Source organism: Athene cunicularia (assembly GCF_003259725.1).
Source record: "Athene cunicularia isolate RWA chromosome 2 unlocalized genomic scaffold, athCun1 chr2_part1, whole genome shotgun sequence".
In the NCBI taxonomy this organism is placed as follows: Eukaryota; Metazoa; Chordata; class Aves; order Strigiformes; family Strigidae; genus Athene; species Athene cunicularia.
In genome coordinates this window covers 16,371,969-16,482,187 of record NW_020799095.1, presented here as the reverse complement: position 1 = coordinate 16,482,187, position 110,219 = coordinate 16,371,969, and the positions used below count along the sequence as shown (strand labels likewise).

The window sequence follows — 110,219 nt, the reverse complement described above, 5'->3', positions numbered from 1 at the left end:
CCCCCCACACCCCCCCCTCCCCGAGTAGATCTCTGAGATTGCAAAGAGGTCTTCTTATTTGAACTTCCGAAGTATCTCTAAATCTGATCTGATGATTTCCTGGCCAGGCATATCTGGTTTTTTCCACTCCTTGGTACCCAAATATAACACAGCTAGTGAATTAATCAATGAATTTTCTTCCTCCATATCAGTACTGTATCCTACTGTCACATTTGCATTCTGCCTTACATATTTCCTTATAAATAAAACACTAAACCTGAGGAAGCTATGGTTGCTTTAGGGAGTCTCTGACACAATCCAAACATCTTCCTGGAAAAATATAAACTGTTCCTTTTCTAAATTTGTCCTATGGTTTGAAAAATATAATTCTTCTGAAGCTGTTAAATATGGTGCAATTATTAATAGACTGGTGTGCCTAACCAAGAGGCAATAGCATCTCTTCAAACAGGTAAACCATCCCTGTAAGCTGTTTTAGATATCCTTATTAATAACAGTAAATAATTACTAATTACTTCTATAACCAAAGTGATTTAGGCCCATGGGAATGCAGAGAGAGAGCCGACTTCTCAGTGAGAACTGCAGCCATTATTTTGGCAGCATTGAACCTAGATTTATGGTATTCCATTAAGAAGGAATGCATTAACTCTACAACTGTCACCACTGCATTGATGTCAAAGGAAGTGCTCTGCCTGGCTTTGCTGACTTGATTGATGGAAAATAGTATATCAGTCTGGTTGCTCTCTCTCTGATGAGAAAGGCAAGTATCCTGGATCCCTGAAGCTATAGCAAAGCTCCATTTTTTTTTTCCTACTCTTGGCTAATTCTCCTGCATTCTTTGGCCCTGGCCATGGAAAAGGAAAAATAAGATAGTTGACTTTTTTACATTGCCCAGAGAGGAAGCAACCCAACAGGCAGAGCAATGAAGTTGAACCCTTCTCGCCTTCCATTCTAGTTCAGTTTCAGGCTTGAACTTTGCACAGTTGCTATCACCACAGTGGGTGAAACTTAAACAGTGAATTCAAACAACTACACATTTGGAGATCACTGCAGATTGAAGCCCAATCAAAACCTTGATTGCAGGATAAAGATTTCTTAGCATGGAACCACTCTCCCAAGCAGATTGCAAAAATACTGGATTCATCTCTGGTGAATACTTAAAATAGCACCTATTCCTGTAGCACATTAAAAAGGCACTTATTTTTTTGCAAAGCGGGGAAGTGCTGCTGTTGCTCTTGAACAGACGTCGAATTGAGACACACAGGAAATGTCTAGTAAGTAAAATAACCAGGGACCACGCTCTGGCCCTGGGGCCAGGCAGCACAGCATGGCTCAGCTCTACATACCATAGTCTCTTCTTTCCCTTCCCCACCCCCTCAGACCCAGAATACTTGAGTCGAAATTGCCTGCTGGGAACCGTCCCTGGCACATGCTCTCCCCTGAAGCGTGTCTGTGTGTTGTCTGGAAGAACAGCAATCAGCACAGCCAGGACTGTGCCTGGGAGTGTGCTAGCAATTAAAGAGCATGGACAACTGCCGGCCTCTGCTGCCGCCCCGCTCTGTCTGTCAGGATAGGCACAGCAAAAGGAGCTGTGTGTCCTTTTACCGGCCCAAAAAGGACTTGGCAGAACATGAGCATTCAAGTCCTTAAATACGATCCTTAAAACTCTCCTCTAAACCTATTGGCATTTTAGTTTTTAACAGCAAGCTGAACCAGATGGGTAACATTCCGCATCTGTATATGTCCCCAACAGCTTCAGTTGTGGTGACCCTGAATATTTGCCTTTCTGCTCTGAAAGACTTTAACCAGATCAGGGAGGGCACTATTCTTGTCAGTCAAGTCAGGAATGTAAGGAAAAAATGAGATTTGTGATCAGCTTCATTAGATTTGCAAATGAGATCCCCAAGTGCATGCACATGGATGCACATGCACGCACACACACACACAGAGCTGTGAACATGCACACATATGGATGCACAGTCCAAGAGACAGTGTCTGGTAAAACCTCAGAGCCATCTAACATATATGCAGCAGACAGGTTCTGCAAAAAACAGTGCCTAAGTCTCTTCATGAACCAACTGGTGCCCCCACAGTCACGCTGAGGTCTTAATCCTCTCCATGTCTGACCATGCTCTTTTCTGTAGAAGGCACAGTGGTGGTGGTGCTGACCAAGGACTTGAAAAATCTGAATTCCTCAAAAACCTGAAGGGCAGGACCACAGCTAAATTCCATACCATACATAAGAGATGGAGAAATCAATAAAACATATTTTTCTGAGTTTTGTTTTCCCTTTGGGTCAAGAAGTAAATTCAGATTATACCATTTTATCAGCTTCTTGCTCATATGCATTGATGGTTTTGATTCTATGCCTTAAAAAAATAATTTAGGGTGTTTTCTCTTAGTTTTCTTCCTGTGTTATTATTAGAAATTGTCCCTGTAGACTTAAAACTAATGTTCTCTTTACAGAAATAATCTCTATTATTCATAATATTTTTGGCCTGAAATTAGTCCTTCCACGAAGCCTTCCCATCTCAGCTGGAAGATTAGTCTCTTTACTGTCTTGTTTCACTGCCCTCTTCTGTTACTCATCTGCTCATACTTCATCTCATACAAAGCTTTTGCAAAAGCAAGGGGCTTACAATGAACTCATTAATCAGAGTTTCTGGAGTTAAGATGTGGGGAAGTCTCACCCCTGCACATCCTCTCATCATTGCTGTGCTTATCATCATCTTAAATTGGTTTGTCAACCGGCCACTCACCTCAGTTGCTGTTTCTTGCGATGCCAGCATCACACTCCCTTAAAGAAATCATAAATTATGGCATGTAGAGAGGTTCATATACCATTGAGCCAAAATAATCACTCAGAATGTTGTTACTGACATTTCCCTCACAGTCTCTTGCACAAATGGGTGTTTCTAATTCAAGTTTTACATTTTCTTTCTGCCAGTTTTCAGTCATCTCATACTTTTATTAAATGTGAGCTATTGAACTCAGTTCACTGAGTTATTTCACAAATAATTAATACAGATTATTCCAGAAACCATCATCCCTTAATTCTTTACCTTGTAAAATGTGTTTACATATTAGGTTTCTCTAAATCGTGTAAGAATTCAGACAGGGAAATTCAGTGCAAGCCATACAGAAAAGATTCTAAGTATAGTTGTGTAGAGAGCAGTTAGAAAACTGGTCTTTTCCACAATGGGGAGCAGATTTTTCTCTGTATTTGCCTGAACATCATCTTGCCCTTTCTAATACACTTAGTCATCACTCTTGTAGAGTACCAGGCAATGTGATTCAGCAGTCTTCAGGCAAAACATAGCATAGATGTGTTTGGTCAGTCTGCTGGCTAATTGATAATACATCAGCTGACAGCCTGCAGGGAACCTGGCTGCAGATGTCTTGTGTTGAGAGCTGCGTAGCTGGGATGACCATTATGAGTGCATTAAGCTTCAAATTTTGTATTTTTGTAAAGAACTCTGATAAACTGATGGACATTTAAGTATTCTGAAATAAAAATGCAAAACATATTCCTGAGTATCAGACTTTCTTATCAAAATTTGCAGTTGCCAGGGACTTGTTTTTGATATATTCATAGAAGGTATAGATGGAGAGAAGCAGCATAAGCTTTATTTGATAATATATATTTTTAACTGTTTGCATAAACCCTGGTAGGAAAGAACTCTGTGCAGCAACCTAACACATACTCTCATCTTTCTGTTTGATTGCAGACTTCCAAATAACCATTGGCAGGACTAGCAGAACACAACAAGCATCTGTGTCTCTGCTTCAATTTCTATTGCCACGACAATTATCTGTATGAAATCAGTTTTTTACGATAATATGTGCTCTACCATAACAGACCCAGTCGGTTTGGTACAATGGCTCTTCAGAGGATTTAACTTTTTATTATAGATTCAAAAAGAAAGAAGCAATCTGACTGAATAGCTGACTCTTGAGCTAAAACATGTTTTATCCATTCATTTTTCAACAAGCTTTCAAGACTGTACTGCATAAAGTTTATTTTAGCTATCAAAAACCCCATCAAGATGTGTTACTCATTTTAAACAAATGTTCCTATTGTAGTGTCAGATTTACATGTTTTTCTGGCTCTAACTCAGATGGATTCTTCATGGGGATCAAAGTGATAAATTTCATTACATCAGAAAACTCACTTAGATCAACTTACAGTACTTCAATGAAAGCGAGTTTCCTTTGCTGGAACAACTTAAAGTACATGCATATATTTTGATGTTCCTGGTCCCAGTCTGGTGATGTTCTCAGCCCAGATACTCTCATTGACTCCAGAGACACAGAAAAGGTAATGCAAATATTCCAAGGTTACACCCATTACACACGGGACACAATGTTGAAAGTTGTAGCTTTACCAGAAATTGAAGTTATTTAACACTCTACTAAGAGCCTGATGCACTCAGAAAGATTTTTACTGTTTTCTGTGGGTTCATGATTGTGCCAGTGGGCAGACACAGATTTGTTGCATATTTAATAAGCTATATAATTTTTGGACTATTACTGCCAGCTTCTCCTACAGAATATTGTCCTACTGTCCAAACAGTCACATTGCTTTACACCTACTCACCTATTCATGAAAATGAAAGTAAGATCAGTAAAGAATGTTTTAAACCATTTTTTAAATGAAAAAATGCAGAACCATCCATCAAAACATTTTGTGAGAAGTCATTTACATAAATATTACAAAGGTTTGAGGCATCCAGAATGGAATGGCTGATCAGAAGAAACAGGGTAAACTGTGAACACACAGGGTCAAATGCCCAAACACCCACATTTCCCGGGTTTACCTCAGCTATTGAAATGCTGGATCTTCTGAGCTGGAACTTTTTTCTTTAAAATGGGTTGAGCTTGAGGCCTCGTTGCATTGCAAGACAAAAGCGAATGTCAGACGTAGGGATTTTTTTTCCAGAATTGAAATCCTGTTTTCCAGCCACTCCCACCTAAGTGAGTAAAACTGATGACCCCCTCATCTTTTATTTGCACAAGCTTTCTGATTTCATACCACATTATTTTGTTGGGCAGTATTTCCTCCTGAGCTGATCCCTGTACCTCACTATTAGTAGTCAACTGTGCTTTCAAATAGCTAAATATTTCTGCCAACAGTTACTTAGCACCAATGTAGTCTATGATGCAGCTGAGTTATCCCCAAACTAGCTTTTTCCACCCTATGGTCTTTAACCTCTGGAAGGAAATTTTCTTTGACATGCCCACCTGGACGGAGCCCCTTTTACAATTGCCGGTAAGTACTTCCATTCTGTCCAAAACTCCAATTCCTCAGCCACAGATCCTACAGTACATGGAGGAGATGAGGCAAAGACAGACTTGAAGCATGCAGACATTTTCATGCCATGATTACAGATAATGTCGATCTACTATGATATTGCCCACACAAGTACTGCCAGGCTGTGTGACAGAAATGTGCTGACCTGTGCAAAGATAAGTTAAGTACTCAGCAAAATGGATTATTGCAGAGTTAGGAAGTGATGGGTTGGAGGCATGTGTTTTGGTTGGTTCCCAAAGTGCTAACTGTGAATATTTGTAAATGATGCATGGATAGTTTAGATCTAAGCCTAAGTGCCGCCTAAGTACCTACACAGTTTTGCTTACCAAGTGGCTCTTATAAATGACCAGTGATCACTTGCAGAGTTATGCTAAATATGGAGCAGTAAAGCTACATGATATTCTATAGCACTTTCCTCTTTCTCTCCTTCCAAACCTATTTCTGTCTGGCATTAGAACCAAGCCCCAGTGACACTACCAGGCATGAACCCTTGCCATCCAGGTCTCAGCACTAAGTCATATTCAAAGCCTTAAATCCAGCCCCTCTGCTCCCTTAACAACTTGGGGACAAGGATCCTCTTTGAAGATGAGGGCAAATATGAGAATCTAAGAACAGGTGATTTAATGAAATTCTCACAATGTTGAGATGAAATCTTGCTGGAGACCCTTATGGGATTTCCCTGCCATTAAGCCAGAATCTGAAACCTAGCCAAGGTTCAGCCCTTAACTTGAAACCCAAATCTTGATTTAAAGCTAATCTTGACCCACATCTGGTCAACATCATCTGGGTTTACATACTAAAGAAACCTCAAGATGGTTTTGTTCTTTTGGAAGGTGATGTGGTCCTGTTTGAAAGGTGAAGAGAATGTTTTCATTTTATAGTAAATTATTTTTCATTATAGTAAATTATGTTTATATAGCATTTTTTTATCCCCAAAATGCTGAAGTGCTTTAGAAACAATACAAAAGGATCTCCTAATCCACTTCTGAAATACAACTCTTAATGCAATACCATATAGCAGCTTCACAGAGGATGTATGCCAGAAGTCTTTAATGACCACAGACAGGACCCTGGTTTTAAGTTTCACCCAAAACACAGTAGCTCCATCAGCACAGTCTCTTAAAGTCCAGACTGGGTTGGCAGTTCAATTATGACTCCAAAGAGAGACTGCCACCTACTAAATCACAGATGCCACTCACGGGAGCACCAACACATTCCTCAGAGCCCTTATGTTCAAGCCCTTGTCAGCCACAAATCCACTCCAACTTCTAAGATGCAATGTGCCTGTGCTGGGAAGTATAAGAAAGGGTGGTAAAGGGGAGAAGAATATCAGAGGAAAAAATACCTGCTACCCAATCTAAACTTCTTGCCAAAGTCCAATCTACCTGTCAGATTTACTTTCAATTATCATCCTGTTTATAAAAACCACATAAAAGAACTTGCTTAAAACATAATATCACTGAGGCATTGAAGTCAAGCTATTACATAAAGTTTAATCAATTAAATACATTAATTCATGTACTGATCATAGAATCTACTTTTAAAAAAAGCATAACAACTCCTCTGGTAATATAAAACATGAACAAAAGAGTATATATTTCAAATGGTACATGAATTATCCCTCTCCCCAGAAATCCTAGACTCATCCAATAACACTGTCAATTCACAGAGCCTCTTTTTCATAGAGTGCATCAGCAAAAATAAATTTCAGAATCAACCTGAATATTTTGATGACAAATTATCTAAAAAAGTCTTTTTGTATTGTGATGAAACTCAGACTTAGATCCTTATATTTTTAAATTAGCCACCTTTAAAAAATATGCAGAAATGAAAAACAATCCTTGCAATAGTTATGGTTTATATGTAAACAAATTGATTATGTAAGAGCAAAATGTGAAAAAAAGATTTGTTGTAAGGGCAGATGAGGAGACCAGTAAACAAGATCAAAATATGTTTCAAAGGACAAGGCTTGCAATTGCTAAAGCTGAAGACTAAGTTTTTCAAGACTGACTAGCAAGTTGGGAAGTCTCATTTTTTATGTGTCCAACTAGATACGCTTCTAATTTTCACTAGAGGTCTTGAATTTGGCACTCCGAATTGTGAATGCTATTTGAATACTTTATCTGGAAAGAGAAATTAAAGGAAAGAAATAATTATTTTTGTGGGTTTTATCTATGATGAGTGCAAGGAGCAGACAAAACTAAATGTTGAAAGTTTTGAACACAGCCATTTTAATTTTCTGAGTAAAAGGTTGTAAGAATAATACAGGAATTGGGTCCACTTGCATGAAACTGGAAAGCTACGACCACTGTATCAGGCTAAGGCAGCTGCAGAGGAAGAGTCCCAGGTGATAAGCAGGAGTAATGCTGGGATGCAAGAGCTAATGAATTTAGTCTTATTTAATTCCCTTCAGCTTGATCATTTACTTTACCTATAAAGTAATTCTTGAAGAGCCTATCACAGCCCAGAAAAACTAAGAATACTGCACTAAAATAGGAGAAACAATATCAAGTCAGCTTTTTCCTTAGTAAATGATGCAAAACCTTACTGTACCATTAAGGTACACAATTCAATTACTAATATATGTAAAATTGAAATAATAAACATGTAGTTTGATTAGATGAGGGTATAAAAGGTGTGGTAGTAAAGTCAACATTTGAATCAATCAAGTTTATGAAAATTAAACTAGCAGAGCATGCATATATTACTTAAGCATGCAAGCATCACTAAAGTATTCAACATTTACTAGGGAAAATAGTGCAAGTTTTGTTTTAATCTAAAATCATATCACATACAGGCATGATCTCTGTCACCTCTTCAGTGCTAAATAAGTGAGCTTAGCATGCTTAGCGGCAGATGACTTTTCAGTAATTTTCATTGTTTACTATTTGCCATTAAAGAAACTTTCAGGGTATCATTTTTTGTGCTGCAATGTATTAAAATAATAATAATTTTACCCATGCAAACAATGACCAGCATTTTTTTCACTCAGAAAGTGCAAAAGAAGGGCCACCATGCCAGACTGTCTAACTCGTGCTGAACACAGAAATGTTGTTTCTGAGCTATGAACGCCTGTTTCTACGACACAATGTTTCTAAGTGGAGCTATTCAAGTTTCTGCCCTGAAGCTTTTTCAGTTTCCAGACTTCAGCCTCTATTGGTTGCAACAGAAAAAGGAAACACGACATCAAAATTTCAGGTTAGGCTTTGTATTGCATTTGTAAAAATGCGTTCAGAAAAATACCTATTTCGAATCCGAATGCACCAAACCAGATGGAGTGTGGATAATTTTCCCCCGTGTGTTCACATTTCTATCACAAGATTGTTTCATATACACAAAAGCAAAGGGTCATATATTATGCAAATGGCAATAAGAAGAAATGCAGTATTGAGTCTGAGAACCCATCATGTGTAACAACACCTTGAGGGCCACTGTCAATTGCTAAAAGAAAGTAAGGTGGCTGCTGCCTAGGGATGCATATCTGCTCTATTTATGGCCCTTTTGCTTCCTTTATTATCCCAAATTGACACATTTTCCTTGATCTCTTTCTCTTGTTCCAGAGATCCATTCAAAGGTTATTTTACCAATGAGGAAGCAAGCCTTTAAGCAGATTTGTTATCCTGAGTTTAGCAACTGTAAGGCTAATTCATCCCCTTACTTGGAGGAGAGATATCTGCTTATCTGCCGACCACCCTAGTCTTTTTTTCAACCCTTCACAATGGCCTTTGGCAACAGATTTGTGTCTCCTGTCTTCATATCAGGCAAGTTAGGCTATCTCCTCTAAACCCTGACAGAGATGTCCAATTGCTGGAGGGTTTAAAACAGTTAAAAGGGATGTGGTTGGGTTGTTTTTGGTTTTTTCTTTTTCTTTCTTTCTTTTTAGTAGCTGCTATTAGCCTTACCCTCATGTTTCAGTGAGCTTTCTCCCAGCAGGGAAACTGCCTGCTGCAGGGTGCTTTGTTGCTTTCATAAATCTCTAATTAGGTCCCTATCTGATTTAACAAGAAGTCAATCCTGTCCCCAGTCATCTTGAAAGCTTTACAAATCTTTGCTTTTTGAAGATCCCAGTGAGAAAATAGCCTCTTACCTATCCCACAACTAATCTTTTATACTTGCTTTGAAGGTGTTTCCTAATACCTAACCTCCTCTCTAAATAAAATTGGAGCAATTAAATAGCAAAATATTGTAACATACATTTCCATGCTCAAAGGATGTCTATTGGAGGCTTAGGAATGGTTTCTGACTGAGGATAAGGCCCTTTACTGGTTTATTAAAGTAGGTATAACTCCACGATGCTTTGGCAATATCAAGATATTATTTGAATTTCAGAACCTTGAGGTTTTTGTTGGAATTTTTTGTTCGTTTGGGGTTTTTTTAAAGGGTTACTTCAATGTTATCCAGCAACCACAATTCCAGACTTGACAAAAGAGGGCCACCAGTGGAATTTGTTAACATTTTGTCCACTCAGATGTTGGTCACTCTTTGCTTAGCAGGTATAAGAGGAAAAATGGAAGAAGCAGCTGTTTAAAGGTTGGAAACACAGTCTGGAAATTGAGAGCAGTAGAATACAGGCATTGATTGTGTGCTTGAGTTCTCCCCCTGGGCTTTTAAAAGGAAATTTAACATTTCCAGAGTCTGAAGAAATTATTTCTGTACATGTAACCCAAGTTGGATTAAGAACAAGCAGTTTCCCTGATAGCAAAAATTGAAATAGTCATACTCATGTTACCCCCCTCCACAACTGACATGACCATGTCTTTCGTGGCTTTTGTCCTCAGGGGAAGCCCATCTTAACCCAGTGGTTGCCCATGAGGACCACCTTTCTCTGCAGCTTTCAGCTCAAATGCCAGAGACCTGGCAAGATTAATACATCTTTCATGAACTCATACAAAGCATGTTGTGATAGGTGCTGAGTGCCCTATACTCACTGGAGCAGGCCAGTAGAAAACTCGAGATAAAGTGTACAAAACAGCAAGGGAGCAGGAGAGCAGACTGGAGAAATTTCATGGTGTGCTTTCCTTGTCACACTCTTCTCTCCACATCCATCACTTATTGCTGTGTATGACAGGAGGCAGAACTATATGGTCAGACCTGACCCAGTGCTTTTCTATCCCTACACAAGACTACAGTTCAAAGAGAATGATTTCACAGGAATTGTTTTACTGCAATTATATGAGCAGGCATTCACACAGGAAATAAATCACAGCGTTTATTAACAGCCATATTTCCATGAGGCGCAAACTTTGAATTTTCAAAGGTTCCTTCTCCAAGCAGTTCTACAAGCACTGTTGCCTTTGAACAGGGAGGACAGAAGAACTGGAAACACAGCTGGGAACATAATTCATGTCAATAAGAATTTCAGTTCTTGACATCATTGAGAAGACAGATCCAGAAATAACTTCTATTGCTATGACATAGCAGTAAGTGCCAAAATCCATCAGGAATGCACCTGTATCTCACATTTAGCTATCAGTGGGCATTAGTACCACAAATCATTAGTACAGAAAGCTAAAAAACCCACCCCAAATCCTAAAGGACAAATGTATTGAACAGTAATTACTGCAACTTTACAAGGCCAGAGCCTGTGTTTAATATTGAATGCAAAGAAGTTGACAAAGATCCAAAGATGCTGTCACACAGCTTGTAGTGATCCTGACTGTGAAACCAAGTATCTGGGTGACTGTACTAGAATAAGCTTGTTAAAAGCATTCTCAAGGATGAATTTGTCACTTTTCCCTGTGAACTGTTTGATGATTAATTAGTGTTGCTGTCAGCAAACAGCACTTTTATTTCCCTCACTTGAATTTTCCAGGCTTCAGTGTCAAACGCTAGAAGGGAACTGAGGCTTGCATCTTTGTTGTGCTAAAGGGCTGGCCAGTCTTGGACACATTGTCCCATCATAAACAGGTCTGCTCTTCACCTCCTCTTTGGAAAGCCAGACGACTTGTGCTTCTTCAGCATTGCTCTTCAGGTACATTTTCCACTCACCAAACCCACATTTGTGCAGCAGGATGCCACCACCATGGTTAGGCCAGGCAGGGTTGGGGACAGAGGTGCCTTTGGACAGTGCAGCAGTACTGGCAGAAGCTCTAGAGTAGGTGATGTTCCAGCACTAAATTACGCTTCTGCTGGCGTAATCTGTCTTTAGCTGTCCAAAGCATGTACTTTGCCGGTGACAGTGCATGCATGTAATGAGTGCTTTCCAGGTTATAGTTTTTACTGGCATCATACTAACTAACTGTACTAACATACACCATGCAATTGGCCAAAATACTCCTGGAACTTTATCCAGGATTACATCCAGCTTTCTAATGTGCGCATATCTAAATTTCAAAGCTAACCACCTTATCTTAAAAGTAACACTAGGACAACACCAGTGCTAAGGAGGAGCATTAGGATATTGATGTGCAAATGAGCAGACTGGCTGAAATCTCAGGTTAACTCTAATTTAAAAGTTACTTGGTAGAGAAATTGTCAGACACAGCAGGTCACTTCTTTGGAGCTTGGCTTTGCATGTCAATACACAGCATGCTCCCTCTGTAAAGGTAGATAGATGGTAACAAAAGGTAGCCAGGGGCTCTTTTGAGGAGGGTCTTTATGAGAACAGAGATTTAATTTTGGGGGGGTTATAAGGTCCGTGGGTAGACTCTGGAAAATTCCTACATATTGAACATGCAGACTAACAGTGGAATGAAAATGAGATTTGTCACCTGGCACTGTTTTGGAAGAACATCAAGAGTATTGCAAGGGGTTCACCCATGTGCAAGTCATTCTTTTGATCTAAATCAGAAGAAACACAGTATAAAACCAGGTCATCAGCACACTAAAGGCTCAGAAATCCTGTGGAAAGAACTGTAGACACATTTGCACATTATAGCTATAATGATGTCATCTGTGGCAGTGATGAGCTATAAAGCAAGGGGTGTAGGGATACACCCATTTGTGATCTCACATACAAAAACTCTATGAATGAAAGAAAACAAGCAATCTATTAAAATATATTTGATCTGTTAAAACACTTGCATTCCACATTAAGATAGTAACAGAAGACAGTGACATTCCTGTTGCCGGGCTCTTACCTCTTGTTAGGTACATTGTATTATTTCCAAGCAGTGACAAACAAAATCGAACATTTCTCCAAAGGTCACATCTATCACAGGTTTTGTTTTCTCATTTGATTCAGTGTATTGGGGGTCTTGTTATTTATTCTATTTTACCTGTTTGGTGAAGTAAATCATTCCTCCTCTGGATAGAAACCAAACGTTATTTATAGAGTTGAGTTAACTTTTCACAGCAAATTGTCTATCCAGTCAATTCAGATTTTCCTTCTGTTCATTTGTTTATGATCAGCTTCCTATTTGTTATCTCAAAACAGGGATAGTAGTTCAGCCTAGATCAATGGAAGGTTTAGCTTGTCATGTGCAAAATCATCATACTTTATCAAGTTACAGCAAATGAAATCATTGCCATTTGAATTCTATTTTTCTGCCCATTAGTAGAAAAGCTTTCAAACAGGACATCTTACATTCAGGGTGGCCTGGCAAAGTTTGCCTTTCACCTTGATTAAGACTATCACAACTCACAGAGCCGCCCTACAAAGCGAAACAGATAGATGAATTTGTAGCACTTAGTACAGTATCAGACGTAAGCTCTTTCCTACAGTAAAAAGCATTAACTTAACAGCTAAAGCCACTGCATTCTAGGAAGAATTTCTGACTTAGACACCTAACTATTTTCTCTCTGGCTCATTTTACACAGCTGTTTTGGCCACCAGCACAGATCTTTCACCTAGAGCCTGGTTTTTGCTGGTTCTGGTTATTATAGCATGAACAGAACAATAAAGTTTTAGATCAGAAAGGATAGTTTACTCTTACACTAAGGACTTGGGGATCTCTACAGCTGTAAAGTGGTCCCTTTGCCGGCAGAACACTAAAGAGAAGCCACAGGTTTCTAACTTCACCACGGGGTACAGGAGCATAAAGCCATCTCATTGCAGACCAGCGTGCTTGGGTGTCTGTTGGAAACACCTTGGTAGAGAATGTGCAGAGAACCAGGGCTCAGTCTCTTTCCCTCCCCAGAAAAGCTCTGCCCCTGGGAATTATGCTAACATGTACTTTTGTACATGACAAAAACCATACTGGAAAGAGTCCAACAAAGAGTCATGAAGACGATGAAGGGACTGGAGCATCTCTCCTGTGAGGGAAGGCTGAGTGAATTGGGACTGTTCAGCCAGAGGCAATGGGCACAAACTGAACCACAGGAAGTTCTGTCTGAACACCAGGAAACTTTTTTATTGAGTATGGGTGCAGGTTGCCCAGGGAGTGGAGTCTCCATCCTTAGAGATATTCAAAAGCCATCTGGACATGGTCCTTGGCAACTGTCTCTAAGTGACTCTGACTGAGTAGGGGGGGTTGGACCAGATGACTTCCAGGGGTCCCTTCCAACCTCAATCATTCTGGGATTCTGTGATTCTTCCACACACCTCAGGCCACAAGGATGACAGACTGCTACTCAGCATAATGGTGACCGCAGATTTCAACGAGTTGTCCTTGTTTACCTCTTCATCTATGAAAATGTTAAATAGACCATGTTCCTAACTGTGACCCTGTAATGACTGACTCTAGCTATTTAATATTTGGCTACCTTTCATCAACAAATTTGTTGATCTTAACTCAACTTTCAAGTCCAGACAATTTTACCCTCTGTTCATTTTTAAGAGATCCTGTCATACAGTAATACAATTCAGAAGTCAGCTACACTCTTCATATTCACTCTCGCAAATTAATTTTTTTAATGATATGACCTGATTTTTATAAAACACTTGACACTTTTTGTAACTCAAAGAGCCACATTACAATTTGAATTGTGGCAAAAAAATAATATAGGAGAAAAAGTCCTGTTCTACTGAAATAAATGGTAAAATTTCCATTGACTCCAGAAGCACTCAGATTTTTTTACTTGCTTAATGTAGAATCATGTCCAAGTGGCACAACTCAAGTCAAAGATGGAACTAAAGATGTGTGAATTCATAAAAAATACCTGCTGCAGTTTTTCTCCTTCATATTCAGTAAAGTACAATACTGAGGTCTGCCATACAGCACAGTTGATGAACATGCCTAATGCTGTGCCAATTTTTCACATAGAGGTAAAGAACTCCATGTGAAACAGTTTCAATATCATATGCTTTTTTAGTAAATACTTCAGCAATATTCTTTCAGTACAATACAATTTGTTAGCATTTATGGCATGTAGTAAATTAATAAGACCTACACACTGATTTTTATTACTTTAGGCAGAAAGATCACAGCCTTCTCAATATAACTGAGCAACTGTAAATTACTGTTAACAACTACATGAGAGAGAAGGAAGTGGAAAAGTCACCTCCACACTGATGATTGTTTCCTATTCTTCCTTTGTGGGTTTTAGGAAGGGAAGCTTTCAAATAAAATAAATAAATAAAATAAAGGGGACACTAATGGGTTGGAAGCCTTGTATCTCTACCAGGGCTACTAAAGACTTTGTAGCTCACCATCAAAGGAATTCCTTACAACTAGCAGGATTGTCAGCCATTATGTTGTTAAAATACATTTTTCATGAATGCAAATGTATTTTGAAATCTTTTAAAATCCAGGGTCATAAAAACAAGCTCCCATAGAGAACAGTTTTTAAATCAAGTTAATATATCTTGTTTCCACAATAATGTGGTTAGCTCCATAAGAATACAAAGCTAACTGGGTGTTGCAACCAGCTCCTGTATTTTAGGCCACTATCAGTATGCTTCCCAGAGTGAATGTTGACAATATGCAGAATATGGTCATGGACATGACACTTCACCAGACAGAAGGTATATTTCAGTGTGGATCTCGCTTTGGATGACATAAAGGGTATCTCCACAGAAGTCCATGAAAGTGCTTGGATACAAAATCAATGTCTGTAAGAAGAGGATCAGCTCCGCACTGCTGGAGGGCTAAGGCTTGCAATCTCACATTGATCTTACATGGCACAGGTAGTTCTCAAATGTTAAAATAACAGACAGAGGTGAAAAATCAGCTCCTCTGAAAGGATGTACAGGGTCTATCTACACCAGCAGCACAGTAGGAAGAAGTCTGGAAAGCTACACAGTTAGGTTCGAGGAACCAGTGCCTGCACTCTGTGTTTTGTATCTGGAATTTTCTCCACATCAGCTGCAGTCTGGTCCTGTGCACAAAAGGCCCATGAGGAAGTCAGTGTCTGAGACAAACCCGGAGCACCATCCTGGTCCATTCCTTTATCTGAAACAAAATCCACCCTCATACTTTGGGATCGCTCTGCAATGTGAATACAAGTATGGTAAATGGGTACAGTCAGAAAATATCCAGTAAAGCAGGTTCCTGCTCTGGACTGGTTTAGCCACAGCCTTACAGACAGGTACTGATGCAGCTGTTTTTGAAGGAGAAGTAAGAGGACACTTGATGTTAACTTAGTCAAAAAGCCAATTCAAGGTAGCAGGAGCAAGGTACAAGATATGAAAACAAGAGTGAATGTGGTGACAGAAAATCCAACCTCCTTAAGGACTCAAAGAGTGATTTGAGAATCACTCTTCAAGCTCACTACAGCGTGTATAACATCTGTGTGAGTACTAGGGGTTGCAAAGGTACAAGAGAAAAAAAAGTGTGGTTCAAATGGAGCAGGAGGGCCAATGGAGACAAAACACATTAGTTAACAAGGAAATGGAAAGGAAAAGAAAAATGTAGCAGTGGGTGGAGTGGAATTAGATGCTGCCTTTAGGGATGAGAATGATATGTCTCTGGGATGGTGTTTCGGGACAGAGAAAGACACTCACATTCATGTGTGATGGAAGAAGTGAGAAGACCACATGACAGAGTGGCTATGGGAGAAGGTGAAAGACACGTTTTACAGACTGTAATCTGGAGGCAACAAGCAAAAGAGAACCATCAGAGAGGGAGATCTGAGAACCAGCAGCAAGAGAATCAACAGAAAGGGCAGGTTTATATAGACTAAACTGAAGACATTTCTTTGTCCACCTTGGAGGTGACACGAAGCAGTATGAGCAGATACAGGCACCTAAGAAGTGTTTGAAGACAGAAGAGGGTTCTAGAAAGCTCAGAAAGATGCAAGTACTGCTGGATGTGCAGGACAGTGGATGTGTGAAGCCATGTGGGTCCCTGAGCCCACTGCCGCCCCCAGTTGGACTCTGGTGGTTGATAGGAGTTGGGCTGGAACAGAATGAGGCAGCAGCTACAGACCTCAGAGGTCAGGCACAGAGCATGTCTGATGAACCACCAGGTTCTACTCTTTGCCCACAACCGTGCTCAGCACCCAGGGCATCAGAAAAGCAAGCCCTGCAGTGCTTTGCAATGCACATTAGAATAGTCATAGTCTAAAGAGTCTAGAGAGAAAATAATTTTCTGCCTGCTATTTATATCCTTAAGCATAAGATTTTATTATGGCTTGTTGGATAGCTACATATTTTACCAAGCCCTTTAAAATAATTCCAAGAATTTGACACACTGCTTTCCAAGAAGAGAGCAAAGAATTCCAAAAGGTGTTTTACATGCTGTGAAATTGCAGGTTCTTGCCTTTGTTCTAAATTTACTAGTAATTAATTTCCTCTAGCAATCCCATATTTAAATCTTGGCACTATAAAACTGAGGGGCTGAACACAAGCCTTCAAAGGTAAACGGCTGATGGGCTGATGCAGAGTGCCCTGTAATGTAGATTTTATTTTTTGAGGAAGTGTTTGGGTAATGTTCTTATCATAGCCTAAGTGAAAAACAGGCATTTGGCTGATGAAATAAATAAATGAAAACCAAACAGGGATTTACAGGGAAGAGTTTCTAACTATATTTATCCTGTCCATGAAAATGATATGCTATTTTCCTCAGCCCAGCCTTCCACCCTATGTTTTCAGGCACAAAGACACTAATCTAAGTTTACTTTCCAAGCAAAAGGGGACACAAAATGGAAATAGTGTAAGCAGTGAAAAAAAAAGATTCCTAACATTTTTCACTGTTATTAGGGTAAGGTAGAATTACATGATTAACTTTCCTGCGTCTAACACCAGTATTCTGTTTTAAAACACACATACCTACATTATACCCTTATTTGTATACCTGTCACCCCAAAGTTTGTGAGATCATGAATATAGAAAGAATCTAGTCTATCACTTTTAACACCTTTTCAGCTGCAGCAGGTTTGCACTGGAACTGCTCACACTGGTTACAGCAATACTTTGTGGGTTTTTTCCCCTTTTGATATTTTTGTCTCCTCATCAGAAAAAGTTGCAGTTTTGGTGCTTTCTTGATTCAGAAGAAAAGCAAACCATTGGCCAGGCTGAAATCAGTTGAGAAGTAATGCACTTTAAAATATAAAAGACACTGAAGTACTGTAGCTCTTCTATACTCTAGGGTGAATCTTACCATCTGCTGTGTTTGTGGCCGAGACTGACCACCCTTTGTATTAGACAAAAGTAATTGTGGGGATCAAAAGAAGTTTAAACAGGGGAAAAAGTAAGTGCCAAATTTGCAGGCTGCACACAAACCAGCAAGCATCCACAAGGCATTTATTTTTATTCAAAGGCGATGAGTATTTTACAGCCTAGCGAAATCCTCTTCAGTGCACACTTCAGCACTGGGATCCTTCTCCCGCAGACACAAGTGTCTGCTTCCCAGTCCTCCTCCATGTACGCTCTTTATCCAGCCAAGGATGGAAGCCACCAATGAGCAGAGAGAAGTCACTCCTCTCCAACTTTCCAGGTATGAGCCATTTTTCTAATTAACACACTCTGGCACTAAAGAGGCTCAGCAAACATCCCAGACTGCCAGTCACCAATTACTTATTAACATCTATATAGAGGAAAGGCACTATTTCCAAACCAGGATTCTGCCCCTTCTCACAAAGCAATTTTCTCCTGAGATTTCTAACTAAAAGGAACCCAGTAGCTTTCCTGCGAGTAAATAGCTCGTTAAGGCTTGGAAGTAGGGTTTGTGTGCAAAGACTGTCCTATGCAAATCAGAGCTGATGAGCACTTAACTAATCTGTTTACAGACCAGAGCTGCTGGACAGGCCTCAGCGATTTTCTATCAAAGCAAAGAACCATTCTTTATGGGCATCTGGTTGTCCCTGAATTGGTAGTTTAAGCATATACCCTTGCTTCAAAGAAAGATCAAAGGATTTATTACTTCTAAATGAGTGCATTATTTCCACTTACTACTTTCTTGCTTGCAATGTGTTATTAACAGCATCATGGCAGGGTTACCTTAAGACTTGAGTTTCTCATAGATTCCTGAAAGTGATTTTAGATGTTAGACGTAGCCTCTAATATGCAGGCTGTTATACAGATGAAGAAGGAAGTAAAATACTAGCAAACAGACATCCATTTGTGGAAAACGGATTAAAAAACAAAACAACAATGGAGACCAGCTATATTTTAATACAACAAAATAGCTATTTTCCTTTTTTACTGTAAATGTAAACAATGAATCTGTTTCAAAGCGACAGCCACAGGTCAGTGGACAGAGCCAGTTTTGGCTCCTCTTCATATAAAAGAAACATACATTGCTCCTGCTCTCAGAAAAAGCTGAGATACCGCAGTCATGAAGTAGCACAACGACTAGTTCAATGAACAAATTCCTACTACCCCATAAATGCCTGCCATCCCCATCGTTTTGGCTTACTGTTTATAGCTCCGTTTACTTATTAAGTCTGGAAGAAACAAGGGAGACACATTCATTATGTGCTTTCTGGCACTATTGGGAGCACATGGAAAGCAAGTGAGACCTAACATCTTATTTGCAGGCACACTGAAAGCCTACAGTCAGCTCGGGCACAGCACTGGAAAAGGAATTTTCGGGAGGAAGTGCAGAAGTAGATTCCAGGCAGCCAGGGCCAAGGCAGACAAAGCTGCCAAAACTAGAGCCACAAGTGGCCCCAGGGAGAGTTTGGAGAGGCTGGTGTGATGTTTATTGCTCAGACAGCAGAGCTGGGTGGTGCGATGTGGGACAGGAACTGCATTCTGCTGGCTGTGACTTTAGTGGTGGTATCTAAAGATGTCTGCGGACTTGGTGTCTCTGTCTTTATCATGGTGCGGGAGGGAGCAGACTGCAGTTCCCTTATCTGTTTTACAAGCAACCAACTTCCCCTGATTGACCTAGTGGGTCACACAGCAAAGATGCTACCTACTTCTCCTCTTCTGTTAAACACAGACTCCGTTTGCACCCACATGAGCTAGCACAGTTATCTACCCAGGGACAAGCAGAGGAAAAAAGTCATAGCAATAGAAGGTGAGGACAGGATCCAATGGCTTTCCAGTGAGAGTAACATGTTGGCATCAGATCCTGTGATCTACCAACCTCCATTTGTTTAACAGTGTTTCTCTCCCCTTCTTCTGACAGGGATCAGAAATTGCCTATTTTTGAGCATGAACAGCAAATGTGGTTCTAACACAGTCAAATGTAGGAAAAAAAACCCAACTGAGATACCGCTGGCTCTTGGTGCCATGCAATATATAGGTTCAAATAAGGCAGAGCTTGTATGAAAACCTTGTATGTAGAAATGGAGAGGAATCCAAGCATATCTTAAGTCCATGTGCTTGAAGATCCAGCTTCAATCACCAGTGAGTGACTGAAGTTAGTCTTTTTTGTGAACTGCAGACTGATGGCTGCCTGACACAATTACACAATACTGAGGGGACTTGTTCTAGGCATTGTACAAACAGGCAAAAAAAAACAGGGCTCAGACTGCCAGGATGATGCTGTAAAACAAGTAACAGCTACAACATCCAATGCATTAGCCTACTAAATATTGGTCATTGAAAGCTTCCAGGTTCTGTAGCCATGGAATAACATGACTAGAAAGCAAAAATGGCCTGCTGTTGCTAGCTACAAACTAGCCAGGTTAGGTACTGGAAAGAGCCTGTTTACACAAGCACTGCTGCCCCTGCATTTACCTAGTTTCCTAGGAAAGCTGCTGGGACTAGAGAGCTGCAGATATGCAAACAAGCTAGTTTACAGCTGGCTCAGGTGTACCCAGTTAACACTGTTAAATCATTTGGAAGAAAGCAATCAGAACAAAGTAGACAACTCAGAGATTTTAAGAAGTATTCTTTAAGCTACTTCCCACATTTGTTTCCCTACAGCTCTTGGTGCTATAAGTTGTCTGCATAAATCCAAGCTATTTTGTCATGCGTCTCAAACCGGAAGACAGACAGCAGAAACACTTGATTCTGGCCAAATAAAGCTTATGTCTGACTACATTTGAAAGCTACTACTTTTGTTTTACTTGTCTGGTTCCTCCTTTGAACTTCAACATGACAAAGTACAATTAATTTATTTTCTAAAAATACTTTAAGGACTGAAGTGTATTGTTAACAGTATTTGCATTTCTTTCCAGGGTAGCTGCATTTCATGTACATGCAAACCTATCTTTTTATCAGGTGTATTTCAGATGGTTTTGTCCAGCGCTCCCAGTTTTTTTTAAATCAGTGAACTTCATAAAACATATGTTAGCACATTTATTATCTCTATATATAGCATTTACTTTAACAAACTGAACACTGTCATCACTAATGGAGGCTCAGTAAAACTAAATGAAGAAACAGACTGTGTTATCTCCGACCTCCAATGAAAATCTAGACCTCATCTCAGGGTCAAGGTCAAAAGGAAGAGTTGGGTGTAAATTCAGAGCAAGACAGACGGCTTTTAATTATACAGTAGTTATTATGAGGCATTTAGTCCTTTGAAAGGTTTATCCACCTGTTTAAATTTACCCCAAGTGCTCACAATCCATGATGAATGCCAAAACAACAACAAAAAAATCACTGCCATATGGATGCCTAGTTCCATGTCATACACCTATCAAAAACACCAACCATAAAAATATTCATTTTCTGTCCAAGAAAACTTTGTAATTGTTGCTATTAGTCTTATTGGAAAAAAATTAATGTGTAACTGTGCCATCATGCAAGATGGGTTGTGCCAAATCACATATAGAAAGCTACAAATTTTAAAAGTACCAGCAGCTTTTAAAGACCATACATCCATTACGCTGTTGCACAGAAGTCAAAGACATCCTTGCTATGGAAAGCTGGAGCTTTTCAAAATCACTGTTTATTCTAATTTGTAGATGTTGAACTAGACTTCTCCCACTACTGAAATACAATTTTTCAAATGTGCAAGGCTTGCAGTAAGAGTTCTAAGATCTTGATACTGAAGTTAATAAAAAGGCTTCCCCTCTGCAAGTCCCCTAAACTTTAAGAGAGTCTTAGAAGTCTAAGTCTGCAGAAAACTGTAGTTTCATGTTATGTTTGTGCACCAAGAAAACATGACATAGGTTTCTAAACTGCTTCAAAGTTTCCACAACTTATTAGCCAGCCTTGTAAGACAGACAATATTCTCAACTTTTCTTGAGAAAAGCTGAATTACATCTATTTTTATATGAAGGAGGAGAAGATGATGATGATGTAAAGACAAATTGAAAGCAACAGCTATCACAGGTAGACAGGTATCAAATTAGTATCCTCAGAGCTGTGTCTTGATAGATTTGGTCTTAGAAATCAAGGTGGTGGACTAAAACCATAGGAAGACATCTATTGCATAAATACATTAGCCCTTGTATGACAGTAGCCCTTCTCTGCTTGTTCCAGCGGTGGCCCCAGTCTTTCTGTTCCATAAACCATTTAATAAAATCTTCTTGTGGCAAAGATCCATGAGATTTAAAAGACAGGTAGCTCTGTTCCAGGCAGGCAGGGACAGCAGCTGTCCCCCTCAGCACCTCTCTCATCCACTGTGGGACAAGGCTGGGATGGAGACTGGCAATACCACCTTCAGCAGCTCGTGCTGGCTCCTTCCTCTCACAGCCACCACCCAACTTCTCATAATCCTGATGCCAGTAGTGTGGCACAATCCCTGCCAGAGGGATGTGCTTAAGCTCCTCCAGAGCTGCATCTTGGCCACCTCTGCACCGGAATCACGTGGGCATTCAACACACACTGTGAAGTCTTGGCAGTATTGTACTTATTGGCAAAATTCCCATTGATTAAAGCAGAGCCAGAATATCACGTATAATACTTTTACTTGGTCAGAATACCTCCTCTTCCTCCCGAGGCTTGTAAGAGCCATAAATAAAGTTAAAGCAATATAGTACTCAGCAGTTTTAATAGAAGGCCTCCTCTGTTAAACGACCACCAAAAATAGTTGCTTAAGACAGGTTATACTGAATCATAAATGAGAGAAGGCTGCTTAGGATTTTTTTTTTTTTTAAAACCATCACCACTTCTATTGGTTGTCAGTGTTTTCCTGTTAGTCAATAAATGCATTTGATATAGGTGAGTTTCCAAAGTAAGCATGATGGGAGGGCTAGTTTAACATTCAAACTAATTTAAAAAAGAAGTTACCTCAAGTTTCCCTTGGGACATTTACAAAATACGCAGTTAATTTGTTGCACCTAATTTGTGTGTATGTACTGGGAGGTAATTAGCATAGAAATTCAACCAATTTTACAATCTTTCTGTTCAACTCAACAAATTACAGTTTTCAACACCTGTTTCTGGCAGTGACAATAGTTTTAGTACTTACTTAATTTCCATCGACCAGGAGTATAACCCAAACTAAAGATACAGTATATATATATGCACATGTAGCATAGCCATAGCTAGCATGAATACCACCACCATTATATGTATCCAGTCACACAATATTCCCCTGCAAAATTAGGAAAAAACTCTGTATTCCAATATAAATTGTATTAGTGGCTTCAGGTATTGGACATCATTAAAGCTTTCAAGGCACTTTCCATAATAAGACTTATTTAAAAAGTTGTTTCGAACTTTGACAAACTAGCTGCTTGTTCTAAAACTTTACATGCTGGCTGTCTGCCCTGAAGCTGAGGTTTTTTGTATTGTTGGTTTTTTTTTTTGTTGTTTCGTTTATAATTTCAGCCAAAATCCTCCTCCAAGAAGGAGACCACAGAACAATTTGTTGGTTTGCCAAAATAGCATTCTGGCAGCCTTTCCTCAAACTTGAGCACCCTATGCTTTGGAGTAGGAATTTACAATTTGATCAGAGCTTGTGGGGAAGGAGAAATGAACCCCAGGAAGCCTAAGCCATAAGCTTTTGGGAGAAATATAAAAATAACAACCAAGTCTCCACATGCTTAACAGACTCTTTATGATTTCAGAAGCTAAAAGCTTCAAAGAATGTATCTCACTGAGCATATTCTCTTCCCTCATGGCTCCCAACATTTATGTGCGCACATAAAGTCTTCAGAAAATACAATTATGCCTCCTGCAAGCCCAGGGTTACAGGTAAATCCTGGGTAAACCCCAAGTTACCAGCAACCACATTCATACCAAATGCTGCTACTGGCTAAGGTGGACAGAAGGAAGCATCTCTCAGCAGTCCTGCTGATGACAGCCAGATTTCCAAGTCAAATATAGAGGAGAAAAATTTGACTATGACTTTCCTACAATTCCTTAACTCATCCATTATAGAACTTCCAAATGAACAAGGATTCTACTGGCAAAAACATTCTTCGGTACCTGATCCCAAACTCATTATAAGACTAGATCCATCCTTTGTATTATGTGAGGTAGGAGTCCCATAGGAAAAAATGTTACAAACTGTTATCCAAGGTTGAACCACGTATCTGCAACTATGGTTCCATGTTTCTGTGTTTTCCAGCATTTGAGTGGTTGACTTCACAACTTTAATAGTTTTTATTGAAGGTAGTTTTGTGTCTAATTTCTGAGCAAATGCAATCCTGTAGAAACAGTAGTTTTATCAAAAGAGATAAAAACAACTTTTTAAAAGTAAGATTGCTCCTGGTAGTTGTACATTAATATGTAACATTAATACGCCCCAAAGCCCTGAATAACCTAGAATGTCAAACAGTTTTCAAAGAAAACCGAAAGGAGAACAGATCAACCAATACTGTTTAGTGACTTTTGTATGATGTTACTAATGTGTTAAAATATAGTGTCCAAGTTCTCAGATTATTCAGACCTGAGCTAATTCAAGCATGCAATTTTGTTACTCAAATGTGCAAATATAAAAGGATCCATCATACAACCAAAATAGGAATGTAAATCCATTGTAAATTGACCATTAAGCCTAGAGCCTGCAAGTTAAGTCTCAATAGGAGTTCTAGTGAAATCAACATGAGTATTTACATTCATAAAGCCAAGTGTGTACCTGTACTTTTGCAAGACCAAAGAGATGGTGAATAGTTAAGGTAATACATGTGCAAATATATTACCATCTTGTTTTGCCAATTATTATGCCTAGCATAAAGATGAACCGATAACTAAATTGTATTTGATACAAAAGGGTCAGTACATGGGTGAGCACTGGGGGTACAAACAAGTCAGATTATACATAATCAACATCAATCCCACTGACCCCAACAATGACACCACACAACCAACAATGGGTGGAATAAATGGCGAAATGCAGTTTCCCATAGAAGGGATGGGAGACAGACAAGTTAAGCCAAATACATAAGACTAAGGAAGCCACACACTGAATCTCTACACAGCCCATGTTTAGAAAGGCCAGACCTGACTGGAGCCCAGTTCCAGGGAGGCAGGAGATCCTTCCCCAACAGGGAACTCCACACAGGGCATCTACCTCACAAACACTGCCCCTTCCTGCAAGGGGTCCCAGCTTTTATCCCTGAGTGGGACACCTGACCTTTGTTTACTTAATGTGGGACACCTGGGGCTCCTTTACCTGATGGCTCTCCCTGCCAGGCTGGCTGCACCCTGGAGGGAAGCCTAAAGGCAAATTCACTACCCCTTTGTGAAGGGCTGTGGGAATCACCCATATGTCAACCTTAATTTGGGGCTTGGGGTTGAAACCCCAGCATTTCACATCTGCATTCACAACAAAAGCTCTTGAAAAGATTGGTTTTGCAAGATAACCTGTAGAAAACCAAGCAAATTAAAAAATAAGACCACTTAGTACAAGTTTTTGGTTAATTGTGTGTGTACAAGAGTGCATAAAAAAGTGCAAATAATCATACAGCAGCTATTTACCAGTATAGATTTTTATTTCTTTTCAAAATAATGGCGTTTGTTTAGATTTAAAATACTTCAGTAATAGCCTAAAACAAATGTACACTTTGTTAGAACTTCTGGTAAGTGCTGTTCTTGAGTTCTGAAAATGTGTGACAGAATACAAGAAAATATAAAATTGGGTTAGTAAAATACAATAATGGAGCTTTACAAGAGGGACACACATTCTATGTTATTTTAACTAAGTCTATCAGGTAAACATGCTGTAACAGCTCTCCACTTAGAAATGAGTGCCTATAAACTTAATCTGCAGCCTGAATCCCAGGAAAAATTCACTACTGATCACCTCAAGGCTAGTAGGTTCAAGGAAAAAAAAAATCCATCTCAAGTTGTGTTTCTTCCTCGAACAAATCTTCCCTTTTTCCATAAAGTATTAATGTTTAATTTTAATAGATCACTATATATCATAAAATCACTATATAACATTCTCTTACTATTCAAGATTCATCTAAGTTTGTAGCCATAATGTAAGTTATTTTATACGCAAACCGTTAAGTGTTTCATAAAAAAAATATTTATTTATTGCATATAGTGAAAAAACCCCACTTTGATGGTTCTTAAAAAAAAAAAAAAGAAATCACTGTCTGGCTAATTGCCAAACAATCTCTTCCTCTGGCTTGATTTTCAGGAATTATGAAAAACCCTGGAGTTCGCTGTGATCTAGACAACCAAAGATGATTAGTCTGTATGGGATCAGGATGCACAGTATTTGATTAAACTGACATACTTCTCAAACGAGCTATAAGGGTAAAAAAATGTGGTTTGTTATTGCCTCCATTTCCAAAGGACAGCTCACAAGGTTTCCTCCTCACGTAAAAACTGGAACACAGCTGAGAAGTCTTTCAGGGCATAGCCTTTTGCACACATCATCCTGTAGATCTGATGTGCCTGGGATCCCAGAGGAACTGGTGTCTTAGTGTTGGTGGCAGAAATCTGGGCCAAGCCAAGATCCTGTGGGGAAGGAGAAGAGGGAGGAAGTGAGCAGAGAGGAAGAATGGAAGGAAAAAGTCAGGGGAGAAGTAACAAGGATATAAATAGCCATGCACATATTATAGGTTATTTGGCTTCCATTGTAAAGAGAACTTTACTGCCAACAAATACAATACTCCAGCCTTAAAATATCAGTCCTGGAAAAAGGGACTCTTGTTTAGTTTTTAGTTTTTAAAACAGTAACTCAATGTTATTCAAGAGAAAAATCCTACACTTTGCAAGGCAGGCAACCTCCTTCAGGACAGGAGGAATTTTAAGATTCTACATCACTATATAACCTGGCAGCAAGACTCAGACTCTTTTTCTCCACTTTGTTATGTCATCTCCACAAAAAATTTCCCTGGCTATTCATTTAAGCAATTCACATTGGTTCTAATGGCATCATTCACTTGTTCAGACAAGAAGACATCTTCCTAAAAACAGGTTAAAAATCAAGCAGGAGGGATTTGAATAACAACAAAATTGAAGCCATTTAGCGTATATACATTTACTGTAAAGTGACCAGTTAATAGCAAAATGAGAGCCATATGCCATTTTGTGAATATGGATGGTTTGCAGCCCAACTGGAAGGATGTATTCAAGAATTCTTCAGGGGACTGTCCTGAGTCTGTTACACCTCAAAGTCTTCTTTAATGACTGAAGATGAAGTAATTCTACTGCATTTTAAACACTAAATTTTGGGGGAAAAAAAAAGGAGGGGAGGTTGCAAAGAGGATGAATTTGAAATCTGTCCTCCAAGAGTCCTTGGTCAACTACAGCTATAATCTGAAATAAATGGGACAGAACTCAAAGGCAAGTACCAGGTACTATTGACTAACTATGGTTAGCTAGAAATAGTCAGCTGCATGCATGGTTGACAGAAATTACAAGATAGGCTGGAGGATGTCTTGAATTCTAAGCTGAATCAGACATGAAATCAACCAAAGAAGGGAAAGCTAACAAGGGTCCGGATATATAAACAGTATGAAAGTAATGCCTGCACTGAAGGTTGCCTTTATAAGGTCTTGCTAATGAAATCAATTTTGCAGTCCAAGTTTCAAGAAAGTAGCAAAAGAATCTCTCAAGTGTTACTAGGAAGTGCTTGGATTTTCTGTCCACCCAGGACTATAGTGGTTTATAGAATTTGCTGTGGTTTTATTTTTTAAAAAATAACAAATCTTTGATACAGAAGAACTGAGAGACTGTAGTACTGCTGAGAGCACCTTTGGCTTCTCAGGGATGACTTACAAGACAGGTCTTTACTTTCTGTGTGTCTGAATTTGAATTAGCACAAGAAAATTCAAGATCTTACTCTACTCTCTAAATGTCACTTCGATCTGTAAATCGGCTCTATAAAGGTCATTCTGATACAAATCAGAATTATAGTTACTCTTCCTATTACCCTTGAATGACTTCAAGATCTAGGAAAATGGGAAAAACATACATATCAGATGTCATAGGATCAAAAATATTCTTCATCTGCATCAGGGCAGATCATTCTTTCTTTTGTAGTAATTCTCTTGAAAGACTTATGACCTGACAAATCTAGGAACAGTTACTTTAACCTCACTTATAATAAGATATTCCATGACATATTCCTTAGCCTCTTCTAAACCCTCTTGGTGAAACCTGTTGCCATATTATCCATTTTATTCAACAAAGCTTAAATGATGTAATGAAGTAGTAGAATGGCAAAATCATCTAACTCCAAACTAGTGACGGTGCTCGGTTTTGGTAGTGGTAATTGTGATCTATTTCTCTCCGAGGGGGCATTCACAGAAGCAATCCCTGAAAATTCTGAATAGACTGCTAGCACAAATACAATTTCATAAAGCAGCTCTGTTCACTCTAATAATGAAACTCTGGCTTCAAGATGGTTGAAACACCAGACAACATTTGAATAATTAAATGGACAAGGACTCCTGTCTCCAAACTGCAGGAAGGTTGTTTTGGTTTTTTAAATTCCATTCTATAAATTAGAGCTCTGAAGGTGAAAAAATACAAAATATAAGTAAATCTTATCTTTAGCTTCAGGTTGTGAAGTATTTTGCACCTTTTCTCTTGAGGCTGGAGATTTCTCAAGTGAAATAATACAGAAGAGCTCTGAAAGAAATTTACCCTTCGATGACTTTTTTGGAAAAAATAAAAATCAGAGCATAGTTTATGGGTCCTCTCATACTCTTTGGAACTGACATGATCTTCCAGATGTCTCACTGTACTGACTATTCCAACCCGCTTTTCCCCATCTTGGAATAGTGAAACATTCTCTTTCAGAATCTGCTTCCAGTGCTCACTTTGGAAATACTTGGTTCCTTACATTTGTTTTGCAGTTGATGTAAATGAAACTGCCATTTGGAATAAAGCTCAGAAGCTGTCTTGATGTGAGTCAAGAACAGTATGACAGAAATCTAGCTCTTCTCAGGATTCAAAGAAGACATTCAATTAGCAACTTTGCTGTGAATGAAAGACAGAACTTCTGGCCTGCAATGCCTCAGACATAAAGATGGCAAGTAAACTAGATTTTTTAAATGCAAAATCTTTAGAGCAGGTTTCACATTAAGTTCATTCTATGTTTCAGTATCAAGATTTCAAGACTGAAAAGCTTTTCAGAAGTGTCTAACAAACTTTTCTGTCCTGAACACTTAAAATAAGGATCCTCTGGCTTGCTTTGAGAGATCAATTGCTGGCAAAATATTTTTAAAAAAGCCTTTGACTTCTAACATATCTGATATGTCAACAGTAAGTTGAAGTTTAGTAACTAAGCTTAGTGACCGTGTTACTGCATCACTCTCAGATATTTCCATTGTGGAGTACCTTCTTCTCAACCGCAGGGCTGTACCTATCTCTTTTTCCATTGAATACAGCTTTTGCTTTTTCTTAAGCGGCAAAAGTATTTCCCAGAAAAAAAGCACCTAACTCAAAAAATTCACGAACTGCATGATACGTCACATACTAGGATGAAATGGATAGTAGCAAAAGTTTCCACAACCTAAGGAGCAGTGTCTTAAAAGAGGTCACCACTGCACCAAATAATATCTTGAGAAAGATCAGCTGTCTTGGCTACTTACTCATTCAAGTAATCTTCCATCTATATAGAATAACATAGCATTGTTCAAGAGGCATGAGAGGAATTTAGTGTCTTCCCTTCTTACTGAGGATTCCAGTCTAGAGAAGGCACCTTTCAGGACTGGCAGGAAAGGCATAGTCAGAAGAGATGAACAGCAATTACAGACCTCTCTGAGGAACATTCCTCTTAGTTACCACTGATGCTTTATAACCAAAAGCTGGCAGTTTCAACAGGCCCAAGCCAGGATGCTATTCCTCCAATGAAAGGAAGATCTATTCAAGGCAGATTACAGAGGAGATGAAGATCCTTCTTATGCCAAAAGAAAAAAACTCTTTACAAAGAAATTTAAAAGGGAGGGAAGGAAAATATGTGTCTCCATCACATTTATAATATGAGGTTATTCTGGACAAGAGTAAGTGTTATTAATCATGAGAACAGAGACAGCAGGGTGAAACAGGGCGCAACATTCAGAACAGATTCTGAAAACAGCCCACAAGACGGAAACAAGAGTACTGAGGCAGGGCCAGGATCAGGTTGCTTATCTCTAATCAATAGCTCTGGCAAAATCCAAACAATAACCTAACACATTTCATAAATCAATAACTTAAATAAAACTTTATTGTCCTCTATGTTCAATGACGTGAATGTGACGTAAAAACTGCTGCTTTCCAATATTTTAACACATCCCTCAAAGAAGTGAAAGCTCCTGGTTGTCGGTCCATAAATATAAAATGTTGCAGGCCAACCATTAAGGGGTTTTGAGCCATGCCACATTAGCAAAATTTTTTGGTGCTACCACATGCAAAACACTCTGGACCCACTCTGGACAGAATTTGGCTAATGCCACTGAATGTGCAAATGTACCAATTGACATAAATCAACTGCAAAACAACAGAAACAGTATCAGTAAGCAGATATTACATACAGGAACTCCAGCACTGTGGAGATTTGCATGGCAATATCTGAATTTGATCACTGGCTCTGAGAATGTTGTTTTAGTTTTAAGTTCTTAACTTCCACTGTTGATGGAAAAGCTGAAAATGGCCAGAATGCCTAACCAGTTGGGAGCACTCATAAACTGGTATGCCTTAAAACCTGTCCTCTATGAACTCAAATGCCTCCCTCAGGACAGTATCCCCACTGAATTCAGTGTGAAATTATTTCCTGCACTTACATGCTTAGATGAGAGATCTCTTCCAGGGCTGGTTTTACCTTAGGCAATCATCGTGCTAAATGCAGAAGTAGTTCAAGAGTCAGAGTTCCTTCCTCCAACTGTGTGTCCTCATCAGTGGGATGCAGAGTCCTAATCTCCTTGCCTAGTTTCCTCTAGCCTCTAAGAGTTTTGCTTTCCTGAACGCAGAGTGACTCAGGGCAGTGCTTTTACTACAACAGCCATGAGCATGGCAGTAAGTGCACTCTCCCGGGATGGGATAACTGTAGGTTGCAACTTCCTCATGCTGCGAAGGACCTAAACCCCAGATCTCCCACTTCATGGATGAGTAATTTAAATTACTAGGTTATTACAAAAAGCACTATTTCTGCCACCAATAAAGACAATGCAGGAAAGCCCACAGCATGGTGCAGATACCTGCAGAAAATCAGTCTGCAGGGGTGTGGGTTGAAACTTGTCTGCTTTCTGCATTCCAAATGGCCTTAGGAAGAAAGACAAGCACATAAGCAGTTTTTTAGCAAGGAAGAAGATGCTAGAGGGCATGTCCAGTAGCACAGTTTAAGGTATCTGGAAGAGATTGGGCCCAAAATCTTAGATGCTTATGCCACTGATTTGCACCTAATTAGGTCACTTGGATTTCCCTGGATTGCTCTCTTGAGTTTAGGCTCCTAAATTCTACAGCAGTAGAGGCACCTAAATGGCTTGCTGAATGCTTGCTGTACACACAAGTCCTCCAGGACTCCTGGGTTAGGCAGAACTCAAAAAGACAGTGCATATAATCTCATTGAGTTGCTCAGCAGTAAGAGAGGCTAGAAAGAGGCTGGAGGCTAAGGAAAAGCCCCCTATACAACTCATTAATTCAGAGATACGGTAAGAGGTTGGATTCCCCCCTGTTCATGCACACTATTTCCCTGTAATCATAAATTTTCACTGAGAAGAACGTTTGCTAGAAGACGAGAGAGAAGCAACTGTACGTTTACACGCGAGTGTTATGTACCTTTGCCATGAGTGTTGTTCCAAAGCCACCTTGATAATTATTAGCAGATGGTACTCCTTCCATCACTCCAGGAACTGGGTTGTATGTGTCGCTTGACCAACAGCGACCTGAGCTCATATTTAGGATTTTGGCCAGCAGCTTTGGGTCAAGGCCTAATCTGTCAAAGGTCAAGGTAGAGAAGTGTTAATGTCAAAATGCACAAGACATGGGTGACTTGTTTTATATCTTAGGACCATACTGTCATTTCTCTCCCTTTATTGTAAGTCATGAAAAATGACAGAGTATTGATATTGGGGGTAGGGATGCTGTATCTTAAATTAAAGAGCATCAATCCACCATTTAAGCAGTAGGTTTTCAGAGCTATTTTCCTTTTGCACTAAGTGAATCCCCTTCACCTAGCAATTTTGGAAGTGCAAACAAAATAAAGGTCCTCTGAGAACAGTAGTTCCCTCGTATTTCAATTACTAAAAGGCATTCTGTGTTCTGCTACCTACTAGGTCACATACTGGTTCTTCTTATCAAAATTATATTTTCTAAAGCTGAACAAGGTAAAAAAATTCACAAGCAAGTATGGCAGCATGAAAGTACTTGTGTGATGTGTTTATACATGAGTGCTAGTGCATTTCTGATGTAAGCAGGATAATACAAATGATCTTGCTCTAACAATGTGAGCAAAAATGCTACACTTCTCAAAAAATATTACTATTGTATACATCTGTACATTCTTTCCTTTACTATTCTTAAATCTTCATTACATACTCCTGCTTATGAGGCAAGTGGGCCTCTCACTGTGACATATGTTATCTATTCGGAACAATATATTATAGTTCTGGGTCAACTGTTGATAAGGTTACTGATCCTGATAAAACAAAGCTTGTCCAAGTAGAAACATCATTTGTCCTATCACGGAGCTGATGGCATAAACTGCTGCTCAATGTAGACCCTGAAAGTTCTTCAATATTATAGGAAATTAACCCTCTTATGAATTAACATTTATGCTGATATTAAGTTGCAAGTGTAATTTTACACCAATTGCATTTAGACCAATGACAAGCAGCAGCAGTTTATCTGGCCCTGTACAAATGTTCAGTTAGGCTCATGACAAAAAAGAAAGCAAGGGAATTATCTCTAGTGACAACCCAAGATGAGAAAAGCAGATTTTAAAAGGGATATATCACAGCCTTCTATAAAGGTTTTATATAGAAATCAACACTCTAGCTCTTACACCACAGACTTTTTGCAGATCTGCATAGCCATGGTGATCCTAACACTGCTTCCAGGTGCTGTAGCACTCAAGGTTTTAATCTGTAGATGAGAAAAGCTCATTACCAATGGAATCGTTGCTAGAATTTATGTCTATTTATTCCAGTAGGCATTTTGGATTTGAAAAAACTACATTTAAGACTGTGGACCCTACAGCATGGGTTTTTTTTCCCTAATGGCATGTGTCTCCTGCAATCCTGCCCTCCTAATACAAAGCAAGATCACATTCTGTGCTGCAAAGGTAGCTTTTTAGCATTACTGCTGTGCACTCTTATTTACGAAATGCTGCAGCAGCCCCTGGAATTCAATAGCAAGTTCCCTGATATCCTGAATGGGACCAAGCTTTATTTTCCTCCCCATTTTTTTACAACCTTCTGACTCAACTGAATGCTTTCAATGGCCATTTATTTTTTTTTTTTAAATATTTTCCAGCACCAATATATTTTCACAGTATTTGAATTGCATCTTGCATAGGGTATCAACATCTTTATCAAGAGCCACTCTGAATAACTGCTTTAATAGTAGTCATCCAAAAAACCCACACTGGGAACAGACAATGCTTGAGCTTTCAAATACAGCAAGGTTGCTTTTTTGGCCAAAACAAATCTCTTGGTTTGTTTGTTTCCTTATAATTGTTACATCCAGATAGGTATTGTAGTGCCTGCTTGTGCCATATCTAGCTGCATGCAGAGTCCCATAATTACTGCTACGAGTATGACGCAAAATGCAGATAACCCTCCCAAAGAATGCTCTTCTTACAGTGTTCCAACTACTTCTCTGTGAAAGTGTACTTTAAAAGATATATGTGTATTATACAGATATATCTCAAATACTGTCTGCACTAGATCTGGCACACTTTTGCTATAAGAAATGAAAAAGGAAGATACTGTCAGTTTAAATCTCTGCTTCTTCAAAATTCATTGCTCTTAAACACCATGCAGATTCTCTTCGGGAGACCTGAACCTAATTTTATTTTTTTCTCCTTTGCAGCAAGTGTATCATTAATAAGAGCAAGTTAGAAGTGCTTTGCATTTCATCTTTCTGAGGATTCATCCACTGGTGCATATATAACTGACAGTTAAAATTAGACGTATATTAAAATCAGTTACTGAAGAAGTCCTCTGTCTTCCAGTGTGCCCAAAGCTTGTAATGGTCTGAAACCGGATAGAATATACAGTAATTGTCATTCAGTGAGAGTCTATCCTAGAAAGTCATGCTTCAGTGGAGAAGACTGAGTTTCCATTTGAAATCAACAAATTAATCCAAGACAGGTATCTGAAAGGGCAAGTTTAATAGGAAGCAGCTACTGGGCTCTCAACCATGATAAAATGTTATTGCTGTTTCCCTGTAAATTGGCTGGGAACATATGATACTCTCTGCATAAGAGCTCCATCGCTGTTCAAGAGATATACTGCTCAAGCTATCAAAATGATGACAGTCTGCCAGTCCCCATAACAACTTGCCATTGGATGTGGCAAGAGCTTGTGCATGTGCGTGTGAATTTACAATTACCAAAATGTTTTTCTCCCTTATAAGCAGAAAAGAAGCCCATGTATTAACTGTACTTATTATAAAGCAAAAACAATTGCTTCCCTCAAATCAATGCTTCTTCGATAACATTCCTAATGAACTGAACAGTAGAAACTCAGCAACAGACCAAAACAAATGGTTAAAGTAGGATCCCTGCTCAAAACTCAAGTTTTGCTGAGCTTTGACAAAACCACATACAGAAATTTTCATACACTCTTCTAAGATTTCAGTCTGGAAGACAGAAAAATTGAAATGGCATATCACAAAAAAGATACATCCTGATTTAATTTTAAGGTGTAACAACTGAAGTAGCTCAACTGTTAAGAGCTTCCCTTCTTGAGATGCTTCAGATAAATACCATATGAAGTTGCAAATATTCAAGCAGAAACTCAGGACCCTTCTATCACAGCTAAAAATGACTTTGCCACTGGAATTTTAAACAAGGTAAGTGCTTTCGAGTGTCATTACTAACCTTCACAAGACTTAGCTATAGCCCCATACCAAAGACAGCAGAGCCACAGTGCTCTTGGAGGAATTATTTTGCAAGGTACTCTTTCTAAAATTTGCAGTGGGAATGTGCCCAGGGCTAATCATCCCTCAGCCTGCATCATACGCTCCTCTCTACGCTGTTGACTCCCATTTCTGCTCATGTATTCCATCTACAGCTCAGGGGTGCCCACAGAAAACAGATCTAAAGACTGAAACCATGTTTAGACTCAGCATCAGAGGGCAAAGTACTTTTACCATCTTTTCACTTTATGTATCTAAAAAAGCAGGCACAAATCCATACACAGTAAAATTGCTTAGGGAAGAGCTGTATTTGCAGCTTTTGGCATAAATCTGCGTGACACTGCAGTCCCTCCTCATAGAGATGACTTTCTCTGCTGTTGGAAGTACAAAAGTGATTTTGCAGTGAGATTACTGCCATAGAGCCCTTATTGGTCTCCTGGTCCCTTATATCCAACCATACTGAGCAATCTTGCCCTGCCTTGTGTCACCACATAAGCCCTTCCCTGAGTCTGTGCAGGCAGTTCTGAAGGGACCGCAAACTTCCTGATAGGCAGTAACTTCCATCTGACCTAAACACAAACCAGGTATCAGCAATATTTCATTTCTGAGCTTTATTTTGCTATTATTAGATAGACATTGTTTCACTGGAACTCAGGGCTCAGTAAAAGAAAGTTACTGACACTGAGATGATCAGCAAAAAGAAAAAGAAAAATAGTCTTTGGCTGTGGACAGATCACTTAATGCATTATTTTTTATTTGTGAAGTTTACATTTACTCTGTGTGTTGGTTTGACACAGTAAGTCACTACAGTATTTTGCAATATGCACATTATCCATAAAACCATATAGCAAAATCTACTCAAGATTTTTCTACTTATAAGTTGCACTATCTTGCTAGAAAAAAAGAGAATATAAATAACAATGTGAACTCATTTCCAGAATGTCTGCCACACTTTCTTTTAGTAGCAACATTCATAAAGCATCAGGAAATTAATAGAAAAAATAAAACATAACAAAACAAGCATTTCAGTGGTCAGAACTCAGAATGGATTTTTTTTTTTTTAAATTAGTTTTGGAATCTAAACCAAATCACTTTCAATGAAAATGGACATCTTCGTTAGTAAATGAAGATGATTAGTAAATAAAGATGATGTTTGTGTAAAGCAGGAAAGAAGTGGAATATAAACGCAGAAATTACATAGCAATATTGCGTATTTTTCTGGGAGTTTATTGTGAAATTTCTGCTCATTAATGTCAGTTTTCCTTCCTTACCACATTCTGTTTGTTACTTACGTTGAAGTTTGGAAAAATTCTCTAATTTCAAATATAAAATAAACAAAACAATAGCAGATACAATTTAAAAATCTGAAATGAATTTAACAGTAACTCTCCTTCAGAAAATGAAAATTTAGGCTGCATTGTCTATGGAAACATTAGAGAAGATGTAGTTTATTAATAGAATTAATATCAATATTGTTTTGAAGACAAGCTCAGAGTATATATTGGTTTCTGTATGGTGCTGTAATATGACTTTCCTGTTACATCTGGTTCAGTCAGCAATATTTTGAATAATTAATTATCCAAAGTCCATAAAACTCAAGATTTAAATGATGTAGCAGATATAGGCAATGTATGACATGAAGATATTTTATGTTCTATCTAAAAGTTAAGAACATGTCTGAGCTCATATTATGAATTTTTTAGATTTCCAGTGTCCTTTACCATTATTAGGTCAGAGTCAGACTTTCTTCACCAGATATGCATCCATCTAATAAATCAAGTTCAACTTCCTACTCTCTCCAGTCTAAGCAGCCACACTATCCTTTGAGTTTTAGACTTGAAAAAAAGACATTTGTACACACCAAAAGTGTGAAGTTCTTATTCTAGTTATAAGCAGAAGTCATCTTCTCCAGGATTTAAATCGCAACACATTAAAATCAATACAAGGGTTCTAAATTACTTCATAAGGCTTTAAATTACTGCCTCTGTCTTAAATCTCATGCAGTTTCAGACTAAATGAGATTCAGGTCTTTGTATAATTCAGGTTACAATCAGCAGGATTCTTCTACAGTAAGTACAGTTCCTTCTTGATTATCATGATTGTAGGGTAGGAAGGTTTGTATATTGCCCCCTTCACAATGGATTTTTGCTTACAAATGCTGTATACAAATTCAGCCAAAATTTAAACTGGAAAAGGACAAAATGAAAATTCTAAACACCTTCAAGCTACAGTGACTGCAGACATCAACTCATTCTGCACAGGGCTTACATGCCCAGAATATCTGTCTTCCAAACGTCTTGATTTTATTCCATCTTCAATTTTAACTCTAATAATTCCTACAAATGTAGATAAAAATATAATGAAAAATCAGTTGCATATGCTTTATTAAGTGAACCATGACTTAAAACAGAACCTGATGAAAGCTTTACACTACACTGGATTACAATAGTTGTAAACAATGCTACTGTTTTTATTATGGCTTGATGCAGACATGCTTCAGTATCTTACAGGCTCTCAATTTTAAAATGTAAATGGTACAGGATATTGATAAACCAATTAGCACTGATGCAAAGCAAATTCCTCTTTTATCTCAATTACAACATGACAACTTAATAGGTCAAGATAGTCTAACATCTGAGACAAGGGCAATTCAATAAAACAACTGCATCTTGATATGGTAATTAAGAGGAAATGTGAATCCATTACATTGCCTTGTGTATGTGTGCATATGTAGGCATTCTTTTTTATTTATTTAAGCATTTGATGCCCTCTTGCTGTTTTTATAGTATATCAAATCCACATGAACACACGGTCTAAAGCTCACCTGATAAGTATCTACAATATCTGTAGTTTTAGCAGGCCAATTTTAAGGATGCTACTGTGCAGATAAATAATTCATGAAGAGCCCTTAAAAGATACACAATTGCAAGATAATCTCTTCAAACATAGGACTTCTCTGTCTATAAATTTGCAAATGATTTAGATGTGTCTAGAAGAATTTATTAAAGGTTCAAATACTGTGATACTGAACTGGTACTTTAATGCACTCTATTGGGAAAAAAAAACCCAAAATCTCAAAGACCACAGCAAAATAAATAGGTTACAACTGGAAAGGAAAAATAATTTTGTTTGAATATGTTGCCACGTAGAAGTCAGACATACCACCTGCTAGAAAAGAAATGGTACTCTTATAGCATTGATAAAAGTGTATTGGAGCATACTCCAGCTTTTTGACAAAGTAGTTTTGGCAATTAGGACAAACTGCAGTGGTAAAGTCAAACAGAAAGGTAGATTTTCTTTTTTATGCTTTGATCTTAATTTGATATATACACACTGTACTAGAAGCTTTACTTTACAATATATTTTGGAACAATTTAACAAAGTAAACAAAGCCAACGAGCCATATGGGAGTAAAATACTCTGAATACACTAGCTTAGAATACAAACAAAAAGATAACTCTCTATTACCTCTGCATGTTCATAATACATGACAAACATCACTGTACATTGCACTACAGCAGAATAAATGAACTCTTAACTTCAGATGCAGAATGTAACAACCTATACAGCAAATACAAGAGAATATTTCTGTTCTGAAGAGTCCTGCTTTAGTTAAATAATCCCTTTAGAATGTTAATGGCTTTATAAGAGAACTTCTGGCAAAAGTTTATCTATGCCATCTAATCATCATTGTCTCGGGGAAAGTCAGCCGTAAAACACAAAAACTGTTAACACAGAAAAAATTACTCAGTCCAATACAAAAATCAAACAAACCTGATTCCAAGATTCATAGCCTCAGCAGTTCCAATCATACTGATAGCCAAGAGCATGTTGTTGCAGATCTTTGCAGCCTGAAAATAAGTTAAACCATCAATTAGTTTCTGCATTTTCATAGACATAACATGTAGGAATCTTCTTTAACTAGGTCTGGGACAGTATGATCAAATACGTTCTGACAGCTCTCTTCTAAAGGAAGCACCAGTAAGAACAGATTTATGATAGTATAAAGTCAATGAAAGCTGCCCTATGGTTTCTTCAGAGATTGGGAAATAATTTTTCTTAGTACAGTAGCTCAGTTAGAATACATGGCATGTAGGGGCTCTTTGTTCTTCAGCACATTCAGAAAATCTAAATTGAGAAGAAACAAAATTAAAATCTATGTCCTCTAAGAAGTATCATCTCAACAATCCAGTGTGGAGAAGCACCCAGTCAGATGTCTTGGTACTAAGTTGTACAAAACGTTGGAGAAGAATGTCATGAGGTTATTTTATAAATACATAGTTGAAGACAAGTAAACAAGCAAACAAGTATGAAGATAGATTACCATGCATTTAGTTCTGGAATAAAAGAGTAGGTATCATTCAAGAAAAACAAAGCATCAAAAATAAAAGACTGAGGTAACTAGTAACACCTCAGGAAGCATTACCTGTCCGGTTCCAACCTCTCCACAGTAGACCACATTAGAACCCATGCATGTCAGCAACTCTTTGGCAGCATCAAATTCTTGTTCCACTCCACCAACCATGAAAGTAAGATTTCCAGCTCGAGCAGCTCCAACACCTGAATCAAGACAACATTGGAGTTAATATCACTATTAAAAAAAAGTGCAGTAGTTTATCTTACCAGTATGATAATGATGATGTAAAAATTATGTGCTTAATACTGCAGTAATGATGAATCTCTTGAAGTATATGTAAAAGTAAGCCTATAGTCCCAGTACTTACAGAATCAGAGACCTTAATTCTCAAACGTTTGATGAAGATAAAGCCACCTTATCTTTCAGGCATACTAGTGGATAAACAATTCACAAGACTTATAGAAAGCTGACAATGACACTATAGTTTCATACGAAGAAAGAATCAAACCTTTCTGCAACTTTGCACCCCACAAAATTCACTGAATCTGAATTACTAAATAAAACTTCTGTTTTGTCAAACTGCTCTTCACGTATGACTATTGACAAACTATTGCTCAAAATTAACTCTGCTTTTATCAGCTTTTCAAAACCTAAGCTAATGTTTATCAATGCTTCCTGATTCTCATGTAATTGAACATCTAAAAGACACAGGCATATAAAACCAAGACTTCTGAATCTCTGCAGTTTAGTATGTCTCTAATCTGAAGCAAAATTTTACTTAATTTTACAAACTTTGAGTTAGTTTCCTACAAAAAACCTAACACATATACAAGGATGTAAAGAATTATGTAAAAAAAAAAAAAAAAAAGATTCACACACACACACACTTCTCAGTTTTATTCCTATAAGGCTGTCTTGTCTTTATCACAGGTCAGTAAGCACACACCACAGTTCTTTGATGATACAGTTCCTAAGAACAAAACCAGCAATTTTTTTCATGTGATATTTATCATCTCCATGAAATATTCCTTAAAAGAAGCCTAATTCTAATATGAATTACTCATACATCCTTAATCTCCACATCCCCAACATTTAATGGGTAGAACTGCTAGAAAAATTTGGCCCAAACTGATGAACACATCAGCTTCCTCACTATTTTTCATTTCAGCAAGAAGCATAGCCACTATAAATTTTCTGGGCTATGCATCAAACTTCATCCTGTTAGGCTGTACAGCTGCAGAATAACGACCTACTTTCAAATTAAACATGCTCAACTAGGTACAGTGTTCTTACAATCAAAATGTCCAAGTGAAACAGTTTGTTCTTCCACCATGTGATGGACCATTTTGTTTCCATAGTAAGGCAGGCTGCTCTCCAGCTATGGTTCACTGTTCTTTGTCATCAACTAGCTACCATTAAACATAAATAAATATTTCTATTGAAATAGTTTCCGGAGAGCAACTGGAACTGCCTTCGCTGAGCTAGATGTTGTTCAGCAACAAATGAAAATGAGCTCTTAAAAAGCTTATCAGTTGAAGACAGAGCTTTTTTTTTTAAAAAAAACAAACAAACAAAAACAACTAAACAACAAACCAATCGAGCCTCAAATAACAAAAAAATCATTCTGTTAGAAATACATCCCACTTAAACAGGTCATTTCTGGTTTCCTTGTTCCCCATTAATAAATGAAATTATCCAATAAAACACAATAGAAAAAAAAAAAAAAAGCCCATAACTAAGCCACCATTACAACCAAATTTGTGCACAAAATTTCTGATAAAGTGGGAAACCATAGCAGGATAATCAGAGCTTCTCTCAACTTAAAGCCTTAAGCCCATGTAAGTGCTGTGCCACAGCTAAAGAATAAAGTGGTCAGTATTGGACTTGCTTTCCAACATCAAGGACAGTTACTCTGCAGCTTCTCACCCTGAAGAATTTTTGTTTGCTTTCCCATAAAAATTTCCATGGATACACTGTCTCCTTGCAACTGCTCTGTGTGACTATGTCTACAAATGCCCCTAACTGTATCTGTCAAGCATTTATTTCCCCCATACTGCCTTCCAACCTGCACCATCTTTTGAAGTCACTGAAGAATTTCAGACAAATTTGACAGACCAAGGTCTCAAAAATAGTAATGATCTACCAATTATGTGAAAATAGGCAACAGAGTAGAGGAAAGAGACTCCCCCTGATGAAGGAGCTGCTCAACATATAGTACAACCTAGAATCACAGAATCACAGGATTGCTGGGGCTGGAAGGGGCATCTCAAGATGTTCAACCCTCCTGCTCCAGCAGGGTCAGTTGGAGCAGGTTGCCCAGGACTGTGTCCAATCAGCTTTTGAATATGTCCAAGGATGGAGACTCCACAGCCTCTTTAGGTAACCTCTTCCACCATTTGACTACCTTCACAGTAAAAAAGTGTTTTCTTGTGTTTCAAATGGAGTTTCATGTGTTTTAATTTGTGCCCATTGCCTCTTGTCCTGTCACTAGACACTACTGTCTAGCTCCCTCTTCTTCATTCTCTCCATCCAGGTTTTTATACACATTGCTAAGATCCCCTCTGAGCCTTCTCTTCATGCTAGAGAGCCTCAGATCTCAGTCTCTATTCATATGATAGATGTTCCAGTCTCTTAATCATCTTCACTTCAGTAAACCTGTATCTTTCTTGTACTGGTGAATCCAGAACTGGAGCATCCAGAACTCAGTTAAATCCACAGTTCAAAAAAACCTTTAAAAAAATCAGTCGATATATACAACACTGTCAAGGTACTGAAATATCTACAATGGTGAAGATCTTTCTGCTCAGCTTGAGAGACACCCTATTTGCAGCCAACCCCTAATCTCACTTGAACAACTTCTCCCTGAGCAACTCACAGGAACTGCGCTAAGAGCAAAGCCCAGATTTAGAGCTAATGCAAACAGGTCATTGTCATTTTGTTGAGTACCAGCTTACTATGTACATGACCGCAAAGATTGCTACATTAATAAACACAATGCTTTTCATTCCATTCCTTTAGCTATTTTTATTCAAACCACATAATGGCCTTTACAGGCCTAATCCTGTGATCTGACCTGCAGCAAATTAAGTAGACAATTTAAGTCAAAGCTTACAAACAAAATCCAGTACTATCCATCATAGGTCAATAGCCTTGTATCTAGATTACAGACTGCTAAATAGCTTCAGAGAATCATTTATTAGAGCAAAATTAATGCTGACAATAGTTTTCAGCTGGTTAATCTTCTGACAGCTGCACTCTCTCACTTGTTCAAACACTTACATTTCAAGTAGAAAAAATAAATTAGTTAAGTAGAAAAAAAGAGCAATTTGTTGTATAATGCAGAAGGCTTGGAAAATTATCTTTTTAAAAACAAAAACCAGTTTACTTCATGGTAAATTCTATCATCTAGGGTCCTTGCCAACTATCAGCTATTTTATCAGAATTAAACAAGCAACATAGCAAATCTATAACACTGGCAGTTGAAAAAAAAAATTGGCAGGGCATCTAGGAGTACAAGAACTGTAACTTCAGCTAAAAATAGAAATAAAAAATCATTAGATAAGAATGCACAGCTTTATTTCACAAACACAGATTCCATACCAACAATACAAGCCAGTAAAAGAGAGCAATGGAGAAAGTGGAGCAGCTAATATAATTTTTAAAAGTTAATGATTATTTTTCACCTTTTGATTTTTTTTAAAGATCTCTTACCACCTGAGATAGTGCTTTATGTACCACTGCTGACTAGGGCCAAAAGTCCTTCAGAATCTAGTTGTTCTCTCTAAAATACAAAAAGCCTCTTCCCATCCTCAGGGAATGTTTTCTGAGAAACTGTATTTGTAATTAGCATGTGTAAGATTTCCTCCACTGCAAAGCAAGATTGCTGGAGGCCATGGCTGCAGTCCTGCACTGAGCTTCTCTAGGATGATCTCCCCAAACCTGTGTGCAGAATCCTTTAAGGAGGTCACACCAGCAGATCCCACAGAGTAGCTCAACTCCAAGTCAACAGGTCATAACACCATCAGAGTTTTTTCCAGACATATAAACTGACCAGAATAGGTTTGCAGATAAATGTGATAAGAGATCTAGCTAGTGGAGGGGCATGCAGAAAAATGAATCTGGGAAAAAGCATGGTGAGAAGTTATACAGTAGCACTGCAGTATGGCATACCCACTCGGGAGATGGGTTTCCCACTTGGGTACTAGAAGGTTTTGGATTAAGATCTGAAAAATTAATTTATTTTATCAGAAGATGTACATAAAGAACTGCTCTTCAAAGCATCCTGTCACATCTGGCTGAGCTCCTTGTGGGGCAAGGATTAGTTCAATCCACGTGCTTGTCACTTTGATCACCATAGATTGCTCAGTGAACCTGATGCAGAGTGGTTCTTGAGTTCAAAATTTTAGATGAAAAAGTGAATGGAGGCTTAGGAGCCCTCATATGACAACAGCAACTGGTTGCAGCTATCCTGGGACAGTTTGGAGATACCTCAAGTTTTAGCCTCCAGGCCAGACAGTCTAGTAGCTACCACACCCTTCCATATTCACTTTTCTGTGCTTATCACGAGTATTTAACATGTTTAACCAAACATCTCTTTAACCAAGTAATAAGTAATAGGACAAGAGGTAATGGCCTCAAATTGCACCTGGAAAGGTTTAGACTAGATATTAGAAAGCATTTCTTTACAGAACAGGTTGTTAGGTGTTGGAATGGGCTGCCCAGGGAGGTGGTGGAGTCCCCATCCCTGGAGGTGTTTAAGGGTAGAGTCGACATAGCGCTGAGGGATGTGGTGTAGTTGGGAACTGTCAGTGTTAGGTTAACGGTTGGACTGGATGATCTTCAAGGTCTTTTCCAACCTATACGATTCTGATTCTATGTTGGAAGAAGCCTTGTAATTGATGTTTCCAGTTCGGGAAAAAAAAAAAAAAAAAAAAGTCTTACCTTTGTAGCTACATCATTAAAGCAGCTTGGTTTCAGTTTGCTTGCTATTAAGAATACAATTTGCTAGAAAAAGATATGTGAATGTAAAGATGTTACATGAAAGTATCTGCTGTTGGTTCCAGTTTTATTACACTTCCATATAAAGAGTAGAGTGCAGATGAGTTAAAAAGAAGTGATATTATAAGGCTACACATTACAGCACTGTCACAGTGGTGATGCTGAAAGTTACACTGCTGACAGTTACGCTGCTGAAAACACTGGGCACCCAAGCATATACCTGTGCTAAAACATTTAAACCACTGTTGGTTGCACCTCCAGATAAAAAAAAAATCGTTGCCGATAAAGTTGAGAAGAAAAACTGAAATGATATGAATGTAGCTGCTTCAGAGACTCCACAGAATAAGCTGGAGATAATGGCTATAACATGGAGAAGCTTAGGCAAAAAAACATCCATTTTAAAATTTTTGTCTATTAAGCAATTTTAACAACTAATTTTGTGATCTAAACTGGATTTAAAAATAACAAGAAAAACAAGTGCTGGAGGTTTAATCCTCTCTCCTATTTTACAATGTTGCACTCTCAAGGCTAAGGGCCTGTTAGGCTTTGGGAAGTACAAGGGAACACTGGTCCTCTATTCAGATATTTTTGCAAAAAAATGTAGTTTAAGCAACCATAGTTGCCTCAGAAAAGCAGTTTCTTGTCATGTTTGCTGTCTCAGATATGTTGAAGTTGAGAGCCTGCATCTGTGTATCTTGTGTGTGGTTTTAAGCACTAAGCAGTTCTTTTTAAGTATCCGCCAGCTTTCATGAAATACTTTTGTCTTTTGAAACTCACAAAAAAGTTAAGCCAAGATACACAAGGATAGACTGAAAAGGTTACTATTGTTTTGCAACATATATAAGTGCAAAACCAATTAAAAGGCATGTATAAGCAAAATCAGCCACAAATCCCTACTGCAAATAAAAGCAGAATGTTTAAAATCAGACTATAAATTTAAAATAACCACAAGGAGACTAGTTATTTTATAAAATATAAATAGGGTATCAACTTTTCCTATTTGCTTCATAAGCAACGTCTGCCATTCTCAATCTATTTCCAGGAAACAAGTAAACAGAACAGTCTCAGAAAAAAACCTCACAAACACACCACCACTCAAAGGGCTTGTGTTTCTCCCTATTATAATAATCAGCTTCAAAGCTAGACCTATGAAGCTATTCTGCTGCTGTATAACTAAAACACAGTAAATCACTTAATTTGCTCAAAAGAACTTAAATGTTTTAACCAGTCTGCCATCAGCAGAGATAAAGAAGAGGGCCGATGGGACCGGGCTGCAATGTGAGCCGTCTTTAAAATGCAATTGTTCTAATCATTTTCTACAGATGCAGCCTCACATGGGGCTGCTGTCACAGGGACCATTTACGACTTGTTATGGTGTCTCTATTGTTTACCAGAGACATTCGCTAAAAAGGCGACAGCTGGGACAGAAAGCTGCTCCTCAACGAACAATATAATCCCGTGAAAGTAATCAACAAATTTAAGGGTGTTAATTAACTTTACACTTTATCATGTTCAATTAGTTGTCCTTTCTCGAAAAGATTGCCGTGCACAATCGGTTTAGAGCGTGCCATGTTTGATTTGTAAGTGATCACTGTTTCTGTTTCAAAGTCCATGTCAGATGTTCTCTTGGGTTTTGGTGACACAGATGAATGGCTCCGCACATGTTAGGGGGTGATCTGGTTTAACATAAACCAGCATAACATAACCCCTTGTTAACGTATCGCTGGCCTTTCCAGAGCAAGAACAGAAATGCCCGCGGATGCACACATACATGCACAAAACCTCTGCAGCAGCACCACAGACGACGAGCCAAAGTTTTGTTTTTGCTGAAACGCAATAAATGGGCAATTTTTCATCATTATATCTCAAAGCAAGACTTGTCTTTTAGGGGCACGCTTGGGATCATTTCTTCCCAGCAAGATCCCTAGTTCTGCCACATTATACACTATGCACAAGTGCCTTGGTACATTTTACATAACGCACACTGCCTTTTCTAACGGCAGCTGAGCAAATGCTGGGTAGATGCGCTAAGTTCTTGCATGCATCAAATTCTGGGGCGGCTTTTAAATGCCTGTACTGCATTTATAATGACGGGGATTCTAGAAGAAAGTTGAATTAATCTATAATGAAAATTTGCCATTTTCCCTTTAACACAACATTCCAGCTTGCTAATGGGACAAGGCAAAGCTCATGATGAAGCGACAATGTACTTGGAAGTGCACCTTAATGAAAGTCATTGCTGTTTCACTTTTCTGATAAATAGAGCTTTGCATCACCATACCTCATAAACTAGTGATGTTTGAACAAAAATGGAAATGGAGGTTCAGGTCAGTGCTTTGAAGATTTATACAATGAGCACTCCATATTACCCCAGACAAAAGCATGCTTAAGTAAGTAGAAGCATCTCTTTTACAGAATAATCCAATTAGACAATTTGTTAGATTACAACTGTACAAAGAAAAAAACCTAGTGGATTTTTATTCTGCAGCAACAGGCAAATTAAATACACATTATCATCATTATTTAAGCAGTTACATTGTACACAAAAACAAACTGCAAAAAAACTCACCCACAAAACAAAACAAAATAAAAATGCAAAGAAAGCCCAATGGAAAAGTTGTTAACTCTGAAAGCTAATAATGGACTAGGTTAAATATTTAAGAGGAAATTATAGACTATATCAGAAATAGCTGAAACCACAAAACAAAGCTGTACAAAACATTAGTTTTCTGCTAGGAACAAGATCTGCAGGGAGAAGGGAAGCGGTCGATAGATCCTTAAATTGGACGCAATAGCTGTTCTTCTATCCCAAGTTGGCAGCTGCTACATTTGCAGACCTGGTTCATTATTTACCCATAATGACCATCAAGCTCCAGTCAAAGTCAGATCACAACAACTGTCAGCAGCTCTTTTAATTAGCCTTGTTTGAATTCAGATAAATATCACAATGGCCCAGCTTCTGCTGAAAAAGCAACAGAAGACTGCAAGGAATAAGCTGCTCTGACTTCCTAACAGACAGTATTGTGAAGAAGTCCAGAGAACAAAAGTAGGTTTGGGATTTTTTCTTTTAAATTGAAGAAAGGATGGTGATGTGCACATTATTATTTTTCCCTCACGCAATATTCATATCATGACCTACAATTCTTGTTTATGGGTAAATTTGTGCATTTCAGATGCCAACTCAAAGTGTTACTCGACAATCTAAAAGGTAAACTTTAAGAGATGGTTTACAGGTACTAATTAAATCTCTAACCTCTGTGAAATAGTACGTTTTGAAAAACTGAATCAGAATTAAGGAATGCACATATTAACAGGATTATCCTCTCTCCTAATTTATCTCCTTCTGTTTGTTTATCCTCAGGGAACATAATCTTCTGTTGCATCAAGACACTCTCATTCTCTCTGTGTCAGCAGCAGAATAATAATTCCCTCCTCCTCCACCACCCCCACCACCCCCCCTCCCACAAGCACAGGCAAGAATGAAGAGGAGTGGATCAGACTGTGTGTATCAGCATTAATGCTCCATGCAGCTATTTTCCTAGCAGTAGCAGAGACTGAAAGAAAGATGCAAGAGAGGTACGCAATATGCTACCTGTTCTTGGCAGCCCAGCATGAGAGGGAGTAATTAAACAGATTTTGCCTCCTATAATAATATGAAGGTAGAAGATGCAGCCAGAGATTGCTTTAATATCCTTTCTTCAGTACTTCCCTGGCTGTCACAGTTGGGTCCCTATTTAGCTAGGTGCTGTCCAAAGACAAAAGACAGTACCAAACTCTCCAGTCCCATGTGCCAATCTGAGAAGTGTTGCTGTTGCAAGGATCCTTGGGGGCCTCAAGGAGAACATACTTAGGGATTTTAATGAATGACAAGGATACACATATAAAAACAATAGGTACATACAAGTGTTACAATAACAGAGAATATCACTTTTGGGCCCTGAAGGTAGAAAGTAGTGTAGAGGCAAGATAAAGAACTGATTAAACAAAATAGGCAAAATGGTAATGAGAAGCATTATGCTTTTAAAGGAAGCCTCGAGTGGAATTGTATAGGGATTAGTACTTGAACTTGGCCATGGATGTCAGAATAAAAATCTTCAATCTGATTTAGATGTATTATAGAAGGATGCCAAAACGCAGAAAAGAATATGCCTTCTCAATAAATCATGCAAAAACTAAGTAGAAGCTGTTGTTAAGGCAGTTTAATATGAGGGGAATGCACCAAGAAAATTTTACGAGATGGTATTAAGTAGCAACTGATGCCTCCAAAAGTATTAGCCAAAGAAAATAAGTTGCAAAAGGCAAATACACACAGGAGATACTTTAACTTTTTCAACAGAAGTTCAAGCTGAAAAGCCTGATGAGATCGTTTTGTCTGCAGCAGTTTTTTTAAAAGCATTACATTTATTTCTAGTCATTATAAAGCCAAGGAAAAATATCAAAGCACCTGAAAAGTTATCAAGTAAAAAGGATACAGCACTGCGAAACAAAAGGAAATAGAGTACAATTGATTATTTGCTTATTTTTAACACCAAAACATTGTATCAATTTTAAAACAGTAGTTCATGCCAGTCACCTTTCCTATTCTCTCCCTTTAATCCATACTCCACCATAAAAGCCTTAAACAACAGAAAAAGCCCTTAGGTGTTCTTGCTGGAGTACGAGATTTAGCTACTCCTTTACCCATCCCTAATATGTACATATATGTTCTAAATCTCATTTGAGGCTGCAGACCTATAGGGAAATATTAAAACTTTACGACAACAATTCCAAGTATCTACAGTTCTGGACAACAAAACTGACTGCACAGAGCTTAGCACAGTTCAGAACAAGTATCTCATTTTTAATCTGAACATTAGCAAGAAGGCTGGACAGCCAGTGAAGAACAGGAGCAGTATTTTCCACATATCCAAGATACCAAAGTTTCAAAGCAGACTTGAGGACAGTCCAAATGTAAAGCACATGGCACTAAGCTATCTGGTTAACCACTGCTAGGTTCTGAGTAAGCACAGCATCAAATATAAGAGAAATAACAAATACGAGAGAAACAAAGAAAATAACCCATTATCTTCTTGATAATTAGAACAGCACCACTGTTCTAATTTCTAGTCTTTTAGGGGAAGTCCAAAAATGAAACACAAACATTCACACAGCTTCCCAGCTACATGGGCCAGTGTTAACCCTCCACACAACTAAAATTCAGCAGATGGCTTCTAGCACAATTCCCATCTTGCCTGGATAAGGCTTCAAGTCCTAGAAATAAAACTTCATCTGAATCACATAGCACAAAACCAGAAATAGTTTTTGTCTGGCATTAGAAAGGTGACAGAGCTGCATATTTAACATCCACTGAGGTCATCACAAGCCCATCTTCTTCAGAAGCTTCCACTTTACGCAGGCCATCAACCAGAAAATAGTCTGTTGCGGGACCACAGGAGAAAAAGCTGAACATTTATAATGCCCCCTTAGAAAAAGAGAAGGTAAAATCCCAGAAGAACTATTCTATCTGCTCTAACTAGAATCCACAGACAATACCAAAATGAACAGCAACACTAAAACCCCAAAAGCTTGTGAGATAGCAATAGAAATCAGAAATAGAACCAACAGTCCACATTGGCATCACAGCTTTTCACATCATCTGTTTTGACCAAGCAACATACATGCAAATTCATGACCAACAAAACCAGATGTGTGGCCAACCTTGCTGAGCTCTGTAAATTACGAAAAGCAGTTAGCCATACGCCACCCTGTTTGCAGATTTTTTTAGTTGGACTTGAAATACCCACATAATCTACGTTAACTCCAAAGTGTGTTGAGACAAAGTGTGTTGTGGAATGGATATATAATAGATGCAATCCTTTTATTATAACAGAAAAACAAGGACTTTTGAAGGAAAAATAAACTAGGAATTTTGAGTATCATTGTTGCTCCAGTATTAGTACAATTGTAACTAGATATTAATTCCCTTTTACAAAAATAAAATACTTCAGTCCTTTAGGATTTTCTTTACCCTGTTACCCTCATACAGGCCCCCAAAAGTAACAAAACACTGCAGCACATTTTTTTCCCTGAATAATGAAGGCATTAAGCACATTGCTAAAAAAAAAAATAATCACACTGAAGTATGCATTTAAACTGCATTGCTCAACAGGTATGGGCTCAAATGTTCTTCTTAATAAAAGATTTGCTTCTTAGAAAGCCAGCTGCAGAAGCCTAAAGTCATGCAGGAAAATTTTTATTGATGCATACATTAGTCCTTTCCTGTTATATAAGAAAATAAAAACATTGTAAACACAGAAAAATAAAATAAAGGGCATTAAAATGGGGTGGAAGGGCATTTCTGGTTTACCTAAGCTGAAGATATAGCAATGCCATACACCAGTCCTAAGCAGTACGGGCATATTTACATTCACATTTAAAAAGTATCTAGTATTTAATTGCAGGAGTCTAACAAAATTTTTAAAATAGCAAAGTATAGCCAGAAAGAACTATCAGGCAGGTAATTTTAAAACAAATTAATCTTCAGTGTTTTGTGCTGGAGAATTGCCCAGCTGTGAGTTTAAATTTTATCTGTTTCAGGTACAGTCTATGTCAGGACAACTGATGCAGCTTTACCAACAGAAATCGGAGAGAAATGCCAAAAAAACAGGAAGAGCACTGAACATTTTGGAACAAACTTCTGAACCTTGTCCCTTTAAGTGTCATCAGTGGTATGAGATCAAGATTTTTTTTTTTATTATAGAAACCACCATCAGAGTGCATTGCTTCAGATATGTCTTGTCTTCTGCAAGCACTTTGGCGTTGAATCTTTCCTCCGGACACAGTAAACAGCCCACACATTCTGTCTTTCAGCTTCTCCTTCAAAATATATGCTTATTTCTAAGCATGCCTAACTCTCTATCCCTAAAGTAACCAACCATTTTCTGCTGCTCAATTTCAGCATCTTCACGGTTAATTCTTAAAGCTCTTATTTGGCACTGAAAAGGCAAAGCAGTATAACAATGCAAGATGACAACTGCTAGAAAAGCAGCCTAAATTGGAAAGATACAGAGCTTCCATTTAAGGAATCCTGTTGTTATAAGGCCTTTCCCAGTTCTATTTCCTGTTTAGGGATTCTCTGCACATAATTCTATTATTACTCCTCTGCAAAACAGATAGTACATCTCTTTCAGAGAACTAGATTTAGCATTGCCCTCCAGCCTAAAATGCAATGTACTTTTCAGTGTTCTCAAATGTACTTGATGCCACTTATCCAGAGTTCAAACTCTTGTAATGTAATTAAAAGTCATACTTTTTAATGTATGAACGAATCCTAATTTTAGCATGGAAATATTTTTAAAAAGAGATACTATTTTTATTATTACTTTTATTGTTTCAGGATGAGCAAATATGTAATTATATGGTTTAAATTTACAAATCTTTACATGCTTCATGTGCTGCACTTTCATGAAACAAAACACATTTTCACATTTAACAGGACTGAATGACAACTTCAGGAAACCCACTACAAAAGAATTCGTGTACCTTTCTTCCCCACTAATTGTAACTATTCCAACACTACAATTTAAGCAATTTTGCACAAAATCAAATTAACCTTTCTTCTTTAATATAAAGGTATCTAAGGTCAATACTTGCCCTGGTCTTCCATTTGAAAAAAAAAAAAAAAAGAAAAGAAAAAGAGTGCATTTTGCCTGTGAACAGAATCAAGAGGGTAACAAAGTTAATTATTTCTCATAATCAGTAATTATGATTAGATAAGAGAGTCTTTGGTAATGAACTGCTCTAATGATGGAGGACCTCCATCCTAAGAAATATAATAGTACATTAACATAACTGTGTATGCAAAGTACATAGAACCGCTGCCACAGTTAACTTGTCATTGAATGATTAAATAGGAATTCATAATTAGAAAAATCCACAGTGTAATTTATTGGCCTTCCTGACAGTTCTGGTTCATTAGAAGTTGATTACCAAACAGTGACCTCTAGTGGCCTACAGTTTTTTCATGTTATCTTGGCAGTTTTAGCGGCTATTTAACCTAAAAAAATGAAAAGGCAATTTGAGGAATTTAAAATGTTTCCCTTTATAATTCATTCTTTTTTACCCCTCTTAAAGTATATAGTGTGCAAATTGATTCAGAAAAAGGTTTATATTTCTGTAACCATTTATATAACAGTATAAAAATGTACATGTATGTGAAAAAACCCTCAACTTCTCAATTTTAAAGTTAATAGTGAGGTTAACATGGTTGTCACGCTAACTAATAGTCATGCAATGATTAAACATAATGTCTTCTAGAAAAATTATATAGTATATTTTTAAAAAATCACTTCTCCGATGTCAATTACAAAGACCTTGAGCTCACATACTTCAAGTAAGCCTTTGTACCTTGAAGCGAAGTGCCTTTAAGCTTTGCCTTTGAACAACAGTCAATTTTGCACTAAACCAAATTATACTGGCTCAGATGGAGGGGGCAGAGGACACGAGCAAAAAACCTCCCCAATTCTCTGCTCGCGGTAGAAGAAAAAAGCCCAACAATTCATATTAATTGCTAATCACATGCCTTGCAATACTCTTAATTGAAATTTCATTTTTAAAGAATGCAACTTAAATTTATTGAAATTTCATTTGTAAAGAATGCAACTTAAATTTAAGTAAGACTTGCATTTCTGCAAGACTGTAAAATCTTCTGAGCATTAAAGAATTTCCCCTCATTCAACATAATTATTCCACTGCTAGGCTATTTAGACAGTCATCTATTTTAAAACTTTCCATTATGATAGATATGTTTTCTCTTCCACTAGGACAGTGGCTAATTTTTTTTGAAGTATGAATGTTTTCAACAGGAAGTAGCACATCTGAAACTAATATAGAAGCCCCTAAAACACAGTATTAAATAAAAATCCATACTCTATGAATACAAGCAAATTAGATTTCAGTTGTTTTCCTTTTGCATCTTGTTCTTTTTCCAAAATTAACATTTAAAAAAAGATGCGCATGTATTTTTCTTTGCTTTTGTCTAACATGGAACTGGCTACAAAAACTATGCCCCTTTATCAGAAAGAAGCTAGAAAATAAACCGCATAGTCCTGTTTTACACAATAGCAGATGTTTCAGAGAGAACTATTCCAGTGTCCCAAAAGGGGAGAAGTCCATCATCCTTGTATGCTGGAAACAGCTTTAACAATTGCTAAAACTAGAGAAACGGGTAGTTACAGGATTGAGATCCCCACCCTGATTTTTGCGTGTGTGTGTGTGTGTGTGCGCGTGCAGATGTGTGCATGCACACACAGAGGATTCTAGCTGTTTGTGGCGATGATTTAATATAGTGACTGGATAATGAGCTGTGCTCCCCGCAGCAAGTGAATCACCATTTAATGCTATTATCAACAGTTCATGACCCACCGGCATGAAATGTCAGCCTGATTAATCTGAACACTACTGACCTCAGAGAGGAAAAGCTACCTTATTGTCAGAATTTAATATATAATAAAACCATACACAGAATATAAATACCTGATCAAGCAAAGCCATTAACAGAAAATCTACTTTATTTTGCTCTACTGTTTCTTTTAAACTTGCTAAGGCACATTTTTTTAAAAAAAATAAATACTTTTGTCTAGTCAAGCAGGAAGCAATCCATTAGGACCTATTATTTTGATGTACAGCGAAACATTTCAAAATGGCTGTCCAAATACAAACCCCAGGCTGATATAAATAAGAAAAAAAAAATTAGAATATGATACTGTAGGACTTGCTGCTGTCAATTCATATCAGGAAATAATCAGAAATTGTTCTTGCTTTTCTAAGGTCAGTGAGGCAATAAAAATACCAATCTGTAAACCAGAAACAGTTTGCAAGAGTGATGCTGCATAGCTCATAGAAGAAAGCTACCTTAGCTTAGTAAGACCAATACACTTAAAGAAGATTAGAAACTTATCCCAGTCATATTCGTGAATATAAAGGGGAAAACCCCCACATTTTATTACACTTACAGTGAAGACTTTTCCTTTTGTAACAGTATCATGATACAGCCCCACTCAACACAATTTTTATAAATGTATCTATTCTCTCGTGAGAATAAACCATGAAAACAAGAAAAACCCCACCTTTTACCAGTCACAAAGAGGTTAGTAGTATTTTGCTATATCTTCTCCACATCTCTTCTTAACTTAACCTGGCTAGGAATCTTATAAAAAAATGCAGAACTTTTAAGCCAGTTTTTCAGGATTCTGCATATCACAGTCTATAAATAACCCAGACTGAAACTGTAGGACTACATGGCATTTATCTGTCAAATTATATTAAAACTGACATAGGCATAGTAACCACTATGGTTTATTGTTAAAACACAGTACTGAAAAAAAGGTGAAAACTGCTGCAGTTACTTTTAAAATGAAAACCACAACAGTTTCACCCTTCACTTTTTATTGCTATCAGCTGATACTGAAAGGGTTAAGGGATTTTCAGGATAGGGGACTGGAAAAGGACTGAGTGAAATCCCCAAAACTCCCCACATATGAATGGAATGACCGTGGGTGAGATGAGAACGATCACTCCAAATATTGACTTATAACCACTGGCAGCCAAGGAAAGAAGAACATGTCAAACTGACTTGACTAAAACTTGGACAAAACACGAACCCTGATGTCTGAACTCCCAGCTCAGAGCTCTGCTGGAAATGTAAAGAAGGAATAAAGGAATTCTGGACACTTACGCAGGAAAGTAATTCATGCTGCCAGCACAGACATATGTTTAAGCTTTGCTTTTCCATTCAGAAACCAAACAGTTCTTGCATGCCAGTTAACTAATAAGTGCTGGCTTGTTCTGCAAAGGCTGTCCTACGTAGCTGCAAATACTGCTAGCTGCAGTGTACCCAAATGGGTAACAGTATCTGACAGCAGTTTAAAACCTCTTCTGCACTGCTCCTCTGAATTTACAGAGGGAAGAGGGATTTGCCATACAGTAGCACAGCCATGGTGTGCTCACTCTTGGAAACATCAGACCTAGTAACAAGAAGCGTTAACACAGAAAGGCTGTTTAGGTCTCTGCCAAGCACAAACAGTACACCTGTCTGCTAGGATGCCCCAAATCTTTTATCTTATCTGTAATTAATGACCACCTTCACGATCATGGTGCCCTCTTATTGCAGATAAGCTCACCTACAAGTCTTTGCAGTTAGATTGTACCTTTTGCTCTCACAAAGCTATGTAGCCCTCTTCTGCTACTGAAAGCTGCTTTGACTCCATGGTTCCTCACTGTCCACTTATTCTGCGAGCCCTTTTAGAGACTCTGTTTGCCATAGTCATTTTTGTTCTGTTTGAGTAAACCCCATTTTACCACTTTTGCCTCCTGGAGACAGGAGGAACAATGGAGTGGGGACTTGTTCTTCCCCTTTCCAAACAGCTTTGGAAACAGCTTGACACAAGAGAAGTCCAGCAATAGAGAAGTCCATTCAGACTTAGGTAACAATCCTCCACAGTCCTGACTGTGCTGGGTAGATGCTACAAGTGTCAGATTCTGCATACAAACTGCGTGTCAAAGATACAACATGTATTAAATAACAGCTTAACCAAAATTTCTATGTTGGAAAGACAGATTCCCAAACCATCTTAGAAATATCTTGAAGGTGGTGGTGGCTCACCACAACAGTGGCAACATGGAAGACAGCATCGATGAATTTAAGGGAAAAAAGGGACCTGTCATTCTTGCCTAGAGGCAGACAGACGATAACCAAATAAATCCAATTTTCCAAAGCTTGTGTAGTTCAGTCCACTTCATTTACCTGCTGTGTTATTTTGTTTGGCTTCTACTCTTCCTCATCATGTAAGAGGGCATATAAGAGAACAAACCAACTAAAATATGATAGAAAGATGTTATTTGCAACTTAAGCATTGTAAATTAATTCAGTAAAATTGCAGGTATCAACTCCTGAGTGGAGGCACATATAGTGATCAAGGAAAGATATAACTAGGGTTTGTAAGGTGGAGAGATAAGGATGGAGGACAGAACTGCGTGCTGTCTAGGAATACAGTTGAAAGGAAGGGCCCAAAACGAAGTAGAGAACCTTCATGATTCCTACACTGGAAGGAAAGAAGCAGCCATCCTTGAGGGTAAACAATTTTTCTCATCTTCAGCTACATTTACTTTCTATTTTCAAAATTTTTGATTTAGAAAAATCAGACTGCATTAGAAATGGACTGAATAATTTGTAACAAAGAGATGTAATCATTGTTAATACTGAAGAAAGAAATCAGAGAGTAGCCCAGAACGTCCCATTTTCAAGTATTCTCTAGAATATTTTGGCATGCATGTAATTGGTTCAATAGATTCAGACTGTTTTTTACTCCTCACTCCCCCAAAAATAATGAGAAAGCAAGAACCGGGAATAAACAATGTAATTTGGCATGTTTTCTACTTGGTTTATAGTTATCTATAAAATGCCCAAGATCATTCTGAAATGTTAGCAAAAGAGAAAGCAGTGGCTAGAATAATGTTTTAAAGTATGGTCTTAAAAGCTCTTAAATGAAAAGAAAAAAAACGCATTTGCCTTCATAGAGAGATAACATTACAGTTCCAAATTAACTTTTTTAGTACACAGGAATGTAGATGAAAAAGGAATAGCACTTGCTTGATATAAACACAGAAAATAAGGTTTTTAAGAGGTTATCTTTCAATCTTTCTGTGCTTATTCTGGCCTTATAATATGTAATTAGGAAGCATTCTTTTTTTGCCCCTAAATGTAGACCCATCGGAGGTTTGAGCTTTCATTCATGAAGAATGATAAGGAAACTGGGAAGGATTAGTAACCTACAGGCAATTTATTTCAGAATGCAGACTTGATTCTAATAAACACTCTCAAACAACAAAGTTTTCCTAATTTCTGTACTGTGTCTATTCTCTTAGATTAACAGGGAGGGGATCATGTACACAAACTGTATCTCTGGCTTTTGCTGTATCCCTTATTCATCAACATGCTACAGTTCAGTGGGGGCTTTAGTAAGGAAAATAAAGAAATATGATCAGTATTTGATATAAACTTTTTTGGCTACATATCCAGAGCCTCAGTGGGAAGTCAATCTGTGCTCTCTGTTCTGAAAAATCTCAAAAAAAAGGTTTTGATGACACCTGCATCTCCCTTTTCCTGGAGAGTGGGGGAAATAAGGAAGAGGGTTGTTTACTGAGAAACTTACAAAGCATATTTAACTCTATATAATTTTAAATAAATAACTGCTCCAAATAGGAATTAAATATTCAAAATGACATAAAAAAATAAATGCCTGAACCAGCTACTGAACAACTGGCATAAAAGTAAAGCATTGACACCAGAAATTACTAAAATTGGTACAGACTATACACAGACAGTAATCAGATCTGCTAAACACAGCCTAACATTACGCTCTTATCAGGGAAGTTAATCATACCTGCTACAACATCTGAAATACCAGCCCCATAATCACTTTTGGCTAAACATATAAAGTGCACTTTGTCATTTCAACAATTCATTTTGCTATGTACAGTTTTTGAGACTACATTCTTTGTCTCTGTGTAGCCTCTATATATTTATATCAAGTGCAACTCTTCACTTTCTTTGTGCAACATACACATACACAAAAAAGGAAAGGGATCAAAGTCACTGACAGGAAACAAAGATGCAGCATGCACTTCTAAAAAGGCTATTTTTCATCCTGTAGCAAGGGTTAGCTAGAAATCAACACAGGAGACAGTAAAATGATTATGTAAACATGTCCAAATGTTGCCAAGTCTCCCTTCTTGAGGTAGCTGTTCAATGTTTTGATTAGAGATTTGCACTACTGTGCCAGGAGAGACTGGTCAATCAATGGTATTTCTCAATAATATCACATTTAAATTAATGCGAAAAAATTTTAAATGACAGGTTAATGTCCTGAAAAGGACATTTCCAGAATCAAATAAAGGTGCACTCAAAAGGTTTCTGCTTATTTAGCATATGGATTTACAGGGTTTATATACACATCAGACTTAAAATATTTCTCCACCCCAAAACTGTGTATGCAACAAAAACTCAGGGTGGCAAGGGAAGACAGTTTTGTTGAGTATGCTTTCTATGTGCTTATTTTTTTAATCTGATGGACACAAATCAGTGATTTGCTTACTCATCATTGCTGTTTGAACAGAAATGCTTTGAGGTTCCCATTCTACAAGCCAAATCTTGTGAGTTTTATGTTGCAGCATCACAGGACTCAACAAAATTTATACTTTGTTATTTCAGTCATCTTTGATGAATAGATAAAAAATTATTTTAAAGCTTAATGGCATTATTCCACTTCTTTCAAAGTGTAACCTTTCATAAATTACTTATTGCATGCTAATCATTTATTACAGTGGTAAGAAAAATACAAGTAAAAATGTCTAAAGTCTATAAAACAATCAAAGTGGTCTTTATTTTGACAATTTCTCATATTCATACTCCATTCACAGGGAGTTGTTTTAAAAGAGAGAACCCTTTCTGGACAGTCTCTAAGGTGGTATCAAAATGCTCTTGATACCCCCCCCCTATCTCTTCTTGAGACAAAAGGGAACTAATACATCCTGCAAAACAGCAAGATGGATTAAACACTAAATTACAATAGGAGATTATACAGCTGATTACAGACAGTGCCAGAGGGGCACCAGCCTGTTAAATCCAGGGTGCAGTAGTTCAGGCAGGGAATTAGAGCCAGTTTATGAAGAAACGGAGTAGGGACCCAACATTAAATTAGTGTGCTAGAGCAGACTCAAAGACTGGATGAATGGGATGCTTCATGAGGCAGCTGCACACTGCTCTCACCAATACAGAGTCCTCTGTGTATAAGGAGGCCTTCGCTGCTATCAAGTATCCTGAACTCAGTTGGGTACAACATCCTCCTTCATCAAAAAAACGACTCCAGCCTGACTAAAGCCAGGGTGCAGAAGTCCAGGCAGGGAATCCCAGCCCACCTGCAGAGATATGAAGCACTAAATTAGAGAGGGAGTCTTATAGGAGTCCCCCTGCTACCTTCAAATTATGAAGTGGGTAGGGAAGAGCCTACATCCAGGTTGCCTTGACTTGAGAGTGGTAACAGAGCATGGCTACGGTAGAATTAGGCATGACTGTTAAAGGTACCTAAGCCTTCAGAAGTGCAAAGTAGGTACTAGATAAAGGTTGTGTAAAGTCATAATCATAAGTGACAGAACTAGTCAAGTGAGGAAGGCAGAAGACCTGGTGGCAGAATTGACTGGTCAGATTTGCAAAGGCTAAATGCTACTTGCCAGAAAGAAAGAGAACACCTTAAGAAGGAAGGGACTAATGTTCAACTTTGACATAGAATTTTACAGAAAAAAAGGTAAAAGTTAGGGGTACTGATTGACAGAAGTCTACAGAAGACTACCCCATAGGAACAATCCAGAACTGATGCTTGATGAACAGTAGAAAATAGGTCTCTCCTCTAGCCTTCCTGAAAGAAAGTAAATTAATAAACTCAGTGAAGCAAGAAGATCCTTAAGAAATTAGGATGGCTAGAAAACCACATGCAATAAAAATATATTCTTAGGTCCCTCAATTTGTGGGGGTTTGCCTACACCAAAAAAGGGACTGCCCAAATCAGTAGCCTACATGCTAGACTGCAGGCACCTAATTGTTTCGACTATGTCACCTTGTAAACAGGGAAAAGTAAGATCAATGAGGACAGAAATAGTAAGTGGATGAGAGTATATAACTCCTGTTAGTGGTTTTATTACTGTTTTGGGAGTGGAATGACCTGGATTCTAAACTACTGGTAAACAGGAACTTTCTCAAGTTTGGGAGGGGGGACAGAGTTTATATCCAACAGCTTAATGGTTAGTGTCTGGGGCTCAGGCATGTTAGGACTAAGCAACCTGGAACAAGAGAGGGATAGATCTAATTTTTTACATAACTTCTTGGAGGATGGCAGAGGAAGAGATTTCTAGCATTGTGCATATTCTTTTCCTACCTATACAGAATATTTGTGCACACTACCCAAGTAAAATAGCCGTTGCCTTGAATGTTACTAACACTTTCCTTTACAGTGTACGTCCATAAACTCTGTTTAACTGAACCTGCTAAATCTAGAATGCAGAAATACTAATACCCATGGAAGGGATACAGGGGAGAAAAGCTCTAGTATTGTCTTAGAAAAGTATTAAGTATATAAAAATGCATTTCTGGCACTGAGTGGGCATGCTTGGTTAGATGCAGAAATACTAGTATTGAAACTAAACATGTAGAAACTAACATCAAGTGATAGATTTACAAACAAAATGCTGGAGAACAGGTTAGTCCTGTCCTTGTTAAAGGATGGAAAAAGCTTTCAGAAGGTTCATGCTCAGCGGTAAAGCAGCAGCTATTTAACAGAAGCAGGTTTCTGAAGCATCTTAACAACTCTCACTGGTGACTTGTTACATCTTACCAGTGGTCCCTGCAGGTCCTGTACCCTGACAGGCAGAATGAAAAGATTCTCTAACGGGGCCACTGGCTGTCAGAAGCCACCAGCTGGCCTGCCAGGGCTTTGCAATTGCAGAGGCCAGCTGACAGTCTGGGTGTTGCTGACCATGCTGAGAAACGTGCCACCCAGCTGCTGTGTGGTCACGTCCATCTGGAGATCTCCAGCCAGACAAATCTCTGGGCCTGTCAGATCTCTTCAGCAAGCCTTGTTATGCAAATTCAATTACTCAAGTGTGCCCTATTACTGCTGGCTAACTGCTCCTAGAACCAATCTCACACTGACAGTCAGCTCACATTTTTACCCACCAAAAGTACCTCATTTATTCTTGCTCAACTATTCCCTTGTATCATTAAGGCAGAACAGACAGAGTCCATAGTACTGTAACCTCTCTGCAGTGGGTTACTATTCCTTGCAAACAGCTTAGAGAGAAATTAATTTAAAAACATACAGCATCTAATCAAACATGAGTTAAAGCCACAATATCTACATAATTTACCACTAGAAACAGGAATTATAAAACTTTGACAGAATTCTAGCTCATGTGATGAGTATTTTAAAAAGCAAACAAATAAACATGAAACAATATTCAGGAAAGCAGTGAATTGTGCTTGAGGTATTTGCTTTAACACAGGGGTACAGGTAATGAAAAGCAAGAGTTCTCATTTTATCTAGCACACTTGTTTAGATTTGTTCAACTAGCAGGACTGCTGCAGCAATAACCACCTACTTCTTTCACATATTTATTTTCTGAATCTAATTTAGATGTAGTCTGAGCTATTAGTGGTTTTCCCTGGTGCAGAGATATGAAAGATTTTACTTAAAGAATTCATTATGTAAATACAACAATATATAATAGAAAACTTTAGTGAAGATTTAGGAAGGAAGAGTTAAGCATTGTATTGTTGATTTGTCCAGTATATTATCTAAAAGTTTCTGCTCAAAACATAATTATGAAATTGCATGCCTTCATTTTGAAAAGTTATTAAAAAACTGACATAGGAATCGTTAGCAGATAAAACACTGTCAGCTAGAACAAACTAACATAAGTATCTATAGCATATAACCCAAATGTAAAATATTTGGGCAAGCAAAAAAAAACAACTTGTCCAAGCAAAAGAAATATTGTTAGTGAACAAGAATACTGGAGAAATTTCTCTAAAGCGAAGAATGCAATTATATTGAGTACAAGGCCATATACAGCGTGGTTACTTAGCTAGATCAATATGCAGCATGTTTTAAAACCATTTCAGGTCTCAGGGCAGATGACAACAAATCAAGCCAAATCTCTCTAACCTCGTTCTCTTTCGCTTCACAGGAATGAAGTTGCCTTTCTAAGTGTTGATTTATCTTTTCAACTCCTTTCAACAGTGAGTTTTGGTAAAGAGAAAAGGATCAGGGGGAGATTTACTTAAAAAACTCATCATTTACCGTCAAAAGTTTTGTCTTTAAGAATGACTGCTAAACAAATTTTTAAAAAATCAGTGTTGGAAGACTGTGAGGAAAAATATTAAGATGCAACTGTAAGACTATGAGTTGATGAATGCCTAGGAACCTGAGCTGTTGCGAAGGAAGACATGAGTCAAGCTTTGGGAGAAACTGGAAAAATGGCACAGCACACCGTGCTGGCAGAACACTTGGCATGAGCGAGGGAGATGGGAAGAAAGATATATTTGAGAGAGAGGCATTGCTATGTTGAAAGGGGAAGATATGCAATGCAGACATAGATCAGAAACCAGGAAAAGGATTCCAGGAACACATTTCCAGCAGACTGAAAGAAATTAAGATTTTAGATGAAAGATAATAGCAGGGAGACAAAGGATCATGAGAGGCCAAGGAGAAGTTCAAATATGCAATTTGCTAAGGCCTGAGATAACTGGGGCATGGACCATGGTCGTACCAGTAGTATGGGAAGTTTCTCAAACAAATCTAAGTGAAACACCTGCAATATTTAAACCACACCCAGCTTCTTGAAAAATTAAAACAAAAGCCAAATACGATAGTGGGACTGGAGTGTGAAAGAGAATAGTACCAGTGATGGGGAGGGACACAGCTGACTAAAACTGTACAGCAAAACCTTTCTAAGATTGTAAAAGGTGGGAAGGAGATGGAAAGATGTTTTTGTAAAACAGAACACATGATAAAGAAAGACACATCTGCAAGTACACCAGAAAATGGATGTTTGAATCCAAACCAAAATTGTTACAGACAGAAAAGAGTGATTTTGAAAGAGCCTCATGTTTATTTTTCAAGTTTTATAAAGGTACCCAAATTCAGTTAAGCAAGGTAACTTAAGCAAAAACTTAGCCTTACTGAAGGATCCTAACAAATGGTGTAAACCACACCAAAGAAGTCAGAAAGATTACCCTTTCCAAATAAAATTATTTTTTTGAATTGGTCAAGGATAAATGGGAAAAAGAGCAAAAGAAAAGTATAATAGAAATGCACACTATTGGCACATCTGGTTTTGATTTAGGAGTCCTGGTTTTGAAGGAGCTTTAAGAGCCTCATTCCTAATGGAGCCAAAGGTATCCTTGTGAAAATCAACTGAGGGATGTGCATGAAACTCACATTCTTCTCCCTATCTTCTCCTTCTTAAGGAGGTGGCATGCAAAAGCATTTTCTAAAAAAAAAAAAAAAAGGAGGCTAGGAAAGTCTGAGAGATGCCAAATCTAAAATGAGTTTCATTTTACCTTCTATCCACAAAAACCACAGTATCACTATTCAGGGATAAATTAGCACTCTGGGAAAGTTCTGTTTCATTGAAGTAATCCTGAATGACAGTTTCCAGACAAAACAATATGGACAGCTCTGATGACACCACCCTCACACTGTTGGTGTCCGACAAAACAAAGTCAAATTTGTTATAAAATTTCTGTAACAATAATGCAAATATTGTTGTCAGATTCAGGCTATTCTTCTCTATTTATATGACATTAATGTTTATTTATTACAAACCAAGATGCAACTATATAAATGGAAGTTAAAGAAGCAATAATGACCCATGTTCCATTGGCAAAAAAGACACGGACAGATAATCCAAAACAAGGTATTTAAATAAAATGGAGAAAATCTAATGTCAGCTAACTTGATCACCTGAGAAATACACTCAAGATGTGCCCAGCTGGCAACTAAGCACCACGCAGCTGCTTGCTCACTCCTTCCCCCCAGTGGGATGAAGAGGAGAATTGGAAAAAAAAAGTAAAACTCATGGGTTGAGATAAGAACAGTTTAATAACTAAAATAAAATAATAATAATACAATATAACAATAATAATAATAATAATAGTAGTAGTAGTAATGAAAAGGGATTTAATGAGAAGAGAGGGAAATGAAACTGAAGGAAAAAACCCCAAAACCCCACAAGTGATGCACAACGCTGATCGATACTCACACAGTCCCTGAGCAGTGATCTACCCTTCTGGCTAACTGCCCCCAGTTTATACACTGAGCATGACATTCTATGGTATGGAATATCCCTTTGGCTAGATCAGGATAGCTGTCCTGGCCATGCTCCCTCCCAGTTTCTTGTGCACCTGCTCGCTGGCAGAGCATGGGAAACAAAAAAATCCTTAACTTCGGATAAGCACTACCTAGCAACAACTAAAACATCAGTGTGTTATCACCATTATTCCCACACTAAATCCAAACCACACTGTACCAGCTACTAAAAGAAAATTAACTCCATTCCACGTGAGACCAGGACAAGATGATAAGATTCCACCACTTGGTATTATCCAGTACTGATCCACTCTAACTACATCAACTAGTAATTTCAATTTCTGTATTACTTGGTCACAGATCTGACAGCCAAACTCCTAATAGTTCAGTTTCTTGCTAACAAAAAGAGCATAACTATTTCCCACCAAAAGAATGAATGCAAGTACAGATTGGAGAAATAGCTCCTTTTACTGTCTCTTTTAATCCAATCTCTTGTTCCTTGCCAGAAGTAAGAAGAGGTGCACTGCAGAGGTATTTCTAGACCAAGCTATAAAAACACTGTGGTTTTCCTCCAAAAATGCTAAAGAAATCAGAAAGTCTGTTCATGCAATTCTCACGGCAAGTTTTATTGCTGCATTATGCAGTATTCTGCACTGATGTTTTATATGAACATCAGCTTTAAAGCTATGTGGTTCAAGGTTCTCATTAAAACTGGTTGAACAGCTTAGTTTCCCCCACACATACATTCGAAAATTCCATAGTCAAAAAGAGTCAGGGGGTTCTTTTTTATTACTCTGAAAGGCTGAAATCCTACATGAGAATAATATGAAAATTATTTATTCTTAACCTCTGTCATTTCTTAGGTGCCTGATGCAGTGAAGTATGAAAATGTATATGCCTCCTAGATTTTTTTTTAATCATGTCTAATGAAGCTGTGGGTTTTCTTAGTAGATGTATATACTGATTTAATTCTTTAATCCTAACAAGCTTCTGCCCTAAATGACAATTTACACCAGTGCATTAATTTAGTAGATTAATACTTCATTGCATTAGAAAAATTGAGTCTTAGTTTTCAGTTTGTTGCCTTAGAATTTGGTTAAATGCTCCTGTATCATCATACCTTGAGAAAAGCCAAACACAGACGGGCTCTTTATTCAATCTATACCATGCCAGTGCATACTTTCAACACTACCTACTTTTGGAGATCTAATTTTAAAAAGGAAACTATTATTATTTTAATCCTTTTCCTTTGATTCAAATTCCATTTGAACAGTCTGAAAGTCTCCCCATTTTAGCTGCATCCTTGTGAAAGCAGTACGACTAGAATATGTTCGCCATAAAGCTGTGTGGCACATCTCTAACTTCTATACTGAATTTACATTTTAGTATTATTTTCTCAGACCTGCTTCTCATACATGCTAACATTTATTTGTTTTGCATACTGATCCATATTAAACAGAAGGTTTCACTAATTATCGTGGAAGGATATACAGTCAGTGGCTTAAAAAAAGAAAATGTCTTAAGTGCATTCAGCTAATTCAAAATCAGGCAGCAATGAGGAGTTAATCAAGTGTTTTTTCCTTAGTGAGTACCACTTTATATTTATCAACACTGAACTGTTTTTGACTCCGTGCTGATTGATCACATATCTTAATTTGCTGCCTTACAATTTAATTGAATGTACATATCCCCCAAAAAGCCAATGTATGTTAGTCTTTTCTACTCTCAAGTGACCAAAAAAAATTTTGAAGGACTTATAAAAAATATAATATTTTTTAAAATTTTTTTCCAGCTAAACTGTTCACAATGTGTAGATTAAATTGTGGGGGTAGGAGGGAACTGTACCACCTACAGTATTTCTAGATTCACAGAGCAGCAGCAGGTAGTGAGCAGAACAGAAAGGAAGAATAAGATAGCTGTAGTTTGCCTATTGTGAAAGCTGACACAGATCTCAGAGAGATTAGAGAAGTAAATCATTAGATCAGAATCAGTTCACTTAGGGCCACTGCCACTGATTAAAGGGCATTTTAAAGGGTTAAAAAGAGCAACCTTTATGTCTAGCAAGAGCTTCCATTCATCTGGGCTGCCAGAAAACATTTGGTCCTCTCCTTTTGTAACAATTCACTTTGGCTACCCAGCCTGTCGCATCCAGTCACTTATTAATGTCAGCCAGGGTTTCTCCCGGTCTCACTGGAATACATTTGAGACAGAAGAGATCCTTTGCACTGAAGGTGATTCTGCATGGTGTTGGGATCCTTTCAGCAGCAGCTGTTGGGTATCTGCTGTACATCTCCCACACTCCCAGCAACCACCATGCTTCTTCTCAGAGCCTGTTCTCATAAAGGAATTAAGAGTAGACCCAATGTATACACAAATATTAAGAGCAGACATTAAATGGGTCCAGAAACAGAGAATGTATGTGTGGACCTGAATGCAACTCTTTCAGTATTTAACTTGTTGCAAAAACCTAGCTCATCTGCTTTTACAAAATTTTATCCCTTTCTATCAAAATACAAGCCAAAAGAAGAAGATAATGAAGTAGGAACACGTATGTTCCTTGCCTCAGCTCATTATGAGCAGAGTGCTGAATGTTTTCTGTGAAAATCATTCCTTTATGTACGTGAGATTAATAATGGAGTCTGTAAGGTCATTCTTCAAGTTTTCAAGTTCTCCAAAAACTGAAGTGGTCAAGTCAGAAATATAATCAAGGCAGAAACAGAAGGATGTCTATGACAAGTGTTCACCTTGTAAAGACACTATGACAAGTAATTTATTCCAAAACAGATGGGAGCCGTTATTTCCATATAGCAAGCTTCCATCCAACTTGCACTCAAAACCACAGATACAGTTAATCTGCAAGATTTTAACACATGTGATCCAAGCAAAAGAATAAATAATAAACACTTCCCAACATTTCACTGAATTTGCCAAAAGATGAAGTGTAGACTTGAGACTTTGGAAAGAAAAAGATAATTGCAGAAAGAGGCAAGGACATGGTCTAACAGAGGCACCTGTAAAGAGGTGGCAATGGACAAAAAAATATACAAATCCCTAATATGCAAAAGAATAAAGTGTTGCTCCCTCCTTTATCATTAGGTGAACATTCAGGGAAAGACTTTTTTCCACCATATTTTTCTCCACTTTTACCTTCCATTCCACCTACATAAAAAAAAGCATTAAAAAAGACTAAAGCACGGGGGTACAAGAACATTTACTACAGGTATATCTCTGCAAATTGTTTTGCGGATACAGACTGTAATTTAATAAAAATGCACTCTAGTGATGCAGATCTGCATGATGAAATTCTGAACCTGACTTTTGTCCCCAACTTTTATTTGTGTAATTTTGACATGGCAACAGTGTACCACTACTGCAGCTTTATTACTTTGTAAATGAAAATCTGGACAGGAAATACACAAGTTCACTCTGTACACAGACTTAATTTCTTTCAGCTCTGCCCTTTGATTTTACATGTAAATATTATCAAGACTGGGTAATAAAAACTCCGTAATCATACTGAATTATTTTCCAGTTTTCAACCTTGTGCCAGTGTCACAGATTTCTGCTTTGAGCATGTCTACAGCACAATTTACACTATGTCAGACAAACAAGCCAATGACAAAACAAGTTAACTCACAAACTCAAAATGTACAACCAGAGCAACATGGAAGTTCCTGCTTCTTTTTACAGCTCAGGTATTTAAGTAACACAACATAGTCTGACATATAACTTCAGACACTACCCAAAATACATTTAGTTTCCTTCTGAAAAGAATTATCTTGAGAAAATTGTAATTCTGATCAAGATATAAACCACAGAAGAACAGACATACAGGGACATGGGAGCATTCTTGGGAGCAACAAGTATGATTATTACCTTGATGAAAATAGGACAAATGATGTCATCCAGTTGTGAGGTTGATGACAATTATAAATACATCTTTTTAATTTCAATCATGTTCTCTGGAAATATTCCTTCAAACAGGTCTCATATGAAAAAATGTTTATGCTAACTAAATCTAATAATTTTGATTTTAGCATTTAGTTTTATTGTTCGAACAAAAACTTCAAGTCACATTTTCCTCTGCAAGGTTGCTTTGGCCAAACAGGCTGTTACCTGAGATTTGTATTTCAGCCATTTAATGGGCAGTATTAAGTAGGAAGATTTAAGTGAAGCCACTACTAGTATACTTCCCAGTCCTGACAAGCCGTATCTTCTTTATGGCAAAAGAAACTCTTAGTTTCTCCACTGCTCCCAGCATCTGCTACTGAACTTTGATGAACTGTAGAAAAGAAGTTACAAGTCTCAAAACCTATGAGTGAGGAGACAAACATGAAAAAAATCTGCAATATCGGGAAGAAAAGATGATGGCAAACTACAGAGATGGCTTGAAGCAGATTTGCAAATAGGAGACTGGGAAGAGGAAAATGCAGTGTCACAATAAGGCCAGGAGACCCATCACATGAGACACAAGGAGACCAAGGAGAAAGACTTCACTGGAGGAAGTTAAGACAATGCCATATGGTCACCTGGTCAAGACAAGGAAAAGTGGGCCAACAGAGGGCTATCATTACAGAGGTCAAGAGACACATACAATTAAACCATCAAAGTGATAGCTATACCACAGATAAGATAACCCAGTAGGAAAAAAAAAAAAAAAAAAAAAGAGGACGGTTGATTGAAGAATTTAATCCTGTGGAATGACAAACAGGAACTTTTTAGTCACAATTTTCAATCATTCTAGATAAAGAAAGCTTCCTCTGGTCCCTTGAATGGCTTCTTTGCAATTGGCTTTGCCACATGTTACAAGCAGTTTTTCTACTGCGGCTGCTTTCAGTCTGCTGTGGGGCACAGCCTGCTCCATCAGTTTCCAAGCAAAATTAAATCTTACAGCAGGCTCACCTTAGCTTCAAAGCAGGAAGCACTGTATTAAGTTTCTTGCCACTTAATACACTCCCTTTTAAGGTTCTGTTGAACACACAGACTGTGGGTCACAGGTTTGGGATAGCAGTACCATACAATGAATCATGTTCCAGTCTCCTGCAATTCTCCCCAAACCTCTACTGCAATAGGCCCACCATAATGGTGGTCTGATATTACCCCTTTCACTAGAGCAGGCATGCCCTCCCTTTTGTTCTGTCACTCTGTTGTCCTGTTTATGCTAGTCTGCTGTAGCTGTATTAGCTGACGGATCTACTCAAAAGAATAGCTGCTCTGGCCAGTCCTCCCCAAGCCACAGTGGATGCTCTAATAATTGCATCAAGTGCAAGAGGATAATAATCATTAGAATAAACACTCTCCTGCACTCTTAGCAAGGACAGAGATGGAAGTGGACATCTTATCAATTACTTATTTCCCTTCGTTCTCGAGAACAACATTCAAAATTTGCCCTCATACTGAATCCATTTCTCTCATATTTAATGACTCAAAGTTGACAGTGCTAGTCTTGCTGATAACGTAGAGCCACTGCCCCCATGGGAGCATTTCAATAAACATCTCCTCCAGCCACCAGAGAAGAGAGTAGGTGGAACTTTGGTAAAGTCACCTTAGCTCTTATGGTAAAATTGTATGAGTAACATAAAGAAAGGTGCTTGGGCTATAAGTACTCTGGAAATACTGCTAAACCTTAGGTACCAGAACTGGAGGTTATGTCAGGAGGAATGAACTGAAATATTCCTGAATATTCATCACCCCAGTAGGTGACAACATTCACTCAAGAAGTACTTCTTCAGCAAGAGTTTCAAACCCCTAAAGCAAAGTTTTCTTTACTGGAAAATCCTACAGCAATCTCCATATCTATGCATAGCACTAATATATTAATCTGAAAAGGCGTATATTATTTCCCATGGGAACAAGCTATACCGATGTCATCAAACCAGTCAGACATAAACTCTTTTCATCACAAGGTGTGAAAACCCATCTCTGTGATCTGTACTTTAACTCTGGAGTTGAAGACTACTGCAGTTGTTAATACACACTGTAGTAACACATTACAGATACAAATCAGGCCAGAATTCCCACATCACAGAAGTGATGTGGTGGCAAAGAAAGAGCAAGGTCCAGCAGAGCCAGATTAAAAAATCCCAACTACACAGCACAGTGGAGAAACTCCAACCAACACCCAAATACATTTAAAAAATTATGTAGCAGCATAAGACACTGTGCTGGTTTGGTGTGTGTAGTGGGGTCTTTGGTAGCAGGGAAAGGGTCTACAGTGGTGGCCCTCTGTGAGAAGCTTCTTGAAGCTCCCTTGGCTCCAAGCCGGAAAGAAGCCCCCAAGTGGGAATAAGCCTCTGCTGCTGTAGTTGGGCACTGGGACGACTGCAACATGTGGGAAGGATGCACACCAGAGCAGCTCGGGAAGCACTGCAGCCCACGGGAAGTATTCACATTGGAGAAAGTTCGTGGAGGACTTTCTCCTGTGAGAGGGGAACAGTGCTGGAGCAGGAGAAGAATGTGATTAGTCCCCCACTGAGGAAGAAGGAGCAGCAGGACTGACCACACACTCCCATTCTCTGTACCCCTGTGCTGCTGGGGGGTGGAGGTAGAGAAATCTGGAGCAAAGCTGAGCTCTGGCAGGAGGGAAGGGTGGGGGGAAGGTGTATTTAAGATGTGGTAATGCTTCTCACTGTCCTACTCTGTCTGTTAAATGTTGTTAGTGTTTAAATTAAATGGATATTCTTTTTCTTTCCCTAACAAGTCTGTCTTTTGCCCGTGACCATAATGGGTGAGTCATCCCTCCCTGTCCTTATCTTGATTCCTGACCCTTTTGCTTTATTTTCTCCTTCCCATTCCTGAGGGAGAAAGGGTGAGTGAATGGCTGTGTGGTGCTCAGTGGTCCTCTGGGTTAAACCACAACAGACACTGTGAGCAAACATGCCCTTTCCTCTCTCAGGAGTATCCCACTGCATTAGTCCCGCAGTGACCTAAGCTAATTTCACAGTCTTTACCATTTTTTCTAGAGATGTTCCTAATTGTGGAACTAGCTCTCCAACAGACATTCCCATCCATTGATAAACACAGCCTCCAACAAATAGCATCTATCATATTCATTCACCAACAGTAGATGTATATATGTAAGTTACGGAAACTGTAGGGCAGTTACTCCAAGATTACGGATTTCAATCCTGTGAAAAGAAAATTAAAGAAAAGAATAGAAGTCACCCACTAACTACAATGCATTCCAAGCTAAAATAGATTGTGTGGTTTACCCCATGTATAAATAAAAATAAACTCTTATAAACTAAGTGAGCTTCAAATGAAGACTTTTATTGTATTTTCTGCTTTAAAAATAAAGCAAAAGCAGCTCAATTATTAAGACAATGGACAGAGGCGTTCTGTAACACTGAAATTTAGGCATAAGGATTTACAGCTTGTGTATTGTTCACAGTCAGAAAAGGGCTTGACTATCTGATCAGTAGCCAAATACACTGGTACTGCTGGTAAGACTAGTAACACATTCATGTGTGCTGCAGACAGTACTTCTGCTACGCATTTTTCAAAATAGGTTCTTACACTCTTTCAGTTCTAGTTCAGTCATAAATTAACAGAAATTAATTTCTGAGACTATATTAGAAGTGCTTCCACATAGCATTTAAAAAAAAAAAGGTGATTTTTATCCAACTTTCATCAATTACTCATGTGCCAGTTCACAATAAAAAGTTATGCCTTTGTTCATCCGTTTCTAGAATACCATAAGGTCAAAGATTCAATATCAGCTGCTTACTTGCATTCTGGCAGGCCTCCAGGACAGTGTTTTTGCTTTAACCGGCCCCTTAATGTCTTCTAACAGTTAAAAGGGTCTTCAACAGAAGTTATGTTGTTTCCACATTATATTGGCAGGATAGCAAGGATGCTTCTTTTAAATATCATGTATAATTAGATGAAAAGCATTACAAAATAACACAGTTTGATCTCATTACACTTGCTGCCAGACAGCAAAAAACAAAAATGCAGCAAACTAAATTTCTAGGGAGAAATAACAGAGCATATTTCTTAATATCCTCATGTTAAAAGGGTTACTGAAGTATCCCTCAACATATGTAAAAATGTGGTCACAGTGCCATAAATTCAGTATGTGGGAAGTGTTGGTACTAATTACTGGTATAGAACCTTGACATTAGACATTGCAAAAACCAAGCATCAACTAGACTAGCTCTTTGACAGCAAAGAGATAATTATTAGGCTTCCACTCTTAAGGAATTCCCAAGACTTCTTAATGCTACTACACAAAAAAACCCTGCTCAAGGAAGAATAGAAGCTTTTTTTAAATTGTGATTACCCACTTCTAAGAAAAAGATTACATATGATCAGACAATAAAAGACCCACTTAATAACTGTTTTGTCATGGGTTTGCTACAGACATTCTAATCACATTTTTCATTTTCACAGAAGCATCCAAGAAAATGATTGACTAAACATGTCAACAGTTTCTTGAAGGCTGCAGAGTTAGAAAAAGAACTATATATTCCTTATTTACTTTCCTTTGGTTTTGTCACTATCTATCCAGGCAAAGACAAGCTACCAAATTTGTGACTGAATCCATGCAGTGAAAACCACATGTTCAAAGAATTACAGGATCATGTATGGACTTGTCTGAATTCTAGATCCTAAACACAACTTGACATGCAAAGCCTATTTTCAAAACTACTACTTAGATAATGAGAATCTTAAGTCCACCTACACGTGTCTTTGGATCACCGGCACTGTTAAAATATTTTAAGACCAATTCTGAGACTCTCAGAACTGTTACATTTAAAATTCCAACAATATGTCTAAGGTATAGTGTTCATGAAAAAAGACACAGAATTTTCAGATCTGTCACACCTCAAAAATATCAGGACTGACTAGAAAAGCATACCTACAAAGAGTTTTCCTTCTTCCATATGCTTCTTTTTCCTAGCATTTTGGGATATAACTCTGGCATCTGTACAGGACCTCTGTACACTGGCTACAAAACCTCTTTGCTGGTAAGGGAGCTTGGCACTGAACCTGATTTACCAGACAAGGGTGGTGTAATCTCCATTCTTGAAAGTTTTTAAGATTTGGCAGAAGAAAGCCACAGCCTGCCTCATCCAGTCTTGTCAATAGTCTTGCTTCAAGGGGGAGGCTGGACTAGATGACCTCCAGAACTTTCTAAACCAAAACTTCTCTGAAAATGAGACACCAGGACAGTACGCTGGTATCTCCTTCCCAATGAGGCATAGAAAACATCCTCCTTAAATAGACCAGATTTCAGAACAGCCCTGACATAGAAGAATTAGTCTGGGATGTGCTAACCAATATTGCTTTCTAGATTTTCTAGTTCTGCAATACTTTCTCAGGTTGTTTGTACCCATGACAAAATCTTGAGGAAATCATATTCTTCATCCAATAGGTCTACAGTTTTTCTATTAGTGGAAGCAAGCTTAACATTAACAAAGCTATTATTTTATGGTATACTATACTCATTCAGACAAAGTCTTCCCATAAAAACAAGACATAAAAGCTTCCCATTATTCATATGGAGCAAGACATTGGCACTTTGAGTTCATCAGTACAGAATTCTCCAAGCCAGCACCCATATGCATACAGTCCCCTCTCTGCCCTGTGACCCCCTTTGGGTTCCAGTTAGTAGCTCTGTATGTGTCTTACCTACATGGATGACAGTTCAGCTTTTTCTTGGGCAGTCCACAGTCCAGCAGTGTCACACTCTCCCCTCAATACTCATTACAGTATATTTTACTTAGATATTTTTCTTCAGAGTCCACCTGACTAGGAGAGCTGCATGCTTCAGAGGCTACATGAAGAAAACCAGAGGTGAAGCAAAGCAGCATCTTCAGCATGCTGCTCTCCCTTTTAGAAAAATTTCTCTCAAAAAAGTAAAGCGCCCCCTGCTCCCCAAGAAATTTTAGAAGAAAATTTTAGATTAAGCTAAGAATTCTAGGATAGTCTTCTCCTCACGTTTTGACTTCCTGCCTTTAGAGAATGTACGTCTTACAAACCAGTCTCCAACACCATACTTGTCTGCCCATTGTTACTGGGAAGCACATACCTTTCCACTGTCACTTTTCTTCCCCATACACATCCATGCCCTCAGTCATTCAAACTGGCCTGTCAGTAGAAGAAAACCACACTGTTCAGTAGGTCATCGTCATTCAATATCTACAGCTCCCAGTTGCTATCTTCTAGTTGCTTCCATGCATACTTCTACTGTTTGGTATGCTTACTGTTGATTACTCTTACTTTTACTCTATTGATGGTCTTCAGAGGATACAGGTTATTCTCATAATATAGGACACAAGTGTTTCACTCAAAAGCAAAATAAAGTTAATGAACGAACACAAGCACATTCTACAGTCAGGTCAGTCAGCCTTGAAAAACATAAGGAAGATTGTAAGCATTAAATAATAAAATCTAATTCTATGACAAAGTGTAGTTTTATGTAACAGATACAACTTGTATAATGCTGGTTAATTTTTCTTCAAAAACATTAAAATGGGAACAAGTTTCCTATAGTCTAGCAATATGGATAAAACCCTATTTTTAACTAAAAATGAATTGATTTTTATCTAAAATGTTTTAAAACAGACACTATTAAAGATACTGTGTTTAGAACACAACCACTCTCATTCAACATAGTGTGGAACTGACAATGAATGTCAGTTTTGCAAAAAATAGTAATATTTTCCACTGTCTAATGATATGAATCTGAGTTTCCTATAATACATTATATATATAATAAATATATTGTTTATAGATAAATAGTTTCAAAGTTATTACAATCTTGTGAGGCATTGCAGTGTTGCATTTTTTTAACCATTAAATGATTTTACACAGATACAGAAGATTTGAGATCACAACATCATTAAGTTACTGACAAACTGAAAATCTATCAATTCTCCTTTCTATAAAATTTTTATAGTAGCAACAAAAATTATTTCACTAGATAATCATTAATGCAACAGAAATAATTCAGCAAGAAGGTAAGGTGTACACTACTACAATTACTGTCATTTTATGGCTTCAATACATATTTGTGTGGAAGGCTGAATGCAGTAAACACATCAGAGAATATCTTATTACCCAATAACGCACACAGTCAGCTACCTCATTGGCATTATAAAATGGTTATGTTAGGTTCTTGTTGTTGTAAGGAAATTTTACACTTTTTGTTGTTCATTTTATAGAGTCATTCCTGATATGTAAGGTAGGGTACTGTAAGATAAGAGAAAAGAACATGGATATAAATGCATACATGCGCACTACTGAACATGCCCTATCTACTCACACCTAAAAAGTATATAATCCATAGGTGAGAACTTTAAACAGTTTATATACACTATTACTTGCTTGGAAGATTATTTCTGAGGTCATTAAAAAAAGTCAAATCAGGAACAAGCAATGATGTACTTAAAATTTCAGGATCAAATGTTCTCAGCTTAGTGGTTGCCACCTTATTTAATAGATATTTTATTTTTAAGAAAACAAAAAAAATCCATAAGTATTTATATCAGCCATATTGTTCACAAACCAGCAAAGGAGAGAAATGCATGCTTTTCCAGGATGCGTATCATTTCTCCACGAGATGAAACTCCTCTCCTGTTGCTCTAATGAGGGTTTTTTTTTTAATTTATTTTTCTCAACAGAGTCATAATCTGAAACAGATAAAAGATGTTCTCTGACACCTTCTCTTCCCTCTTTCTCGTCAAATGAAGTGGGCCACAAAAAGACCATAAAAGAATTAGGATTTTATCTTCCAGTTGCTCTTGAATAGTTTTTACTCCAATAGCCATGTTTCCCTCACTATTCAACAGTGCAACCACTTGTTTCACAAACACTTTCCCACAGAATAACTTTCTCATTAGAGTTACTTGGTGTCCTGGGAGGAAGAAGTTCTGCAAACTCGCCACAATTTATCCAGTCAGGCACAGCCCTGAGCAAAGGTAAAGGAAAGTATAACTATGAGTGAAAGAGTTTTGAAATGCGTAACAGGACTGACCTTTGAAAAGTTACTACAATTCTCGAAGACACCATTCCTAACTGTTCTCAGTCCTGCTCCATTATCCAACATAGGGCAGCTGTGAATTCTGCTTCTAAAGCAGATTCTGCAGATTTCAGCTATGAAACTTGCTAGGGCTTCTAAGGGTTTTTTTTTGCCTTATGATATTTTAGTTTATCTATTTTACATCAAATTAATGAAATTATAATTATCTAATCCCAGAAAATAGTGAAAACAATGGTCCAAGGTATCTACTTTAAAAGCTTGAGAGTGTTTTCTGCAAAAGCAGATTTAATGTCATCCTCTATGTTTACTTCCAAGCAGGTATGAGTATAAACCAGAGGTTAGGAGTTTCATGTATTACCACTAGTGTGGTATCGTTACTTTGCCACTAACTAGTATTTTGTTAAAAAAATAAAATAAAATATTAGATTTTTTTTTTTGAGTGCTGGGTTTCTAGTAACTCTGCTACATGTCTGAGAGTCTTTGGGAATACACAGACTTTTTTTTTCCTCTTAAGAAAAGGCCTTTATTTTTAATATTTCAAGTAGGTTTAAAACAAAATATTACTGGGAACAACAACTGCAAAAATCATATGCATAGCCACATCCTTTGTATACATGTAGATGTAACTTAAAAAAATCCCCAACTGTTGACAATAAAGTAGCCAAACATTTATCAGATTTTCTAAAGACCACATGCTGCATATTTAAGCATTTCAATTTTTACTGATCCAAGCCAAAAACATTTACAAACAGAAGGATGAAAAAAATTTAGAAGTGTCTATGTAGGAAATAACTCTTGTAAAGTTTAAAGCAGTAAGTACACAAATACTATAAAATCCTGCCACTCTAAAATGACTGTAGCTGTAACTGATTATCGTAATTAAACATTCCCATTATACACTTTTATTGAATTCCCTATTTTAAAAAATATGTTTCTCATGCCACTTTAAAAATGGCCAAAGCAATACACAACACTTCCATGGTTTTGACACAACATATATAAGCACACATATTACTCATGTCAAATGAAAAGTCAAAGAGAATTCTGTTTTCTAATGTCATTAAAAGGTATTTTATTACTTTGTTCTTCTCCATTCTTTCCCCAATCCCCAATTTTTATCTCGCTAGCTCAAGCAATGTATCGGATCTTAAATGGATACTATGATTCTTATTTTTCCTTTAACCAGACATTCTTGTTTTTCACCTCTGTGCTGTGAATCCCATCGCAGCTCTCAGCAGCAGTGGTATCACACTGAACTGAACCAGTAGACAGGGAATCAAAACTGTATTATGGTTAAACAGGTCTATAAGCAAACCGCTTCAACTTACAGAGATTCTTTCTTCAGCAACCATTATTTTTAATGAGGCCAGTTTACTTTTGGAATCTTGGCAAAAAACAGTCATTTACTCTAGTCCTAGAGCAATGACTGCAAACTGGGCAAACATAAAGATTACATGCAATGTAAAATCTGCATGTGCATATCATTACACGAAAAAACCCATGATGTGCTGGGAAAGAGGCCTGTCAAGCTATCGTGTTTGTTAATGAAAAGAACAGTTTATTCCAAACCAGTCTACTGTATCAGATTTGATAGAACAAGTGTTAACTAAACATTGTGCTTAAAACCTTTGATGAGAAAATCTAACACGTTAAACTAAGAAACAGTTCAAGGACAGCAGGAGGCAATTCCAGAACACAGGCGCAATCTATAAAGGCAAACTACCACAGCTTTTTGATGTTAAGTAAGTAGCAATATCAGTATACAACAAAGCTTAGAGTCAGACTGTTGTATCAAGTTTAAAAGTTTAATATCCAGGGTCAAAAGCCTCAATTACCTATTCTCCTACTATTTTTCTTTGTGAAGAAATCAATGTTAAAGTACAATTTGCTGAAAGCATTACCTAAGTTATCATGTGGGGTTTTTCTTACTCCCTTAGTATCTGAAGTTTTGGTATTTTGGTTATGCTGCATCTCAGATACTCAGACTACAGCAAAACATGTATATTTGGACTTCAACAAGGTGGGAGGTCAGAGACACTTACTTTGAAAACATATACATTTCTTAAAATGGCTTATGCCCATTAAACGGCCTAAGAAAAAGGGCAACAGCACAAGAGGAGTGGCACTTAGTAAAACTGCAGATAAATTGCTGCAGTAGCACTTTCAGTTCATTCATTTCAGGAGAAAGCATAAAAGTACACATTCAAAAAATACAAAACTGGGGAAAAAAAAAAACCCTTACTCAATTTAGAGATTTCCTATGGTTTTGACTACATTACTGTATTAACTTTGTCAAACAGACTACATGACACGTTGTTATTATATATATGATGATTTCTAGTTATTTTTCATGGGTTTGTCCACTTATAAAAGAGTATGGAGCATATGATTAAATGGTAATTGGAGATGGAGGAAAGATATCTTTTTAAGGCAAAAGAGGAAAACCCCACACACACTTCATAAATATACTTTTTCATCTATATTTTGAATATAGCAAGATATCTTTGCACTTGATACAGACAACCACATGGATTCCTCTTCATATTCTATGCCTGTTCACTCCACAGCTTTTAAGAAATTATTGTGACCTTCACTGTGGATGAATCTAAGCTCATTCATTAAGTTATAAAGGAACATAATTCTGTTGCTATCACCTTACCAAAGCAAAACAACTTTTGCCAATACCCTGACATGGCAATTTTAACATCTTTTACCTTTGTAAACAAAATTTAGAATTAAATCACTGTTTTTTAGGAATATTAATCATCATTATCAGACATTCTAAATTAAGCCATAGAAGTTAGAGAAAATGGATGGGGTGGAGGAGAGAAATGCTTTCTGTACAAATTTTTATAAATTATCAATTGCCTATTTTGAGCAGGCTGGGCTGCAATGCCACCTGGTGGCTTAGAAAAAAGAGTAGGATTCTCTCTGAACAGTGCTTAATGGCTTGGAAAATATGCAATATTCTATAAAAATACAAAACATGGCAACAATGTTTAAGTTATTTATTTGCATTTCTTAGCTAACTAGTCTTTTTTTTTTTTTTTCATTCTGTTGCTCCCAGTTGTGCAGTATTTTAAGTTTTAAAGTTCACATGTCCGGATCTATCTTCAGCTGGAATTTTACAATTGTTTTCAATTGTGAGTTGAACTTGCTGATGAGTATATTGTACTGTAAACAGTTGTACACATACACACAGAGTCTAATTCACACAATTAATGCCAAAAGCTGAATTTTTTCCCCATCTGAGGAAAAATCAAATACACCAGAAGTCTAAAAGGAGGGTTGCTGAAATGCTTTGTAAAATTACACTGTATAATTAATTCCATAGTAAGAACGTTTTTATGGTGTGTGTTGGTGACCTTTTATTACCATCAAGTTCACAATGCTGGTGGGCTGCCTTTTAATCCCTCTGCAGACAAAGGCCCTAAATAAACACAGATCCCTTCCTGGGAAAAAGTTCTCTCTGGTTAAATGGTAAGGAAATGAGTAAATCATTAGTAATCTTTAAAGCCAAAGCTATAAACTCAAGTTACCTTAAGTTAAAATGAAAGTGTCCTGCAAGAGTTTCAAAGTTCTGTCACAGATAGAAATCTCCAGCTCTTGACTCCAGACTAGGCGCCAGCTGATAAACAAACGATTTAAGTCAAGAGCTGGAGAATTCCCAGCTTTTTCATTTAATGGCTTTGGCCAAGAGTATTTATTGCCTCCAGTTTTATTCTCACTTAGCTCTAAGAGGAAATTTAAACTCATCATTATCTTAAAGCCCCATATGGGCCACAGTCAGCTCACCTGATAGAGCTCCTTTTACTTTGCATAAGTTCTACTCCCCACTAGAAGTGATGTAATAGTGTAAACTAATTAAATGTAGTTTTAGTCTGACTTTTTAATAGGCTAAATAAATTTTGTTCAATATGGTTTATATTCCCACTTGGGGCAGTAACGATTCCAAAAAGTTTAACTTTACAGTTTCCAGTCTAAACTACTAGTAGTTTACTCCATAAAGGACAACTCAAACAAACAAACAAATAGTCTTCAGAATAAGAGCATCTGACTGTTGAAAGCAACTGTGTTGAAAATTCTTTGCCATAAATTGATAGAAAGATTCACAGAATTGTGAAAAAGCAAACTGCGTAACAATTCCAATACTTCAAACAAAACATTTCAGGAATGCAAGGACATATGTGTAGTTAGTACTTGTTCTGGTTTTAAAATGAAAATAAGCAAAGCTATGAAGCTGGAAATTAAATATTAACTAAGCAGCCATGGTTAAACCAAGGTGTTGAATGTGGTGGGCAAGGCCAGCATGGAAATATTTTATCCTAACTCAACAGGAAGATAGCATCATCCTGTGCTTCAGATGCCACCTTTCTCCTCCTTCTGTTCTAAAAGTATATACTAGGAGGAGGTTAGAGTTCTTTAATACCGATTCTAATGCCTATTTCGCCTCAGAGATTTTTAAATCCATCATGATTTAGATTGAGCACTTGTCACCTCATTCCAGACATCTCCCCCTAATAAAACATACTTGTCCTGTATACTAATAGTTTAGAATCTTTTTACTTAAGAAATAAATTTCACAAATGTCAAAGATGGGGAACTGTGCTTAGGAAAAAGTCTGACTACCATTCCTAAAGGGTTAATAGAACTCAAAACTTGAAACCAGGAGCTTGTATTCCCCTCCCAGCCGGCCCTCTCCCCACAAAATACTTTCCTAACCTGACTTGGCTGAAAAAGCCAATTAATTGTTCCAGTGTCTGCCAAGACTTCTTATTCCTTTAAAAATGCGGATAGTGTTTGAGACAGCTGGCTATTCCAAACCCAGGTAACACCCCTAAATGTGGAAAGAATGAGGGAACATGAATTATGATTAGTATTTTAAATGGATTTGTAATGAAACAGACAGACAGATATCTTAAACCTACTGTATTTCCAGCATATATTATTTTAAAAGAAAAACATGGTGTCTAGATATCTCTGCTACTCCACTGTGTATATGGAAGGAGTTTAATGCAAATTGCATTAAAATATGTGGAACTAGTTTTCCTGCCTTTGTTAGGAACTGATAGTACAGACACTATGATGCCATGTAAAAGACACACAACCACCAAATGACAGACAAGAACCTTTCTGAGCCTGAGCCATCACAATCCCCACAGAAACTAGTCACTTTAGGTCAAGTTAAGGTCATTGCAAGGCAGAGAAAAGAAATCCTTATGACAGTTGTATGCCAAGAATCCGGCTTAGCTTTGAATGGAGAACTGCAATTAAATCCTTATTTACTCTTCTACATGAATAAGAGGTCTAAAATATACTACAGGACTAGCAAAAGCAAGGAAAAAAGTCCATAAAACTAATTTTGCAACATGTCTGTTCATTAAGAAGCTCATACTTAAGAAATTGCTGCTAACGGAGCTGTATGCTGAGTCAACGTAAAGAGCAATGTGAAAATGAAAAATTCAAATATTAACTGTTAATAACTAAACCACTAATTCATATAAATTTATATTATTTTACTGTATTGTGATAAGTTACTCTCTTTTAGTCTCTTGTATTTTAGAAGAGGGAGCAGTTATTTATATATGCTGATAGCATTTCCACTATCATCAAGTAATAACACCAGATTTATTGTAGGTCTTCCCTGTAACTTCAGATTTAAGTCACAGCTTTTATTTTTTGAAACAATCTCCCACTTGAATTAACAGGAACATCTGCATGTAATATACTTTGTCCACTTTTGAAACACCTTCTGTAGCAAACGTACGGTGAAGCACAGGGATGTTATGAGCCAATATTGACAATTTCTAAATACTGGGGAAAATTACAGAAGTTTCCACAAATATATGAAAATTTACACAAAAAAAAGAAAACCAGGGACTGTTTTTTGGGGAACATTTACATCTTTCTGGCCATTTTTAGTTTGCTTGCTTTTGTTTATTTTTTAAGGAAAAGAAAAATGTTGAGACCCTATGTGCAACACTTACAAATAGGGCCTTCATGCCTGAACTGTGACTTCTCCAGCTTAATTTTCCTCCTCCCTGAGATTAATTTCCATGTGGTTTATTTAAAAACATAAAAACTATAGAGTTCTATCATTATAGTGAGTACTTATTCACAGCAATGATTAAATTTGTTTGCTTTCATTGGAACTATCTGATTAGGGAGGCAAAGTAATGATGACAAATGAGCTCCAGACTTCTAAGATATCCAAGTTGTATTGACCTCCAAAAACACATCCTTAGCTTGGGAAGTTCAGATCCGGTTGAAGCAACACATGCAGATGACCAAGAGCAAGTAGGTATCTTCCTAGTGAGAGTACGAGTAAATATTCTAATAACACCTGGCAAATCTGCAGACAAAGTTCACTGGTTTCAGCAACCTACATTAGCATTAGGAACAGTTAAAACTCTATGCTAAAGCCTCGCACCAATAAAGGAAACACTCCTTTGCAACTGCAGCCTATGCCAGGTACTTACAGACAAGTACCTTTCAGCTAATAAACCTTCTTCAGTTCTCTTTTCCCACCAAATACCTGTATATTTTGTCATTGAAAATCCAGGGCAACAACTGGAATTTAGAAAATGTGTTTTATTTCATCAGCCAGTGTAGAGGATACTCGAATTGTTATAAAGTGATAGAGATTCAAAAATTCTCATTCCCAGCTGCAACCTCATGAGAAACAGCAATGTACCTACTAGACTGGATGAAGGGAGAGGAAAAATGAACATTATTTCTGCTTCAATTAGAGAGCTAGGAAGTGAGGGACAGCATTTAAAGCGAGTCAGCCACTGTTGTGCTGAAGAGACATAAATAGAGTAGTAATAAAACGTAGTAACTTGCAAAGCCTAAATACACAGTTCTGCTTCAAGGTCATGTTTGCAGGAGATGCTGCTTTGAAAATAACCAAAAAATATTCTAACCCGATATTATCCCATTTCCAAGAAAGGCAGAAAGGAGAATAAGTCATTGTCTAATTTATACTTCAACAAAGTTTAAATAATATATCAATAAGTTTAGATGCTGAAAATAGCAAACAATAAATCCTTGAACTTGGGTGACACCAAATAATAAATTCTGTATGTTTAGTTTGGGACGAAAGATATTTTCAAATAATGAAAACAGTTAGCTTATAGTTGCATGAAGAGTCCAACCAAATCATGCCCAGGATGTCAGCTCTACATAGTGCTTTGAAACCCCTGAGTTTCAAAGACAGTAACTCAGTAGTATAAGACAGACAGACTACCACACTGATACTTAACAGACACTGAGGACACACCTCTTCAACTTGCACTAAATTTCCACTGAAATGGATGGACTTAAGTAGAAGCTTAAGTGTTTTATGTTGATTTGGAGCTTTAGAGATGTGCTCTATTAAGGTACTTCTAATGATTTTCTTTCCCATGACTGCATATAGTTTAAATTTCTTGATCCTTAGCAATAAAAAGATACCAGTAAAAACATTACTAAAAATAAAGTTTTGATAATGATGAACCAATCATGTGTCTTGTGACGTCTGCTGTTTCTGTAAGCTTCTGTTTCCAGAGTCCAACACTAAAAATAGCAGGTTTTAGATTATATTAAAGTTTTAGCCTTCAGTGCTTATTAAATGTTACTGCCAACAAACTAAAAATAAACTAATAAAATTTAAAATGAGTTGTCTCTAAACTAGTCAAGATTGGGAATGTCTGACCTATAAATTCATTAACATCTGAAATTAGGGGGAAAAAAAGGCAAGATGGAGAAGGCTTTCAAATGCTTCAATCTGATCTAATGCTCTAGGGTTAAATAAACTTTTGGTATCTGCTGCTATAATTATACTCGTGCTTCCCTTCTCCCTCTTGTTAATAAAACAGAAGACAAAATACAAAAAGCAGTTTTATTACTTGTTTGTCCAATTAGTAATCTGCATGAACTACCTGAAAAAAAAAGACACCAAAATGAGTACACAAGAAGCTGCCAAACCACATATATTCTCCCCACTTTGTTTTCCATCAAGTAACTTTTTCTTGTGAGTAATTCAATAGCAAAGGAAAAAACAACTATTGTACTTCACTGCTTCTTGCACAATGTGATGAAAGAACTGACTCGGTAACTTGTTTTCTATTTTCAGCTGTATTATTTGGTCTAGTAAAAGCTTCTACCTCTCTGTACACAATTTCCCTTCTTTGTATTCTTAAACCACGATGTAAAAGAACACTGGTACTGTGTTACTATGATTAGTACTGAAACATTATAGATAAGTATTAGTCGTGTGGCAAGAATTTAATTAGCATAATAATACAGTACTATGGCAAGAATTTATGACTAAAAAAGAGTTGAAATTCCTCTGTGGTTCAGCATTCAGAAGCAAGGGAAAACAGCAACTCACACCACTTTAGACTCCAAGGATTACTGCACTCAAGCAGTAATTTACACACATCCCACAAGAAATGGCAGAGCCATAGGAAATGCCATTCTTAACCACACAGGGTTACATTTGACTGACAACTGCATTCGGCCTGTCTTTTTCCAATTAAGTTCCATCTGTTTCCACATTTGGACTGGTTGGCTTGAGGCCTCTCAACAGAACATCCACTGTATGTTATTGCATCCACCCCCCAAAAAACTTTCACTGCCAGAAGCCAGGGGATGCTTCCTCAAAGGATGTAACTGGCTAGGGGCAGGCGAGATGTATGGGTGGGTGGGTGGGAGGGAGTAAGCACTGGGAGCAATCTGAAAAGGCATGGTTTTAGTAACTTTGACACATCCAAGGAAGGGTTAAGTACCTTAAAAATAAAATAAAAAGCACCGTTTTTCTTTCATTATATAGTCTGACCAAAAAGCTTCTGAAACCAAAATTAAATAGTGTGTTCCCGTCCACTCCCCAACATATACACGCTAAAATAAATAATGGCCAAACTGATTTAAATGAAATTCTGTAGAAGAATTTGTGCTTGGATGAAAATGGCACATTTGAGCCTGAAGCAAAAGTAAAACCGCCAAGTTATAAACCTCTCAAAGGGAAGGTTTATAATGGAAATGCCAACAGACCCTTAACTATAGTGGAGCTGTTAGGTGCCAGCATATAAATAATTTTAGTTTTTGTGGTCACTTACGATAAATTAGATACAGTGCAAGTGGAAACAGTAGGGTTCTGATTCAGTAAACAGTAACAGCCAAGAGTGCATGTTTGGATTTTTAGACAAGTATAGCATAGATTTGATGCTGGCTCTGAGATGAAGTCTATAAGGTAAGTTTGGACTTTTTAAAGTAGTAAGCAAGTCATATTCTGAATTCTTGAGGGCTTGTAAAATAAAAACTCCTTAACAAGCTTTGCTGCCTACTGTTTCAATCTTCTAAGAATCCTTTAACCCAGTTACCAAAAAATTCTCCATTTAAGATTGGTATAATTGTCTACTAAGTAAAACAACAAACTAAGTAATTGCACACAGTCACATTTAGCATTAAGAATTGCTAAGCATACTAATACAGTGGGGGAAAAGTGCCAGCACCCAAACACTAACAGATTAATCACCACCTTCTTTATTAGGTGTGCTAGTCGCTGCATCACTAATAGAAATACCTTCTTCCAGTCCAGTTTGTTCTAGCACATGAATAATATATTCAGGTGATCAGGTGTGTTCATTTTGGCCCTGGGAGGCATTTATTGCATTGTTTAACAGCAGTCAAGCCCCACGCCTTGGCACAACACGTTGAGGTAGTGAGAGATGCTGTTAGTGCTCTCTGCAGGAACTTCCACCTTGGACAGGGTGAGAGCCCTCAGAGGCAGCCAGGATTCAGGCTGAGTCTGCTAAGAGGATGCTCCATCTCAGGAAACTGCTGTGTGCCAAATTCACATCAGCTTCTCATTTAGCGCTTCCACTACAAAGCCTTCCCCCTGCTGCAGCATCACCCCTAACTCCCCACTAATACAAAGTCTAAGATGAGTATCTGCAGAAATAGGAAAGCTATGCACACTCTTAGTTTACTCTAACTAGAGCGCTATGACAGGGTTTCACATGGTGGTAATGCTACTGAAAATTCCTTTCTCTAATTGTCCTCCAACTTTTAAAAGAGAGAGGAAATCTCTGTTCTTCTAGTATGCTTGATGTAAAATGCCTTACTCAAGACAAAAAAGCATTTAGTTGCTCCCAAATCATGCTTTCTGGGAAATAGTTTAATTGGAAAAATGTTGGACATCAGAAATCAACCAATTTGAAGAGCTATACCCATACAGATTATCTACAATTTACTTTTATATTGATTTCTGAAAAGTCATAATTTTAGGCAAAAGAAATCTAACACAAATGAAACACAAGTAGTACACTCCTCAGCCAGAGCTAAAAGTCAGCGTGACTTTCTCTGTACTCCCAATGGCAAATATACTAAGCCATGAGCTACACATTCCCACCATACATTCTCAGAAAGCAAAGCAAACACAAACTGAAAACAAAATGACAGCAAAAATGTGTTGCTTCTGACTGCATATTGCTAAACTATATAGTTGCTCAGTAACTAGTATCTTACACCGTTTGCAGCAACTCAAATAAAGAAAATGGGTAATAATTACGTGTCAAATTAGTATTGTTGCCAATGACCTAAACTACACGTTAAAAAACCCCATTAGTTTACCAATGGTTAAACAACATAAAGGGATACTATCAAATCATTATGTGGATTTATTTAAAATATGTAGAAGGTTTTAATAAAGTGTTACACAGTGTTTCACACTTCCCCCTCCCTTTTTCCCTCTCCCCCTCTCCCCCCAATTTTACTGCAGACAATTTAACGTTCTTCCACAATACAGAATAATTAAAATACAACTGCTTACAGAACCAGGAACAGAAACCGAGGGGTCAGCATTTGGGTAACATTTCCATGTGTTACTCTGTTCCTGTCAAATCACCCTTTAACTCTTCTTATGAACAGATATAGGTTAAAGCTGTCTAAGGTCTAGGAAATTCCACACACTGTGTCCCAGTGAAACTACAGAAATGAAAATAATAACTAAGTTTTAAGGGTTAAAGTTGTAGGTCAAATACAGTGCAGTAAGTAATTTTGTTTTCACTTCAGGTCCTATGTTGTGCTTGGCAAGAAAAGAACTGTAGTTAAAAATTCTTTCTTCAGATCTGGAACTGCACGATTCTCTTCTGTCCTCTGCATTTCAGTATATCAAAGCGGTGAGCCAACAGGACAAATACTGTAGGACAAACTGAAAGGTGAATGTTTACACAGTTTCTATGCTCACAGCTGAATTCTAAATGCTTATCAACAGTAAAAGGCAATACTGTTTCTCTTATGCTTTTATTCATATAAATCATGGGGTTTTAAATGTGGTTGGAGAAGAAAGAGTTAGAAAATCTTGATATTTTTATGTGCGCTCTGTGGATTAACCAGGGGCAGTCCTTCTAAGGAATAAAGCTCAAGCCATTGAATCGTCTCACAACAGGCAACATTACAGTAAACACTATAAACATGAAATAATTTTCAGGTATTTGTTTAAAGCACAGAGGCAGTACTTCTTCTAGAACATTCTCCCCTTTTTTACTAGCACAAAATAAGAGACTTAATCAAAACACAAAGATGTCCACCAGTACAAGAGAACTTTCTGCAAAGAACCATGGCTAGAATGGCTCCAGATTGTCAAATAATATCATCACACATAAATCCCATTCTTGCCCAACTCATCACCATGACTTCAAAAAGGAAATCAGTATACTAGTAACCCAGAATACTAGCACCATCCAGAAGGGGGTCAATATCAGCTTTCATTCCTACCGATCCTGGATTCAGCCATTTAGGGGATCAACAAACAATTTACTTTCAAAGGCCTGCACTACAGGACAAGAGCAGTTGTCCCTGCCTGCAAAGTTTCCTCCATCCGGGCTTTTTTTCTTTTACTCCTTTAAAATGGTTTAAGTGTTTAATGGGCTTATGAAAGAGTCGTCTTCAACACAGAGTAGTTTGCACAAATGTGTTCTAAGACTTTGGTTTGGGTACATAGGATGCTAATGTTTCTTCTCATGTGTCTAGGATAAGAGCTGCAATCTCCCTTGAATAAGAGACAAAATAAATGTGTAATTCTAAGTCATCAGTGGCTCAATCCATTTAAGTAAGTCAGGTTTCCCTGGACTTTTTTTTTTTTTTTTAAAGAACAGGAGTTGCACCCACAAACTGAAAAAGTCTGTTTAAGGCAACACTGAATTGCAAAAGCAATGACTTTGCATTAAGATTCAGAATAAGCTGCTGTTTCTCCAGTGGCACCTCCAGTGGTTTGTAGCTGGTGAGGACTGTCCCCACACTGAGAGCTGCTGTGCAGGCACAGTGTACTCCCAGTTCTGCTCTGTGGTGCGCCCTCCAATTTGTACTTCTGCTCTGGTGTGCATGGTGCTGGGCTTGATGCTGACACCCACAGTTAGCATAGTAAGGAATTAGGACTCAGAAGAAGTCAAGAGGTTATTAAGGTCTGGTGCTTATCATCCCCACTGTCCTAAGCACAGTAGTCACGCTAGGTTTTTTGAAAAATACACACTTTGAACAAGAGGCTCCATTTAAAGATCAAAAATGGAAAAAAAGAAGCCTATGAACATTTAAAACCAAAACAAATGTTGTAGAAAGCTTCAAAGTTATCACTGCATTCCAGAAACATTTCCAAATACAACCTGCAACTCTTTAACTTTATAAGTTCTCTAGAAGAAGCAACCAAAATTCAAAAAATTAAATTAATTTTTATTCCCTAGAATTTATGACAGGCTGAAATTTGAAAGTCTTTCTTACTCTGTATCTCAGAACACTCGACAAGATGAGCCAGATACCAGCATTAAAGTAACCATAAACAAACAGGGCAGCTATAAGGAATGGGGTAACAGCTCACATATAGCCATGGATAATAGAACCAGCTTTCCTGAGAAAAGGAATGTTGGGTCTAATTCTGCAGTTATCCCTTACTCTTTTTCAAAGAGTGCCACAGGGATTTTTAACTTCCATCTGGACAGTTTTCCTTTAACTGTTTTTGAACACCATGTGTGAGAACACAACAGAGTTGTAGACATTAGAGATGGAAAAGACCTATTAGATCATACAGCCATCCTCCTGCCAGTTAAAGATTTTTCCCTGAAGAATAGTTCCTAGCACTTTGCCCAGTACAGTTTAAAGCATGTCAAGATACTTGGCTTCAACCATCTCCTTTAGAAAATTATTCCACAGTGTACGAAGAATATCATTAGGAAGTTTTTCCTGGTAGACACAGCATGCATTTTTCTCTCCTTAATAATTTCCAGCCTATTATTCCTGCTTATATCCCATTGGGCCAGCCTGAATAACTCATCTTTACACCTTTGAAGAAATGGAGACAGATATGTTTCCCTACACATCGGTCACTAGTTGGCCAGACTACACACAGTTTTATAGCCAAAATATACACTATACTTTAATAAAATCAGTCATTCCACCCTTTTAGTCATTGTAGGATCATTGTCTCCACCCCGGTGAACATTTTTAGATGATACTCTCAACAAATCTGTTTATACTTCCTTGTCTTCTGCTACCTTTTGCATTCTCCATAAAATAAAATAGAAAGCATAACAGACTCACAGAAGAAAAATACCCTTGCAAAGTCAGCACATCAGTAACTGTACTATCTAACTCTTCTGTAACAGCAGCTGCTGCCAACATCATGATTTCTGCATAGGGTTTATACTTCCTCCCCAGTGTCAAAATACGAATTTTGCCAATGTGTAACATTTTAAAGATCTTCATTCCTTTCCATCTTCTCTCCAACAAATGCAGTCTATTAAACTAGGTTTATTTTGACAAACATAAGTATTGTTAAATAGTTTAAAACATATATTATCAGGAATCAGAAGCTTTTTAAGTATCTCAGATTTCAAAGTATTTCTTTGTTCTCATTTCAGCTTCCTTAAATCACTTCACCTCATTCTTCCCTTTTTTGTTATTAGTTACTTCCTGCATTACTTTTACCTCATTTAAATTTCAGAATAACTAAATAACATTTTTCATACTACCTTTAACATTAAGGTTGTACACTGTAATTTCTACTACCATCCCTAGATCACAAACTTTGCAAAAAAATGAGTATGATCAGATGGACTCATCAAAAATGTAAACAGAGGAATCAAGAAACGTCAGGAAAGAAAAGATTAGGCAAGACGTGGCGTGACTGAGGCAAAGCAGCAGCAGAAGTGAGGTGAGAATGCCATGTTCAGTATTAGGAACACAGAGAACATTGTAGCCATTCTGAGTACACGCATTCAGGCTTTAAAAATAAAGCATCAGAGCATAAATCCGGAAATAACAATGAAGAAGATACTGCTATGTCTTTAGATCTTTTCCTCACCAACAAGAACACCTGCTATTGAGGGAGACAGGTCAGAATTATTAGTTCTAAATTCATGAACCTGATTCATCTTGACAGTGTTTCAAGGATACTAACAGATATTCCAATCACTGCATTAGCAGGCCAAAAAGCCAAGATCAAACAAAACCTCTATACCACTGAATACAGGATATTCCTTATTTCATGCCTTCTGTTTATTTAAAAAGTACATGATCTCTCACATTAGAGATGTTGAATCAACCAACCAACTCTTCCACTCCCATGAAGTCATACGATTGCATTTCTCTAAAAATGCACAAAGCGAAAGAAACAAAGCAGATGCAACCTATGAAAGCCAGTTAAAAAGCAGCTCTATGAAGACTCTCCAACAAGAGAGGTCTATTAAACCGGCTTTATTCTGGCAAACATATTGATGATGCTACCTTATTACAATAGAACTTACAAGCTAAGAGATGCAATGTTTGAACTACTCATTACTAGATTTTATTATTTAGTCTAGTCTTAAAACATCTTTCAGACACGAAACATTAGTGTGCACAGTCATAGTCTAAACTCTTCTGCAAGTCCCTCTCCTCTGCTTTCCTTGGAAATGACACTGCACTAAACCTTCAATGTTCAAGTAAGAGAAACACATTCACCAATTATTGTTTGGCTTATTTAATCTCTGCTATCAGTGTGATTGTGCCATTGAAATACATTCACATCTTTTTGTGAAATTCCAGTAAGATGCAGTACAATATATTTCAAGTAGAAGAGGAGCTGATAAAATATCAAGAGTCAGTGGAAGCAAAAAAGATCTGAAAAGGTAGTATCTGAACACTAAAAATGTTTACAGTGCAAAGTATCACATCAGAAATAAAAAACACATTATACCCACTGTACTTTAGACAATGCAGATCTTGTATACTGAATTAAAAAGAGAGATATGTTACAGCAGCAATAGTGAAAACACTAGTAAAATCTGCTCTGAATTGCAAGGTGACAATCTGTATCATACTTTTAGTGAAATCAGTGGGAGGACAAATGACACAATTCTTAAAAGCTAAATTTAGATCCCTTACTCAGCCAGTAGTGTCTTCAGTGCCAACAGAAGTCAGTTTTAAATATGCTTCTGTGATAATGTGTGCTTTAAAAGCCTTTTATACATACAAAGATGCAGAATCCAATCTTTGGAAAAAAAAAAATAAATTACTCCTCTAGTAATTTAAAAACAAAACCAAAAACCCACAGATTTTGAAGATGTTTCCTCATTTGTCAAATATTCACAAAGAGTTCACAAATCAGGGCAGCACCAGGAACTGTGACACAACTTTCTCATGTGGAACTGCAGGAGATCCTAATCCCAGGGTAAAGCAATTGCTATCTCTAGACAGCATTAGCAGCATAGTCTGCATGCAGTTACTGGGATTAGAAATATTTTCCAAATTCAGTTAATACAAAGTAACACTATAGTAACTTGGTGAATCAACTTTCACTTAATGGGTTCTGACTGTAAACTGCAAGTAAATGCTGTAGGCCAGTTGTATGAAGAAGGCGGCACAACTACATTGGCGCATGGGCCCATCTTGAAAAGATCAAGGGAAAGAATCTTTCAGGGTTAAGGCTGCAAATAAAACACTAAAATCTGTCAATAATGATAGGCCTTAAGATTCTTAATTTGCAGTGTCAGGACAGGATTAAAACCACCACTATTTCTCCATAATTTACAGACCATGTAATTTTCAAAATATTTAGTTTGCAAAATAACTTGTTCACGGTGCAGATGAACATTAACATCCATCAGGCAACACCCAAATACCTAGAAACACAAGTGAAATTGTCTGCCAATAACAGCTAATAAACAGACAGATCTAAAGATGACAGTTCAGGCATGCTGCTTTCTCTTCCTCCTCACTGCATCCCACAAACGCCCTCCCTCACACTCCTGCCAAGTCTATTGCATTGCACAGCAACAGGATAATGCCTGCCAATTTCTAGAGCTGAACATACTTCTCCATTTAGTGTTTTGTCTGAAGGCCAACAATGCAGTCAGGACATACAAAAATACCCCAAAAAAAGCATAACATTAAAGCTTTTTCCAACATACTTCTTCACATTTCTAGCAACTGCCCACTTAAGCATGGTTTGTACAGAGTGCTCCTTGGCATTCACAAACATGTACTAGAAAGCTAAGTCTTACTTCTTTCTTCCTATTTCAGAATATCACTCAATCTGTAACTGACACTAAACACCAAATAATTTGTATTCAGATAAACCACTAACACCAAAAAAGCCATTTGTATTCAGACTAGTCAGCTATATGTTATCATGCTAACCCAGTCTTGCCATTACCATTTTCTCAAGGAACAAAATCTCTAAAACAGCTAGGGTTGTTTTGGAATCAAACTTTTCTTTTCTTTCTTTCTTTGTAGTTATAGCATAGTCAACCTTAAAGCAAAAACTTACAGGTAAAACCAAATTACAGACATTTCTAAAAGGTAAATAACTCCCTCGGGTAAACAACATATTCGGGGGAAAGGGATCAAAGAGAACCACATAGAAGATATCAGAATTGCCCAACTGTTAAGTAGAAGGCCATGCTGTGCTTAGAAAAGTATCAGATAGATATAAAATCCACCCACAACACACTTTTTTCCCTGTGATTTTACTCCCAGGATGACAACCTGTCTAACTTTATAAAAGAAGACTAATATTTTGGCTGGGAAACAAGAATATTGTCTTCCCCATTATTTCTTTCAATATTGCCTACCTGGTTCTTCCTACTTCCTGTTCACATTACAGTTTGGATGAAAATTTTGGCCTCTACTGGGTAGCCAAATCCTACCTTAGTTTTCAGTTGAAAACTTAATGATGGTTAGTTGACAGTTAATTTTAGTTTCTCACCAACACTCATCCTCAAGATCCGAAATTCAGCCTATGCTCTTTCTAGCTTGTGCATTTTACCTTTTACAAATTCTGTAAGGCCAAATTCTCTCCTACCCTTTGGATTTTTATTCTTTTTCAGGTATAACTATCTGAATTACCTCATTAAATACAGGAAAATAAAGAATTCTCACAACACCACTTACATTAATTTTTAGAGTGGATTGTAAAAAACCCAAGATTTTCCCACATAAAATGAGTTTTCCTCACCTTCTAATTCTAGGGGTTCTGGAGAAGAATTCAACGACACTAACCATCAGCTATGGTTTTGCTTACAAAACATTAATTTTATGCTTCTGCTCTCCTTATTCCACAAAATTAAGGACCCTGCTCTACATTATTTCTTACAAGAGATTAAATACTCAGAGATCAACAGTTAACAACTTCAAGAATAGAGAATTATCACCCATATACTTCAACTCTTATAAAACCAGAGGAAAGCTCTGTTTTTTCTTGACAATGAAACCCTTTATTCCCCCCTTCATTCTCTCCTTTTAATTAATGAAAAAGCAGCAGAACTGCTTAATGGTAACCAGTCTTTCTCTAACAGAAAGAAATGGATGGAGACTGAAGAGATGTGAATACCTGCATAAAAATACAACTTTATGAAAGAAATTAAAAGGACCACTGTACCATATCACGTGAAAGTTCAGTTTCTCCAGGTCTAACACAAAAGCATATTCATAAAACCTACAAATATTCCTAAAATAACATACATTACATTCATGTAACGGAACAACAACAAAAAAAACCCCAACAACCCACTGTACATATAGCAAAGAAAAGCAACACGTACCAACAAGAGTACAAACTGGTGGCTGAGATTGCAAACAAAGAGACAGCATGTCCAATATGAGGCAAACTGTTAATGAAGACTTACCTCCAGAAACTGGAGCATCCATGAAAACAGCTCCCATTTTTTCAACTGCTTTGGCTAACTCTTTTGAAACTGCAGGGTCTATAGTACTGGAATCTATTAGCAATGAGCCCTTCTTCACTTTCCTAAAATAAAGATTTATTATTATTATTATTTTTACACACGACATCTGCAGCTATTATCATGGCACTGGCTTTCCTCAGCATGATATATGTATGGACACTTCTTGGTACCCTAATAAACACAAAGTTTTAAACTCTATTGAGCAAGATTTGCTCAGTATTTATACTGCTGAGTATGCATACTGCACAGTTTTGAATGATTCAAACCACAATAAACACAAAAAAGGATGTTCTACCTAAACGCTATTATAAAAAAAATTACACAAAAAGTGTGCACTAGAAAACCTGGCATCACTGAGCAGTATATCACATACAGATCACCTAAGATGCATTCTAAGCAACTGAACTAAATGTTGATACAGCCTAAAATTTCATATATAACAATACAATTTCCTTTCTATATATATACAATCTTAAATTCTTAACAGAATAGCTTGATTGCATTCTTTTAATCATTGCTCCAACTTATTCTACATAAAGATCATAACTAACACCACAAATGCCCACTGCAGATTTAAAGCGAAGAGTGGAGAAAAATGTTTTCTCACTGATAGCTAGTAAATTTAGGCAGAAGAATTGTATCCCAAATTATAGAACACAAAAAATTGTGTATGTGTTTAAAAAAATTCAATTAAAGTAAAATTTTTTTAATGCCCTCAACTATAAAAATTTTATTTTTATCCCTCTTTCCATTAATTTGCACCGTGATTTCATGTCCACTGGACCAGCAAATACCAAGAAATGAAACAATGTCATGTTTCAGTCATAAAAAGGTGAGTAATTTAAAGCTACACAACAGATTAAGAGCTTCGCTGCACCTTGCGTACTATTGGCAGTACAATTAATTTAATTGAATCAAATTACCTAGATGCTGGAAATAGCCTCTCTATACACCCATACTGATGTGAACCCCACTGTAGCTTCAGACTCAAACAGTGCCACATACACAGAACTTGTCCTTTTTCACAGAAGGGATGAGCAGCTGCAGTTAGTTTGAACACACGCAAACGAAAAACAGTGTGGCAGATACAGTACTACATCATCTCCTCATGTTCAGAACAAGGAGCAGTGGCACAAGGCTCCTCAGTTACACAGCATGATGACTAAGTTAACCCTTAAACAGTCCAGAGTATCAGTATTTCCTTCCATAAAACTTAAAAAGCTTCAGAAAATGATCAGTCAAATCAGTCACCAAGGACCAGGTCACTCAGAGTCACAATTAACCACTACTGTCAAATTACATTTCCTTCTTTTGAACACAGAGGCTGAGCAACTGCAGCAGCACCAGACTGCTTTCCACATTCTTTGTTCCCTGCAGTATTTTCCACATCTAGCTACTCAAAAGATTAACTGGCTGTATTATATCAGTCAGTACTGCAAATCTGTCTTCAAAACACCGCCATCCTGGGTACAGTTCTGCAGCTGTTTGCCCAGCTTTGTGGGACTGATACAATTATCCTTCCCTGAAGGATCTAAGCTATGGCTACTTAGATCTGTCCAGTCCTACTTTGTGATGAATTAAACTATGGACAGTAAGGGAAGGAAGCAACTATTATTTCCTACTGCAAGAAGAATAGAAAACCATCTCCATTTCATTTTCTTATCACTGCACCTTAATATTGCCTACAATCAATAGCTAAAAAAACCCATCACTGGTTTTAGACAATCCACTGTACTATTTCCTTCTGTATATTTCTTCCTTTACATTATTAACCTGCATAGCAGTAAGATCTTACATGATCCTTAGATGTACTGAGTAGCCTCAGCCAGCCTGCCAGGAGCAGTGCACATGTGGCCAGAAGAGCCTTTAAATTTGGCAAGTCCAAAACCTCTGGGTATTAGAATTCTGCGAACTATGGATTTTAGGCTCAGTGGAAAACCCTCTGCAAAAGTTAAAAAACGCCAGTGTTTCGCATTAAGCAAACTCTTTAAATATTTTCTTGTATAATAAACAGAAAATAAGAGTAGAAATCAATGAAGCCTTGCCAGACATCTTGTGTTAATGCACTTTAATACCATGAGACACAATGGCATCTCTTCAGAACATTTAATTTATAGGATTTCAAGTTAAAGTATTTGAGCAAATAATTGCTGCAAGCAAATATACTTGACTTTAATACATTACATTATGGTAAAAGAAACATTCAGCTGCGAAGGTAGATAATAAGTCAGTTAAGTTGCCTCAAATTCACATCAATTATTATTCTACTGAAAATAAAATTAAAACTTTAGCCAAAAGCCATTCAAAAGCAAGCATGGTTTGAGAGAACTTATGTAATCAGAAATATCAAGAGTGACAAAACAGAGAACATCAAGTTACGTGCCCTGAAGGCACAGCAAGAGTTAGAGCAACAGCAATCATTTGACAAACAACATAATACATCCTTAAGTAGGAATGGGAATTCTCCAAAATACAAAAAATTCTTACTTTAGAATTCCATTTGCTCCTGTGTAAACTTCTTTTGCATTGGGACTAGAAGGCAGCATGGTAATAATTCTGTCTGCTCTTTCTGCTACATCTGCTGGGGAATCCATAACCTTTTAAAGAAAAAAAAAAAAAAAATTAGCTTACGCTTCCTGAAAAAGAGATGCTAGATATGTTTGCTGAGTTTGTCTTTAGTATTTGCAGGTCACTGGTCACAACTAAGCTAGGCAAAAAAGTAGAACACAAGAAAAACTTCTGTCCTAATGGAAATGTTGATTAATTGGATCCAGTAACAGAAAAATTTCAAAAATTTAAAAGGATGACCTATCATGGTAGTTCCTCCAGAATATCCGTCAGTGGGGATGCTTGCATCCCATCAACCCATTCATGAATCTTCAATTCACTATAAACTATGCATCTATACAAAATATCACTCTACAATGTTTCTAAGGAGGGACAAAATGAAGGATCACAAAAATCTCACTTTTTTCCTTGTCTTATACACGACCTTTGGAAGAGAAGAAGACTGAGGAAGAAAAATAACTAATTAATGCACCTCTGAGCCTCATCTTAAAAAAAAAAAATCAGATAAACTAACTGGAGTTTCCCACAATATTACAGTTGGCATTTTAAAAAAGGAAAATTATCAGCTCAAGCATCCTTCACCAAAAAGATCTGAATAAGTTTCAAAATATATTGTTAGGTATTGGTTGTTTAATAAATATACCTAACTTGAAAGGTGTAGTACCTTCCCCAGCTCATTTTCAGAGGCAGGCAGTATGGTATTTAAGATACATAAACAACAAGTGAAATACTGACAGATAGAAGTAGTGAGTTTTACCCAGAAGGCATTTGCCACTAAGGTTTTTGTCCAATACTAGTTTTAAATAATTCACTTCTTTAAAAAATGCATTGTTAATACATTCATAGCTCAGGGAAAACAGCAAGAAAAAACACAGCTTGTTCTTTTATCTTTAGCCTATGAGGATCAAATCTGATTTCACTCATTCAGGTAGTTTTACTGAAAGGAATTAGGTTCCAAGCAGGAAGAAAGATGAGCAAAAAGTAGATTTTGTCTGTGGATAGGGCTTGTAGTATTTATTTTCCAGTTATTGTTCCTGAATGATGAACAGTAACCTTAATATTACAATGATCTATTCTGCTAGATAAATTATATGCCTTGGGTTTTTAAACCTTAAGAAATGTCTTAAACAAAATTTTATATGTAATTCTTCCTCAGTGTGAATCAGAATTTCCATATCACATGGCTTTAGGGTTAAAGAAATTGCAGTTTAACACACCTACCTGAAAATTTGGTTCCTTTGCATAATGTAGACAAATCAACAAACTGATGACCTCATTTCACTATTCCTTATCTATTTATAACTACACATATTTGTAACCATTTTTGTTAGTTTTGATACCAAAGGCCCTTATGTAAATATACTTTTTATATACAATGCATTTATAAGGTCTCAGCATCAAAGAAAGCATGTTATATATCCATTTGTAAGAAATGCTGAATAACATCTTGACGGACTTGTGGGATACAGCACGAGAGACTTCTTAATTTCTATTTGACATAAGTATAAGAAAGGAATACTGTATATATTCACTGAACAAAACTCTCAGAGAAGAAGTAAAGAAACTGGGATAGATGGAACTTAGAAACATGCAGGTTTTATTTTGAAAGAATAAGTTAATACTACACAAAACATCTGGTATACCCCACACTTATAAAAGGAAACATACCCTAGTCTAAAGAACAAAGGTTAGGAGGAATAAATGAGGCAATTATAAGCAGAAAAGCTTCTATATCTGATTAGTTAATTTTATGACTTGCTTCCTTGGAGGCCAGAGAGCCTAGCTCTTTATATAGGAGCATGACAGCTTTGTCTTTAGTTCTGAGTATCTCTGGTTTGGTTCAGTCCCAATGTGTACTATTAGAGGAGTGAGGAAGTGTGTAATTGGAACATGAATTTATATATGTCTTCTTATTTGAAAGTCTCATTTCCAGTATTCTTAGAGGTTTGCAAGTTATCAGCTCTGTGTCCTATTTTCATCTTTCAACCAGAAGTTGAAAAACATACCAGATTGGGCACACAATTTAAAAACTGCATCAGCCTCACATTTGCACTTGGCTATGTAGATAAGATATAGCTGGTTTTTGGTCACAGATTAATCTTAATCACTTAGATAAAAAAAACCTCTTAATCACACAGATATATATAAGACATAGTACAGTAGTCATCTATGCAGAAATTAATTTGTTCTAGCCATGTTTTTCAAAATACTATCATGCCTGAAAAAAATGAGATTACACATGTACACAGACTGGGACAGTATTTCCACAACCACACAAAGGGAAATAATTTTGCTACCTTGAAGTAAATAGCACAAAAAGTGGGAAATCAAGTGGGAATTGTCATTCTTCGCTTTTTGGTACTGTTAACAAACATGATTAATAATCCCTGAGAAAACCCACCTACCTGGTTCGACAGGCAGCACACAAAACTTCTTTTTTATTTGGGACTTTCTATCTCAGAAAAAGTTGAATGATTTGAAAGTTATTAAGAAACATTAAGCATTTCAAATCATTAAGGATATGTGTGTAACTTTAAAAAAACATACCAAATACTAACTTCTGATTACTAATATAGACTATCCTGGCTCAGAGTATTAGTAGCCCACCAAGTTCTGTACTTATTTTGATATTCTGATACTTGCCAGCTCAAGCAAACTTTTGCAGTATGCAGCTGGATGGGGGAGATTTTTCTTCATACTGGTCATTGGTATATGCCCTTCAATACACACATCTGTTTATGTTTGCTACACAATGCTTCCCTATTTTTGTCTTTATATTTATGATAGGTCAATCAATAATTCTGCTTGCCTGAAATGCCATTCTTACTGAATACACTGAAGAAAGCTCTATTTCTATGCTGCTTTATGTATCGTATTACTTCAGTAACGCTCTCAAACTTCCAAATCTGAGGTAAGATTTAAAGATATGTAAACTGAAGAAAAGTAACTGTGACACATATGCACTCTGCTGTGTGAGAAAGAAGGCGATAACTATAAGGAAGGGAAAGACAGTAGAGTGTGGAGGTTGTCTACTTGCTTACAGCACTGTTCAGTATTGTCCCTTGTTTGTAGCCTTGCAACTTTCTCCAAGTTTCACCCCAAGTGGTTCCATATGCTTCTGTTCAGCCAGTTTTCCCTTACTATTCACCATCAGCAGGCAGGTGGCTGCCTCCTGACACACATCACCTCCCAGTTCTTTATTTCAGAGGCTAAAGAAAGTGGAGTCACAGAAAATGCAGACTTATGATCAAACATCCCTCATTCTACATATACCTTGGTAGTAGCACTGAGTTTAAACAATGGACATTTGACAACATTTACTGTCTCTTGGGGAGCATCTTTTCACCTCTGTAACACTCCTGATGGCTTTACTCTACCAGCCAGACCAAAGAGAAAGCAGCCCTTGGAGCCCAATGTTCCTTCTAAAGCAGTTTCTACAAGGCCCCCTGGACCCACAAGTTTCCAAGTCCTGAAAAAATGTTGGAGTAGGATTTACACCTATAGATCAAAAGAGGAAGTTATGTTCACATATTTTCTTTAAGTGTGTTTTACTTGTATTTAAGCCTACCCGTGTATTCTCTTAGTGATTTATGATCTTAAAACATACTTTTGGCTTTATTTTTAAAAGCATTACCGTTTACCTTTAATATCATGTTAAGTTTTGCAGTAGATGCCAAGGATTCTATTATTATGGCAATAAGCTATCCAAATGGGCAGCCACAGCAAAGAGATCCCAGTGCAGAACATGAACTAAAAATACAACCAATTGTTCAATACAGATTTCCTCTCCATTTGCCCAGCCTCTTACTCAAGACAGGTCTGGTTCATGCCTGAGGGTCTCAGCTGTTTTAACAAAATAAAAACAGTAGCTAGGAAAAGAAGCTGAAAAGTTTACTCTCTCACTTAAGGCCAAGATTCTGTAATTATACAAGGGGAGCTGCAATTAATTATCAACAGGTGCACTTTATCATTTTATCTTTCAGGAATCTTGATGTTACCTCATTATTTAAAACAACTGCAATTAGCTCCATCAGTTTAGACTTTCAAGGCATACAGTACCTCTGCCTAGATCTACTTACAATTTCCTTGCCACTGCTGGAAAGTTCCCTCCTATCCTCTACACTGTCACATCAGAGTATTATTTTTGCACTGATTTCTCCCTACTTGAGTACAATCTTTTGTTTCAGTGTTTTATGCACCTATCCATCCACTCACAACTATACAGCTTTGAAATACGTAAAAAAAATTCAAATATGTTTCAGATGCTTAGAAATGACCCAACCATCTGAGAGAGTGAATGGGTTTCTGGGTGTATTAATGGATCAACAAAAGCAATAGCACTGACTGGAACAGGGCCAAGATTTTGCAGGGTATATGGCAGGAAGGTAAACCTCCTTAATGTGATCAATTTCCTTCCCTCCTTTTTCCTTTCCATTCCTTCCTCTTCTCTCACCATAACCTCCCTCACCTCCAAGAGAATAAGCACTTAAATAATTAGATTTTTCCCCTACCCCTGAGGACTGCACCTTGAAGCAGCAGGAAAGCTCATATCTCCCCATAACCCTTACAGCTATGACAGCAGGAATTTTTAACTAGGGTCATTTAACCTGAAAAGGTCAAAGTAGGAACCAGATGAAAAGCAGCCCACTGGCCATCTAGACCTGGGGGAGGAGGAAGCAGGAGAAAGAAAGAGGTGAAAGAACAGACCATCAACCTACTCTCATAAAAACGGGGAAAAAACAACAGCTAGAGAAGTTCAACAAGGTAGCAATTCTGGCTAACAGCATGAAAATTACTTGGGGTAGAATCATGTCTTTGCTCCAAGTGAAACCTGTCAGATTCAGATTGTATTCACTATGTGTTTTAGCTTCAGCTGTGTTCTTAACCAAGAAAAAAATCTCGATTATTTAATTGCATTGCATGCAAGAATCATTCAACACATACAGTTATTGTTGGAATAAAGGAAGTTTATTACTATACCTGAGCACCCAAGTCTTGAAATTCTTTGCAAGCTTCTGGGAACACATCATATGCAATAACTGGATATCCATGTTTTACCAGGTTTTTTGCCATTGGATTTCCCATGTTACCCAGCCCAATGAATCCAACTGGGGTTTTGGAAGCCATTGCCCTAGAACACACTGATTTCAAAACAATAAATATAAATATATTTGTATTTTAGAGTAATGTGCAATAATGACGTAACAAAAGCTAGCATGTTTTATTTGATTTAAACAACTTCATGCTTAAAAATGGTGGAAATGTGGATCCCATCCTATGTAATTTAAACCATAAATTACAGCTCACACTGGGCCACAAATACCATCCCAGAATTATTTTTTTACATATCAAAGAGGAATATTTTAATTAGGAAAATGTGGGTGTTTCAAAAAGTATAGTAATAATCAAAATTCAGCAACATCCCTGAAAGCTAAGGTCTGAGAAGAGCTCATACACTAAAGACTTAAATTATTTTGGCTTGTGTTTAAATCCTAAACTAGATATGCAAAATTAGGTATATTTTAGAGACTCCTTATTTGCAACTTTGGTTGCAGCCTTGTGATACAGCACCTGTTCTCTAGAAATGGACTGAGGCTGCCACTTTATTTCATGCAGCCCCTCACAGACAATAACTACTTCTGATCCTGCACTCAGATATAAGCCACTAACTTGAAGGTGAAAGTCTCCATAATGAATCACTGCAAATCCTTTGAGTCGTTTAACCACAGTTTAAAAGCAAATACTGAAAATTAGAAACAAACTATAGTATAAATACAAAATTACGAAGTCTACAGGAATAACCCTTGTATTGTATTTGCTGTACTACCAAGACAGAACTATAAAGCTTAACCTACAATTATACTGCAGAAAACACTACAGTTTCAGTCAGTTACTTTTTACATGTAGTTAGCAAGTATCAAATGCTGGACAGCAAGTAGTGTTGCAGGCATTCATCTACTGCAATCACTGTCTCATCACTTTAAACACTCCTAATCCAAGGGCAGCACATTCTGGCAGTGCCGAGATTTCTTTGCCAATTCCATAAAATAATTTCTTCTTTATGACAAAGGAAAAAGTTATGCAGAATAAACACTAAGGCATGTGGCAACTAAGGAGCCAGAAACAAGGCTAACTAACTACGGAACTACTGTAACTCTGAAGTGCACATACAGAAAATGTGCCTAAGCTGGATAGAGACTCTAAGAGGTCTCAATGCTTAGCAAGGAATCCTCTCTAGGCCAATAACACTTGATTAATCATTTTAAAGTCTTTCTGACTTTAAGCTCCTTCTTAGCCAGCAACGGTCATGCTCTTTCATCTGCAGCACTATTTTGGAAGTGCCATATTCAATAAATCAGGTTCGTTGAGAGAATTTTGGTCTGAGACAGTTTCCACAGATGCCTGCAGCAATTACATAGCTAGAGAAGTAGCACAATTTAAAATAAAACTGCACTGGGAAAACACTTAGTGCAAACTGAGATAAGTCAGGAAAAGAGCACATTGCTTTTTTAAGAAGTGCTGCATGTCAAATCTAGGGAACAAATGAACAAAGAACCTAAAACACCATCATCAGCTATAGTAATTCTTCTCATAGTTTCTATGAGTCAGTCTTCCCCAGTACATCACTTACACTAATCTAAAATTGCTCCTTTTGTTAGCCCAAAGCTTCCAGCTTCCTGAGGAGGTTCAAGTCCTGGTTTTCAGCATCTTTCTTCCTCTACCCCTTAATACCAGTGGATCTTATTTACCTTGACTTTAGTAAAGCTTTCAAAACAGCCTCCTCTAGTATCCCAGTAGCCAAATGGGGAAAGTATGCACTGGACTGAACTGCAAGACTGCCTGATGGAAGAAATATTGTCTGGACTGTTGGGCTTAAACAGTGGTCAGTGGTTCAAAGACTAGGAACAGTCAGTTATGCGTGATGTTCTTCATGGGTCAATACTGGGGCTGTTGCTGTTTAAAAATTTCACAAATCCCTGTGACGATGGGACATAAGCACCCTCAGCAAGATCACATGTGACACCAAACTGGGAGGAATGGCTGAAAAACTGCAGGCAGGGCTAATGTGCAGAAAGACTGGAGAAGCAGGCCTCAAGGGCTCAAGAAAGACAATACAATGTCCTGTACTTGGCACAGGAGACACCATTGCAGGCTGAGGACTGTCTAGACAGGTTGCAGCTCTGCAGAACCTGTGGATTCCCACAGGCAAGTTGAGCATGAGTCAGTAGTGTATGTGTATCCTTGCTGCAAGGTTAATGGCCTACTGCGCTATATTAACAAGAGCATACCCAAAAAGTCAAATTGGTGATTCCAGTCTACACAGCACAACATACAAGAGATGTGGTCAAACTGCAGACAGTCCAGCAGACATCAAGTAATATGACTGAGGAGCTGGACAATATACTGTGTGGGCAGAGGCCAAGGGAACTGTCTTTGCTTAGCTTAGAGAAGCAAAGACTAACTGTAGTCTTCTACTACCTAAGGAGTGTGAGGGAAGAAGAGTTACAGAGCAAGTGAAGCCAGATTCTTCACAGAGCTACCCAACAATAGGGAATGGGGCAATGGCCAAAAGCTACAGGAAGGGAAATTCTAATTTGAAATAACAAAAGCATCCCCGATTAGGTGAAACGTTCTGCACTGTAACAGGCTGCACAGAGAAGTGGTGGAACCTCCATCCTTGGAGCAACCTTAAGCACCCTAAGCAACCTGATCTAGTTTTAAAGTTAGCCTTGCTTCCAAACCTCAGTCGTCTTTGTTTCTGTGAATTGCAAGTAACCTCATCAGAAGCATAAATCTGGCTATCATGTCTTTCATTCTTGTAGACTCTTCACTTTTATCCTGATACCTTATTTTCTCACACCATCTCATGGGCATCTAACCATCACCTCAGACTAAACATCAGGAAATATCTTAATCATCTTCATAAATCTTTCTTGATACCTTTTTTCAGTATCAGTGCTGACACCAGCAATGATGCCTGTCACTCACACCTACAGCCTAGAAGACCCATCTATGATCTGCTTAAATCTCACTGATTCCTCCTTCATCATACTGGAGATGTCAGCTACTTCAGAATCTGGCCATCTGCCTCAAGAGACATAATACTGCCTTGAGCTTCATGGAAATACGGGGAATTGAGAAGGGCATTTTGCCCATGCTACTTTCTGCCACTCCTTCCCTGCATCCTGCCTTTCTCTACCATGTCACATAAGACTGCATTGCTTTGATGTCTCTTCATGGCTATCATCACATCTTACTATTAAGACATCAACCACTAACTGGACTGCAATGACAAGCCTATTGCCAACAAGCATTTGTATTACTTCTCTAAAGCAGCTCTTCACAATGCAAACATCCATGAAACTGACTCATTCTTCTACTATAAGGCCTTCCTTAAAAAAACCTTCATTTTGCAATATCCCCAGAAGGCATAGCAGTTACGCTGGAAAACAAGGTGACATGCTATTTGGTATTATTCATTTTGTATCACTGTATTCTATTATTTCCCCTTTTGTCTGTCTCTGTCGATTTTCTCTTGTCTTAGTTCACAAATCAGAGATCATTTTCTGTTCTGCACTAACTAGAACATATTCAAATCCACAGGAATTGGGACCCATTAGAGAAATAGTCCAATTCCTGATTAAGTTTCTAGCTTCTTAGTTTGGTTTAACTTTTCACAGCCTAATGTTAAATTAGTCACTCTAAAATAATATAATTTGATTAACAGCTTTGAAAAACATCCAGATCCCCAGGTAGTCTAATACAGGAAAACTGCTTTAAAGGACTGATGAAATTAGCTCACAGACATACCTAATTGAGCTGATCACAATTAAATTTGAATCCACTGCATTTAGAATCACGGCATATTTTTTAATGACTTCTTAAGACAGTGGGGGGTTGCCAGAGAGAGGATGTTTAAGACGACATGATTTTTCAGATCTTTGCATTAGATGAAACTCCACAGGTGCTACCATGGAAAGCAACGTCCAGCTTCAATATCCAGGCACTGTGTACTGTTTGATACAAGGCACAGGCTCTGTTTTGAAATAACTGTATAATTCAAACATCTAAGGATTGATATTCTGCAAACCCACATACATGTACACTTAACTAATCCCATCAATTGTATAAGCATTTGCAGAAACTGTCCCCATGGTATTGCATCCATTTTACTTTCAACCATAAAATCTACAGTAACCTGCTGCAATAATGGCTGGAAAAATGCCCAGTCCACATTCAATTTCTAACAGAGAGCAGAACAGAACATCAGAAGTAGGAGCAATAGAAGCTACTTTTAAAATAATCACTGATACCATGTGCAACTAATTCTCCTTCACTGGAAACAGAACCAGCAACATAGGTTAATCTACCGATCAAGTTAATTGTGAGCAAAACCAGCTACAGCTACAGTGACTCCAAGGAACTCAGGCTTTTTCCAGGACATTCTTCATTATTCTCTTGAGAGAACATGCAGGCCCATGCCTAGAAGACTCCATGGATGAGAAGGATCAATTTATGACACTCTTGCCATATTGGGGATTATTGCTTACAGACAATACAGATAAAAATGTTTTGTTTTGAAAAGTCAGTGTACAACAGAAACACTCGAACAAATCTACAATTTCACAGGAATTTTACCTTTAAAATAATTGAATTCAAAAATCAGCAAGAATTTATGAATCTCTGAATGCTTTTTCTTGAAGAAAACACATCCATTAAGGCAGTAAAATCAGAAATGCACAGGTTGCAATTGTGTCCTTAGAATACCTGGCCTGTCAATGACCTAAAACTCATCTTTTCAAGCTTCTATATAAAGATACTGAAAGCAATTTTCTTTTTAATCTGAATGTTGATGGTTACAAGTTTAGATCATTTCAGATGTTTACATTTCATTTTACATTATCCTCCAAAGTAAAGACTCTTACAGTTTCAAGAACATTTCAGCTCCAGTGGTGCCTTGAATTCACTGCAAATAGTAGACTGCACGCAGTGCACAAGACATCTCTTTGTACTCAAACAAAAAGAAACTAATAGCTGGATAGGACCACAGACACTAGAGCTGGAAAAGGTCCAGTACACTTGTACTCGGAGGGAAAGCAGTCTAACTAGCCAAAACCAGGACTGAGAAACCAGTAACTCTCAAGTTGTAATCTCAACTATGTTATTTACTTTTTGGCTTTATAAAATCTATTTTGAACTATGTTCACCAAAATGTCTAGCTCCTGGGATGGAATCCCTATCTCCACAGTCAAATGAAACTAATAAATCTCATATAAGGGATAACAGCCCACATATTCCTGTCATATTGCAAGTCATATTAATATTCTTGATCTCTCTGGATGAGTGAATCTTGAGCTCTTTTCTAACCCAGTAGGTGAGATTTAATAGGAGCATGGGAAGATGCCCAGAGGAAGCTCAGCTACTGAAGTTGCTGATTTTGCTCAGGGATTTATGTGTAAGTACAGTTGCATATGAAGTAACCTGACAAGGAGAGGGAAACATGATGACAATTCAGTATGAGCCACTAAATAAAGGATTTTACCACTGATTTAGCATCTTTCTGGTACAACAGAAGACACCAACCCTTTTCTCCTTCCTGCTTTGAAAGAAAGGATCAGAAAGCTTCTGTGTCTTGTGCAGACTTCTCTATGGAAGCTCATAAAACTGAACTAGATCCTGGAGGGAACTAGATGGAGAAACATAGAAGTTAGAGAGGCCAGCTGTACACGGGCAGAATCAGGTCTTTCTGCTCCTAGAAGCTTTGCCAATGGAATTTAAATTGCCCCAGGGTCACAGGCTTTTAAAGGTTATGCAATGATTTTGAGAACTGCACTCTGCCAAAATCATAATTTAAGAAGATTACAAGACTCTACATTTGGCCAGCTTTACATTGAAAACATCCCACTTGCTTTTCCTTGCCTCTGTAAGGGTTTGCTGATGAAAAACAGACGTGCTATCTTGTAACAGTCAGAGTCTTCCTACCTCATTTTTCTTATCTGTAGCTATGCCTCATTAAATGTTTGCTAATACATTAAAGACAAAAACATGTAGTTAGTACTTTTCATCTAAAAAGAATATTAAATGTACACTTGATCCCTTAATTAAGTAATGTGCTGGACTTCTGAGCAGCAGGTCTTTCTGTCATAATCCTTGCTTAGTAATTAATGCTTCTCTGCACCAGAGTATGGAATCATTTGACAGATCAAACACAGCTCCTTCATCAACAAAAGTACTATTTAGCTATAAACTGAACGGGTCCCTACCACTCATCCAAAATTGTTTGAAGGACATTTTCACTGTCTTCTTTGATGAACAGCTCCCTCAGTTGATGAATCTTCATTCACCAGAAAAATCTTCCTTTCTCAGTCACGAGACCTTATTAACACCCCCACCTTCATACCCACCTAGCAGTCCCCAGGAAGGATTTTTCCACATCCATCAAAAATGTATTTCTAAGTAAGGTCACATACACCCTCTCCATGAAGCACCTTTGCCAGCGGTTGCCCAGTGCAGATCACAAGACTACATGGTCTCTATCCAACTTGCTAATACACAAACATACATACACAAGATGTTCCTCCAAAAGCTGCCCTCAGCTATTTTCCTCTTAGATGATTTAACAGCCTCTGGTATAAATATACAGAAGAAAAAATCCATCATGATCTGTGGCGGCTGCAAAGAGCAACTGACCAAGTAACTAAGGAGCATTCAATAAGTGAACAAAGACAGCTGGCTCACCAACCAAGCTGTGGTGTTGGACAGCTCTCAGAGCTGGCAGAATTCCTTCACTAGGATGGCATTTCACTCAGAATAATAGTTGATGAAATCATTACTCAAAAGACAACTTTTAGACTACTCATACCTGAAGAAAAGGATGGCAAACCTAATAAATGCATTAGAGATGGGGAAACCTTGACATCTAACTAAGCAGTAGAGCTTAGCAGTTAAGAAGGCTTAATTCATTCATAGACCTTCATCCCATAAAGACTTCTTAGAGTCAGCAGGACTTTCAGCACAGTCACTACTGACTAAGAAAGTCAGAGCTTAAACGCTGTGGGTGAAATTGCGTTATGTGGAAGTTTTTTGGGAGACTCACAATTTCTTCTTTGACTTAGCCACAGGTCCTTCTCAGGTCTTCAGGCAAAGACAAAATATATTTTTCACCTTTAAGGGCCAGTGTAGTGTTTTGGATTGCATTTCACACCAGTGCTCACCATCAAGAAGCCAGATCCCCTCTATCTTCTCGACATTAAACATGACCATTGGAATATTGACCAAGACATCAGATTTCAAAGCTCTTAGAGAAATATCTGACAGCTACTGTGCACAGAAAGTTCAAAATACACTGAAAGTTACCACTTTCAATTATGGTATCACAAAAGGTACTAAATACACAAATGGGTATCCTGTGTTTAACTTGACTAGCATGTGACCAACATGCCTGCTGCACCTGAGCTACTACTTAGTGCAACAACAGAGCTGCAACTATTTTAAAAAATCATGCATTAGCAGAAAAGAGACAGTCAAGCAAAAATAACACTGAAAGCTCATTTCAAAACTTGTGTCAAACGTTTTTCATTGATCAGTTTAAATGAGGTTTAAAGGGGAATTACAACTTTTTAAAAGTTGCTTACTTAAAAGTAATTAATTCTTGAAATACCTTCTTAAATGTCAAGATTTTAGAACCATGTATCATTGAAAATAATACAGTTCTTCCACTCTGCTACTTGAAAAACCTTCACCTATTTGTTGGGAGCTTAACTATATAGGGACACACACGAGCAACAGACTGCTATCAAAATGACACTGAAAGACTACTGAAGGTATATTTTCAATCATCTACTTTAGCAGTTAAACTACTTGGAAACAGTAGAGTGCTTTTCAGGACTCTGAAAAGGGAAAAGGTCTAGGTCCAGTTCTGCAAATACATTCTTCCTTCCCTTGCACTGACAGGACATTTAAAGGTGTTTGCTCTTTCACTGCTCACCAGTCCACCACATGTGCGAGTGAGTGCCTGCGGATCCGGGACAGGTGGAAGTGCCGCTGGATTTACCTTCAGTTGAAGGAAAATAATCGGATACAATGACCGAGAGGGTTGAACGGCCCAAATGTAGGTAACAGGTACTGCTAAAATGTCACTGGTGACACAGGAAACTGTTGCGGGCTCTGATAATTTCCAGGCATGCTAATTTAAGCAAACGAGTGAAAACATTTTATTGAGCTGAGCCACACCAAAGCTCCGGTACGGCCTCGAATACCGCGGTAGCGGGAGCCGCTTCCCGGGAGCGCGCCGTGCCTGCCGCTGATGCCCCCGCGCTCCCCCGGGGG

General features: G+C 37.6%; 1 protein-coding gene across 1 annotated transcript; it reads right to left on the bottom strand.

Annotated features, from left to right (window-relative positions):
- Positions 1–25,330: 25,330 nt before the first annotated feature.
- HIBADH (3-hydroxyisobutyrate dehydrogenase) lies at positions 25,331–102,026 on the bottom strand. Its single transcript, XM_026843395.1, has 7 exons — positions 101,871–102,026; positions 96,810–96,919; positions 94,263–94,384; positions 39,310–39,443; positions 38,658–38,734; positions 31,581–31,737; positions 25,331–26,327 (listed from the first exon to the last, which is right to left on the bottom strand). The coding sequence occupies exons 1-7, from the start codon at positions 102,015–102,017 to the stop codon at positions 26,169–26,171; spliced, it is 906 nt and encodes a 301-aa protein (XP_026699196.1). The 5' UTR covers positions 102,018–102,026; the 3' UTR covers positions 25,331–26,168.
- Positions 102,027–110,219: the final 8,193 nt, after the last annotated feature.

Coding starts and splice junctions, on each gene's coding strand:
- HIBADH (XM_026843395.1), bottom strand. CDS start 102,017: ATGGCTTCCAAAACCCCAGTTGGATTCATTGGGCTGGGTAACATGGGA. Junction 94,385..96,809: donor GGAGCAAATGGAATTCTAAA/GTAAGAATTTTT, acceptor TCTTTATTTTAG/GAAAGTGAAGAAGGGCTCAT. Junction 31,738..38,657: donor GCTATGAATCTTGGAATCAG/GTTTGTTTGATT, acceptor GACCTTTGACAG/ATTAGGCCTTGACCCAAAGC.